The sequence below is a fragment of the Patella vulgata genome, chromosome 1 (genome assembly GCF_932274485.2).
Source record: "Patella vulgata chromosome 1, xgPatVulg1.2, whole genome shotgun sequence".
Taxonomy (NCBI): domain Eukaryota; kingdom Metazoa; phylum Mollusca; class Gastropoda; family Patellidae; genus Patella; species Patella vulgata.
In genome coordinates, this window is record NC_065879.2 from 41,182,504 (window position 1) to 41,326,682 (window position 144,179).

Below are 144,179 nucleotides of genomic sequence, written 5' to 3' on the forward strand. Positions count from 1 at the left end.
CATAAATACAGTGGCCTGTGTAAGCACCGATTCTAGTTCTCCGACGACTGAGAAAGAGAATACAATCAAGCTCTCACCACTTCCAAAGCTGTAGCAGCATGTAACCGTGTCATATCGAGTAAGAGTATGGGCTGACAAGATTCCAATGATAATTGACATGTCAACGGTTGTTTCTTCTTTGATTGGTGATTCCAGTGTCAACGGTTATTTCTTCTTTGATTGGTGATTCCATTGCGACGTGATTCTTGTCAGCTTGTTATGGACAGAGCTCTTGCAAATCGACGCCTGAAACACGCTGATGCATTCGTATGGAAAGTAAAACGATGTCACCACCATGCTATTGTGTGGCGTTCACTGGAAGATCGCAATCCACCGGAACTTGATCCAGAACTGAATTGCAGGTTAAGGAGACTAAATTGAGAACATTACAATCGGTCAAATTGCTCCTGTGGCTCATCAAATGAGGATGCACGAGTGACGCCCCAAATAGTACGCTTGCTTCTAGCTGCACTAGGGGTGGCTTAGAATGTATAGTATTTTGCACCTGTGCTGTCGCAGGTTGCAACCAGACACACAACTAAAGGATTTAACTGAAAATTACCTAGTTTTGTGGGGGTATTTTCGTATTTTGCGGGTAGAATTTGTTTTTATAAATGATCAAAACACAGATTGTGCCCTTTTTTTCAGGGCCGTCCCATGTGGCCCTGGACCCCCTGTTAGGCATGTAGGCCTATGTAGTGTTATCGTATCAATCATATGCTCCTATGCCCATAAATATATAGTTTGGTTCGGTGAAATAATTATTGTCCAAACCGCCGCTATCGAGTAAAAGGGCCATATTGTCTGGCATTTTGCATTTTACTCTCATCTAATCACCCCACAACATAATGGATGATTTCAGTGTATTCCTTGGCCCCAAAAACATAGGCCCTACGGTTAGACACCAAAATTATCACCCTAGACAAAATAGTATGGGGTTTATAGATGATTATTTGAAATGACGGCCGTCTTGGACGCCATCTTGAATTTCTCAAAACGCTCAAGGGTACTAAAATCAATCATAAAAAAATCTGTGTGTACAACTTCCCGGTTCAGCCATAGTTCTGCCGGACTAAGTGTTTTGTGGCGTCGTGATTCGTTGGTATCACTTTTGTATCTAATGATATACGTTTACAAACGAGCCGTTTCCAAGATATGGAGGACAGAAAGTCCAATTGGCGGCCATCTTGGATTTATGCTAATTATGAAAAACGCTACAGGGTTTCAACGGACAATTTTGAGTTGGGAGTCCTTAAGACATCCTTTTACTAGATTCCAGTGAAAGAAATTCTTTTGAAATTTGTTCTCGGTACTTGACAAACAGAAATTATATCTCTCCGTCTATATCTTTACTTGGTGGAACTGGGTTTTGCGTGCCAGTTGATCTAGTAGAACATTTTCCTTGTCAGTCAGCTATAAACGGGCTTGAAAAATCCAAGTTCTTTATAGTCCAGCATCAATTACCCCGAATATTGTTTTTATGTTATTGTATGTGTATATTAGAAAATTATTACTAAGTGAATAATTCAAGTATAATTTATGTTTCATTCTAAATGTTGTTCTCAAGGTGAACTGCATATCGCTATAATGTACATGTATTCAAATGCTGTACATATCCAAATGAATAAACTTCTTTTTACAGATTGAGATCCTGTAAGATTACAAACTTGTTATCACATTTAATCGAATTTTCTCACGGTCTGGTTCAGACTTAAACAGGTCGCAAATAGTCTGGAGACGTCTGTGTCGGTATAATCAAGGAACCGTGCTTTATGCGATTAATCACGTATTAATCACACCTGATCTATCTGATATATTATTGCCCATTGTCATTATAGAATCCGTTTATTCCGACATCACGTTTTGTTTTTCGGGTATTTGAAAATCAGAGACTTCGCATGGTGTTTACGGATTAAAAGATTTATGATAAATTGATTTCCTTAATGATCTACAATTAGATTAAAAGAAAACGGGTATTGCCAAATTTGAGGATTATTTTGCAATATAGATTTAAGAATCTACAGTAAAATAAAAATCTAATCCTTGGGTGGCATCTTTAGAGTTTGAGCACAATAAAAAAAAACACAATACAATTTATATGGAAAGCATACAAATACATTACAAAAAAATAGAAATATGTATATCTTAACGCGACAAAATTATCACGAGAACCAGGCGCCTTTGGTCCTTTGGTCCAGAGGTTATCCTAAATTTCCATATTTCAATCACCACTCCCTGTTAGCTATATGTGGTGATAGGTGTAATGCACGGGACAGGATATGTTTATCTGGCATCACTTCGTGTCTGAGCAATTATCATGGCTAACAAAGCTTTGTTGTATACTTTTACAATGAGCCCAACCATCTAGGCAGCAATACGTCAAGTTTACAAATGGATAATTAAAAGTACAAATTTTAAAAAAGAAAAAATATATACAGCTATATATTTCTATACTTACGTATATTCGTCAAACAATATCGTAGCTTAATAATAATCACACTGTTCATTATACTTGTAAATATATATTACATAGTTTGTGTTTGGTTCTATATCCTCTGAGGGTTGTGATCGCTTTATAACAATATTGATTTAGTTCAATGAAGGTCCCTGCGCTATATCTCCTATATTTACACAGAAAAACATGAAAAAACCCGTCCGAATATCTGGGTACCATGCTTACCTATTGTTTAAAACACAATATCATGACAATTTAATTAAATCTATAATCTAGCCAAAGAATAAAATCACTCGGGTGTTAAAATCACCCATATCTCCAATTACCTTTAGTTTGCACAAATTTACATTATTATATCCTCGGCTGTACAGTTGTCTATAAGCAATGTTCGTTTTATTCTTGAGTCAAATATTTCATTCAAACTGAATAAAAGCACACTTTCTTTTATTTCCATATTGAAATGAAAAAATAAAATTATATTGGTTTGGGTCGTTGTTTTTTTTTACAATGTCAAGCAAAATATTAGACCTGATGTTAGTTTGAACAATGTTCAATGACAGAACAGTATGATGTTCACAAGCCAACTTTCAGTAAAGTATGTTTTTAAGGGTTCTCGCAATGTCCATGTTGAACAAATTCTGTCCAAAATGCGATATTATGTGATTATGAATCTTCCTCAGATTAATTGGCTTCCTTTTCTGAGGTTTGGGGAGTTTTCCCTAATATTTTAGTCAATCATGTGACTAAATCCGGATGATAATTACATTTGATATTTCTTTTAGTGTTTGGAAGAATTGCGCATTAATGAACGACCAATTTACTGAATTTTACAATTTTCTAAATATGATGATTTATAACACAACTATATGCCCAATTACTTAAAATATATTCATGTTTTTATAGAAATAACTTACCTCGATTATTCAAAGTGGAAATTAAACTCTTTCCAGAAATCTTAAAGATGTCGACTTCATGCCCATTTGAACTGTTAATAACTGATTTAAGATTGAATCTTAATCCCTATTACACATAAACATTCTATAAATTCCATGGCTAATATGACTCCCGTAAATTGTAATATTATATAAATATTTACAGACATAATATTATCTTAAAGAATAATATATTATATCTACAAGTGGCGCCATGTTGCACTGTAAAAATAAATGGTGTGTGAAACTAACAGTAAACCTTAAAGATAATTATGGGAGATTCGATAACGAGTTGATAGTTCTCACTATAATAGTTAAAAACTAGATAATGTAAAGGCAATTTGCTGAAAATTTCATTCAAATTGATCCGCTTAGCCTCGATCATCATTACTAAAGTCAGTACGATAAACAGCATAGTCTCGATTATCCATTTAATCCTTAAATCGTGAAGGAAGGTTATGCAGTAAATCGGCTCAAATCCACTAAAGATCGCAGGCTAGCGATGCCATCTAGAGTTGATTATGGTCTAGATAGGTTAATTAATGTCTAATTAATAATTTAGATAACATTTCAGGCCTAAAGAAAGACCTGCAATAGACAGATTTAGCTCTTGCATAATGTATGTTTAATGTTATTGGTTTTTAAATGATTCGATATAGGGCTAATTTTCGTTGTGTTTATTTGACTGGGTACCACATTTATAATAGTATTTAAAAACACGTTTACAAAAATCCTTTCTAGTTCTAGTTCTAGTTCTATTATACTGTCTCTTATAAACTCTTAGGACAGCGATTACTTATTTAGCTTATTGTTGGATATTAGATATTATATATCATGCCGATAACCCACCTGTGCTTTTTGGCTGGTATGATAATATATTCCATAATTTCCGAATTTACGGGATTTGTTTTACCTTTTCCTGTTTGAAGACCCGATTGTCATCTGGCAATCATATAGGTAGATGGTCCCCATAACGAAATGTCTTTTAGCCAAGATAAAGTTGAAGAGGAGTAATAACCCAAAATAAAACGAAACCAAATTTTGGAATAGGTTAGATTATGTTTCGTGGGATAGAGTTATTTATCTGAATTTGTCAACAGTAAATGTTTCACAGTGTAAGGGTGACAGACATATGCATATCCAGATGAAATTGTTTGAAAGCTTTCACGGTATTTGTTTTACAGATTTTACTTTCTATACATGTCGGTATCAAATTAGGAAAGGTGAAAGGTGCAAGTCTGCTAGCATTGTATAAAAACAGTTTACTTCAATTTACATTTTTAGTCCTTCGGATGAGACGAAAACATTGGAATGCACGTAAAAGATCCCTTGGCAGTTGGAATTCGATATAAGAGTAGGCGATAGTTCCGCTGCCCGGACAAAATTTCCCTCATAACCCACTGTATGGCGTATGCCCGTCTTCATAGGAGCAGAACAGTAGGACGTTAAACCCCATTTCATTTCATTTCAATTTACATTTTATCAAACCTTTAACATATAGTCTACAACCACACACATACAGAAACCTTAAAGAATTGTGGATTGCGGCACCATCCACACACCGCCGTAATTTTAGACCTGCATACCTTCTAAGATTGATCCAAGTACGGTTATTAAAGTTTTCCCGGGGCATGCCTTACCCTGTAGCTCCAAGTTTAAAACAACATTAATTGGGATCGCAACACCCTTAACCGACTCTTCCAGATAAAAATCATTAAATTCCATGAATTGTTTAAAAATTTATAAACGCCCTTTTCAAACGTGTTGAATTCCTTGATGAAAAGCTCTAAACTGATTGTCAAAATACCATAACATACAGATTTTAATCTTATATTACAATTAAGGATATTCTTTCACCTTACATATATCTCAATAATACGCTTTCGGTTGTTTTTTCATCAAATAAATTCGCTAATTATTCAAATATACTTACAATAACTATATATAAATGAATTATCCTTCACCATGTAGGTTCCGCAATGAACGTCTTCGAAAATATAATTGGTTTTAATCCTGTCCAGGTCTTTTTAAAGCATAAAGTTTTATTCGACCGGTCATCAATAAATCCGGGTCCTATTTACGTCAGCTAATGACGTATCTTCCATTGAGAGAAATCTGAACATCTAAACAAGGTAATGATGTCTGAATACTGTACTTTACACAAACACGATGTTCGTGTTGACAAGTCTTGTCCATTAATTGATTAATCACCTTGAGCGTGAAAATCAATAATTCCTTTCTCTTGCGACCCTTTGGTCACAGTATTATTTGGGAAGGGTCAAGGGTTCGCAGTCATATTCGTCGGGTCAGTGATCCATACAATCTGGTTAAGAGTTGTACGGGCGTAAAAATCTTCAATGTTTTGTCATTCTTTATAATATAAATCTTATTATCAAACATATACCCGACCATGTGCAATAAGGAACGGCAATGTTACCTTTGTCATTAGAAGATTCCCAGGCCATGTTTCTTATTATGCATATTTAATCAGAAAAAAGTCAACCTTAAGAAACGTCCAGCCCCCGTTATCATACTACTTGATAATAATACTATAGGGATTAATCATTGTTTTCACCTGTATAGACTTATGTGAGTATATAAGTAAAACGATAGGCTAACACAGAGGAAGACATTTACTCAAGTAAGATGTGTAACAAAACAGCTTTATGCGTCTTAGCATTAAGACGTTATCATATTGTAGAATGGGGATCGTAGTAAATTAACAATTTTACTGAATGAATTGAATTTGCTTCAAAGATTCGTTGATAATTCTGGAAACCTGACCAATCCTTCGACCCAGTGTGGCGCCGTCAATTACATGAATCACGTGGATCTAATTTGAAAAAATACCAATGGTCTTCAATAAGTTGTAAATGGCAATCTTTACGATTATCTAAGCCCTGTTGGGTTCGTCTCTTTTGGTACAAGTTACTTAATTAGTACAGTACAGTTAAAACAAGTAACACGAATAAGTATAATAAACATAGTCGAGGGATGGCATTGCGTAATCTAAAATCTCAAAAAACGCTTATACTAATTGTTTTAGGGTCTTCTGATTTTTAGAGCATTAATTTTGAAGATTTCACTTTGCATGTGTAATAGGCAATATCTCAGTGGAAAATCAATGTTGATAGCATTCGATATGACTAGTCAAACAATCTCGGCAATTTGAAACAAATTCCCCACAAATCTGTCTTGTGTAGTGTTTACAGGTGTTTTAGGTACAATAATTCAGCGTAAACTGATACGGGACTCTGAATTTGAATAAGAATCTTCTTTATGGTTAGTCGAATAATGTCAATATAACTACTCGAAGAAGTGATACACGACTCTCAATTTTTGTAAAGTCCCTCCTAATATTACTATTACGCCGACCATTCCAAATATTTAGCAAGAACTGCGGAAATGGTCGTGAAAACTCTCGACAAATAAAATTTCGTTTCTTAAATTATCCCATGTATCTCAAAATCAGATGCATGATTAAACTTATATTTGTTTTAGTGAGTGTGGGTGGACCAAGGACATTTTGACAAAATGTTGCGGGCGGAGGCGATTTATTTTACTTCTCCTACTTCTCCACAACATCCATACTACCAAAAGCTGGTCGACAAGAGCCATTTGCTTTTCTAATTGACAGATTTGTAGTAAATATTTTATTTCTTCGTCTAGTTACTTTTATTTTTGAAGCCTGTGGATAAAAAAGAGCGCTGCAACCTTACTTTGGGTATATTCTTGATGCATTCTTAAAGAAATTAACATATCAAATATGATCACTGTTATTTTTAGAAAGGATAAAGAAATATCAAACTTTTATAAGATCTAATGAGAATATTTCTGTATTTGAGCTTCCTCTTTATTACAAGTTTATCTACCAGGAAATGGACTATTATTATAGGTCGGCATAGATCGTATCATCATTTTGATTTTAATATTTAATAAGTCTTTACTTGATAACCTTGCAATGTAAATATATGTTAGCATGTAATGTCTGTGGGGAATGATGGCAACTTGAGTTTCATACCAGATCATGTCATTTCTGGCATTAACGTCTTCGCTGAGATATTAACGTTTTAAATAGATGGCACGCCAGGACATTTATGTTATATTTCGAAATGTACAGACTGCTGTTTTTGTGTAATTGTGCCACGAAAAATGGGCTGGCTTATACCAAAACGTTATCAAAAGTATTATTACTGTAGCTGTCAGGGCCTAAAATAACGTGTCTTGGAGCACAAACGTGCTTCGAAATGAAAAACCCGTGCTTCGAAAATAAGAAAACCGTGACCCCTAACGAGTGTTTCCTCCGGCCGTGGTCAGTTGCACAGATCTGACCAGCTGGCGCTGGATCGACTGCCTCGGATGTGTCGAGTGAGCGCCAGCCACATCAGGTTACTAGTCATGTTCTTAATAGGCTTGGTATCCAATCCGCTGCGTCCTTGACTGTCACTTCACTTTCACTTTGAAAAAGTTTTCTTTTAACATAATTTTCACGAATTTTCGGTTATCTGCGATTTTAAGTAAGGAAATATGAATGGGAAACCGGGGCTTGACCCACCGCCGCTTAAAGAGCAATGTCGGCAAGTGACATTGGGTTTGTTCCTGAAAAAACCCCCACTGCTCTCCAGGTTTGAGCATGGGTAACGGACCAAAGTGAAAGTGAAGAAGAAAAAGAAGACAAAACCAAGTGCCAGGGACGGGCTCGCTCCTATAGACAATATACAAGAGACTTTAAAAGACAACAATCCGATTTTTTTTTTAATTTTGTACCGTTGTTACTTATATATAATTTGAGTTTTGGTGTTGATGTGATGATAGAATTTGAATTATAATTCAAATATTATCGTAACAAAAGTGGTGCGTTATCTTCTTAGTACTGAGTTTCTATGTGAAAAAAGGTTGCGTAGCATAGAGATGGTGATATGAAATTAATCGAAACAAATGTAAACTTTAAAGGGCTATTGTGATAAAGGATTTATGATAAATAGTTTAATCTTGAGTTATTTTAAATATACTATTCAAAAAAAGTAGGGGATATTTGATTTTTAAGTGTTATTAAAGTCACCTAATGAAACTGACGAAGAAACAAATGACAAAATGAAATGAAGTTCACATTCATCGATTTATTCCAAATGATCGTTAGACTAAGTAAGGCACAGACTGACCATTATAAGGGTAAAATGATAGCCGGGGTCAAACAGCAAAGTTACCACAGCATCACAACCAAGTCAGTAACGGGTAAATCCTCCTCTATTTGCCAAACAAGCATTGATCCGACGTGGTATACTCCTAATGAGACGTCTAAGGTCATTTTGGTCCAGATTGTCCCATTCCTGTTGCAACGCAGCAGCAAGTTCTTGGACATTGGCAGGACTTTGTTGACGTTGACGTAACCTCTGTCCAAGCATGTCCCAGACATGCTCGATGGGGGAGAGGTCGGGACTCAGTGCTGGCCAAGGTAATGTGGTGATGTTCTGTTGTTGGAGGTAACCTGTAACGATCCTGGCCCTGTGACATCTTGCGTTGTCATCCTGGAAGATGAAACGGCGGCCATGACGTCGTGCGAACGGCACAACATGGACTGCCAAGATGTTGTCCCGGTAGTACTGGCCTGTAACACGCCCTGCAACAACATGTAAAGCCGTTCTTCCAGCAACAGTGATGCCTCCCCACACCATAACAGAACCACCCCCAAATCGATCATGTCTGATGACGTTAACGTCTTGGAAGCGCTCGTTTCGACGACGCCACACCCTCCTACGTCTGTCCAAAAAATCAACAGTGAACCTTGACTCATCTGAAAACATCACATTGCTCCAGCGTCGATTATCCCAGTGTTGACGATCCCTACACCAACGACGTCTTGCCTGAATGTGATGATCTCTCAAACAAGGGATCACGCGAGGACGTCGGGCGCGAAGGTGACCCCTATGCAGTCGATTCCGAATCGTCTGGCCACTCACTCTCACACCAGTGTCTGTTTGAAGACGAGCGCTGATCTGATTTGCTGTGATGACACGATTTCTCAAGGCCAAGGTACGGATAAATCGATCCTGGGCTTGAGTTGTCGCCCTTGGTCGACCTGAGCGTGGTCTGTCCTGTACAGATTGTGTATCACGGTATCTGGACCATAGCCTGCTTATGACAGACTGAGAAACATTCATCGTCCGCGCCACAACCGCCTGTGTTGTGCCGATCTGTAGCATGCCAAGGGCACGTAACCTTTCATTTTGGGTAAGCCGACGCATATCAAAATTTGTTTTCTGGTCACTAAAACAATTAAACTGATGTTTCCACCCTGGAATTCAATGCCACAATGACTGTAACATTCAAAGTCAGAGTCGTGCAAATCTTGGGTTGGGCCCCCATGATGATCCCAAGCATCACCTGCATTCCATGCGGTAGCTATTGGTGCGTTTGGGCGTCACATGTAACTGGAAATGTTTCTTCTGTTAGGTTCTATAGTGACTTTTTTCGTAGTCATTTGCATATTTTAGTATTATGCCCCCAAAATCAAATATCCCCTACTTTTTTTGAATAGTATATATTATACAAATCTAATTACATTTATTTTATGATCAGTAGTGGAATACCGCGTTTTATCAGTGAAATAAAAGTGTTATTCCACTGGCTAGCAGTAGTCCATGTTGTTTTTACCTAAAATGATTGTAAAATCATAAAATAAATAGAACATTTGTCGTTTTGTCGTGAATAACATATTTTATTTCATCTCTAAGCAAGAAAACGTTTATATTTTCACTCATGCTACGCATTCGTGAAAATATAAGTTTTCTTGCTTCTCGATGAAATAAAATATGTTATTCACTCTAAAACGACAAATATCCTCTATTTATTGTCTTGGTAAGAGTGATAATCTATTTTGAAGAACGGCTTGTTTTGGTTCGCAGTTAGCAATACTTTAATGAGAAATGGTACCAGTTATTAGTACACACATATACATATATATCCTCGGATATCAAAAGTTCCTTAAAACACACTTATTAATTCGCTGTCGTGAGAGGGCGGGTCATCTTCTCCATTTGCCATAATAAAGTTAACACAGGAGGTCCTGCTGACTGATGTTTGGCGTCATCAGAGAAACATCGGTGAGCTGGAACTCCTGTTTTAACTTTATTGTGTAAACTGAATTCTTTATATTATACAGCACAGTGTTAAGAGGAGTAGAACTCCTGTACTTTTCATTTTTGAGGTGTCACCATATATCAATATACCTATTATAATCACAAAGATAAATGAAATTACAGAATTGGATTCTGTGTCTAAAATCAAATTATCTAGAACAACTATTATTACAGATTTGCACGCGGTTTACATGGTATTGGGGACAGTTATCGAAGACGATTCGGATAAATGAGTCTAATCAGATGAACAGAAAAACAAGTATACGATCGTAATATGGACCAGGAACTGGTCATGTACGTTGGATGAAATTCGAAAATGAAATTCATCGAATCGATGCAGAATTATTATTGTTCAAAGAAGAAGCATGCCACTTTTCATGTCGATCGGCCTTGAATTAGGCCTTTTCAAAGAGCGTCACCCAGAGACAGAGATGAACAACACTGACAAGATGAGTAACGGTTAGCAACCAGTTCATGGTGCAAAACACCTATTGTGAATTCTGAACCATGAGATTTATGTAAACATGCAAATTAATTCAGTGGTATGGATAGAGTGTATGCCGGCAATACAATACACGTCAAGCATAGTTACACACACACACACACACACAAACGTGCTTTCGTGTGAAATAAAATTTTGCCAGGCGTCTACCTTTTCTTCCAATGCCGCAGACCGCCACCCTCTCGACACCCCCCCCCCCCCCGCCGACCACAGACTTGGCTACGCTAATGAATAAATTGTAACTTACGGTTTCTTGAATATGTTATAATTCCCCACTCCCATATTGTTGTATGCCGCAGTATGCCGCAGACCGCCACTCTCTCGACCTTTTCCCCCCACCGAACACAGACTTGGCTACGCTAATGAATAAATTGTAACTTACGGTTTCTTGAATGATATACTCATGTTATAATTCCCCACTCCCATACTGTTGTGAACGTGCTAGAATATACGGTATACAGTAACGCGTACCTTTTCTTGCTATACAGTAAGTGTTTAACCTTAACTTCACTTAGATCAACCGATATTACAACTCAACTGTTAATTCTAATCGTGATAATCGCTTAATCTAGTCAAAGAGAATGAAATTAGACCGCAGCTTGACTTTAAGGTTAATAATACATGTGACGGTACTTGATTAATAATTTATAGAGTATAGTAGAGGAGGGTGTAATCAAAGAGAAATTGTCACTTTGGCGATCGAAAAAAGAGAATGAAATTAGACCGCAACTTGACTTTAAGGTTAATAATACATATGACGGTACTTGATTAATAATTTATAGAGTATAGTAGAGGAGGGTGTAATCAAAGAGAAATTCTCACTTTGGCGATCGAAAAAATTTTTTTTTTCCATTTGACTATTTCGGTCCAGCATGAACAACGTGTAAATGCATTGAGCAAAAGAATCTGTATCTGTTTAAACTAGCGAGAGGGAGATGGGACGGTAAACCGAGGCCCCGGGCACACATTGTCGTGCACGTAAAAGACCCTTTGACAGTTGGAATTCGTAATAAGAGTAGGGCGTAACGCCAGTCAAAATGATCCTCAGCACTGCGTAGGCCCATGTCCTCTCCATTAGTCCATTTGGACAAAAAATTATTGTGGGCCTTATACAATGTATGTAATTCACATTTTGCGTGTAATGCAAGAGCCATAACCCAAGTAGTTGCGGTCTGATGCACACCAAAATCGAACTTATCCAAGATATGTTAACCTTAACATAAACAAGTTGCATCTGAATATTGTGGCCCCTGGAAGGACCACAAACTTCGTACAAACTTCACAATTATGCGTAAAGGGCAGGGGTCATAACCCAAGATGTTGAGCGCCAAAATCGAACCCAAGCAACTAGAAATAAACAAGTATTTTGAGTTTCATCAAAATCGGATAAAATTTGTGACCTCTAGAATGCCCACAAACAAATGTGAACGGGCGTCCGGACGGACGAACATACACGCCGACATACTTCCAAATAAAAATGTGGGTGTATAAAAATCCTCTCAATCGGTAAAGACCGGTGAAAGACAAGCCATCAATAGAAAATGACAACCAATTAGAATATTTTTTTCATAAATTACCTTGAAGATAAATTATGTAAGATTTAGATAAGAGCTGTCCGTTCTTGCTATAATAGCTCAAAAATAGATAATGCAAACATATTGAAAATTTCACTCACATTACTTTTAGTCCGGTGGCTGAAGGGGGGGAATCGCCACCCGAGCTGTGAATTTATGAGACCAAGTTTTTCTAGACCAGTTTTTTGCGTAGATTCCGAATCTTGGTGGTGATCAGGCGTTTGAGGGGGCGTTTTCGAGATATAGGGGGTCAAATGTCTACAATGGGGGGGGGGGCTGATGTCATTATGTTGACGTAATATATTAATAAAACATAAATTTCTAAGACTGCCCATCTATAAATAAGTGTTTAAGATGCTCCTGGACAACTACTTTGATTTGTGGGGAGGTGGGGTGGGGACAGCAGGTATAAGGTGTGTGTGTGGAGGGGGGGGGCATTATGTTGACATAATATATTAATAAAACATAAATTTCTAGGGCTGCCAATTTTTAAATAAGTGTTTATGATGCCCCTGGACAGCTATTTTGATTTGTGGGGAGGTGGGGTGGGGGTAGCAGGTGTGCGTGTATGGATGGGGGAGGGTACATTTGGCGGGAAGTGAGTTCACGTTGATGATTTTCTTAGAGCTTGGTAAAAACATTATTTTTAATTCCACTGCACATCTCTAAATATGTGTATACGATTACCGTTGTATGGGGGAGGGTAAATGTATTTTGGGGGACAGAAACCACTTGGTTCAAAATTGACCTGAAAAGTGTTTTCTCGAGTTTTCGTTCAGTGCCAATATCGTCATTCAAAATATTAAATTATAATGGTACTTTTCGAGAGATCTGGAAATTTACATAAAAAACACATGTTTAGATATTAGTTTAATCTTATAATATGTGCGGGATAGATATCCTCTTGATGGCTGATCAACAGCCTGCGTATATCCTTTGGATATGCTTCAGTTACCCATTCATCTTGTTCCATCATTAATTTTGCGACCTGTCTCCATATTGTTGCAACATAATTATTGCGTTTAATGTGCAGCAAAAGACTACTCGGGCAAGATGGTAATAAAGAAAGAAAGTTTTGTTATTTTTCATCACAATTAAAATTTCTCCAGAAGATCTTTCTTCTAGTGTCATCTACAAACAATTTTTTCTAAACCAGCAATTACATCATCAGAAGCATCATTTGTCTATCCCAGCTCTTTAAAAATTCTTAGAAAGTTAGGATTATCTTGAAAAAGAAAGACAGATAGTCATTACCACTGAAAGCATGTACCGTAGGCCGAGATATTCTCGACACTTTCAATACTAATCTTGTTTGGATCAAAAAATATCAAGATTAGTATTGAAAGTGTCGAGAATATCCTAGAACTGACAACCTACCACAAGGACACCAAAATATCTTACCTACTCCTCTTCGCAATGCAAATTAATGGAGGTGCTGAAACAAATTGTATTTTGCATTCTTGCTCGGGCGAAATAGACATCCCAATCATTCTCTTCGCAAACGATGATCCAAATATACAAATTTTGATCGATAATGAGACGGGCAAAGGTAGAAAATATCGCGAAAGACGACTTACATCACTAGATGACGATAGAAAAAAGATTTTCTGGGTGAAAAAATAACAGACCTTTCTTTATTACCACCTTGCCGTATACGTGGTCTTTTGCTGCATGACTGGAATGAAGATTTACAATGTGAATTGGTTCCTGAAGCATATCCAAAGGATATGCGAGCTGTTGGCCAGCAACCAAGAAAATATTTATCTTGCTCATAGGAACTTTTGATTTTGAATCTTCTGATGAAGACTAATAAGAATAAACTAACAACTAAACATATCTCTGAGTTAATGTGTTTTTGATTTACATTTCCAGATCTCTTGAAAAGTACCATTATAATTTAATATTTTGAACGAAAACGCTATTGAGATACCACTTTAAGCTCAATTATGAACAAAATGAGTTCTGTCCACAAAATACATGTTGCCACCCGCCATCACCCGCATCGCCCCCCCCCCCCCAAGGCGGCCACTCACCCCGGCGTCACCCCCATACAATAGGAATCTTATAAACATATTTAGAGATGTTTCATCAAGCTCTTAGAAAATCTTCATTTAAATCAACGTGAATGCATTTCCTCGCCAATTTTATCCCCACCCCACCCCTCCACACGCACACACCTGCTACCCCCACCCCACCTCCCCATAAATCAAAACAGTTGTCCAGGGGCATCGTAAACACTTATTTTGAATGGGCAGTCCTAGAAATTTATGTTTTGTTAATATATAATGTCAACATAATGACATCACCCCCCCCCCCCCCATTGTAGACATTTGACCCCCTATATCTCGAAAACGCACCCCCAAACGCCTGATCACCAGCCAGATTCGAAATCTACGCAAAAAACTGGTCTAGAAAAACTTGGTCTCATAAATTCACAGCTCGGGTGGCGATTCCCCCCCTTCAGCCACCGGACTATTTATTCTGAGCCAAGTTATCACCGTTTGCAGTTTTGACAACATGTGTGCATTGGTTGTTTATTATCGTAACCACGGTACTGGTATATTCGAGACTTAGCCTCGCTTCTCCATTTCTAAATTAAATCATTAATTCATTTAGTGTTTGTATACACATTTGAACGATTTTTATCGTTAACTGCCTCACTAATTTCACCCGCATCCATAATAGTCTGGGGCTCAATGTGCAGTGGGGGTTGTCAATCAAATGAACACAACTAGTTTCATTAAGTATAACAATCGTTGTTAAACTAAATCGGGGGGATTTCAAGTGTTTTGGTTCTCTTTTTACGGTGCTAAGACCACCTAAAGATAAGTTTTAAATGTTCCTATTAGTAGAACAGGTTTTTTATATTTTAAGCTGACATTTTATTGCTTTAAATCTCCCTAATGCAAAATCGGAAAACTTTACCTTTCGACCTCCGGGCTTACAAAGAACAGAGGTGAATTTAGCAAGTCTATATTTTTATTGAAAAAGGGATTACTTTCGATCATTTTAAGCATGTTTTCATGATACAGGAATGGCTGCGCATTCACTTAGGGAGCAAATGACCCCATTTGACCTTTGACCCCGAATGTCTCGAAAACGCCCCAGCGGCCGGACTGGTTACAACTTGGCATCGTATTCTACGTAAAATTTTACTATATAACGGCTGGTTCTGGTTTTGTGCTCATTTGATGCCCCCACCCCACCCCAACACCCATACCCCCACCCCGAGCCTCTGGTCTGTAAACAAGAAATTATCGTCTGAAAGGATCATACACGCAATGTGCTGTTAAAGGGAGGCAATTCGGAAATAAATTGCGATTCAGATAGTGCCATTATCCAAGAATATGTACCTGTATGCCCCGCATTCTGGGGATAAGTGAAGGGGATGCAATATGACGCCTTGGGTTTCATAGGTTTGGAGTAGTTTTTGCACCCTCTCTAAACAGTCTATGAGTATGAATTGGGGAATGTAAATGAAATTAATATAATATATAGTGATAAACGGTACGTCAACAATTTACAACGGAATGGAGTAATAAATAATGATTACATTTTTTTTTTTACTATGCAATCATACATTTCTATTTCTGGCGATGCACTTAATACAATTTACAAAAATTCGTTAAAATTAATTTTGATTTTTGTTTTTATTAAAATTTCTTCTCGATCCCCCGCAAAATTAAAGGATACAATGTAATGGCCTCTTTTTAACCGAAAATTGACTATGATGGATTGTAACGAATTTATATCATAGTAGGTCTACATCATTTATAATTGGATTTTGGAAGCGAATAATCAGTTTTACTGTCTTTTGGTGCTATCATTGAATGACTTTTAGAAGTAGAGGTATATTAGTAATAATCCAACTTTATAATAAACCAAGCATGTGTCCTATATGAGTTTTGGTCTTAATTTCTTGTTGAATCATATTTTGGTTTTAAGTACCACAACAATCTCGTGACTAACAACATATTACAAATTATTATTTTTTTTTGTCAAAAAACATTTTTTGGTATGAACAAGAATCATTTTATTATAATCAATAGGCAAAATATAATAATTTATGACAAAATAAAAAAAAAAAATATCCCAAAATATATCATCCATTATATTTTTTTATTTTCAGATCAATTAACCGTCGTTTTGTCTTTTCGTTTTATTTTAGACCCAATCGCCAACTAGAACATATAATTTCTCATTAGCCTTGGTTTTATTATAAACCATGGCATTGATCCTTGGGGTGATAAAGTGTTTACGGTTATCTTCTTGGTCCTTTATTGCTACTCTGCAGAAAATTCCGCGAAGATAATATTTGCTCTTCCAGTGCCGCAACATCGGAATGACATGTTGACTTGTAAAGCGAGACTAAAGTTTTTCGGTGAATTATTGAAACCGGAAGCTCGATTCCTTGTTTTCCACTATCCAGACGTATATTGCCATGCCTATAATAGATTGAGACTGGAAAATCTAGGCTATAGTAATGGCGACTAAATGAAAAGATTTTAACACATCGTCTGCTAAAAGAGCAAATTCCTACAAATAACACTAAAACTAGGTATGTACATTTCATCAAAACACCAACCGTATAAAGACAGATAATTAGTTTATCAAATGATATACATGTTTGTTTAGTAAATTATTGGAAAGTAGATCATTAAACACAATCAATGCAAAATCCCACCATTTTTAGCCGTTGAGGCAGGCTAACAATGTGATGTCGTTTGATTATACATAATAATATAGTATATAGCTCGTCATTAGTACCTATACATCTCTGTCAGAAATAAGTGACTGACTTTGTGGATGTAGAAAAATCATCTGCTGCGCTCACATCTCCTGAGGCTGAGCCTTTGAGATAACTGATAAGACATATTTTGTGATACTGACAGATGTCAGAAACTGTATGCTTAAATTCAGAGGGAAATATTTGTAAATTGAATCAGTTTGTTTTGGTCCTACATGTAGGTTTGTAAATTATCTCTACTTGCTTGCTCACTACATGTCTAACACTATATTTACCGGTATTAAAATTCTAATAGATCAAATGATTTTAATGAGTAGAACATGTTAAAGTCTTGATGCCTCTGTAATTGCATTTTCATTAAAATATCATGTTTCTCACAGCTTAATACAAGCTTAATTATGTAGTCAAATTAATTATTTTTAAATAATTAATCTGACTACATAATTAAGCTGTAACATTTAATTAAGAAAACAAAATAAAAATACCAATGCTAGAAACCTCCTTTTTGCCGAAATTTGTTTGCACCAAGACACACTAGTTTAACAACTTTGCAAGCTTTTCACATGAAACCCAAATCTAAGGCCTTTAAAATCCTGGGGTTCTCGGTTTCAAAATCAGTTGCACATGTAAACACTCAACAAGCCAAGTGATGCCACATCTGAACGAAGACCAACGCAACAACGCTATCGGTTGGTTACAAGCAGGTGAATCCCAGACAGATGTAGCCAGGCTGCTGAATGTTTCCCAGAGCACCATTTCTCGCCTTTTGGATAGGTACCAGCAGTGAAATTCAACAAGTGACCGCCAAGGCTCAGGCCAAACAAGAGTGACCCCACCTGCCCTGGATCGTCACATCCGGTTACGTCATTTGCGGAAAGGGTTCAGAACAGCGACTTCTACTGCAGCAGCAATTCCTGGATGGCGTAGGATCTCAGACTAGACAGTCCATAGACACCTACGTGAAACCAGATTACGAACAGTTTGGTTCAGCGATGAGTCACGGTTCATGTTGCAACAAGTCGATGGTAGAGCGAGAGCATACCAACGACGAAATGTTACTGTGCGTCAGGCGCTCAAGAGCGCTCACTCGCAATAAAAAAAAATGACTGATCATATTTGCTATGCCATAATTAGCTGGGATTTCCTACGAATTGCAGTATGTGAAGTCAGCTTAATATTACTGAGACCTGCTTTATACTATATAGTGAACTACTTTTTAATAAGACCAGAGATTATAATAAAAAGTAGAGACCTACGCCCTATGCAAGGTATTATATGTTGGTTTGGTGTAAATTACATTAATTTAGGTTCACATGGTGCTTTAATCTTGCCAATAATTTTAGTAAAATCATTGTAGCACTCTGACCACTCCCCACCCCATCTTCTAACAAACCACTATATACAGTATACACATTGACTAGATTATATAGTATATCATAGTACTAGGCCTTATTATATAATCAGTGCCAAAGGTTAATCAGTAATATCTATTTATATTTCAACATGTAACTATGAGTTAATTACATTGATCAGTGGTTTGTCTTATGTCATATTCAGCTGGTATTACTGTCACATGATTAACCTATTCACTCTCATCATACATACATGCAATATGTGAATGTTGAAGATCATATTATAGGAAATCAGAATATTCTGTTTACAAAATCATCATTTGTGGATAGCTTTACAACTCTGTGTGTGCTTCATGATTATAAGTGTAGTACTAGTCAAGGTTTATTGAAAAGATTACCAGTCTTGTTTTTCTGACAGGTAAGAAAATAAAATATCAAACTTCTCCACATTATCATTGTTATACATGTACATTGCACATAACATCTTACACTGCTATACATAAGAATTTGTGCTTTTGGAGCACTATGTCTTAATGGTGAATGTATGTCTTTGTAACTAGTTACTTTGGAGATGTTTATTATTTATGAGTGTAGTCCTACAGAGAAAGTATGATCAAAAACTGGCTCAACAAGGAATATGCATATCCCATCCTAGTTATAGATATTTCTTTATACTATTGCCCTCCAGTGATCTCAGTATGAATGTTGCTTCGGGTTGTGGTTATTCAAGTTTCAGGCAAATTTATGTATTTTTATGACTTCTTATATCCCAAATTTGGTATGTAAATGTACAATGTATGTTGATTGAGTGATGCTTGTTCAAAGAGAGAGAGAGAGAGAGAAATGGGGTTTAACGTCCACTCGTCACAAACTAGGTCATTTTGGGACTAACATGGTTTTAATTTTTATTACAATAATTCGGTTGCGCGTAGGGGTCTTTAGCAGTGGGAGGACCTAGAGAAAACCCACAAGGTTGGACAGGCGACCCTACTCCTTGTCGCGTACAACCAGGGATTCAAAACCACGCCAGTTGACTCAATGACAGACCTTATGATACAGCTCATACTTGTTCAATTCAAATAGAGATACCTTATTGGTACTGATGAACAAGCTGTATTTCGTTTTGCAGTGTTCGTTCTTCCCACATTGTTGATAAATTGTGATTATGCTGTGGAGATATTTCTTTTTATAAAATTAGCTTAAGTATCTGATAATTTGAGCCTGGCTGTCAGTAGGTTCATGTATGCAGGAGAAAAAAATGCAGTGTTAATAAAATGGATGACAGAATGCAGTTATTTTGATTATTCTGTGGATTATGTGTATGTGATGAGAGAGATTAGTTTACATGACAGCATAACTGATTGTACTTTTAGAGAATTTACAGCAGTTTTGACAAAGTGTTGATTTTCATCAATAGTCATTTATCACCTCAACCCCTTCAATTAACAGACTTGTCTATTTCACTTCTATAGCAGGTGTAGGTGTAATTAATAATATGGTGCTTCTGGTTCTCTCAACATACATGTATTGATTATCTAATTGGAGCTCCAGTTTTATGATTGTAATTAATTACATCTTTCTTCATTGATGATCTATCATTTTCATACTTGTTGTTATCATATTGTGAAACAGGCATGGTACTCGACTAAGCCACAATACTGTATAGCAGTGATTATCTGTTGATGATCAGCTCATATTGGTTATAGGACGAACTTCTAGATATTGCTTGTTAGTTCATTCAAGTAAGCTATTTTTGATCAATAGTTTATACAGAGAGGGTTAATAGGGTCACCAGATTTCAGCAGTTGTACGATTGTTTTTAATAGGCTTGGTGGATGGAGTACTGAAGGGGTGTTCATACTTTTGGCAACCATCAGACACTATTTGCTTGAAAACTGTCGATAAAAAAAAGCTTTAAAAAGTAAGCTTCACTTAGTTATGTTACTTTAAATAGAATTCTATCACAGATTAGATATAGATTGTTTCATGGATTAGATAGGATTCTATCACAAATTAGATAGATTCTTTCACAGATTAGATATGATTCTTGCACAGATGAAGCAAACAAGAATTGTAAGAAGTTTTGGTGATTCATCTGAACCATTGCAAAACTGTCAAAAGATTTCTATGAAGGTGGGATTGGGCAGGGGGAATGGACTAAAGTCTCTCAAAGGGGTTGTTTTAAACATTTAAAGTACTGATATCTCTTTCTGAAAACAGTATTACTTAAGTTAATAACTGCCTGGGTGCTTTCAAAAATCTCTCTGCGCTGGAGCATTGCTTATTTGCTTATTACAAATGTTGTTGTTTGTATTTTTCAGTCTTCCACTAGCCAATGTTTTTGAGTGGTTGTGTTCTTCTACTCAGCTGTATGAACATATTACACGCTGTCACTGCCCAACAGCAGGTGTCACCAAAAATACAGAAATTAAAGCAGTCATGTAAAGACGGGAAAGAATGTCCCCAGGTTTTTGATAAAGACGATTTAAAAAAGCGATTGACTCCTCTCCAATATAGAGTAACACAGGAGAGGGGCACAGAAAGGTTAGTGTATTGTTATATACCAATCTAATTGTCATGTACATACTGTTATTCTGTCGTGATTCTACGTCTGTTGAGACATAAGCATTATATATATATACCTGGATAAGAAGATACATGTATCTACATAATCAAAGCATTCAAAACTTTTGGGGAATTTTCTGTAGGAAGGGTTTTGATTGGTTCATAGATCTAGAGTCGGTCAATCAAATTGCATGCAATTGGGTGAGCCAATTACAGACATGTTTTTACACTGAGATATAAAACGGAACAAAATCTGTGTAAATTTTAATTAGACTGACGAACGTAATGGGCATTGGGTGTCTATGGGAGGGTGATTAAGGCATTTATAGAACCTATGAGATCAGAAGATGTTGTGTCTTAAAAGTTACAATAAACATAATAATTTAGTACACTGCAGAGGGTGGAAAGTGCACCTCTTCACCTCTCTCTCTGGAACTGCCCTTGATGTACAGTAACAACAGGAATCATTTTGGACATGAACCTCAACATAATTCTACGAAAATAGAAAAGTAACAAATATTTATTACATGTAGTTAATTTATATGAACTCTTGTAATGGGATGTGGTATTAGGTGTTCTTAAGAGCAATGGCATATACAAGAAATCGGAAAAGGGTGAGTCAAAAACCCTGCAATTAGTGCAATGTGCACAACATGTTAATCACCCCTTTGAAAAAAGGGGTGAGAACTTCAAAATGTGCTATTCATCCTGAACGTTATTTTATAATATCTATTTCAGTGCCTTCTCTGGAGAATATATAAACAAAAAAGATGAGGGTGTATATAATTGTGTTGTGTGTGGAACTCCACTATTTTCATCAGATACCAAATACAACTCCAAATCAGGTTGGCCGTCCTTTAATGATGTCTTGAGTAAAGAGCAAATAGCCTTAAAAACAGATGTCTCGCATAGTAAGTAAAAGTTTTAATTTTCTGTTGATGTATACTATAATGAAATTTGTAGGAAAACATTTATTTACAAGTCCTTCATTCATGTTAACCCTTAGATACATGTACCAGTCTCAAATATAACAATTGACATCAAATTACCGAAGCTTCTTGTATTTACTTCAGTTTATTTCAGTTTTTAAAGCATATATTGCTTATTTAATAGCTTTCATTAACACTCAAATGTTCAATACCAGGTACGATTTTATTTACTGCTAAACTTTAAATAGCAAGCATTTCAACACTTGATTGACTTTGTATCATATTCCACATGGTCACTGTTTACTATTAGCCATCTATTAGTGATGATAAAAATGCATCAGTAATTGGCTAATTGGTACCTAATGAGTTCACTAAAGTAGAGAGGAAACTACATGTACATGTAGGTGTTCAAAGAAAAGGCGATTATGAGACTTTTAGATTTACCTGTAGGTATTAGTTTGCCGTCTTCATTAGCCCAGTTCGGAGCAGAACAGTATGACGTTAAACGGTTAAACCCCATTTCATTTCATTTGGTTTAAGTTTGAACTGCGATCTTCTTAGAAAAGATACCATAAAGCATTTGTATAACATTGTAAATCTTATTCCCTCATTAAAATTCTAATTTTATCTCCGACAGTGTAATGAACAACTTTGTTGCTTTGTCAATGGGGCTCCGATTTGTTGATATTTGTAGCTAGATTTTGATATTAATCAGGAAGTAATGATCTGTATTGAAAGGAAAGTGAATGTTCCTAGTGAAGAAGTCATTTATATAAAGATATCATAATTATTGTTTTGAAAATGTAAATCTCTTTGATCCAAGTCAAAATTAAGGATTGAATTAGGTTGTTCTGAATACTAGTGTGTTTTGAAATATTCAGTTCAAGTCAGGTTGTTTACTAATTATAGTTCTGTTTCGGGCTTGATCTTTTTTACTTCGAAACATAAAATCAGCTTTATGTCAACATGGGTCTAAAATTTAAATGTAGGCAGAAGCCCAGAAAAACAAATAAACATTTTTTTCTTACCTAACTCAAAGAGGCTTAAAGATACATTATGGGAGATTCAATAACGAGTTGGCTGTTCTCACTATAATAGTTAAAAACTAGATAATGTAAATGCAATTTGCTGAAAATTTCATAAAAATTGATCCACTATGAACTGAGAAGAAAGCGATTGAAATTTCCGCCTAGCCTCGATCATCATTACTAAAGTCAGTAAAATAAACAGCATAGTCTTGATTATCCATTTAATCGTTAAATCGTGAAGGAAATTTATTCAGTAAATCGGCTCATAATCCACTAAAGATCGCAGGCTAGTGATGCCATCGAGAGTTGATTATGGTCTGGATAAGTTAATTAATATCTAATTATTAATTTAGATAACATTTCAGGCCTAAAGAAAGACCTGTAATAGACAGATTTAGCTCTTGCATAATGTATGTTTAATCATTTTAATTTTAAATAGGAAATGATATAGGCAGATCATCAGGCGTATGTCTTCTCTTGTCTAGATGCAAATTTAGGTTCTGATTTGATTTTTTTATTTTCATCAGACATGAAGCGTATAGAAGTTACATGTTCTCAATGTGGAGCTCATCTTGGTCATTTATTTGATGATGGTCCTCAACCTACTGGACAAAGATACTGTATTAATTCAGCTGCTCTTCACTTTCAACCTGAACAAAAATCAAACTCTAATATCAATAAAGAGAACAAATCAGAACTGTAAAACAACTGTTTTTGAACATACAATAAAAGATTAACTGTTGTCATTGTTGTTTGTGTTTGTTAGACCGATATGTATTAATGTTAGGTTTATTTATGATTACAAATGAAAGTAGATTAAATTCTCCGTACCAGCAGGTAGCCACCTCTGTTTATTTCAATTATGTATGTCCAATATTTCATTCAACCAGAAGTTTAGATTTATGCAAATTACTCCCACAAATATCAGGGTTTTTATATTGAAATATAAAAGAGTTAAACTTAGCTGGTATGCTCATGATTGCAAAAATCACTTTTGAGAAAATATTGCTGTAAAAACATAAAACATGTCAAATGAGCTGTGCTTAACCAGACAAGCTTTTACACCCCTAAAGCTTAACCAATCTGTCTACACAGGTTATCTTCCATTGCAACCACAGGGTATGTGTGTCAAGATTGCACTTAGATCCCTTGGAACCACATTTAGTTCCTCACTTAGAAAAACACTATAGTTAGTTCTTGCGGGCAGTGATTATCATTCACAATAAAGAAGAATCTCTCAGAATTGGTCAATTAATCTAAATGCTGAACCCAAGAAATAGCCCATTTGAGTGACAAACCTAGAAAATATCCTTCGCACTTATAAGGCCAGGAAAACTTCTTTTCTTACTTATAAGCCGAAGTTAGTTAACCGTTCTTACTGAAAATCCCAGTAACACAGCTGTTAAGTCATGTAAACACACTTCTGACTGATAAGCTCAGTAAAACACGCCTCTGACTGATAAGCCCAGTAAAACACCCCTCTGACAGATAAGCCTAATAAAACACCTTTCTAACTGGTAAGCCCTGTAAAACACTCTTCTGACTGATAAGCCCAGTGAAACACCCTTCTGATAAACCTAGTAAACACTCTTCTTACTGATAACCCTAGTAAGACACCCACACTTTTGAGTGATAATCACTGTAGTGTAAAACACCCTTCTTATTGAAAAGCCTGTAAACACCCTTCTGAAAGATAAACTATTCTTACTGATAAGGCCAGAAAACATCCTTCTGAACAATAATCAAGTAAAATGCGCTTCTGACAGATAAGCCAGTAAAACAACCATCTGACTGATAAACCCAGTAAAACACCCGCCTGACTTATAAGCCCAGTAAATAGCTTTCTGACTCTAAGCCGAGTAACACACTCTTCTTACTAATAAGCCTAGTAAACACTCTTCTTACTGCGAAGCCCTGTAAGACACACTTCTTACTGATAAGCCCTGTAAGACACACTTTTTTCTGATAAGCCCTGAAAAACAAGATTCCTGTAGTAAAACACCCTTTTTACTGATAAGCCCAGTAAACACCATTCTGACTAATCAACCCTGTCAACACCTTACTGACATATAAGCCCTGTAAACACCATTCTGACTAATCATCCCTGTCAACACCTTTCTGACAGATAAGCCCAGTAAACAATCCTTCTGATGGGTTTACAGTCATAAACCTAGGTAATGGCACTCCCTACTGGTAAATCTAGGACTCGGCCTTTTCACTGATGGACCCTAGTAAACATCTTTCTCACAGATGAATCAAGGAAACACATGCATCAAGGCATCTTAAACATTCATCTTACTGAGCCCAGTTACAAATGAGAGGGATTTTTGCTGATCTAACAGCTTAGTATATTTTACACAATCTGATACAACTTACTAATTTTGTGCATTATTTTTAAGTTTCGTTGTAAAGACAATCTTGGCAGCAAAGAAATGCAGGAAAACCAAACTTTGAAATGAAATTGTTGGCATATAAATATTGGTAATTGGGTATATTTTTTCAGGTATGCAAAGAGTGGAATTAAAGTGTGCAGATTGTGGATCTCATCTAGGACATGTGTTTGATGATGGACCCAAACCAACTGGTATTAGATACTGTGTGAATTCAGCATCATTAGACTTTAAAAAACACACCACAGTATAATTTACTTGGGTATCGCCATCTTTTAAAACTCAAAAATTTTTTGTGGATTACTAATCCATGAAGATTTTGTGTTTTATAGTATTTCACCTTTTTATGATCTGTGGAGATTAGAAATATCATTATTTAATGCATTAATCCTTTAAATACTGTGTACAGTCATTGAACTTTAATAACACTTGTATTATGTTAATTAAAAAATAACCTGTTTAGACCTGTATACATGGATGCTATTAACTATTTAAATTTAAGGGTGCTGACATGTAGTTTTTAGGGTATTTTTTTAAGAGGGACCCACATGTGACATATACCCTAAATTTAAATATATAATAACTTTCAACTTACGAGAATAAACATAATCACAATAGAGTTAATCATAGTCTCCTTTTTCCATCTAAAATTGAATCAAGAGAACCATTTCAACACCCTGAGAACTTAGTTTTGTATTTGTTAAAGCTGCTGATGGCCATTTGCATCTTTCTGATAATAGCTAAATTTCAACTCAAAGTGATTATTTAAAATTTTATTTAGAAAACAAAATATCAATGGTTGATAATCTCCCGGCTTAGATTCAATTGAATGAAAAAGTTTTTACCAGACATTTATAGGTGAGCGCTAGGATGTCTATGTTTAATAGTATATTGTCTACAGCAGATGCTTACTGTTATGACATTTTCACTTCATCATATTCTTTTAAATATTGAACAGAATTGAACCATTTTTGGATTAATTTTCCTTATAGAGATTTAACCTTCACAGCATTATAGTTTGCTGAAGGATTAAAAATCCCTCAAATGATGATAAGAGAATTTAAGTTAATTGCATATCAGATTCTTGTTTATAAATTTGTTAAGAATTGGTTTGTTCTGCATAATATGAGATATTGTTGTAAAGCAAAGCTTCACTGTGACACTAACAATTTATTATATGGAAATTATGTCTCCTTTATTCTTGTTTAATTGCATGTTGACATAAATTTTTACCCCAGAAAATCTTTGATTCGAAAATTTTGTCTGAGAATGGAAAAGGTATTAGTTGTGAAAATTTAGGAAAATGGCAAATTTGTGTGTGTCAGTTTATTGTCTGTGCTTTGTGATCTCATATGATGTGCTGATATCAATTTGTAAATCTCATCTGATGTGCTGATATCAATTTGTAAATTAATCTGATGTGCTGCTATCAATTTGTAAATCTCATCTGATGTGCTGATATCAATTTGTAAATCTTATCTGGTATACTGATATCGATTGGAAATGTCTTTGCCAAATATTGTTTTGTGACAAGGCTCTTTACATTTCTGTGCTGTTGTTTTTTTTTTCGGGATGCCAAAGATAAATGAATGTTAAATGATTGATATCAATTTAAGAGTAGATAAATTTAGTTGAATAATTAATACATTATAACAATTCAAGTTAACGATTTATAAATGAATGGTGCTAATAACTTATCTAGTGATATTTTGTCCTTAGAAACCGGTGTTTTAAATACTTTAATTAGTAAACCAGGCTTGTCTGGGCCAGTCTCCGTAGATGTTATATGTCTTTAATAAGGAGACTGTTCCAGGTTGGCCTGTGTGATCCTGCTGTATAATCAACCAAATAAAACCTATTATTATTTATTAAAGCTCAACTCTACTCAGTAAGGATGTGGAAAAAGACTGGGGCAATGCAAGAGTTATCTCCCATTGCTTATCCAGATGTTCCTAAATTTTTAAAAGTATGTTTTGCACTTTAGTTCCAAAAACAATTTCAGTGTTCTCAGATTTAAAAGGCAGTGTTGCTAGAATGCCTGATACCACTTCTTATTTGAGGAGTTCAAATAGCTAAAATAAATTGGTTATACTTCTGTATATCAGATAAGTTGTATGACTTAAATGGCGACTTGAAGAACGAACGTATGAAGGGTAGAGTTGTCCTTTAATGTCTGCTATTTTTATTAAAATGGTATGATATTGGTAAATTTATGAAATGAATTGTATGGAAAGGTCTTCCCCATAGTATACTTTAATGTAAATACCCTGTAGATAATATGTTGGTTGTTTAGATAGAACGTACATAGTAGAAGAATTTAACAAATGTTGTAGTGTTCAAATATTTCAATTAGTTTAAGTTAAAAGATGTTATAGAATATTAGAATAACTGTAAATATGTAAGTGAAAAGATACCACAATATTCAAATATTACAATTAATATAAATAAGATATATATGCATAGCAGAATTCAGATATGAAAGTTATATGAGACTAAGCCAACATTTAGGGATAACTTGAATCCAAAAATATCATGATGGTAGCAATTGTTTAGTTATTATGACAAATTGCCATGTTATTTCGAAATACTCAAAATATACATGGTAAATATAAATATCTTGTAGTTTACATAGTTTTGAAAATAGTAAAGTAGGTCTAGATGAGAGCTAAATTCCTGGTTTTGATTTGCACATTTTAATTTTTACAAGTCATTAATGGGACAAACGTACAATATCAAGCTTAATACATTTACCTGTTTATTCATATATTTATGTGTGTATTCTAATCTTAAGGTTTAACAGAGGTCAATTTTAAAGATTATTTAATATATAAATTATAATTATTTATTTATAATAACACAAATTAATTGGACTAGAACTTGCAAATAAGTTGAGAGGGACTGGTCCAAATGGTTGAGCAAAGGCTCTGCACTTAATAAAGCATACTCATTACTTTTAAATAATTATTTTGGATTCTTCACATGTGAAAAATGCCTGGCACTTTCCCTTTCATTTTATAGAAATGTCATATCAAATACAATATAGTCAACAATTTATGAATGAAATATTTATGTGTTATTTTAATGAAACTTAATTTATAGAATGTTACATTGAAATAATGCCATAGTATGTTAAAACATTTTCCCTAAATATGTAATTAGGAACAGATTTTGTATATATGTCTTTATTATCTCCATTATTTTAACTAATTTCTCTCAGACATTTTGATAAACTTTATCATTATTTAGATGTTAGGATTGTTTAATATAATCTGTTTACAAGTTTTATTTTCTCTTTATTAAACTATTTGTATATATACATTTATCTATTTCTGTATATTTACTTAGTTTAATATAACTTACATTTTTAATATTACCCTTACACATATCCTAGAGATTTCACCATGACCTTTTTCTTATAAACCTACAGTAATAATTTTAAAATTTCATTGGGTGTTGCATAGGGTAAGACTTAAAATCATATTTATTTTGCATTATCTTATTACTCTTTTTGATCTGAATACTTTTTACATTTGCTATTAAAGCTGTCTAAAAATATACAGCAGCAGCCATGATTGATCATAAATATGACTACTAGAGTTTGATTGCATAAAACCTTCAAATGGAAACAAATTTTTGTGTTGAGTTAGACAAATTGTTTGGTTTAATTTGGGTTTTCTATCATTTGTTTTGTGGATATGTTGATATTTGTTTTGCAAAAGTTATTATAGGGTAATGTAATAAGCTTTAGATCTTTATTATTCACTTTATTTTGACAGCCTGACTACATGTGCATTCACTATTAATACAGCAATGTTTACAGGACTAAAACCATATAAATGAGCCATATATATGGGCACTGCGGTAGTTAGGTATGACTATATATATAGAGGCTTGCTAGAAAGAAGTTTTTGTTTTGTTTTCTATCCTTTTGTGTTTGAAGGTGTTTTATGATTGTTGTCCTCCTTACATATTCATGAACTCCATGGGGATACTCTATTGAATGTTCCGGAATTAAATTGTCTCAATTCCAAAAATAGTGTCAATCGAGTGAAAAGGAGAATTTTGGAGTACAACGCATGTGCCGACTGCATAAAAAATATCTTAACCAATCATGACAGCTGAAACATATTTGTTACTTAAAATACGTCACAATTTCATTTATTCTGTTTTATTTCTCTGTAACTTTAGAATGGCCATGTATATGAAATTGAAAATACATATCAGCCATATTTGGAAACAAATATGGTTAGTACAGTTTGATTATGAAAACCGTTCAGATACATGTAGATGTAAAATCTGGTATTTATTTAGCTAGATTTTATTTTGATTTTCTATATCAGTTGTTATTTTATTATGTTATATTATGGTTGTTTTATTTTGTAGATAAGCTTTGTTTTAGTTGCTGTATAATAGTAGCCTTAATTTATTTCATGATTTTTTGTTGTTAATTTTGTTAAATATAGAAATGTGCATTGTGTGATAAATAAACCATTTATTTCTTTATTAATACAGTGAGGTAGTTTAATGAAATCTAACAAATATATAACTATGTTTAATATGTGTTTTAAAGATTCATAAGATTAACAGAATTTGCATAAAATAAATTAAAGAGGTATTACAACTTTCCTGAATGAATGATTAGTTTCGTATTAAAACACCCCTTTATATTTGCAGATTGATTGAACATACCTCATGTAGATCAGAGCTAATCAAAATTATCTTTTTTATGGAGGTACAAAGATCCTCAAAGTGCCCATTGCTCTTTAGGATTTTGGTTAAGAATATTTATTTCATTTTTACAGATGTTAGTATACTTGAATTGAATTTTATTATATGAAAGCAATAGTATGACATATATTACATTAGTTGTTATTAACCCTTTGACAACCAAGTTCCTGAATGTTCCACTGCCTATTCATTGGTTTCCTGGGGCCAAGACGTCCATGTCTTGACTGAAACAAGTGAAGGTCGTGGATGAAGAACCAACTGCTCATATTATGGACAGTACAATTAATGTTGCTTTTTTGGCATTAACATATGATGTAAATAAGTGAAAGTTGCAAAAGTTTCTCTGGCCCCTGGTATTATGGGCACAACAATGTCACAGGCTTCAAATCTGGGCACAAATATTTAAAGGGTTAAATTTAAACTAACGGGTACATTGTACTTAAATGGGATTATCTGTTAATAATTAGAGAAATACATAGATGGGGTACTGATTGGTTGTAGCTGTTTATCCCAATCGCTTTAAGTTGGAACTTACATGTGCATGCTATTAATTTATTTATACTTACTAACAATGAAATAACTTATATTTATAAAAATTAACATTTGACTATGCATTTGATATAATGTGTGTTGTGTATAGACAGAGGGTGGTCATAAAACTTGTGACATAAAGTTGTTGTTTATTTCATATTTATGAATTCAGAGGGTACTTAAAACAGAATATAAAAAAAATTGATTATTTAGGTAGAAATTGTCAGGGATTAGATATTTGGCTGGTGGTTAAATAAAAAAAAATGCCATATTTTCCTGGAAGTCTGGAAAAATGTCTTTTTATTTCATACATATAATTCATATATCTGGCAGAAGATTTATAAGTCACTACCTTTATCAACCTTGGTTTTACCCCAAGCTGAATATAATCCATGTTGTTGTCATTGTAAATAAGTTAACTTTGGTACAAGAAGCAATGTCCTGGAACATGAAGAAAAGAACCCTTGTACTTATAGACATTTATTCCAAGTTTGTATGTATCCAAAACTTTTTGGCTCAATTTTGTCTATCTTGGCTCTTGGAACTTGACAATTTCTCTTTTGTCAAATTATTGGTTGCATGCTTTTTTTCTCCCTTAATGTATTTAATTTCTATAAATAAGAGGCTTTAATAGAAATGTTAGATTAGAATATCTTGTGATATTGTTATTATTATTATATATTAGAACAGGTATGTTTGTATCACCTTGTATTATATAGTATATTATATTAGAGTGTATTTTGTTTAGATTTTACCACACACCTTGTTCTAGTATGTGCAATAAACTTTTATAAAATTGGCTTTATTTTTTTTGTATTGTTAGCTTGAAACCACCACAAGTCACATGACTGAAGCAATGGTTCAATCTCATTCCCAAATAAAACTTTACCCTTCTTTTATCTCTGGTAAAACTAATTAGCGTGATATCGGTTCCTAAGCTCCTCCCCCAGTGGCTAGTGATCGGCAGGATTTGTTAGAATGAAATGCTGTCGTTTTCTCGACAATAAGGCATCGATTCGTACTTGAGTTACATATTAATCCTCCACATCTTGACATCAAAAGTTCATTCGAAAACAGCCGAATTAATGATTTACCGCCAACTATTTTTAGCGTGAAATTCTTGAAGAAACAGACACAGCTAACCAAAGATTCCTTACCGGTCACCCCACGAATGTAGGGCGAAAGTTTTTTTTTAGTCTTTCTATTCCTTTTGCCGATTCCCCCCTTTTGCATTTCGATAATTGTTGACTCTTTGGTGTAGCATTGAAGAAAAGGGGTTGAAAATACATTTTCTGCCAGGTTTTGATGAATATTCATGATTTTGAGGCGGAAGGATATGGTTGGTTAGGCTGAAATGTAGAGCTGAAAATTGCATGTCTATTAGTCTTTACTTCCAGTTAGTGTATCTCAAGTTTTCCATGGTGAACCTCATATGTGCTTTTGAGCAAAAGGTTGCCACGTGTTGCTTCATCTGTGGTACAAAGTTTTCTACCCAACGAATATTTGGGAAAAAGTTAGAGCCGGTCTTTGAAGTTGGTCTTATCATTGAAGGATTGCAAGTCAGTGGTTTTGTTATTTCCCATAAACAAATGTTGAGTCAAAAATAATCGTACTGGAAAAATGATACAGAAATCCACAATGATTGTTTAGACATGACTGAACCGCTTTAACTATTTTCATCAAATTTGGCGGTGGCTCAGTGTGTAAGACGTTGGCTCGATAACCCGGAGGACCTGTGTTGGATCCCGATTTTGGCCGAGAAAGTTCATTGGGATTTTCAGACGTGCCCCCCCCTCCCCCCTCGTGGTGCAAGGGCCTGGCAAATGAATTGACGTGTAGTCAGATGTTCGGATGGAATGAAAAACTGAGCTGCCGTAGACACACTGGCGTGCATGTAAAAGATCCCTTGGCAGTTGGAATTCGATATAATGCGATATGCCGCTGTCTGGACAAACTTTCCCCTTAGCACACTGTATGGCATATGCACGCCTTTATTAGCCCAGTCGGGACAAAGTAGTAGGACGTTTAACCCCATTTCATTTCATTTCCGTTTGCTTCCGTTTGTTCAAATTTTGCTTCAGACCCCTTTGGACATGAGTATCGTAAACAGACAAGTTTTGACATTTTTTTAACTTGTACAGCTTTAAACATGCATTATGCAAGAGCAAAATCTGCTTATTGCAAGTCTTTCTTTAGGCCTGAAATGTTATCTCAATTATCAATTAGACATTAATTAACTTATCCAGACCATAATAAACTCTCGATGTCAAGGCTAGCCTTCGATGTTGGCTGGATTAGATTCCTATATGCCGCTAACGGCCACTGATAATTAAATCAGAAAAAGTGGATAATCGAGACTATGCTGTTTATATTAATGATTTTAGTAATGATGACCGAGACTATGCAAAAATTTCACCCGCTTCTTTCTCGGCTCACAGTGGATCAATTTGACTGAAATTTTCAGCAAATTACCTTTACACTATCTAGTTTTAAACTATTATAGCGAGAACTGCCATCTCTTTATCTTATCTCCCATAATGTTTCTTTAAGTAATACAGCACAGTTAAAAAGAAGTGTTAGTTTTTGCAGGACCTATATAAATATGTTTCTGTGGCTAAATACATTTTCTTTTTAAAACTAGACACGGGACGTTTAAACTCGTTCGACAACATATTTTATAGTTTGTCTAGAGAAAAAAAAATTGTAGGCACATTTTCGATATTTACATATTTTATTCTTTTTCACTGTAAATGACATGAAATATGGATTGTATAAAAAATATGAGATTTGCACGCCCGCATGCAATAAATATAAGCATACGAGCACACACAGTATACGTGGTTCTGGTTGATAATGAAATATATATTACTTATAATTTACACTATTGTATTCTATATTGCACTTCTTATGAATGTTGACAGTCGCCCTAATAAAAGATAATGTCTCAAATATAAAAAACTTCCTTAAAAATTCTTATTTGTTAGGTAACTGATAAAGTTAATTTTATCCCTTTAAACTTTGGATTTTGCTAAGGTTTTTCTAGAAGGAGCAAAAATTGAAACCCGATGAAAAGACCTCGCCCTGAAGCCGTTGGAGACAAAAATGAATTGATGTGATTTTACTATAAATCGGTGATATTTAAATTAGATTGTATGCTAACTTTGAGACGAATCTGTTCAACCATTGCTGCAATGGCATTTGCCAATGGGTTTGACGAACGCTCAAACGCTGGGGAGTATTTTGAATATGGTATTAATGAAAATTAATTACATTTATTTTCTTGGTGAAAGTGGTAACACCTTTTGAAATTACGGTTGTTTTTTCAATAAAATATTTTATGGATCCAGAATTTTCGTTTGTCTTCAGATGAAATTTTTACAATGTACTTTAACACTTAGCCAATGAAAAGTCAGATTTCTTTTCATATTCAACTACCATAAGGTCCAATTTGGTCGTGGTACAGACGGTCGTTCAAAAGAGAGCGACTGCCCATTCATTATTTATTATGAACTTTTAGAAATATGTAATTTCGTGCAATCGTGTGTTCAATAAGAAAGTAAACTTAAAGGGGAGCTAAATCCGCTCCCATTGGTGAATTTAACATATCAAGCTATTTACATTCAGTTTATACATATACACAAAGTTTGAAACAATAAAACAGTTTGGTCTAAAGTGGCGATTATAATACAGATGATGTAAATGTGATAAACATATAGGTCTTATTCTACATATCCGTTCAGTTTGTCGAAGATTAAGTAAACTCCTTGTTCAAACTTCCCTTTTACCATAAATCTCTCCCATATAATTCCCTCCACGATAAAATGGCATGTGTTTCTGAAAACATATTTATCGCAGTCAGTAATTTAGAAACAAGCCAATAGTGAGGCTGATGTTCCCCGCCGAAATCCCCACATAAATAGATGACACATATTAATTAATTAATTGCACGTTTATCTTTTTCAAAAGTATCGAGCAATCAAACTGGTTATCAACGATACGGTAAGTTTCATCACTCTCTATCAGTTAGAATAAAAGTTATCTTGTCCCAGAGCAACGACTACTGAAAATGCTTAGCTCTGCTTAGCTGTAGCAGGAAATGTTAATCATCGAACTCCGTCAAGACATTCACCCAATGAACATCTACATCTAGTTTAAACATTCTACCCCAATTATGTTCGAATGTCTTGACTAATCAAATTGGTTATCGCTCCTTAGCCTAAGCAGAAAATTCTCATCATCGAACTTAGTGATAGGTAATGAACGAATCTATACTCGGAGTTTCATCGCTCTCTCTCACACAATTAGAACAAACGTTTTCGTGTTCCAAGTCTCAACCACTCAAATTGCTTATATCTGCTTAGCCTTAATGCAAAAGGCGCATGATCTAACTCTGACAAAGCATTCATCTAATAGACACCTACACCAAGTTTGAACATTCATTCTACCTCAATTAGAAATGAAATGAAATGGGGTTTAACGTCCTACTACCTCAATTAGAAGGAGGGTTATTATGTTCCAATGTCTCGACCAATCAGATCGAAGTCTCTACTTTGCCTAAGCAGAAAATGCTCAGCATCGAACTTAAGTTATTGATGTAATGACACTATACACCAATTTTCACCACTATCACTCAATTAGAATCAAAGTTGTCGAGCTCCAAAGACTTGACCAATCAAATTGGTTATCGCTCTGCTTATCCAGAGCCGAAAATGTTCATTATCGAACTTAGTCAAGGTATTGACTATACACCAAACGTCATCACGCTCACGTACTTAGAACTAAAGTTATCGTGCCCCAAAGCATCAACCAATCAAATTGCTTATCTCCGCTTACTGTAAGCAGACTATGCTCATCTTCGAACTCCATCGAAGCATTCACCCAATGAACGCCTGCACCAAGTTTGAACAATTATACCCCAATTAGAAATGAAATAACTGGGCTAATTAAGACGTGCATACGCCATACATTGTGCTATAAGGGAAATTGTACCTGGATATCGGCACCACGGCCTACTCTTGTATCGAATTCCAACTGCCGAGGGATCTTTTACGTGCACGCAAATGTGAACACGGGACCTCGATTGTTCGTTCAATCCGAAAGACTAGACAGCTGTCCTTGTCCGCCCTCCGTCCTGTACCACTGTCAAGGAGAAACCTCAAATAGAAGGAGAGTTAATGTCTTCCAAAATCTCGACCAATATAATTGCTTATCGCTCTACCAACCCTGAGCAGAAAATGTTCATTATCGACCTTAGTCAAGGCAATGATGTAATAAAACTATACACCAAGTTTCACCGCTTTCATTTTTTTAGAACTAAAGTTATCGTGTTCCAAAGCATCAACCAATCAAATTGCTTATCACTGCTTACTCTAAGCAGAAAATGCACATCAAATGCACAACAAATACCTACACCAAGTTTGAACATTCTAGCGCAATTAGAAGGAGAGTTATTGTGTCCCAAAAAGTGTGACGGACAGACAGACAGACGGACAGACCCATTTTAATAGTCCCCTGCTTTCTTCGAAACGGGGGGCACTTAAAGAGTTAAAATTATCAGCAATGTTGACGCCATTGTCTAAAAGTTCAAATAACACAAGTTTTTATGGTGTGAAGAATTGTTTAAACTACCATTTTATAGGTCATTTTCCTCTATCGACATTCTTAAACTGTTGGGCCATTACCCATATATAGATAGACTAGAGAGAGGTGATGCGTTAATCTGAGCCATTCTCATTAACTCTCATTTTTGTATGTAATGTGAATGTTGTCACTCCTTTTTGTGTAGTACATCGTCATTTGACACTGTTTTCCACCATAGTTGTCTAGTACTGAAATATTTTGGAATGGAATATAAATGAACTAAACATTCGCTGAATTTACACCGAGCTTATCCCCCCAAATAGTTAGCAGTGACACATCAACTATTGAAGATGACAAGTGGTATCGCTGCTACTAATATTAACTGTAAACTGTAGGTAATTGTTGTTGAGTCACTAAATGAGTTAACATCCGTTTTTGATTCCGTTACAACCAGAAGTAATTCATCATCTTGATTTGAATCTGCCTCTCTTTGACCCTTCTCCTTAGCAACGAACTGATCAGTTCCGGGTGGCACGCTTTGAATAATGTTGTCTTTTCTATCCGGGCATCCTAACCACCAATTACCAATATTACGAGGGTATCCTTCGTCAACCTGAAACAGAAGGAAAGTTTAAACAAAATTCAATTATTATTAGTACGCATCACTGATTGGACTGGTGAGACAATGCAGCTCAAATGTGATTTTGGCATGATCGTATGCTTGACATTTACCGACACAAGAAACGTAGGCACAGCGGAGGCAAATTAAAAGTCAGTATCTAGAAGAAATATTTTTGGCTGGCTTGTGTGTTCAAAGAAATTCGCCCGGAACTCCATTTCGGAACTAGTATGCGCCAATTCCAAGTAACTTATGTAGCAAAGGAAATAGTTTCGTTATCAGACACCCAGATGACGGAAGCGTTTTGTTTTCAAGGCCACTGTTCAATATAGAGGACTGAAAGATAAAGAGTGGCTATTTCAAAATTCGAGGTTCTGGGAAGTCAAAACGCCACCGCTATTCCACGTTCTCACCAATTATACTTACTTTGAATTTATTATCATGGAATCTGTAATACTGGTTACCACTGAAAAAATACGTTCTTCCATTACGCCATTTAAAAGCTCCATCTATACGATTAGGTAGCCCTCGCCATACTGTTAACGGTTTAGGATAACCAAAATCTACTGCTCTGTCTGTATATCTCCAATACCGATCACCTGAATTAAAAATAAGGCTTTAAAACGCTTGTGTAATTTTGAAAATAAGGGCGGGTGGGGAAATAGGCTACATTTGCCAAATAATAAATAATGACAAAGAATTTATTTTAGGTGTTTAGAACGAAGAGGTAAAATAAGACGGTATACCAAATAAAGACTACTAAGTCTAATACACGTAATTGTAATTGTGCCGAGAAAACCCTTGAAAGATTCCCTAAAACATGCATGTCAAATTAAACTGTTTATTCTTCCCTCTCTTTGTTTCAACATTGTGTTCTGTTGTTCTGTTTTTTTGTCTGAATCACTGAACGTATGCCATTTCTTGGTCAAGAATGGTCTTAACCAACCATTATGATGGTGAACAGACAACTGACAAGGAGTTAGTTAATGGAGATCAGCACACATTTAAAATCAGGACGAAATAACTTTGATCCAATTTCGTTTCATTTTTCTGAAACACACTTTAGGAAATACATTTAAAATCAGGACAAAATATCTTAGCTTCATTATTCTGAAACACACTTTAGGCAAAGCATACTATTCTTCTTACCTTTAAAGAAATAAGTCTTGCCATTTCCGCCCCACACAAAAACAGCATCGACGTCATTAGGTATTCCTCTAAAACCTTCTGATATTAATTTGGCGTAGATAAAGCGGAAATTATGAAATTTATAATAATATTCTCCCTGAAAAAGAAAAGTAATTACATGGAAAATAGAACAAAAAGAAATGGAACGGAGGATAGCGTCTTGTGAAAGCAACAATACCGTTACCGCGAGCTCAAATCTTAAAACGGGTTGTAAGATGTAATATATGCTTGCAATTGAGGTGTTTATCGTTAATTGTTTATCGAGCACGACTCGAAAACAGAAAATAAATTGTCTTCTCCCGATAAAATGTTGACCCTATTTATAGTTACATAGGTAACAAACCTGCCAACATCCAGTGAGATAAAGCAAGTTTGTAGGCGACAGATGAATAAACATACATATCTAACTTGAAAACACCAACAATAATTCCCACATGCACTAGAACTTCCAGACTGGTGATGCCCGAAAATTAGATTAATATCCGTAACCATAGACTCTTATATATAGATACCCCATTGTTGAATCATCCGATTTATTTGGTATTAGTTAAAGGTTAAATTAACATGGAAGAAGGCAAATGCTACATATGTTTCGAATGCTTATTCGTTTCTTATACCCTTAGCTATATTCCTTTTATATACTGAATTTTGGCATTGTGCCTCCCCACCCCGCAATATTCTGGCCTTACGCGAATGCTATATTAATTTCAGCACCAACCTCATCCTCATATTCCGGCCAGACATTGATGAGGACCTAAACTGACCCTAGATGACATACGTTGAAATTTTGAATGGTCCTTAGCTGTGAAGTCATATCGGAGTGGTGACTGTGAAATACATCCACCCCGTAAAAAGATTTTGATAATAGAATCGGCAATATTGAGGAAAGAGGAAATCACAATGACAAGAGTAGAATATGGGCCGTTTGAAATAGGAGTATTCGGCGAATGTCGAAGATTCCCAGGTGTGCCTGTTAACCTTCTGCATGTATCAATAAATGAATATCTGAATCGACCAACTGGCGTACCAAGCTGTATCAAAATTACATCCGTGTAAAAGACATACTAGATTGCTTACCTTAAAGAAATAAGTAAAACCATTATCCCAATGTACAACACCATCAATAGGTCCCTCTACACCTTTCCAATCCCACGATATATCACGTGGGTATCCAAGATCAACTCCATAACCATTTAAACGATAATATTTCTGTCCTATGAATGAATGTTATTAATTATTTGATTACGAATTATAACTCTTAATACTAAAAAAGCTCTTCCACGTTTTGTATTTTGGATTAAACCTTTGATCGAGGCTTATACAAATAGTGGACATATTACATCACAATGAGTATATTTATACAAATAATAAAAAATAGTATCAAAATGAACCCCCAAACGTGTAACATTTCGAAGAGACATTAAGTCCTATTCCACAATTTATTTCATTTATGGACCTGAAGACAGGGATATTTAAGGCCTAAGCAAAAATTGGATGGGCGTCATCTGGTCATTGTTGATAAGTAGAGAATATCTATGTCTTGTATCAACAACATTAATTCATTTTCCGGTATTCACCAAACTTATTATAGTTGTAGTGGTGCATGGGGAACAGTATCCGTATATGCTTATTCCATTTGAAACAGCTAATACTACTTTGACTTTGGAACACCAGTTGCTGGTAAGACCCACGTGCTACATGGTAATGATGTCTCCTTTTCAACAATATTTTATTTCAAATGGAATGAGAACGGATTGGGAACAGGCATAGTCTATATCACCCCTCTCCTCATACAAGGAATATAAAACATATAATAAACATATCTGCTATGTACATATAAAATAATGGGGAAGAAAACATATAAAGTAAATAAGTTATATACACACTATAACAAATGAAAGAAGATGTGCTATTTTGTAACCTGATTTAAAATTGATAAGAAATTAAAATCAAATACTGAAACGTCTAGTGACATCGAAGTATTCATGTACTTGTTTAAAAATGTTATTGGTTGTAGCCTGTTTATCTGTGCCAAATAGGACTGATTTAATTAATTGCTAAGATTTATTGTGTTTTTTCATACATCTGAATACAATGGGAACCAGCGGAGAAAATGTTCAGAATCTTCAAATCGATGCCCACAGCTGCATAATGGATCCTCGGAGATATGTCGTAAAAATTTATGACCGTTTAGGTCGTCACAAGAAAGCAGTAATCTGCTATATCTGGTTCTTTTTATTTGCTTTATAAAAATGAATTTGGAATAGGGATGTCGTTTTGTTTCAATTTTTGTTTTAAGGTAGTAAGAAACGGAGAAGTTCTTATATTCATATCAAGTTTGTTCCATACTTTTGTTGATGAGGGTTCGAAAGAATTGTTGTTCTACATTGGTATTCTGAATGATTTTCATTGTTTCTTAGATGATACGTATTTGGTCGGTATAAAATGATGTCTTTTAGGTATGCGGGTGTCAGATCATTAATAATTTTATAAATAAGTGTCAATTTGTGTCGTTTGCGTCTTTCTTGTAGCCTTATAAATCCGGTTTCGTTGTATAAGAGTTTATGGCGGGTACCTCTTACCCCTTTCTGGCTGCTCTTTAGTGTAAATAGTACTAGATTTTTAAAACACATTGTTGATTCTTACCTTTGAATACATACGTCAAGCCATCGGTTGTTCTAGTAATAGCGTCTATAGTAGGATCATTACATATAGAAGGTACAGTTATAGTTGGTGATCTTGTTGGTTTATATGGTGATGGACTACCTGCAAAATATAACGTTCTTATTTACTTTGAAATTTGTATTTTTGGTATCAGGGCACTGGAATGCTCCACGTTCGAATCACGGCGTTATGGAACAGTTTCCAGTTCATAAATGTAACTCAGTCGTTTGGATGGGACGAGAACAAAATTTCCACTCGTGTACACATTGGCGTGTAGGTAAAAAAAACCCTCGTGACCGTAGAAAATTTACAGTAAGTTAGTCTTAAAATGACCCAAGTTCTTCTAACAGCTAGTTAGAAGAATGTTGCATCGTTTCGTCTTAAAGGTTCTGACGGACAGACGGAAAAACTCATATTAGTAGTTCCCAGCTTTCTCCGGTAGCCGGGTGACAAACAACTATTGGAAATCGTCTTATTTTAACCATTTTGGCAAGTTTTATAATTTTAAATAACGGACACGTCGTATCAGGTAGAATGAATGAGTATGTATATTTGTAATTGGCCATATAGACTATAGCTTTACATACTGAGATGGGATATTCAGATATTCAGCCAAAACATCAACGAAGCGTTGGACCTGCATCATAGGAGCTATAGATGATTTCGTGAGGAAGGCCATTCTGTAAAACTATCTCAATGCATTGACTTGTAATTAGAATAGCCTAAATCTGACTTTTCTGTTAAATGAGTTGGAAAAAGAACATTTACCATATAGTTCTCGTATGGCATTGATATCATCAGACGACAGCTCAATAGACTTCTGGTAACCACGATAGAATGGCGCCATTAGCGCTCTGCTATCGTCTGAATGTGCCAACCCCAATGAATGGCCAAATTCGTGGGCGGCAACTTGAAATAAGTTTACTCCTGAAAGACAAGAAATTTGTAAAGTTTGGATCAATTATTCATTTTATTGAACCAAAAAGTCGGGCACAAACGACCTTCATCAACATTCAAATTCAAAAGAGAAGTAAATGGGTCGTTTAGGGAAAGCCACACAACATCATTCATAAAGGCAATTGGTCCCCGAAAGAGAAACACATCCGGCCTTGTGACACCCGTATAAACCAACTGTAACATTAGACAGATTTGTAGTGATAGCAGACGTATTCTAGCAATAAAAAATTACACGATAACGACCATGGAATTCTGGAAATGCAGACTTCGGGCTAATTAATAAATATCAATAACATAGACCATGAAATTGTATGCACGAGTTAATATTTATTGACATCAGATAATTTTACTGATACCCAGCAGTTATAATGGAATTAAAATTGCTACATGTTCCTTTGTTTACTGCTTATACGAACAAGATCGATTCCATTGACTAAAGGAGCTTTTGACCTTAGTCTTGCGTTCATATCGACAGCATAGATCACAAATTTCGCAGTGGTTTAAAGGGATAATTGTTAATGGATTCTTGGTGTATCTTTAAAATATAACACGCCTAAAGGAACATCTGCGTGGGGGGGGGGGGTGTTTTTATTCTAGATTAAAATGTATCTTACCTTCTGGTGTGTCTACCGTCCATGGCTCCTCCTCGTCAAAATGTGCATCGCCGCCATATTGTGGAAAAAAGGCGTGCGCCAGAGTACGACCTTGACCATCAAAGGGATTACCATCTCCATGAGAGCGACGAACAAATTTGATCTCGAGGTCAACGTCCCCGTCCATACGTTCTTCTTTTATAAATGTTAAGGGTGTAACTTTTGACCAAATCTGAAAATAAAATATAATTCCTTGTAAGGGTGTAACTTTTGACCAAATCTGAAAATAAAATATAATTCCTTGTAAGGCTTAAATTCGCTGTCTAGTGCTTAAATAGCCAAAAATACAAATTACTTCGCCTTTAATTTACTTTATAGATTTATGTCCCCGATTTACCCATGTAAACTACTCGATACTCCAACCACTTAATAAGTAAAACACGGGTTAAAACCTCTTCTGTAATTTTGTGTTTTGTGTAGTACTTTACAACCGATTAAGTAATTTTAATGATCGAAGCCCTTAAGGACAATAGTTATGTTGCGGCAAATGCTTACTTCTAAGGCCCTTTTGACTTCAGTTTCCACACGATTCCTTGGTAAAGCCCCGGGATAAGATTTTGTACGATATGTTAACTCTTTCTTGGCCCATTTACTCCCTGAAAATAATATAGAAAGAAAGACTCAATCGAATTATTCTTACATTTTTACAAATTTCGTTCATTTTCCAGTCATACGGATCCATAGATTTACTTATAATTATCAAAGTTCAAATATAGCCGTTGCTAAAAACAAAGTATCGTGCCGCGATAATATACTATTCAAAAAAAGTAGGGGATATTTGATTTTGGGGGCATAATACTAAAATATGCAAATGACTACGAAAAAAGTCACTATAGAACCTAACAGAAAAAACATTTCCAGTTACATGTGACGCCCAAACGCACCAATAGCTACCGCATGGAATGCAGGTGATGCTTGGGATCATCATGGGGGTCCAACCCAAGATTTGCACGACTCTGACTTTGAATGTTACAGTCATTGTGGCACTGAATTCCAGGGTGGAAACATCAGTTTAATTGTTTTAGTGACCAGAAAACAAATTTTGATATGCGTCGGCTTACCCAAAATGAAAGGTTACGTGCCCTTGGCATGCTACAGATCGGCACAACACAGGCGGTTGTGGCGCGGACGATGAATGTTTCTCAGTCTGTCATAAGCAGGCTATGGTCCAGATACCGTGATACACAATCTGTACAGGACAGACCACGCTCAGGTCGACCAAGGGCGACAACTCAAGCCCAGGATCGATTTATCCGTACCTTGGCCTTGAGAAATCGTGTCATCACAGCAAATCAGATCAGCGCTCGTCTTCAAACAGACACTGGTGTGAGAGTGAGTGGCCAGACGATTCGGAATCGACTGCATAGGGGTCACCTTCGCGCCCGACGTCCTCGCGTGATCCCTTGTTTGAGAGATCATCACATTCAGGCAAGACGTCGTTGGTGTAGGGATCGTCAACACTGGGATAATCGACGCTGGAGCAATGTGATGTTTTCAGATGAGTCAAGGTTCACTGTTGATTTTTTTGACAGACGTAGGAGGGTGTGGCGTCGTCGAAACGAGCGCTTCCAAGACGTTAACGTCATCAGACATGATCGATTTGGGGGTGGTTCTGTTATGGTGTGGGGAGGCATCACTGTTGCTGGAAGAACGGCTTTACATGTTGTTGCAGGGCGTGTTACAGGCCAGTACTACCGGGACAACATCTTGGCAGTCCATGTTGTGCCGTTCGCACGACGTCATGGCCGCCGTTTCATCTTCCAGGATGACAACGTCAACAACGTCCTGCCAATGTCCAAGAACTTGCTGCTGCGTTGCAACAGGAATGGGACAATCTGGACCAAAATGACCTTAGACGTCTCATTAGGAGTATGCCACGTCGGATCAATGCTTGTTTGGCAAACAGAGGAGGATTTACCCGTTACTGACTTGGTTGTGATGCTGTGGTAACTTTGCTGTTTGACCCCGGGTATCATTTTACCCTTATAATGGTCAGTCTGTGCCTTACTTAGTCTAACGATCATTTGGAATAAATCGATGAATGTGAACTTCATTTCATTTTGTCATTTGTTTCTTCGTCAGTTTCATTAGGTGACTTTAATAACACTTAAAAATCAAATATCCCCTACTTTTTTTGAATAGTATAGAAGCACCTTTATCTCTATAACAGATGGACCCTAAATTCTCCACAGAATGTAATAGGACCACGTCAGTGCAAATACCGTTTTATCCAAGTGTATTGTTTTCAAATAAATAAAATAAATCAATTATTTTTCGGTGAAATACGTAAACAGTGTGAATAAGCTATTTTTAATTACATTCGTACTGTTTTTTGGGATATGTTTTTCTTTGTTTATTTCTATCCACAGATTACGCGAGTCGTATACTGCTTTTAAAATTGTCATTGTGTCTTAAATATTGTATATTAGGATCCCATAATTTCACAAGATAACAACATCAATATTGATTGAAATGGACCAATAATAATATTGAATTCTAATTCGTGTTTTTAATTTCGAACATTATGGATAATACTGAGTTAGGAGTTTAGCGCCTTTACGGATAATTATAATACAGTTATTACACGTCGTAAATCTTATAGGTGATTTTATAATATACTCTTCAAAAAAAGTAGGGGATATTCAGAAACAATACAACACTGCGGAAATGCACTGCTAATTTTATTAGAGGTAACCAGTGTATGTTAATAACAGGCCTACACATGAACATAAACAGTTCACAGTTTATCTGACGGTCCCATTTCACTCGCAAAGAGATACACCGTCAAAAGTGAAAATGGACGTTTTTGATTTTTGCTCCACCAATCCTCAGACATTCAGCAATTCGTCGTGGCTTGCTCCTAATCAACCGTCCAATCACGATTTGGGGCAATCTGACCCACTCCTCTTGCAGTGCCACGGCCAATTCTTGCAGTGTTGTCGGTTGACGTTTACGTCGACGAACACATCTCCCGATCAAATTAAACGTAACACACTAAAGCAAAGATATGCTAAACAGTAAATCTTATGCAAGTCGCATGTGCAGCTCAGTTGTTCTGTTGGGGCGATAAGTTCTTCATCTGTGAACATACTCTCAAAGCATGTCAAGTGTCCATGACTATTTATCATATCACAACCTGCATAGGTATTTGCATTTCAATATCCCCTACTGTTTTTGAAGAGTATATATTATGTCGCTGCCCAACCCCGTAAAGTGATCGTACTATTATTATGTTCTATAAAACGCATGGCTCACTTCTATAACTTACATCTATACCAGTCTATCTAAGACAAAACACATCCACTCCAGAGATACTAAATGTAGTAGTTCAACATTTAATCTAATCGTGCTGATTGTCCCCAGTGATTCTAAACAGTAGAAATAAAACCAGACAGGTGACATGTATGGTATGCATGGCAAGGTTCAAGTTCAGTACAATACCATATTAATTATTAATCCAATAACCTGGGGGTTTTTCAAACGCTATATACCGCTGCTGATAATTAATGTCTGTGACAGAATATTTGTACTTCTTTTCGGGAAATTGAGACTCTTATATGTTATGTGTGGTGAATGGACGAGATCATTTTGAACATACTATGAGCAAGTAAATAATAGAACGATTTCAGATTATGATTATCAGCCTCTGCCATCTCACCTACCGTCAAGGCCTCAGACAACCGAGAAACCCAAACCGCTGTAGGTGTGTAACACGGTGAAGATGTAATGTCACTGGTCTCTTCTTTTAAACGGCTAAAACTTAATCAGTTTCGGTGTACATGTATACATTGCTCAGTTAAATCAAGATTTTATGGGGACTTCCAGCCAACACATAGGGCAGTGTCGGTGCCAACTGCAGATTCATGATTAGATGTACGGGTGGTTGGGTATACAACACAGTTTATGGTCGCTAGGCAGACAAAACTAACTCTCCCGTAAGAGACCTGCTATTCCCATGTCGCTGCTTGTAAAAATATATGTGGATCAACAAATGTTGTGAAGGTTAACGGCACATAACGATGGTACCATAGAACCTCGATGAGAAGAATGGTATTTGTTTCGTTGTCTTGTATAAAGCATGTTACCACAGCTGAAGTAGATTAAACAGTGTAGTTTTATATAGAATGTTATCCCGTTATACATCACACTCATATAAACTATACCTACCAATGATGCAATTACATAAACCCCCAAAACAAACGGTTAAATTAGTTCTTAAAGGTACAGCAATACCGGTTTTCACGTAATGATCTAAAATAAAAGAATCAAGTTCGACTCTATCTTGAACAACCTCGTAGTTTCCAGCGAACTTGGTCTAGTTTTGACCATGAACGACAGATTCCGGTCATAAAAGAACTTAACAGAAAAAGAGAAGAATGAAATGAGGTACTTTTCTGCACCATCCGGGCTAATGAAGTCAGACACACGTCATACAGTGAGCTATGACAGCAATTGGATTCCAACTGCCATGGGTACTTTTACGTGTACGCCAATGTGAACACCGGACCTCGGTGTTTAGTCACATCCGAACGACTGGTCGCCGTTTCTTGCCAGGTCTCCATCCTGCAGCCCTGACAAGGTGAAACCACGCTAGAAAATTCCTGTGAACTTTCTCAGCCAACATTTGGATTGAAACGCACCTCCTGATTAGTGAGGCAGCTCCTTAAACACTAAGACGCTGTGACGAGAAGAACATAGAACGCACACGGCGATTAGAACATGTTCAGGAATGTGTTATTATACTGTACTTTTGATTGCTTTAGTATTAGGTAGAAGTTATTTTTAAAAGCACATGAATAAGTAATTGAAATTAAGAAATGTATGAACCAAAATTTTCGAAGACGTATTGGCGAGGTTAAGCTCACCTAACATCGTCAGCACACTCGAAACAAATTGTAATTTTATTGGAATTAAAAACACGTATTGTAAATAAACTTGCTACCACAGCCCTGATTCTACTGCCAAATTTGAATAGTTTTAATGATTTTTCAAGTAGACATGAGAAAATGCCTGAAATTTGCCCCCCCCCCCCCCCACACACACACTTTGAACTCCATAAGCTTATACTATACATGCCAGAGAGTAATTGTGTAAGGATAGAAGGAAGTCAAATATATACTTATAAAATATCATATCATATCCTTTCAAATATTTTATAAATAGATTTAACATTTGATATTTAAATAAAATGGAAGCGAATCTGAATAAGTATACTTAACTTCAGTGTTAAAGTTTATATTCGACTCTGCTTACATATAGGCTAAATGTTTACTGGGTAATGCTATGACTTTTCACCCCATAGAAAAAGTCCCCAAAACGTTGTCTAAAGGTTATTTTAAACCACTAGATGGGGAGAAAAAGGGAATAACGATGTTTTGACATCTTTTTGTTGGTTATGTTGTAGTGTATCCATTAGACATTTATTCATTATTCAATTTTGGTTCCGTCTTCATTAGCCGCCAGTCGGGGCAGAACAGTAGGACGTTAAACCCCATGTCATTTCAATTTTGGTTAATATAACAATTCATGACCTCGAAGTCGAATTAATATATCGCTTGGTTTATACTTAATGTAAGGACATATATGTTATAGATATTATGTGCATATCATCTTACGTATTTAAAGATGTATTTATGGCCAACTTGTGATCCTTAGATTGTATATGTTTATGTAACGTTGACCGTTAGCCAGATTTTGACACTCGCTTATTAAAAGTAGATTTTTAATTATTTAAGTGAGTTATCGACTAAATTGCGGAAATAAGAACCTCCAGATAATAGAGCCATGGTACTTCACCTAGCAATTCCAAAGACATCAGAATTTATTGAAGAATATCTATTATTTGGCCTAGTTCAGCTCTAACTTGTCTCTGAACACAAATTGCCTACTGCCAAATGTGAATAGTTTGAATGATTTTTCAAATAGACATGAGAAGATGCCTGAAATTTGCCCCCCCCCCCCACTTTGTGTCATCACCGAAATAAAAATAGACACACAAATTATCATATTCAACTCAAAATGATGGAAACATGGCATGATGAACTCAAACTATCTTCTCGGCACACTTGCTAATTATCATTCCAAAGTCTTACCCACAAAGAAATTGGCATTCTTTTTTACTTTAATGTTTGCCCACCTAAGATATTTTCGACATGTGTGTCAAATTTGCCCTTTTCATGTATATCACGAAATAAAAGTTGCTTATATGGATTTATCAAAAATGGTATCTAAACAATGTGAAGGTAGCTTGCCTGCTTTAGTCGACTTTATGGCACACGCGGTTGGAAATATTCTTCGGATGTATCAGAAATAAATGAGATTTAAAAAAATATAGTTTTCTGATAGCCTTAGTTGCTCACGCAGATAGATATGTAATGCCCGCTCTAATTCTTGCGATTAGTGATGGCTAGGTAGGCTATGCAGTAAACAAACTGTTTTTATGTAGCTTAAAAGGGAATTGTCGACCTTGAATACTTAGCTATTGATTGCGGAAGTTAATAATAAATACATATATCTCATTTGTCAGTAAATTGGCTTTCAAGATATGATTATCTCTATTATTCAGACGGATGGACTTTGAGCGGAATATATGGAAAACATATAAGTGCAATGTTTTGACGTGCTATTATTGCGACATTGGCAGCTTATTACAATATCCCCATCGGCAATATTACTTAAAAACAAGAAAAGAAGATTAAATAGGAATTATACGAGAGATAAATTTACCTATTGTGGGGTGTTTTCTGGATTCAAATATTTCCCGTCTTCATTAAACCCCATTTCATTTCATTTCAAATGTTGTATATATATCATTATTATTTAGACATTTACAGCAAGCCCATATCCATTAACCTGGGCCATCGGGTAACTTATTTAAAAGTGAATATGACAATACCCGTCATATCTGCGTTAAACACTTATGTGGCCCACTAAGCCGAACGTTTTTGAAAATGCATGCCGTTGCTCGGAGACTAGTTATAAACATTTTTCTATTCTTATATATCAAAAGTCCTATTTGGGTCAAAAGTCATAAAAATTTAATGCAAATTTAATTGCACACATTGTTTGAAACCCGATAAAAGTATAGCAATTAAATAATTCGCTCAGAATAAAGTAATTTGACTCAGTATATTCATTTTCTATTATCTATAGCGCAAACGGTCAGCGCTTTCTCTAAATCTCCCATAATGTCTCTTTAATGCAACCAAGCTATCAGACCATAGACGAACAAATGATGAACATTGCCTTGACTATAGAATAATAATATAGTGTTGTTAATATTGAGTAAACATTCGCTATGGTAAATGTAACTGGTTAGAAGAGGTTGTCAAAATATCAACCACTATTTTATCAGTCTTCTATACACATGGCCGTTGACTCTACACAGATTTCGCAGGTTAACAAAAATAATGAACATGTACCCGTCGCTATACGTGCATTTTACTGGTTAGTAAAAATAATATTTGTTTTTACATGGCAACGTACATTTTTATACATGATATTATATTGTATAAAGAAAACTGTAGATAAAGAAATGGATTTTAAAAGAAAAAATACAGAAAACGAAAAATACCATGTTTCTGTAGAATGCTTTTTAAGATGTAATATTTAATTCATAATGCATAAAATCTATGTATTATATCTTTCCTATCATACAGCCCATGGACTGTTGTATTAAAAACTCTTAAAGCTGAATACAGTTTAGTGGATAAAACTGGTAAATTCGGCGAGGAAGGTCCGTTAAAATCATATCCTAAACAAATGCTTTGCTGAAATATAAATAGACTATATATGACTTTTTATGAGTATTTAGTGACCAGAATTCTCATGGCTAGCTATATTTATTTCTGGATTGATCATGTCTATATCTATAGGTATGGGGAGGCATCTCAAATTAATGTTTGACTTGCGTAAATCCGTTAAGCAATATTAGTCATCTTATTGGTATAGATCAATATTTTTGATTGCTATAAGTCGACTTTAAACATATAAACCCACGTTGGACCAACGTATACTTTATAAAATTTTGTAAATATCCATAACAATGTGAATTTGTTTCACACAATTATTGTTTGTACAGTTTAAAAAGAGGATGCAATGGCCATGACAGGAGATAATGTTTCTTGCGTTTACTTCGAAATGGTCAAGCAAATCTCACTACTCTAATAATGGTAATTTAACTAAAAGTTCATATGTTCAAATCTTTGGCCAAGGGGAAAATATTTCGACAATTTAATGAAAATGATACAAATAATAAAGTGGGAAAGAAACAGAACAAAACTCATAAAAAGAGTGAAGCTAGGTTTCTCACTTAGTAATTACTTGTGACAAAAGTAATTGCTTTAGCTTACTTTCCATTCTCCTACACAGAAAAAGAGCGTATTGCTTGATACAATATCTGATAATTTATCGTCAACAACCCAGTTTAAGAAGAGAAAAAAAAAGGAAAAAAAAAGCATAAACAAAGCGATAAAAAAAATGCTTGGGAAACACATCTACGCCATTTTTGAAGCCCCATCTCCCAGTTGTTTTTGTTTTATGAAAGCTTTCTCTCGTTCCTTTATATAAAAGCTCAATTTAACCCAAATCACAAAGGCGTTTCGTTCTTCGTTTAGTGTTTGTAAATTCACCTATAGTCCGGATCTGGACGCCATGATTCAAGGTGTTAGAGTGTTAGAGTGCAGCATCGGAGATTGGATTTCAAATTTTCCAAGAAAGCCCCCCCCCCCCTCCGCTTTCAGAATACCCAGATTCGTTTGATAAGACAGGACCTAATACAGTATCTTCAGTAACATTGATCGTCCTTACACTATTTGACATCATTTGTACTGCAGATTATCAAAGAAAGGCGAGTCTACCCATATCCACGCTTTAAATATCTAATAGTTGTCATAATTTATCCGTATTAATAAAAATGCAGTCTGTGCATTTTTTTTGTTACTTGCCAACTAAGCAACATGCTGAAACAAATCGGCCTTCTGTTATTTGAGACAAAGCTTTCCTTTGTTTCTGTGGTTGATTTCCGTTTTAATCTCTCAAATTTCAGTAAGTGTGTTAAGATCACGAATTCTGATTGTGTGTTTTTACAACAGTATTAACGGATATTAACATATTGCTTGTTTCAGATAATATATCAAAAACCATTGGTCCCAATTCTACTCATGAACACTATCAAAATTTGAACCACACCTTAAACAGTTGACTATTGAAGCCACCGCCCCAGACACATTTTAATGAATAAAACCGACTAAGTCTTTGTGAAAGTCGCCCAGAAACTTTTATATCAGTACTGTGTATCTATTTAAACATCTGTGATACTTTTTCGGGCAAATACAAATGATCAGTTTCTAAATTCCAAATTATCTGGAAAACAATGCTGACATAATTGTCAAGGCTACAGTGGTGACTGGTAAGGGATATTCGTCATGATCCAAGTCACATCGTAAAAAAAAAATCACGTAACAGGAACTTTCCGATACTGTGATTGGACTATTTCGTCACATGTTGGCATTTGATTTGATACCCGGTGAAGTGGTAAATGCTCCTTTAAAGCGATATAAACAAATACAAAGCTGCGATCAGAGTATTATATATTAACTGGACACAAACGTATATGCATTAGCGAAGCCAAAAACCGAAACCTGACCAAACCATACAGCAGAATTTTCAGATTTCTTGCGCATTTTTTTCCACATAAAAACAAAAACAGATTTTCAACCTGAGATTGATCGTTTAATACGTACCTTGAACTGCGTAACGCTTACGTCTAGCACCATTACCAATACCAACATTGTCAGGAACACCACATCGCCGTAACGTCATCAGCTGTTTAGTATCATTATCTAATACACCTAGAAATATAAGCCAAACATTTGTGTTACAGAGATATCCAAAATATGAATATAAAATACAGCCAATCAAAAACCTAAATTTGTTTCGATACCGTTAACCAAATCGATATTATCTAGGTACCAGCAACAGAGCGATGTCCAAAAGTACTGGTCCACAAGCGCATCTCATCTTGTTGTTATTCACTGGGGGCGACTCTCTTCCATAAAAGGCATAAGACTCCGCCCGCCAGTAAAGTACGAGCGACATGAACCTTGAATGCTAGTTCCTTGGAGAATTGCGCATTTATTGCCGAATTGAGCTTTTTCATTCCAAGATGGTGGTGATGACGTTCTGTCGCACTTATTGTTTGTAAATCCAACATTATGTCATTTTGTTTGGAGGGAATTTTGGGGAGGAGTGTAAAGGAGAGCGGGGGTCGATATGGTTATTAGTTGTAAGAGGTTATACCCACAGTTAATTAGACTACTAAAATGATATGGTGGAAAGTCCAGGGCCCAGGGAATATACAGATCATTTGAATTTGAATTTACATAAACTTAATCTTACAAAAAACATTAAAATATTATGAAACGCCATTCAGCTCCTGGCAAGTTAATTATGACTCTTGACATTATATGCAAGTGTGTGCCATACGTCTACGTCTTTTACACACGTGGCATCGGATAGGTTAGTATTAACAAATGGTGAGATATTGGATATTAATTGTGACCACGGCAATACGTGATGTAGGCTCTATATTAAAGGTACTCCGAGTCAGGTTGTCTATAAATATTTTTAAAATATGTATTTTACCTAATAAACGGCAGTTATTATAATTTAATCGATATGATTGAATTTGATGTCTTGATTTATATAAATTTAAAAACTTAGATCCAGAGGTAGAGCCAGTGTAATATTACTGATTCTGTTTTCAGTAGTCGACAGTTGAAGCCAAAACAGAAACTAAAACTAGTAAACTAATACAACATCAGATGAACCCAATTCAACTCTTGACATAAATGAAAAAGGTTTGGATTCCCTTTAAGGTTTTAGTTCCCGTTATAAAGACCTGTTATTATATTTTGTATATTAGCTATTTTACATTATATGAAAAAGGGTATAAAACCTGAAACGTTATATCATTAAAAATTCTCTACTCTAAACCAAATCTGTTGTGCTGGTGTTGCGCGGGGATTCCTAAATATATTTGGCATAATACTATACGCTTTTATCAAGGTAAGTAATATGTTGATATGATATGTACATGTATATAAAAATATATATATTGACACATGTTTTATTTGTTTTTTTTGAAACCCGATTATCAGGTCAATGGGTTTGACACTTGCCAATTTTGAATCATAAAGTACATATTAAAGGTTTGTAGTATAATGTGGATATTAGCTTGCCTAGATACATGCAATGACACCCTATATTCATATAGATGCATTTTTATTTAGGCACAACAACTGATTGTATATATATATATATATATATATATATATATATATATATATCTTAATAGTCAGCAATATGTACCATGTATTTAAGTACATCAAAGAATATGTAGGGGGAGTGGATGGCTGAATGGTTAGCACGTGCGCGCAGTAGCATGAGGCCTGTCATTGAGTCAACTGGCGTGGTTTCGAATCCCCGGTTGTACGTGACAAGGAGTAGGGTTGCCTGTCCAACCTCGTGGGTTTTCTCCGGGTCCTTCGGTTTCCTCCCACTGCTAAAGACCCCTACGCGCAAGCGAATTATTGAAATAGAATTAAACCATATCTTAGTCCCGAAATGTCTGTGTCGAGTGGACGTTAAGCCCCATCTCTCTCTCTCTCTCTCTCTCTCTCTCTCTCTCTCTCTCTCCTCCTCCTCCTCTCTCATATATATAAGATGGCACTGTGAAATGAACAGTAACAAATGTAATCTTTCAATGGCCATAACGTAAATTAGTATTGATCTATCTGAATATTTGTTCAACCAGAATGACTTTATATTAAAATTACATGTCACTGTCTATGGCCTTCGTTATCCCGGATGGTGAAGAAAAGTAGAACGTTAAACACCATTTAAATTCATTTCTGTGTATGGCCTCTCTTAGCCCTCTATTTATTATACTTTTCTGGTCTGATATAGGATTGAACGGTTTTGAGTATATCCAAACAGCAAAATGACTACAATTGGCAGTGGCCACTAAGACTGAATAACCCCGACGGACTGTTCACCTCTTCACCATGCAGTTCATCGGGGTTTCCCGACGTGCTTTCTCCCTGTCAGTGGTGCAGGACGGAGTCGTTCGGATGGGACGAAAAACCGAGGTCTCGTGTATACATTGGCGTGCACGTAAAAGATTCCTTGACAGTCGGAATTCGATATAAGAGTAAGTCATAGTGCCGCTGCCCGGGCAAAATTTCCCTCATTGTACACGGTATGGCGTATGCCCATCTCCATTAGCCCAGTCGGAGTTAAACCCCATTTAATTTAATGTCATTTCTTTCACATGCTAGAGCTTACACACTTTCTATTCATACGCCAAATACGGGTTCATCTATTATACATCTATTGAATTTAACAAATTAGACTTCTATTTACAGCCATATCAGTCATCTACGCCATTTATAGTAGCAGGACTGGACTACGTTTCCAAATGTTGAGAACATGTCTGCTTATCTTGACATATTCGATAGAAACTTCATTAAGGGAAAATTCGTGACGTTCTACGCTTTGTTAATTATAACACGTGTATTGAGTTCCGTGTTAGTCAAATTAAACTTTTGAGTATAATAGTCTGGATGTCGAGTCAGTATGGATGATCAGTTACACCATGAAATAAATAATTCATTTGATGATCATGGTTTTAATCAATGGTCCACCTCAGCACATACTCTCTACATAATGTTATCACCAACTTCACGTGGCATCGTTTTATAGTAAACCAATAATATACATGTCATTTGTGTTAGCAAAATGAAATCCTTGTACACCCTGCCCCGTTCACGACACTCGCGACATTTAATTAAAGGTTCGTTTTCACAATGTACTCTTTACATCTACGCCATCACCTACTCTACTAGGTATAGTATAATACTCCAATAAATAAATATGTGCTAAAGAAAATCCTTGCATATACTGCATCGTTCACGACAATCGCTCCATTTGAATTAAAATCAGATTGCAATCTCATTTGGTTAAATTTTGTTCTAACTTTTACAATACATTATTATATCAGACAATCGTATTCCCATACAACCCGTTAACCAATCCGAATGCTTCACATATATACGTTTTCTCATAATTCACCACAATGTGCAGTCCCGTAGACCAATACAAACAATGTGATTTGAGAGAGAATAAAACCTTAGTATACGAATGGTAAACCGAGCAGAAAAACTCATTATAAAACTAGAGCTGAAAAAAGGAGAAAAAATCAATTAAGGAAGTAAAAAACAACATAGGAGACGGGGTTAATAAGTCTCAGACGATATTGTGTCAGATATCAACTGCAATCCTTTCTTTATCGAATCTTAATATTTTTTCCAAAGATATAAAACTCCATAATATAGGGGTATATTGGGACTTTGGCCACTGAGGACGACATACTTTACATTATATTCTGCTGCGTAAATAACATAAATGAGCGCTCACCACTTTTTCAAGTGTTTAAGTATTTAATTAAATATGGCATATAACGTGAATAGAGTTTATTTTCAAGTCAGGTAATCGTAATTATCGTAAATACGACATGATTCCTACGCAACAGAACAAGAAGATTGATAATAATCTGATCATAGCGTGATCAGAAGCTGCCCATCCAAGCACTCGTTCTTAATATACATGTACAACTGGACAGTGGCTCACATGTTTGTGATCTTGACGTCTGGCACACAGTCCACGTCATTATGGTTGTTAATGGGCATAAAACTGCTCATCAAAACATCCAAATGGCCCATTGTCTCGCAAACACCATCTCCCGCCGGTGACTTTAAGCGGAAGTGAGTTCCATAAAAGTTATTTGACGTCTTGTTATGTAGTCAAGACATCGATAAAATAGTCCCCGATAGCCATACTAATTATCGATCGATACTTCGATACGGTACCATAAAATTAAAACCCAGACAAAAATTAGTAATAGGTGAAATTTTTAAGAGTTTTAAATAAAATAACCGCTCGCACACTTTTTGACATTCAGATGTCTTGGTATTTTCCCTTAAATAATTGTTTGTGTGTCTAGCAAGGAACAGAGATCCAACGTTTTACATGTACTGACTTCCACATAAAGAACTCTTTGCAGTTGCAATTCGAAATAAGATTAGGCCGTAGCGCCTCTGTCCTGTCACAAATAGCACACTGCGTGGCGTATGTCCGCCTTCGTTGTCCCGGTTGGTGCAGAACAGAAGGACGTTAAACCTCATTTCATTTCTATTCAATACTTTCAATTCTGTGCTTTAATTTAATTTAAAAGTTTCTAGTCTTATAAAGCACATGTCGGTTTTATACGCCCAATGAAACAAGGAATCTGGTTTGTAGAAATGTATAAATATCTGACAGAAGGGAAAGGCTCGCTGCTGTTGATAGTGATAACATATTTACTATAAATTACTATCATATCTGTAGATAATTACCTATAGATTATATACACGTGTTACTTATATATTACTTACTATATAATAAACATATAAATTACCATACTTATATTTAAAGTGTTAAAACACATAGTTAAAACTTATTATATAGATACTATATTACAATAACCTGTGATGTTCAAAAGCAAATGACTAATTTTCGTAGCTACCTTTTGATTACAATGATTTTTAAAGGCTTATTAACGGGAAATCAGAGAGAATTGTTATGTACAAGATCAGGCCAAATTTTGGATGTAATTATTAGTGGATATATCTCATAACTTCCCATTTACAGGAATGTGAGAGTGACACATTAGAGTTTCACACGACGATGGTATGATTACTAGATCAACAATATAACTAAAACATTGTGTTGATGTTGGAGCCCTAGAAACTCGTTTAGTTTCAAACACGGGTAAACAATGACGAACGAAGATAATATTTTGGGGGCATTCTGCATGGTTAACACATAAATAGATCTATAAATACAATTTCTATCACACACATAATCGACATTTTTGATTTCCAATCGATCAAGTATCACAATTTTGTCATCATTAATTCAGTAAATAATAATAATTGTTGTCTCTAAATAGATTATTCCACCCACGCAATTACCAGCTGCATGTTGTTATTTTGACAACTTTCACAGAATGTATTTCAATAATTGATCGGTTGTAACATTGGTGGAGACATTAAAGAACTATTATGTTTTACGTGCGTGTATTTTTTCATTTATTCAAAATAAGGGTGTTAGCTGGATTCATTTATAAAATTGCGTGTTTTCATATGTGTAGCAATACAGAAGTATTTGTAAAGCACTGCGAGCAGGTTACTGAAAAGTGGTATCGGTATTCTAGAAGCAGTAAGCATATCCTGTATAGGACAAGATATCCACAGCCAACAAAAACAAATAAAGTCATAAAAAATGCATACAATCTGATATTCAAAATTTTGGAAAGTGTTTTAGACACAGCTTTATTGCGTTTATACCGTTTGTATTACGTGTAGGTATAGGGAATCAAAAAATATCAACACAGGTCGATCAAGTAAAAACAAACTGATAAAAAATTATATAATATACGTGTTATCCTCACAGTTTCGTGTGTTGACAACGTATTTAGCCGATAAAGCGAGATTTACTGGGTTATGACAATTACACGACCTGGACTAAGATAAGTAACCCGCGCCCCCTTTCCGCTTCCGTACAACATGGGTTGAATGAATTGTTTCGTCGAGTAGCTTAAACCGGTCATTAGCACTTAATGAGTATTTTGAAAGTCTAGCCCAATTAAGTATATTTATCCGCAATACAGCGGGAGAAAAGTGTTGTATATAGAGTGTCCCCTTACCTCGAAAATCTTTAATAGAGATATTGTTGGCATGTCATGTACATTTAGTGTTCGCTACCATGTACCGGCGGCGGCTAAGTTTGTAAGACGCTGGTTCACTAACGAGAAGGTACGGGGTCGATCCCGGTGTTGACCGAGAAATAACCCCGTGGTTTTCCAGTGTGGTTTTTCCTTGTCAGTGGTGCACAATGGAGGGCCTGGTAAGGACAGCGTTAAGTGGTACGGATGGGACGGAATACCCAGAGCCCGTGTACTCGTGGGTATGCACGTAAAAGAACCCTCAGCTCTTAAAATTCGAAATAAAAGTGGGCCGTAGCGCCGCTGTCAGGGCAACATTTACCCCATAGCACACGTCAGGCTCGTATACATCAGCCCAGTCAGTGCAGAAAAGTAGGACGTTAAACCCCACTTCATTTCGTTTCATTTCGTGTTATCGCAGTTTAGAGGTTCCCAGGGAAAAACTCATTTTTACCCTATAATTTTTTTGTTTGTTTTTTTTGTTTTTTGTTTGTTTGAAGAGACCTCTGAAGCAATAATCTGAGGTGTTGTGGCCCAGTTGTAAAGCGCTGGTTCGCTAACCTGGAGGTCCCTGGTACGATCCCGGTGTTGGTCGAGAAAGTCCCCGACTTAGTTGGCCTGGGTGTAGTTGAAAAGTACGACGCTAATTTCAAGATTAAATTGACTATAAAACAATATTCAGATACTAAGTATATGGTATCATATTTGTTGTCAAAGTTCTTAACAGACTCTATCAACGGGCGGAAGTTACAACTTCGCTTGTCAATAAAAATGTCTGACCGCAAAACATTAAATATAAGTAGGTAATTGGGACAAGGATATAGATAAAATCAGTACTCATAGTTAAGCTGAAATATGCACAGTAAGCTATTTTATATAAACACTATTTTACTTCAAACAGCAAATAAACTACCGCTTGTTGGTCATGTTTACTACAGGTGGGCCGTTTAAAGGAATAATCTCAGAGACCAATTTGATTAAAATACCAGATCTATATTTCGTTTCGTTTTTTTTATACTTTCGATGGCCTAGACTACATGAAGATCTGAAAAGTTGTACTGGTAGGTCGTGTCAAGGGTCGTACGATCGGCTTTTGACCCTATGACGTCAGACATTGATTAATCAATCAGCGTTGACGTTTCTAGTTCCGTGCATGACACGCCAAGAAATCGCCGTAACAGATCGTTTCATTGGCTTATCCCTCACTTCAGCCAAAACGCGGGTTATATAACAACTCTTCCAGATCCTAGTGTAGTAAAGACAAGTAAACGAAATTTTAAACTATAAAGAACGAAACGAAATAGGATCTGTGTTTTAATCAGATTGATATTACACTTTCATCTGCACAGATCAGCCTTAAACCGCAGTAGTAATAGTAATTCATTAATGTTGTTTATATTTACAGTAGAGTAAATCGTTAAGTAGTTGGTTTTAAATGACCTTGCACATTGACAATAGTTGTTTTAGTCAATTACAATGACTGTATTCCGTCTGTATATCCATCTTTTAAAACCCTCTAGTTTCTAACGATAATTTTGTTTAGTTAAAGATACATTATGGAAGATTAGATAAAGAGCTGGCAGTTATCACTATAATGGTTAAAAACTACTTAATGAAAAGAGAATATGCTGAAAATTTCAATCAAATTGCTCCACTCTCAACCGAGGTATTGGCCATTGAATTTTATATTTTATACCTAGCCTCGATCATCATTACTAAAGTCGGTACGATAAAAAACATAGTCTTGTTTATCTATATTGTTGGATTTAATCATCAATGGGCGTTGAGCAGCAGATCGAATTCAAATCCAATGAAAATCCGACACATAAGATTGCATCGGGAGTTGATCAAGGTCTTTTCATGTTAATAAATTATAATTATTAGTTTATTTAATATTTCAGGCCTAAAGAAAGACCTGAAATAGGCAGATTTAGCTCTTGAATAATGTATGTTTAATTGTGAACTCCAGTTACGCACACCCAGTCTATTTTACATGTTCCTAATGCCAAATGAACATTTATTATTTGGGTTTGCTATAATATTTGAAGAATTTCATATTCTGAAACCACATACATTTATTTTCTCCTTTTTTGAGGGGGCGGGGCATATACATAAAAAATCATATTTCCATTACTATTGTGACTGAAATGAGTAGCCAAATATCGAAAGGTTATCAAAGTTGGCAATGTCGCTTTAAAGTCGCTGCTCCACGATTTAATTTTTTTAATAGATCTGGATATTTTTGTACTCAAAATTAAAATTTTATAATTGAAGATTGATAAATCAAAGGGAGTAATTTGAACAAAGTGGGAGAAAGGTTACTAGATTACCAAAAAAGCGAGGACTGTTCAATATTGATAACTTCTCTTGTTTACGACCTGGTATGTTCATTCGAAATTGAATGTTATTGACGATACGTAAAGTAGTCTTTCGGATGGGACCAAAAGCCGAGGACCCCTGTACACATTGGCGTGCACGTAAAAGATCCCATGACAGTTGGAATTCGATATAAGAGTAGGCGCAGTAGCAAATATTCCATCAAAGCACACTGTATGGCGTATGCCCGTCTTCATTAGACCAGTCGGAGCAGATCAGATAGGACGTTAAACATTATTTCATTTTCGATACGTAAAGTTTCAATCTTGGTGTATTTAAACCTATTTTGTGTAGATATTCAAGTACCTTTAAATAGTGTAAGGTGTATGACATTATAGATGGATATACCACATACTAGACTTTGGCTAGAAGCCGACATATTTTTACTATACGTGAGTTACACTATGGTGTATTACAAGAAGTATTTGTTTATCGAGTAATATTTACATCATGTAAGCAGGTGTCTTAAATTATATGCGGTACTATTAAAACGATATTGGCTTATGAATTATTATTTCAGGAATAACATGTATATAATAATTCAATAAAGGGTGCACCTCATGATATTCAAAACTTGTTCTTAATTTAACATGTTACGATCAAACTCATCGGGACAAAAAATGTAGTAAACAAACTGCCAAATATCAAAACACAGAATTAAAGAATATATATTACACGTTTACTATTTAATTGAGAATTGACCTGCGTGTGTGGCAAAGACTGATTCAATGTACACTTCTGTACAGCAATTTTTTGATTCATTTCTGTGTAATGTGCAAAACGAAGGGTGTGTTAGGGAGAGGTATCCATTCTGGTTAAAACCTACAATTTTAATGTATAGCAAGATGTGATTATATTTCAAGTTGCCTTGTTGGCCCTCGTAAAACTCTTATACAGTTACCACGATGTTTCAAATGGGGCTTTTTTCAAGCCAGCAGTCTGAGCATAAAAGGATAACAGCTGACTGTTAGTTCGTCCAGATTTTGAGATTTTGGGTGTTAAATCAAATTTGAATACATAATAATGTAAATAAGGATACGAAAAGTTCATTTCCTTTTCACATTTCTGTGTGAAATATCAAGAAAAATGTTACGCCGTAGGATGCTTACGATAAAATGAGGTCATGATACACGAATCCGCTAACATTGTGCCGAAACCAGGTCAAGATACAGGAATCTGCGAACAAAATTGCACCTTATATTAGTGCGATTATCGATAGGAGTTAACCCAGTGACACATTATACAATATTCTAATAATCATAAATCTCATACGTCTCTCTTCATAATCATGTAACTCGACATGATTGCCGAAGTATAAAAATATATTTAGATATAAAGCTGAAATGAAATGGAGTTTAACGTCTTACTTTTTTCTGCCGCAACTTTGCGAATTCAGTATGCTATGCGTTTGCGCGTAATGTTCGAATTCCTTTTGTCAGAGGTTAGTTTAGGTACAGGTTAATTATGTGTACACAGGACCGGGATTTTTCGTTATGCTAGTTTCCCACTGTCGTGCGATACGTTACTATAGGAATGTCCCTAATAGAGACTTTTGGCAATCGGAATTTTTCCCATCCGTACCACGTGTCCGTATCGTATACGTGATACGTTGCGTCAATGTAGTTTTTTAGTTTTGGCAGATTTTCGCGTCGCGTACGTATGCGTCGCTGAGCTGAGCTTAGTTCTATTACAGCAGGATGACAGAGTGTCTAGCTTACAATTTCCAATTTCAGAAAGTTTATACCCCTTTATCATAGAATAAAATCATTTACAGATTTGCAAGGTCCCCCCCCCCCCTAAATATAGCACGTAGATCAAACAGCATGCAGACAGACAGGAAAAGTATAAAAATTCCGAGCCCCCCCCCCTCAAAATTAATGATTAAATTCCAGTCTTTATCGCGGTTAAAATCACATCAAATATACACCTTCATGTTCTAGGATACACACAGATTCATAAAAACGCTATGATATAACATTCCAGTGTCTAAAAGTAGCGAAATAGACGGTAAATCGACGACAATGTTATACGGAACTTTACCGTATGAAAGCTGTTCGATACGTGCTGCCGTATCCGTGTGCCGTATCACGTATGAGAAATACACACACATTGATGACGTCACATGCACACACCATACGGATACGCGATAAGGACCAGGAATTTACACTTGCCAAAAGTCTCTACTGAGTCCACGATCAGGTACGTGCAGATACGTTTGCATACGACCAACACGGTTGCTACGACTGACCACAATATGTGATAAGACCTGATAGGATCACCACGATTACTCCACGATTTAAACCACGATTTCATTGTTAGCGCGAATCGTGATAGTGGGAACCTAGCATTACACCCAAATGACTATAATGCTAGGTTCCAACTATCACGATTTGGGCTACGATTGAAATCGTGGTTTTAATTGCGGAGTAATTCTATTAGATCTTAGCATATATTGAAGCCAGTCGTAGCAATCGTGATGATCGTATCGAAACGTATCCGAACGTATCTGCACTTACCAGATCGTGGACTCAATAGCGACAATGATATCGTAACGCATAGCACGACATTGAGAACCTAGCATAAACGCTGCTCATTGCCTCACTCCTCCATCAGGTAAATAGAGAATCTCCTACTAGTCTTCTACTGAACCTGATTACATTACGGCGTAGTGATGCATCATTTTTTGACAGCAATTCAACCATTTCAAAGTCCTTTATATTGATCCAGTGTTTCCATCAAAGTCAATTAAATAAAAATAGTCCCTTTTTAATAAAAAAGAAGTTACTATTAATAAAAAATGAACTGTTCTTTGAAAATAAAAAAAGTAGTTCCTTTTTGATTGACCAATCAAATTAATGTAAAGCGATATCTCCTAAGGAGATATTGCAGTAGATTATGAAATTTATCACACAAGCGATATCTACTGTAGAATTAAATGTATTATTGGGTGATAAATGAACTTTGGTGGTGTGTGTGTTGGTTGGACTGTTATCATAGCATTCGAGGTTGAATGCGGTATTAATTTATAGGCCTAAACGGGTCGCACATTTTACATATTTCTTGAACAGCAACGTAATTAAGGGTATAGTGTATGAATCGTGTAATGATAAATCTCTCTAACCTGTTTCCTTGACCCCGCCCATTCTCTGTAGTCGTTTTAAAGCTATCGATACAGATTCTTCGGAACGTAAAGCACCAGTTTTAGGATTCTGTGGTGCTAAGTAACCAAACTCCATTAGATATACCTGAAAATACAGAATTTGAATAACAATATAATATTCCTGGAAGTGCCAAAAAATCACCAACTTTCGTTGTATTGGCAAACATTACTAATTATCTTCTATTTTCAACCAAATCGTCAGTGCAGTAGCCAGAGGGGTAGTTCGCGTATCGAGCAGCCCCGCATTCATCTCTTCCTTTAGACCACAGAAAGGGAGTATCACCCCAAGTGGGCTAAATGTTGAATTGAGAGATGTCAAACTCGTGGATTAAGACCACTTCTTAGCAACAGTTTTGCTATACTACTGTTATCGTTATGCCGCCTTTAAAATATAAAGCAAGCATTACACAGTTGTTTATTAGTTTGTTTTGTCATGCGTTACTCTAAATAGAATTGTAATAGTTTTACTATCAAACAAAAATGGGCTTTTATTTATCATGCAGCATGGCATGTGACTCTTAACATCCTCCTTATATGACTTGTTGAAATGTTATATATACATAACTTTGTCACAACGGTATTGCTCTTTCCTTCCGTGCTTTCTTTTGAAATAAACGGAAATAAAAATGATTGAAAAAGTGCAAAAACCACATGGCCAGTATATAACAATTTTAGTTCATTCAAGTTTCCTTTCCAAATGAAAATAAAAGATCCATTCATGAAAGCGTGTTGTCTCACAGGCTACAGTTTATTTTAAGAAATAAAAAAATGAAAGATAAGTTATGTAAGCAAATAGTATAATTAACACACAACTTAACGTCAAATAAATGTCAGGATGAAGAAAGGTTACACCGTAGTACATTCACAAGAGCCTATATTATCGTGGTGGGTTTCACAAAATTAAAAGCGTATTATATGCGGGCTATAAAATGTGGGTTAATGTGATGGCAAACACTGCCTCTTTATCATTTACGGTTGTTACTGTCTTGACAGTGCTACTAGTCATTTGGGCTTAACATCTTCTTCTATTAGTGTTTAACGTCCGCTTCCACAGAGTGTGATGTCGCAGACAAGTTTTCTTATTTTCATTATTTTAGCACACGCAGGGGTCTTTCTTAAAGGCTCAATACCACTCTTGTTGTAACTGAATAATATGTCCCAATCTTTATTCTGGTCAACAAATTGCACTATTTTACAATATTCCAATTAATTGATGAAACAAATTTCATCTTAACACACCTAATTTAAAAAATTGGAAAAATTCAACTAAATGATTTGAAAAGCCTGACGTAAAGCTTTTCAAATGTGACTTGGATTTAAAAATATTTTTTTGAACCCTCTGGACAAGTAAAATAGGATTTAATGGATAATTTACACAACAGGTAGGACACTAACACATCTAGTACTTAGAATAAGGCTATTTTTTATTTTCTCGAGCTGTCAAGCCAGCAAGAGTGTTATTGTCCCTTTCAGTAAGAGAAAACCGGAGTACCCGGAGTAAAACCAAGAGATTGAGAAGGCATCCCTATCACCAAGCCACATACGTTCACACCTGGGATCGAAACCACAACCGCAAGCTAGAGGTCACCGACCAGCTAGAGCTCAAAACGATATCTCCCCCCCCCCGGTTTAAGACATATGTTCATCTCTTAAATAGAATTAGGATCCACACCTCACCTTATCCAGATCACATTGAGGCTAACAATTGTTTGTCTAGTTCTATTATGAATGATGTAGGCAGAATCTTTGCGCGCAATGTACGGCGTCTGCGACTAGCTATTGTTCTTCAAGTTCATAGTATGGTGTGTGCTTAAACTTGTTTTCGTAACATCCGGTTACACCAGAAGGAGAATTAAATAATGCCAAAAGGTCTAATCTGACGTTCAGACCAATGGCCTGGCCAAATCTTTACCCCAGCTTCTGACTTCTCCTAAAGACTGTTAATCACCCTTTCTTATTATATTTCAGAATAAGCTGTTTTATAACACCGTTTAAGTGCACTCACAAAAGTTTCTAGCGAGAAAAATAATAAACATTGGCATGAATTCATATCTTATATAAACTTTTAACATAATATGTTAAAAGTTTATATAAGATATGAATTCATGATATCCATGATGTACAGTACAAGAAAGTAAAACTAAGTTTTGGCACGCCAAGAGCCCGTGTATTATATATGAAAATTAATCTGCAATAGAATGATTATTGATAAACGCTTGATAGATGGCATGAACACACTACATTTTCATAAGTAAAATGATTATTAGAAGTAATTAAAGTCAGTTTATTCCATTCGGCAAACATGAATATAAATTTGATTAATAGATTGAAAGGAAATGAGTTTTTAAAGATAAACATTAAAATATAAGTACTGGACTAAATCCTCATTATGTGTAACGTTAATATCGTACTAGTGTCGATCAAGTAGAAACTGTCTTACAAGGAAATCATAATATAGCTGGATGAATCAAAATATATGCGCACATTAAAATGTTATATCATGATAGATGATGCATCATTATTAACTAACTCGGGGAATATTAGTATCAAGTATACTTATATATAGCTTGCAAACATGTTGGTGACAGTGTTGATCCTTGGTGACAGCCTATGTTTACAATCTAACACATCACGAGAAAACATTCAATTAAAATGCCAATTTTACTACGTGTTCATGTATTGTTACCCAAATGTGTCATCTTGGAGAGAGAGAGAGAGAGAGAGGGAGGAGAAATGGGGTTTAACGTCTACTCGATACAAACTAGGTCACTTCGGGACCAACACATGGTTCAATTTTATTTCAATAATTCGCTTGCGCGTATGGGTCTTTAACAGTGGGAAGAAACCGTAGGTTCCGGAGAAAACCCACGAGGTTGGACAGGCGACTCTACTCCTTGTCACGTACAACTGGGGAATCGAAACCACGCCAGTTGACTCAATAACAGAATAACAGACCTTATGATACAGCGCGCACGTGCTAACCATTCGGTCATCCACCACCACCCTACCCCCCCCCCCCCTCCGGTGTCATCTTGGACCAATACATTTTATAAATATAACTTTAATGAAAGAAGAATTTTAATCATCTTCTATGACATTTGTATTAAGTAAAATAGGTCGCGCTACGATTGCAATTGTGGTTTTTTATGGTGGAGTAATCGTGGTGATCCTATCAGGTCTTAACATATATCGATGTCAGTCATAGCAATCGTGTTGACCATATCGAAACGTATCCGAACGTATCGAAAATTAGCAGATCGTGTGGACTCAAGAGGAACAATCCTGTCGTAACGCATCGCATGCCAGTGGGAACCTAGCATTAGTATTAACCATTCTTCCTTTTCAAAACGGTCGAAGACCAGCTACAATATTACCAGAACAAACAAATAATCTATAATGGCGATTCTGTTTAATGTTGAAACTGATTTCAACTGAGTTCCTTACAAGAAATCTTAACATGTAGTCATGCATTTACTGCAACATATTTCTGTTTGAATCGTGATACTGAAATAACCCGAATTATCCACTGTTGATGAAAATCAAAGCTTTCTTGGAAACATCAAATATGTAATGGTTTCGGGGAAACAGTTGTTGATGAGCGTTTAACTGATGAAAGAACGGTGTGATCTAGTGCGTCTTGTGTAAGTTAACCCGTCTAATCGCTAACGAGCATCAGTGGTGTTCTCTAGATCAGAGAATTGACTTACTGACCGAATAATTCCCCTTTAATGACAACGCTGGCAGGAGTTTGGTACCAAAAACCGCACAATCTGTGCAATGCCTTTTTGAGGAGAAGTGGCCGCTCAAATATAGCCTGGTTTCACAACTACAGGAACTGAAATAATATACTTATCAATTTAAAAAGTATTCACTCTGACGTTTATAGAAAACATAAGAGATGTATATGTATAACTGTCGACAATCGATTGAAAGTTGAAGAATCGCATTAATTGACGCAGGTGTATTCGAGGTAAACGTTCCCATTACAAGAAATCATCAAAGGTATACGTATGTGTTATTTCAAGTGCTCTCAATGAGTAGACTATACTATACGATAATTCTGTAAATATTCATGTTTGCAATTGGAATAATTGCATAAAACCAAACAAAACTGCGTAATTTTGGAAATTGAAAAACAGTCAGCATTCCTGGAATTATTTTCTCACGTAGGTCGATTGTTTTTTTTTATAAAAAAATCTCCCAGGCAGGATTGAGTTTATTTTGAAACCACTTGGGTACAATGCTTAGAATATACATAACATATTGTTCATGTGTGACGTGCGTCCTAGGATTACATCAGCAACATTTATAGCCAATTCATTTTATGCATTTATGTATACAGAACAGGTCTAAAATACCACTGAATAAAATCCCGAAACCTGGTAGCTCTGTGTGCTATATTATGGGAAATATCTCAATTCATACTGCCAATATGTACACGAGGCCTCATTTATTCGTCCAATCCGAACGACTAGACGCCCGTCCTTTTCAAAGGGGATTGTCTAGTACCATTGCAACGATAATACACGAAGTCTCTATTTTCAAATTAACGTTTCACGAAGATATGGCGGATATTGTCTAACCCACTTAATATCTTACCCATCCAATGATCTAGAGCGTTGATTACAGGCTAGTCATGTGAATAAATTTCTAAATAATAATTTATATAACATTTGAGGTCAAAATAAAGACCTGCAATAGGCAGATTCAGCTCTTACATAATGCATCTTTAAGTTCAGGCATTGTATGAATACATTGCATAATTTAACCGACAAAGCAGAACATTGACATAAAAAAATATCCGATAAAAACATATTGACAACATTTTATAACAGCCTTGAGTTAAATTGTGCTGTTCAATGGTTCTTCGATTAGTTTTTTTTATTTAGATGATGACCTTTAGAACAATAATAATAAATTGGAGTGATGTCGTTAGCCTGGTTCCAATTTATTTAACACAGTAAGGTAAGATAATAGTAATTTCATAATTTTATACAGGAGGGGATGATTTTGCCTGGGCAATGGCGGCTTGTCTATCTCCTTAAGAATCTTTTACGTGCACTGTCAAATTTTGAACTTTGCGTCTTATCTACCCCATTTTGCTTAGACAACGGCGTGTCTACGTATCTTCAAATTTAAACTGGAAAGGATCTTTTAAGTGCACTCAATCATTGGAAAATATGCGTCTTGATCATAATTTTCTATTCGATCAACTGGCGTTAAATTTAGCTTAATTATAAACATTTCCACAAAAAACGTCTTTCAACGTTACTATAACAGACAGAATTCCTGTCATCTGTCATATTTCAAACACGTAGTAAATAATCAATAATACTGATATCAAACAGATGCTCCTAAGTGTATATTATCTTTATTATAGTAAAACACTAGGTTTCGTACTTATTGTACTTGATATTAATACAGATATGTTAGGCCTATCTGATTGAATTTATTTAAAAAATATATACTTAAATGGAAATACCTCTGTACAATTACATTTTTTTGGTACAAATGCTGTGATAATAATACAGAAGTACAACAAACTTTGTTAGCTATGTAATTGAATTGTTGATGCTGAACAATAATTGGGGTTCAACGCATGGCGCTTTAATTTTGAGCGAAAGTAAAATCGTGTTTGGAATGCTTTATATTACGTTTAAAAGCTTATAGACGTTAAAGACGCATAACGTTGTCTGGTTCGATCGCAACTTGGGGTCCCAGTAGCTATTGATTGGTCGCCCTATTGGAGGAAGAGTTCTACGGTTGTAACGGACGAGGGAAGTGAGACAGAGTATGCTTACTCTTTCTAGAACAACTGGGGTATTGATTAATTTCATATATTATGTGTTTAAAAATGGGTTCCCACGTACAAACTGGGTGATTTAATGGTATATATGGACTAAAAACATATTCAAACTAATTAATTTGTCATAACTTTGCTTCAAATCCTTCTCAAACATTGTAATTGCGTAGGAATGTCCTGCTATAAAAATTCGATCAAACCAGGTCATGTTCACGTCACGTGACTTACCTCTCTTGGAAGTCAGAGGAGAATTCATTGCATACAAAAGACGACGTTGTCTTTAATCCCTTACTATTTATTACAAATATCGAATCCTAATTAAATTCTCGGATCATCCACTACCCGCGTCTTTTTCCGTCATTTTTTCTCAGAAAGTGCTGTACGTCTAACTCTTCATAAAGTTTATCAACTTGTACATCAAGCGCTCAATCGTCTGGCTGTTGATTAGGGGAACCCTTACATGTTTGTCCTGTATACGCTCCATGAGTGTTTTTCGGGGAATCCAGTATTTTTCTAGTAAGATTGCATATCTCTACTTTCCATATATACCAAAATTACCTTATTTTTATTGGAAATAACCACCCGATAAATATTTTTCTGGGAACCCATCTTTAAATTACCGATGTCATTAATATCAGCTGTGCTTCTGCTAAGTGGGAACTGTTTATTTACTGTGACGTTACTTCCGACGTATCCATTCAGGGCAGTGCGATTTGATAGCGAAACAAATTACACTTCGGTTTGTTGATCGTCTTCTTTAATCCACCAAAATTTTTTTCAAATATATAAGACAAAGTAAATAAAATGACATCGACTTAACGTCCTACTTTTCTGCACCAATTGGGCGAATGAAAAGGGGCATACGCCTTGCAATCTGTTTTGAGGGAAATTGTACTAGAACAGTGGCGCTACGGTCTACTCTTATTTCGAATTATAATGGCCAAGGGTTCGTTTACGTACATAAGACCTCGATTTTTCGTCCCACCCAAATGTCTATATTTTGTACCTTGCCAGCCCCCCCCCCCCCCGCCAAGAAAAAACGGTTCGACCATATTTGAAAGAAATCTTTAAGTCACTATCATAAGTAATAATATATACTCTTCAAAAAAAGTAGGGGATATTGACATGCAAATACCTATGTGGGTTGTGATGTGATAAATAGTCATGGACACTTGACATGCTTTGAGAGTATGTTCACAGACGAAGAACTTATCACCCCAACTGAACCACTGAGCTGCATGTGCGACACGCAATAGCGCCATACACGTGGGGAGGGGTTCATTGTCAAATTTGACACTTCAAGGAAGGGTTGATGAAAACTGCCGCTTGCTGGTTTATCCTACCCATGTTTGGTTTCCTATCGGTTCGTGCATAAGATTTACTGTTTAGCTTATCTTTGCTTTAGTGTGTTACTTTTAATTTGATCTGATCTGGAGACGTGTTCGTCGACGTCAACGTCAACCGACAACACTGCAAGAATTGGCTGTGGCACTGCAAGAGGAGTGGGTCAGATTGCCCCAAGTTGTGATTGGACGGTTGATTAGGAGCATGCCTCGACGAATTGCTGAATGTCTGAGGATTGGTGGAGCAATTACTCATTATTAAGACAAAAATCAAAAACGTCCATTTTCACTTTTCACATTGTATTTCTTTGCGAGTGAAATGGGTCGTCAAATAAGCCGCCCATATGGACTGTTTATGTTCATGTGTAGGCAATTGGCCTGTTATTAACATACAGGGTGACACAAAAAAAACGTTCATCAATAAAAATCTCCAAAGTTTCAAGTCTGTACCACAAAAACTCTTTGTTTAACTGGCGCTCAAAAAATGTGCTCTAAATGAGCTCCCCGGTGCTGCAAGCACATTTGGATCCGGCGGGCAAAGTTCTCGATGACCCTCCCACATTCTTCCCTTGGGATCGCTTTTATTGCTGCTGTGATTGCTGCCTTCAGATCAGGGATAGTCTGGGGGTTGTTGCCATACACCCTGTCCTTAAGGTATCCCCACAGATAAAAATCTGGGGCGTTCAAGTCCGGTGAATGCGGCGACCACTCCGGGTCACACCTGCGGCTGATCAGTCGGTCAGGGAAACGCTGCTGTAGCCATGCCAATGATTCGTTTGAGGTGTGGGGGCGGCACCGTCCTGCTGGAACCACTGGAGGTCCCTGACGACCCCTCTTCGTCGACCAAGTTTAGGTGATAAACGCTTTTTTTGTGTCACCCGGTACACTGGTTACCTCTAATAAAAACAGCAGTGCATTTCCGCAGTTTTGTATTGTTTCTGAATATCCCCTAATTTTTGGAAGAGTATATGAAGATAAACTCTTAATGATGGATGTCTATATTGCAAATGAAATGAAATAAAATGGGGTTTAACGTCCTACTATTCTGCTCCGACTAGATTGATGAAGACAGGCATACGGCACACAGTGTACTATGCGGGCAATTTCGCCCGGGCAGCGGCACTATGGCCTACTATTATATCGAATTCCAACTGACCAGGGATATTTAACGTGCACGCCAATGTATACACGGGACTTTGGTTTTTCGTCCCACCCCAGCGACTAGACAGCTGTCTTTGTCAGGTCCTCCGTCCTGAACCAATGACAAGGGGAAACCACGTCGGAAAATCCCGATGAACTTTCTCGGTCAATGCAGGGATCGAACACTCGACCTCCAAGCTAGCGAGCCAATATTTTACCCACTTAGCCACCGTGGCACCTGTCTATATATCAGAACAAGACGCGTATCAACAGAGAGAAACAAATGGGATTTAACGTCCACTCGACACAAACTAGGTCATGTCGGAACTAATATATGGTTCACTTTTATTTCAATAATTCGCTTGCGCGTAGGAGTATTTAACAGTGGGGTTAAACCGGAGGATCAGGAGAAAGCCCACGAGGTTGGACAGGCGACCCTACTCCTTGTCACGTACATCCGAAGACTCGAAACCACGCCAGCTGACTCAATCACAGACCTTATGATTCAACGCGCACGCGCTAACCATTCGGCCATCCAACCCCACGCGTGTCAACAACATAGATTATTAACTACATATAGATTATTGTTTTATAGACAACTGGATCGATTGCTGTCACTGACTAATATGATGGCATTCTAAGTGTTGTTTCTCGCAAGCCTTATTTTAAATAAATACATTTTTAGTCTTGATTTCCAGGAATATACAGAGACAAACCGGTGTGGAATGGCGGGTTCGAATCTTGCAATGAAATAGGATTTCATACACCACGGGACAAGTTCTGGAATATTACCGAATCGTTCTTCGGAACTAAGAAGGTGTTGCTAGGCCATATATCAGATATAATAAATTAATAGATACACAACATTATAGTTATTTATTGGTGTTTTGGGATCCATTAACGGGTTGGAGCCATAAGGTGAGCTAGGCTCATTGCGGGTTACAAACGCATATCTAGCTCAAATACCCCGATCAAAGCATTCATTATACTTATAGATATACAGTATATTATTATCTATAGGTATTTAGGGATCCGTTAACGGGCTGAAGTCATACGATGAGCTCAACTGTAACACTATCAGTTTAAAAGGCAACTTAATAGTGTGATGCACTAGTATAGTATTATATACTATTACTGAATGCATCTCATTCGATACTAAACGCATCTCATTTGATATTAAATGCCAATCTCCCAAACAGAGTTGTCTTCCCTTGCAGTCCACACTAATGCTGGATAGCGAGACTTGTGTGGAGAATGATTAAATGCATCACATTTGATACTAATGCATCACATCTGATACTAAATACATCACATTTGATATCCAATCCATCACATTTGATGCTCATTGTATCCCATTCTAAACTTATTGCCTCACAATTTATACCCAATGCATCACATTCTCTATTCAATACATCAAATTTTATAATCACTCGTTGCATCACATTTCATACGAAAGTCAAATGAAGCAATGATTACGTAATATCGGTTATCGCATTATATTTTGGCTTTTTACATTCTGAAATCAAAACAGTAAATATCTGGAAATCATAAAACATAATGGCTTAACAATTATTCTTTATAAAAACTTTTTTTTTTCATTGATAAAAATACAAAAAACCTATAGTTGTAAATTCCTGTAAAAAGAATTCTTTTGAAATATTATATGATTGTAGTATGGATAAGGTGTTGTAGTTAAAGTAAAATAGCATTTATCTTGGCTTGTAAGAAATACAAGGATCCATTTACCTTAGTTAGCGAGCTAGCGCTACACCCACTGAGCCATCGTTGCCTCTTGCAAGCAATTGGGAAAGATTTATAAGAGTCTTTCAAATAAAATAAATCAGTCGAATGGACTTAGCTATGTATCTGGAATATACCCCCATATATAGAGTAAACAACTTGTCTCTAAAATCACCTAACAACTATATCAGTCCCAACCTGAACCATTCATACTTTACTAGTTAACACTCTCGACATCTGAATTTCCCAGAAATCAATTGTGTCAATTACTTATACGTCTGCTTTCTAATATAAAAATTACCATATTGGGTTGCACAATTGAAGGGATAGAGTGTGAAGATGACCTAATGACCTCTATTACCGATTGAATGATGTTCATCATGAAATCATTCGGTTAGCACTAATGTTGATATAAGAGAAACCGCCATGAAAGGAATCAATATGGAGTCCATTTACTTAAATTTGAGCTTTTCAATGAATTGGACAGATAAAAACATAGAAAAAGCTAACATTGTTGAAATAAAGTCTATTTTCTTGTAGATTTATGTCACATGCTCACTACAGAATTAAAAGGGTCACAGGAGTAACACATAAAATATGATATTCTAATTGATAATTGTGACCAGTAATTGTTAATGGACCACATCAGAACCAATTTCCTTAATATATTAGTTCGATATTTTAATTCCGATTATAGAGGAATATCTACAAATGACACTTGCATTAAATCTTTTTTTGATATCTGATGTTAAAAGAAAAACAGACCAGCATGGGTTCATTTTTATAATTGGATGTTATAATTGAATCTTATAACTAGATTACTGCATGGACAGTCCAATCTGGCCATTGCTTGTTTACTTCACAATTCCCGAACTTATAGCTATGTTATCTACAGACGTGTGAGCAGTAGAGTCCAATCAGAGGTTGTGACATCGCGACCTCCACGGAAACCTTGACATTGAATGAACCTTGAACTTTGCAACTCGATTATCACAGGTAGACATTTTAGCTTGAAAGCGCGAGACTTGGTATTCGCGACAATCGAGGAATCTGATAGGCTCACAAGTTGGGCTTGTACCCAATCGAATTTAGTGCCGCAATATGCAAGGTATTACGTGAAGGCCTTAGAACTAGTTAAAGCGAGATCAAGCCTTCTATTGAAGATGAGTCCAATATTAAAACAAGACTATACTTTCGTGCTGTTTAAAACACATTTTGGTATGTTAGGCTACTTATATTTACACTACTGCAAGCTCTAACAACATCTTTAAAGTGTATGTATTTAATTGACCTAACATGGCCTTTCATCCAGTTTATGAGCGGGCGCTTATCTTGGACCAGAATGATTTAAACCAAGCACAGTGCATGCTGTTAGACTTCAAAGTACATGGAGAATTTATAAGGAAGTAGTCAGATCTCTATTTGGCCAAACGAATTAAAAATCAGATTTCAAGGAGGGTTTTGAATTGTATAGCTAGACGTGATGATCAAGAGAGATAATGATTAGTCAACTGTATGCGAGAAGCGACTGTGATAACTGTGATAACCGTATCCGAGACGTGACTGTGATAACTGTGGTAAATATATCTAAGAAGTGACTTTGATATCTGTCATAACTGTATTTGAGGAGTGACTGTGATAACTGTGATAACCGTACCTGAGAAGTGTCTGTGATAATCCAAACTTTCAAAGTGCATGACAAATCCCTTCAGAACGACTCCCCCCCCCCCCAAAAAAAAAAAACCAAAAAAAAACCCCAACAACAAAAAAAAACAAAACAAAACAAAAAAAAAACAAAAAACAAAACAAAACAAAACATAATTCAAAATAAAAAGAATATAAAACAGGTAGTTAGGTCTGGCACATTACATGTCTACCACACATAAGCCAATTTCCAAGTAGTGTCAGTTGTGCCTGAAAGAGTATACATATGCAGCCTCGTGTCCCACACCAGTTTACTGATATTGTGAGGTTAAAAAAAGAAAAAAAAATCCCTGCGTTTGTGCAGTCAATAAGATTTTTAAAAGCTGTTGATGAATTAATATCTCATAACAGCTGCATTACCTAATTTACAAAAAACCCAAACATTTATTTAGATGGAGCATATTCGCTTTAAGAATCCATTATGTCGATTAATGACTAGTTGATTACACCTGGTTACACTTCATCGTCTGTTGGAGTGAACTATTTTACCACCTGTCATCTTAATTATTTTTCAACCTTGACCCGTGACCTTATGTCTGACATACTTCATCATTGTCAATCAATGATTATTCTATTTCCACGGCTTCTTTAAGAAATATATCAATTATCTTAAATTAGAACTCCATAGAGACGATAGCATATAGATTTGCTTCTGTTATTGCCCTTTGTCGTATTCCATCACTTCCATTCCATAACAAATAATGTATAACTCAGGTTTCACCAAATCGGATGTAAGGCTTACCTGCGTACTTGGAAAAGCCAAGATCACCTCACCACTTTTCGTTGTAACTATCAACCCAACAGTGTCATGTTATGTACGAGTTAGTGTATGCCTAGTTTTTCTGATATCACTACTTATTTGGGATTTTCACGTCTTTACCTTTTTGTGCCGTAAATATTCCGTGTAATTAGCTTGAACTGTATTCTTAATATATTATGACAATACGGATACGTGATACGGATAGGAAAAATGCAAATTGCTAAAAGTCTCTATTAGCTTCACCCTAACGTGTCTATACAACATTACCCAAATGTACATGGTGGGTGGGGGTAGATGACCGAATGGTTAGCGCGCGTCCGTTGTATTATAAGGTCTGTCATTGAGTGATTTCGATTCCCCGGTTGTACGTGACAAGGAGTAGGGTCGCCTGTCCAACCTCGTGGGCTTTCTCCAGGTCCTCCGGTTACCCGAAATGACCTAGAATTTGCGTCTCTCTCTCTCTCTCTCTCTCTCTCTCAATCTCTCCCACCCCTTTTCTCTCACTTCGAGCTATAATAGTATGAAAATAATAGATAATGAGAAATGAATATATTGAAACTTTCATTCAAATTCTAAGCAAAGTTATGAGTGTTTGGAGATTTGACAAGATGTAGACTAGATTGTTCATTATGGTGACAACGGTACTTGACAATCGACACTCGATTATCCATTCTATCGTTAAATTTGCATCTTTAAATGAGATGACGTGCATTCATGAATAAACCTCATTATACATGTACGTATATAAGTCATTATATGGATTGTACTTAAAGGTGCTAAATCGCTAATATTTGGGACCTAGAAATTGACACAAATGGGTCGCAACGCATATAACAATGTAATATGAATTTATATAAACTGATTTACACTCAATCTTTTCTGTTTTTACTATAATTTCTAATCAGTTATGTTCAGTTAATACGTCAGAAGTCTCAATCGAATGACAATCTCTTGCGTCTGGTTATTCCAGACTACATTGATATTATCAATTGCGCATGCTTAATAGAGTCCCTTGTTACAAATGGCGCTAATTGCATTATGGTAAAATGTGTTTTTTTTTGTCTTGAATATTGGATATCAGAAGTCCAGCTTTTTCCGATAAGATCACAACATCAATGATGATTTAAATTGACAAATAATTCGTGTTTTCAATGTTGAAGACTTTGGATGATATTGAGTTAGAGGCTTAGCTACTTTAAATGTGGTTGTCGAATCAAGTCAGTTCAACTACTTGGGTATAGGTATTCACGTAAGTGTATAATAAAATGATAAGTATGATGACATAATGCCCCAAAGGTTAATATTAGGTTAATGAACTTGGTAATCGGGTATCTTTAGATCTAAAATATAGTTTCCCGCATGGAACTAAATTGAGAGAGGTTATTCCCTTACATCATTCAAATTCACTCTTTGATGCTTCAAATTTCAGTAGAATTATTTAATCGCTCTACATTTCTGTTACTACATAATTAAGGATTAATTTCCTATTATTAGAGGGTAATGGTGTGAATATTCCAGCTCAACGGAACTTTATATATATATAGTCAGAGTTTCATCTTAATCGTATGTCTGATATTTAGTCTTAACTCACACATACGTTCTAAACATTCACCCAACAAGAGGAACAGCTGGTCGAAATTAGTGTTTTTATTCTATTGAAGTATATAATAAAGTCTGGTTTGATAGTATTGTATGAATATTTAAGTTCATACACTTATCCATATTATATCAAATTTGGAATGCTCGGGTTTTCGTTTCGATTTTTGTAGTTCAGAATTTCGTTTTACTTGTCTTCACAACACTAGGATCTGGAAGAGTTGTTATATAACAAACGTTCTAGTTGATGTGAGGAATTAGCCAATGAAACGGTCTCTTACAGTGAGTTCTTGGCGTGCTCTGCACGGAATTGTGGGTAAACCCCTAGAAACGTCAACGCTGATTGATTAATCAATGTCTGACGTCATAGGTCAAAAGCCGCTCGTATGACTCCTGACGCGACCTCCCAGTACAACTGGTCATATCTTCATGTAGTGTAGGCCATCGAAAGTATAAAAAAAACGAAACGAAATATAGATCTGTAATTTAATCAGATTGCTCCGTTCTGTAACATTGTTCGTATAGGAAGATAAACTTATTCACTGTCAGTCAGTCATTAGCGAATAAAGCAGTTATCCGTCAACATCATTCATTACAATCTTACAACCCCCTTAAAAGGTCAGTAATATTTGGACGAAATCGGCATTTCTGAAAAAAAAACCCACCTTACCTTTATTGGAATACCCTTGTCTCGGGTTTTTAGTGTTTTTGATATTGTGTATGTTTATAGTGGTCCCAAGTCTCGTACTATGGTGCACATTGTCAGATAATGTCAGCAATAAATATATAAGAAATTGCGTCTGGATGAAATAATGCCATTAAATTGCAGTTGAATTTCGCTTAATATAAAACATCATCTTTAAAGTGTTTGTTTTACTCACAGTAATGACAAATTGATTGGTTAGCATAGCAAATAAAATGAAGTCAAATTTAGATCCATGCTTCTTGTGGCTATTTAATAAAAGATCGATACACTCGTTTTCTTACTTACTAGAAACGGGCCATTCTTAATTTCTTTTCTTCTAGGAAATGGTGCGTGATGTTTTTATATTCGAGTAAAGTTTTACTGTTTTTATTTCAATCATAATCAATAAAACCTGTCCCGTGGTGATTATAGTCTAAATCTGGTTTTTGTAAAGCGTTTGTAGAATATTATAATGTAAGGAAGTAAGAGAGATTATCAAGTCTGGAGTATTTCTTGGTCTATTTCATCAAGCGAAGTCTATTTTTACCTAATTCCTTTTAATACAACCGATTACTTTTAAATTGTATGGAATTCACAAATAATTGAAGAGTGATATCAGATGTTCTAGAATGGTCAATGAAATGGGGTTTAACGTCCCACTGGGCCAGTGGAGACTGGCATACGCCATACAGTGTGTTATGAGGGACATTTTGCTCGGACAGTGGCGCTATGATCTACACTTATTTCGAATTCAAACTATCAACTGTTCTTTTACGTTCACACCAATGTGTACATAGGACCTTGGGTTTTCTGTCCCACATGAACGATCAGACACTTTCCTTGTACATGAAATGTACATGTTTGACTTTGTAAAGCTATACCATTCATGCAAGTCACCGTGGAGTTTCAGAAGTACAAGCTAAGTCTTAGGTGGTGTAGGAATGGGTCTCCATAGAGTTTTATTAGTATCCCATTTGCCCAGTCTTAATCCCCATTTAAGAATTGTCCATGTTGGCTAAATTAACCACATGAAGGTGAATGAAGTTGACACGAATTGAAGCAAAGCTCCGGGCTTTTTATCACCAAATACACATCTATAATATCACGGAAAGTCGACAGTTTCCATTATGTTAGCACAGAAGACAATCATATCGACATCTTTACATAGTAAGTGTAGTATCATATTCACATAAGAAAGACTAATGTTCCTAAAAGTCCACGAGGTTAGTCGCCCATCTGACCCAACCTATGGTGAAGTCTCACGAGGACAATCTTGAATAAGCTACGTACGGTATCCCCATGATATTATTGTTTATTTAGTACTGGGTTCGAAATAATTTACTATGAACACCACCAGGTTAGTAAAGTTCAACTATATACCATTTAATAGTTTTATGTAGAACTAATTACATGTATAGAACTATTGATTAGAAATGGGAATAGGCTTACTATGAGGTACACCTGCTGGGACCTATGTATTTACTTTTGGAAGTAAGTTACAAATCTAATTCTTAGCTGAAATAGTTTTATAAAGCGGTCGTTGCAATTAATTACCTAATTAGAAAAAAAATGAATCTAAATTTGGTTATTGACAAGAAATAGACTTGGGTGTATGTTTGGACCACTGTCTCCTATCTGGAAAAAGTTAGTAATCCCAGGGCCACATTAAGACTGGGGGTGAGGGGATGGGGGTGGGCGGGGGGCTGGACAACAGCTAGTGACCCCAATATTAAACGGGCCCCAAACATAAGTTTCAACAACACTGCTGTACCGTATATGTTTCTGCCAAATTTACAGGACTGACAGATAAAGGTCACAATATGCCGCCTATTCACTGTTGATACAAGGGTTTCAGTAACATTTCAACCTGGCAAAAAGCTTAATCTTTACCTGATTATCTAGTTGTAGTTGTTAAATGATCAAACGGTTTTCAAAATGTTTCCATGTTTTTTAAAGCTAGAAAACAGTGGTCCTAAGACTGAATCTAAATAACTTAATAATAAGAGAACTTAATGCTATTGAGCAACCCCCAAAAGATCAACCGATCAATAACGACGTATCAAATCACAATTATGATGTTTATTTAAGGACTAACAAAGCAAGCGAGGTGTCCATTGGGAAAAGTAAGCATGAGCTCAGTGATAACCAGTTCCACAATTCATGCATGATTCATTAGATAGAAGAAATTAGAGTAATTAACCCATCTAATAAAATCCATGTAGGTCAATAATCTAATAAATAGATTGGGGTTAATAAATTAATAAAATATTAACACCAAGAGAATCAAGTTTCCCTACTGATATCAAAGAGTTCTCAATTGGTAAGTCTCATAATGATCTACTTTCCTATATTTTAGTTCAAGTCTAACTGGACGTTTCCGATTATTTGGAGTAAATATTGATTTTTAATTTTTTATATGATCTATTGGTTTACATATAATTTTAGGTATTGAGCTAAATCATGTAATTCAATTTTCATGTTATATATATTAGTTAAGTATTAAGTTATATAATTCAACTTTATATATGTAATTTATGTATTAAGTTCTATATGCAATTCAACTTTTGAGTTATATATGTAATTTTTAAATATCTATTTATCTATACAATTCAACTTTAAAGTTATGTAATTTAACTACTTATTGGTCTATAGAGTTTTACTTTTAGGTTATTTATATAATGTATGCTTTATACATCAGCTGTCACAGGGCACTCTTACCAAATTGCATTCGGGATGGCTAGAATCTCTATCCTGTTTTATGTAATAAAACCATGCACCATTTAGAAATGTTTGTTTTTAGGCGATTTTTATAGTCTATTAGACCCACACACAAACCAGTCAAATAAAATAAACCGAAGAATATATGTGTTTTCATAACATTGACGGCATTTACCAAATATAATCATCATCCCTGATTATACTCAAGAAAAATATAGCGAAGACACAGAAAAAAACCCCACTGTGAATGGTTACATAATCGATTGTGGTTAACAGGGAATATCGGGTAGCTTGGCCAAAGTTTCCGTCAAAGTTAATTTCAGAAATAACATTGAACAAAATAACATAAAATCAGATTAGTCTACGTTTAATGTTTCACCAATTCATGTATAAATAAACCCCGTTATGGTCCATTATATATTTCATTTCTCGGATTCTATTTCATTTCTACAAAATACCCACTCCCTTTGTCAAAAAGTTACCCTTTTTTTTACTAACATTGCATGTTTCTCGTAGAATTGAATTTAAGTCTCTCTTGCTAATGTATAATCCGTTTGAACGAGTTAATATCTTGATCAAACGAGATAATTAGTGCCAAACAAAAAAAATATTAATCCGTTTGAACGAGTTAATATCTTGATCAAACGAGATAAATAATTCGTTCAAACGAGATACCAATCCGTTCAAACGAGACACTAACTTGATCAAACGGGACAATCAATTCGTTCAAACGGGATAATCAATTCGTTCAAACGAGTTAATTAATTCGTTCAAACGGGATACGAACTCGTTCAAACGAGATATTACCTGTTGAAACAAGATAATTAATTCGTTCAAAAGAGATAATTAATTCGTTCAAATGAGATACTAATCCGTTCAAACTATATACTCGTTCAAACGTTCAAATAAGATACTAATCCGTTCAAACTATATACTCGTTCAAACGAGATACCAACTCGTTCAAACGAGATACCAATTCGTTCAAACGAGATACCAACTCGTTCAAACGAGATACCAATTCGTTCAAACGACATACCAACTCGTTCAAACGAAACACTAACTCGTTCAAACGAGACACTAACTCGTTCAAACGGATTAATATTTTTTTTTGTTTAGCACTAATTGGCCTTCGTAAATGTATAATCGTTTACAAATGAAACAATGTTACTTTAATAATCAATAAAATTAGAGTCTAACCCGCTTTTCCTTCAAGGTTACAGAAGAATCTGTTTACAAATGAAACAATGTTACTTTAATAATCAATAAAATTAGAGACTAACCCGCTTTTCCTTCAAGTTTACAAAAGAATCTGTAAACTCACAATATTGCACCAGTTAAGCTCGTACATACCAATGATAAATTTCTAGCCAAAGCTATTCCCTCGGCATATAAAGAAACAACCCTAGCCAGAAGAAGCAGAACAAGAAAGAACAAAGCCAATTCACAACCGAATAGCAAAATCAAAAGTCACAAAACGGATTATGGTAAAACCACATTGTTATTCAACGTCTTTATTCATATTATTTCAAAAGATAATAAACACAAATTCAGCCTTTGAATATTTTTTCCGGAAAATAATAAAAACAAGTCAAAGTCATTGGGATATCAACAATGCATAGCATATTCGTATACGTATAAGAGAATTTCATTTGTTTGCTTTCAAATCCCAGTTCATGTAAACAAATCGATGTAATTATCTTAGTGCTACTTTAATAGTCAAAAACCAAATAACCAATTAACCATGTAGTTTGAAATACTTATTTTCTAAACTTATTACAAGTTAAACGTATATTTGATATATGAAAGAAGCTGGTACCCCTGTTTCTGCATTCTAACACTAACAAAAAATAGACAAATAGATAAAGACACCAGCGAAACATTGTAGATGTCCCCCAATTGAATAAATGTTTTGATATTACCATATTGTTCAATATGCCGCCCCAAAAACTAAAATTGAAATGTTTAAATTATCTATTCGTAGAACAAATAGGTGGACCATCTCCTTTAATGAAATGTTGTGGTATGTAAAATATTACACTGTCTCTATATGAAATGAAATTAAACTGAAACACAGCATCAGGTCGTACAGTACATTTAAGACCGTTTGCTTTAAACATCTTAAAATGTGTGTTTTTTTAACAGAACATCCAATGTCAATTTAAACCGAAAAAAATATCATCATGTGAGAAAGATAAGCCGCTTTAATTTCTTATATTATGCCTTAACAAAAGAAATCATAATCGTGGACCAGAGTTGAAACAAAACTCACAAATAGTTTTTAAGGTCAATTTAAGACGGAAGTATTTTGCGATTTATATAAAGACATATGGGACGTAGATCTTAAATTGGTTTTTTAAAAAAGTGTTTAGCTTTCTTCACATTTTACCAATAATATTAAAACCTTATGTGTTATCAATGCACAATAAATATACTGCTGTCGATCTGATTCAAACAATTGATTTGACTACTGTAGCGCCATACTGTAGCGCAACAGGTTCGTTTATTTAAAGGTATGGTCTATTGGTTATCATCGTAGCATTAATATACGATTTACCCGATCAGCTAGTACTTGTTGATTTGTATGATAACTCGAACACCCGGCCTCCAGACTAGAGAGCCAGCGTCTCACCCACTTACCCACCGTGACCCCGATATTAAATGCAAAAGTACACATAACAAAAACGTCTAAGCTATGCGAACTCCTTAAACGAGAAATTTCATCTCATTGATAAAATAACATTGCCTCTTCATGTAGAATATTTATATTGATCCCTTTGAACTTATACACCACAGAAAACAGACAACATGTTGTTATATCGACCACATTATAAATCAAACATGGAATATATTCTATACATTCAAATAATGAAGTCACGATCTGTTTTAATATTATAAATAATAGCTTTTATTTTATAACTAATATTAGTGACGAGCTGTGCGAATAATATAAGTACAATGCCTTTAGATATTATTCTACAGATACAGATTAATTACAGATATGTCCAGATTTACGTCAATACAGTTGATTAAGAAACCACAAAAATCGAAGAATAGTGAGTTAATCTAATAATTAATTATTAACAGATATTAAACGAGATTTCGTTACAAATGTAAAAGTAATCAACGGAAAGTCAACCATTTGATTAGGCTTTGGAAAGTATGGTGCCAATGCAGTGGAGGTCATCTGAACTTTGAATAGGGATAAATGTAAGTGGATTCCTTCTTTGTGGTGTCATTGAGAATACCAAAACAGTAAACACACACGTGCAATAGTTAAAATTTGTAATAATAAAAACGACACAGTGCTGAATACGCAGTCAATGGCTAGTTTTCTGTTGGTGGTCTGCTGGTGGCCTTTCATTTATGAATCCGGGAGAAAACTAACTTTTAATGAGTTCTAACTTAGGATTTTGCATTTTTTGTACTTTTGTATTTAAACCACACCGACTGTTGCGAGGTGCCATGTACAAGGCATGATGTATTCACACCTTATACCACCTTTGATTTGATTTTGAGGATTAAGTTTCTGTATTATAATATTTTGATTATATTGCAATGTCTACTACTTTTATATCTAAAACAGCGTGACTGTTTCGGTTGTGCACAAGCTGTTTAAAATTAAATTACTCATAACACAGACTCGTAAAAACTGTTAGAATAATATATTTAATAAACTGTTTCACAAAACTGTGCTTAATTTATTGATTTGACTATATTGCAGATATGTTAAAGTGACACATGTTCTATATTTGCTGAAACACTGTAAAACAACAAAAGTGAAAATATATATTGAACGCATGGACTATGTCTAATATTTTGCGACAGTCCAAGCATCCAAATCCAATATTTGACCATCGATGTTCTGTATACACACGCAATCTAAACAATATGCAAATAAATTTACAACCTTTTGATATAGTCTAGAGATTTGAAATGAAACAATTAACCACGGTTAGTTTGCCACGGTCTATTCATTGCACGTTCAGATAATGTTCGATATTTTGCGATTTAAAATCAAATGTTATTTGTACCATTTGAAACACTGTATGTGCTTTTAGCAACCCAAAGTTTCTAAAACCAACGTTTTTTTTTTATAAAACTATTCCTGTGTGCTGGCGTAAAGAAAGACCCAATGACCGTAAAATATGACCCAATAACCGTCTAAGTTTCATTTTAACATTGGTATTTTCGCAGTGTATGTAATTCTATCTTATATCAAACTATTCGATGCTCTCAATAGACGACTCGTATTACAAATCAAACCGCAATTTGATATGCAAGCGTTGTTACTTGTAGCCAATATTAATCCGTAGGTAATTGTGGAATTACATAATTTGGAATAATTTGAAATGAATATCAAGCAGAATTCATCAGACGATTTCGGTAGAGTCAAATAATATCAAGTAACAATATACGAAAATATTTTTATAAATCATCTCATGTTAAAGAGAAGTGACATCAAGGGGTGTTCTGCAGAACCTACTTTAGAAGAGTGACTTGTTTATAAGCAGAAATGGGAATACCATTTTCAGTTTACGTACTTTATAAAATGTGTATGATTCAGCCACAATGACACAATGATTAGACACTTTTAACATCGGAAATCTTTATTTAATTAGCTCGACATAATTATTCATAAACAGTCTCTTAATTCATGTGGTGGTGCACTGCACTCGCTGTTAATTGACGATTGCAAACGGTTATTGATCCTACCAAATAACACAAAAACATAACATCTTGTCATGTTTATCAACATGTCATGACCCATTGACCTTAAGTGATGAGAGTACATAATATCTGTCAACAAATAAAAGTGTTGTCGTAAATATGTAGACAAACAAGATACAATTTTCCAAATTATAGGTGTTCTTACTTATAAACTAAAAAATAGTTTTTTCATAAAATGTAAAAGAATTCAATTGAAACTGTTTAAAAAAACGACTGATACCTCAGTAACGAAACTTAAATTATAAAACGCAAACACGCATGTCTAGTTCATCTTTGACAAAATTATAGGAAGTGTTCTGGGCAGAGTAAGAATATCAAATACTCTGTTTCATGGACTATACGTGTCACTACCTATTGCCAAACAAACTGCAATTAATTCCACTTCTGAAAACTACGTTCATACAATCGGCCAATTTTCTGCAAGTGATAGGTTCTTCACCCACTCTCCACAGAACATCTATACCACTCCTCGGTAAGTTCTTATAGCTGACCGTTTTGTACGTATATTTGTAAATACATTGCGGTTGTTTCAACAGCACAAGACCTACAGACATGGTTGTTTTAGTCACATGTATTGTTTGCTTATAATACATCGGGCAGAAATTAAACTCTTAGCTGGTGTGATATCCATTTCCTAACTTATAACTTTTAAAAGATCAACATTTCGTCTTGTTTTCATTCATTCATACAGACCTTTTTCATGCGAAACCAGTTAGAGTAGGTTTAGTCTGTGACCGAATACGACCCGAGTTAACGGACTCCACATTTCGTCTAGCATTTTCATTACTTACTATTTAGACTATTATTTTATGCGAGACTGCGACTGTTTGGGCGGTGGCAATTTAAAATAAATTGAGTAAATGCTATGATAAAAAAAAATCCGCCGTTATGCATCTCCATTCAATAAGTTCAGAGTTCTGTTTCGATAAATAGCCTAAGTCTGCATGTGAAATTCAAAATATTGACAACTTTTATTACTTGGCTGTGTTTTATATGCCAATAAAAATATTGATATTACTAAACAATAGGTTGTCTTGTGCAATTTGTTGGGAATATCTAACTTTAGTTCGATCGATAAGAATATATCGCTATCATAGTGAAAGATTTTATCTTAGCCGTGCGAAAATATTGTGCTTGTTTCCAAGTTATATGCCAGCCTACCTTATCCGTCCCATGTGAATAAATATCCCAAGTGGATCAGGAATTTTAGAAAGATAGCATGCCCTGTCTAATACACCAGACATATTCTTACTGTATCATAGAGTAGCAAAGACAAGTTTAAAGAGTGCTTAAAATACTCAAGATTCTTATCATGTCTTGAATGAACCAGAACAGTTAACGAATGATTTATATCGTAAATTGTACGTAATAAGTTGACTCTTTGTTCCCACGTGAAAATAAAGGTCCTTTTTGTCAAAAATATAAAACAACCCCACAAACACTTGCCATCATTATGTATAAAGAAGTAAGTAATCGTTTCATTGGTGCATTTATCTGTTTTCAATTGTTTTTGTACTGACTGGCGCTAAGTTTGGCAGTGATCAATTACATTAATAACCTATTAGGATAAAATCTACAAATTCTTTCCACATTACTATAAATAACATGGTGTTAGATTTGACCCCTGGATTACTCCCAGTGCGTTCTTTTTATAGAAACTGATCCAGTTGTGATTATTAGAGTTACACACAAATCAATCACTAAGGTACTTTCGACATTTAAAGATTGACTTATAGTTACTCGCAGAGACTAAGGTCATTAAATTGGTTTTCTGCCAGCTTAAAAGAATCGACATTTTGTCATCAAGATAGGTCTGTCTGACGACCAGTATAGACCTGTTTATTGTTTTACCACTTGCGTGTACGGTGACTGGCATTAACACCTGCATGCAGATCTAAATAAAAGAAAATATGCAAAACTGTGACATTACGGAAGTGGAGGTTAATATTAAATCGTCTATTTTCTAAATTAAATTGCAATATATTTTGTTAATGTGTCATGGAGAATATGTCACCACTTATAAAACTATTGTAATAACGTATTTGCTAACAGGCCGATTTTAAGCAACCGGCATTGTATTTTTGTTTGTTTTTTGTGCATTAAAGTTACCAAGATAAGTATTAAATATGAAACTGCCAGCTTGCAAAAGTATATACTACAAACCAGATCATAAAACTTTTTTTTCTTTTCTTTGATTTCCGCATATTTATAAAACATTTTAATCCAAATCAAATAATATTGACATTTAAGATTTTGACTTTCTGAATCACGACATAATCTAAAGATGAATTGCATTATAATTGCCCACCGACTTATATAAATTTATAAAATCATTAACACATTTGTGCCTATTGATCAAACAGTAGATATTAAACATAGAACCAAATAATCAAAGGAACCAGCAAGATGAAACGTCTTTGAAAGACTTAATAGCCCTCTAGTGAGTCAATCGTCTATAAGGACCGCATTTTGCTAAATATAGCAGCAATCATGATGTGATCAGAATAATCCACTTATATAACCTGGTTTATAAAATTCTGTGTATTGAGTCAAGATATATTAAAGTTTCTTGAATCGGTTTCATTTATAAAGAAGCTAAAATTTTGAAATATTAACCCACGGGACACTAAAATTCTAAAACACTATAGATACCACTAATTATTACTTGTTTATATTTAAATATCTGTCAGCTATTTCTTGTGTTTAAAGCAGCATTATGGACGATTAGATAAAGCCTTGTCAGTTTTCGCTGTAATAGTTAACAAATAGATAATATGCTAAACATTTTAGTCAAATTACTTCCCTCTGAGTCGAAAAAACCGAATTTCGAAAACAGTGGAACTTCGATTGTCATTGTTACTGTTGTTACGATAATAAACCAAATCTGGATTATTCATTTTATATGGTTAATCATGAACAGCCGTTGAATCACAGATCGGATTCAAATCTGTTTAAAACCATACCCTTCATATGGCATCGAGAGTTGATAGTGGTCCTGTCGCAAGCCAATGATTGAAATAAAATTGAACCATGTGTTAGTCCCGAAATGACCTAGTTTGTGTCGAGTGGACGTTAAACCCAATTTCTCTCTCTATATATATATATAACAGTTAAGGCCTAAAGAAAGGCCTTCAATAGACAGATTTAGCTCTTGCATAATGTGTGTTTAAAGAAACCACCCATAATATATTTGAAAGGAAATGAAATAGGGTTTAACGTCCTATTATTCTGCACCAACCGTGCTAATGAAGATAGGAATATGGCATGACTTGTCGAATATGTCTAGCCTCGTTCTTCGAGTTCCTTGTTACAAATGGCACTGAAAAGCATTATGATACACGATTCGTGTACCAATGGCAAAATTTTTATTTCATCTTAAATATGGGATATCAGAAGCCCATTTTTCCCAGTAAGATCATAACGTCAGTGTTGATTTAAAATGACAAATAATTCGTGGTTTCAATGTCGAAGACTTTGGATGATATTAAGTTAGAGATTTAACTACTTTAAATCCATAAACAGGTGATTATTGCCTATGACCTATGAAAACAAGTTTAAACCTTTGCTACATTTAACTTTAATTGGTGATTGATCTTTTTAAAGTAGCTAAGTCTCTAACTAAATATGATCCAAAGTCTTCCACATCGAAAACACGAATTATTTGTCAATTTAAATCAACATTGATGTGATCTTACCGGGAAAAGATGAGCTTCTGATATCCAATATTCAAGACAAAATAAACGTTTTAAAATTGGTACACGAATCGTATTCGTTCGTGTACCATAATGCGTTTCAGCGCCATTTGTAACAAAGGACTCGAAGAACGAGACTAGACATATTCCACAAGTCATGTCAAACGGTGACCTCGTATTCTTATTTGGAGAGCATGCGCAATAAATACTATCGGTGTCCAGACTCGAATAACCAGACGCTAGAGATTTCCATTCGATTGAGACTTCTGGCGTATTTCGCCGAACATAAATGTTTTGAAATTGGAGTAAAAACGGAAACGACTGAATGTAAATCAGTTTATATACATTCATGTTACATTATTATATGCGTTGCTACCCATTTGTGGCAGTTTCTAGGGGGTGCCCGTTTCTAGGTCCCTTACAATTCTCATATTGTACGTTTGTTTTAATTAGTATGCACCAGTTAGATGCCAACTCACGGATTAAAAAGGAAATAGTCTTCTTGCTATCTAAAGACATGCTAAATTCCTCATCTACTTAACAAAGTGCAAAACGCTTCATCATAAAAGGAAATTATAACCTGAATGTCGCACATTTAAAGTTAACCTCGCATTGCACTTATACAGCTTCACAAATATAACCAGAACCCACAATACTAGAACAATGTTAATGAACAGACAGCAACAAAGCTAATGGGAAATTAATGAATACCAGCCATTTTATTCCAGAACACGTTCGTCTTGGAACTGTATTTGTAATAAATATAACGTCATGCTCATTATGTAACAAGTGCACGAATGAGAACATTATTATGTTTAGTATTGTAGCGATCTTGTGACAATGATTCGTTGCTGATAATTGGTGATAGTTCTCGGTAAGGACCCTTAAAAATACAGTTTGATTAAAGTTCGGGACTTGGAGATGTATCTCGGTCTCCGCCCAAAAGATAGACCATTACTACATGTACACAATTAGTGACAACTAGAAACCCTAGGCTAAGATGAACCCAAAAGATCAGGTTCAGTCACAATAAGAAACATTACAGCCAAATCTTGATGAGTGAATGTTTGGTCGAGCATCTAAAGGCAAGACGGAAACTAGAGCAAAACACTGAACAGACCGCAAATCAGTTTTTGAGAAGAATCACAGAACAATATTCCCTTAGTAGGTTTCTAACGTTCTTAAAGATGCATTATGTAGAGAGAGAGAGAGAGAGAGAGAGAGAGAGAGAGAGAGAAATGGGGTTTAACGTCCACTCGAGACAAACTAGGTCATTTCGGGACTAACATACGGTATATTTTTTTTATTTCGATAATTCGCTTGTGCGTAGTGGTCTTTAGTAGTGGGAGGAAACCGGAGGACCCGGAGAAAAACCACGAGGTTGGACAGGCGACCCTACTCCTTGTCACGTACAACCGGGGATTCGAAACCACGCCAGTTGACTCAATGACAGGCTTTATGATACAGCACGCACGTGCTAACCATTCGACCCCCCCCCCTCCTATGCATTATGTAAGATTTAGATAAAGAGCTGAACGTTCTTGCTATAATAGTTCAAGAATAGGTAATGAAATAAAAAATATTGAAAATTTCATTTAAAGTTCTTTATTCTGTGCGAAATTATCAGTGTTAGCGTAGATTGTTTATAATCGTTACAACGGTAGTTGACAATCGAGTCTAAGTATAGATTATCCATTTTTAAATTAAATTATTAAATTTTTCAGTCTATTTAAATCTAGTCCATCCGATGGTCTAGATAATTGATTATTGGCTTGCCATAAATGTCTAAATAATAGTTGAAGCTAAAATAAAGACCTGCAATAGGTATATTGAGCTCTTACATAATACATCCTTAAAGAAACCAAATAGTAGGTGAATAAATATAACCTTTTTTAACCACGCAAAATCTAGGACAACCATTAATGTATATATAGCCACTAGTTCATCTCCACCAAACGAAGTTGAACGTAAATCATGATTGATGTTTGCGTCCACGTGTAGTAATGGAAATCAAACGTTAAATAGTTAAAGATGTTTATGTCAGTAATAATTCATATAAATATTCATTAATTATAGTATGATTTATATCACAGCCATTGCACGCTTATTTACAGCAACAATTCTCCTTAATATGAATTAACGTTTTGGCAAGTTTTGTTAAGGGTGGGTGTTAGCATACTGCCAAATGAAAACCAAAACACCGTCTGTCTCTGTTACGAACTAATACTGTGCCATATATTTTTACATCAACAGTTTTTATATTGTCAGTTTGAATTAGTATTTAGCAAGATAATCTGCAAATAAATATAGGAACCACGGATAGTATCGTGTATATCGTCCCGGAATGCAGAACTGGTAAACGGTAAACGGTTGTCAAAGACAGGATGTTACTTAATTCAGAGCTTTAATCCCTTTCAAATAGTTTCATGACAGAAGCGGAGAAAAATCATTAAGCCATATTGTAAAGCAAGAAGAGAATTTCATCATGGCAGTGGTAATCTGCTTATGACTAATTTCAAATTAAAAAGTTTGCTGCACATAGGAACTGTAGTATTAAAAAGGAGTGAGGGGTAAATTTTAGCTTCCACTACCAAATGGCCGATCATCATAGAGGCTTAAAACTACAGAAGCCATGAAGATATGTATGTAGCAATATAAAATATAAGCCTTGATAAGTATTGAGATATAAGATTTCTTCTCACAACCGACTGTCCATACTGGTGCTGGCGATGCTTTCATGTGTCTAACCCTACTTTGTTACACGGTATACAATGATCTATGTTACAATAAGGGATAAACCAGGGTTTTAACGTTTAATACCATATCAATCCCTTAATGCGGAAACTTCCTCATTGGTCAGCTATAGCTGTCAGATATCCTTAATCATCATGTTACCATATCTGCGCATATCCGAAATAAACACCACAAATACTAAAACTAATTTAAAAAATCTCTAACAATATAAAGAAGACAGCGTAGAATGTTAAATTTTAAAAATGATTTCCTAATTTTTGAAAATAAAAATTCATAAGGAAGTTAGTTTTTTTTAGAATAAGAAAGTTAAGCTTAAATATATAACCAAATCTTAATATCAACTTCCTTTCACATTTAAACAAGAGGTATTTCAAGATCTTTATACATGTTCGTTTTGAAATAAAAGATATTGTTGATAGGTCCGTTGTATTATGCACCTAGGTTTAATCCATTCCTCAAGGAGTCATGCGCGGGGGAGGCATGCTTACAAGTTTTAGAACATTTCCGATTTATTATTACTCTTATTTCGAATTCAAACTACCAAGTGTTCTTTTACATGCACGTGGGGCCCTGGGTTTTCGTACCATCCGAATGACCAGGCACTGTCCTTGAAAGACCCACCGTCTTTTATCACTGACAAGGGGGAAGCACGCTGGAAAATCCCAAGGAACTTTCTCGGCCGACACAGCGGCCCTCCCGATGCAATTACAGTTTACGAGTGATTCATGTATTAGGTGGGGTGAAATGGTGGACATGTAGGTGAAGAAAATCCTAAAGAATTTCTAAGCTCTTTCCTACTTGGAAGGTAGGGGTTATCCGGATGGCTTAAAAGCCAATGTCGGAGTAGAACAGTAGTACGTATTAAAGATAAACAGATAGACAGAAACCCCGAAGTTTGGACAAAATCTTCAACGTGTACAGTACACGTAACTCCAATAAATACAAATAACCGTGTGTTAATGTCAAATAATTCATTACATTCTATTAAGCGAATGCTCATTCTTCAGAGACGTGAATAAACTGTACACTTTTCAAAATGCAATGGCTCAGTATAAGGAGGAGTTTATACATACAAATTTATACGGGAAAATGTCAGTTCTAAATATGTAGCAATGCAATGAATTTAATGTGGACTAGATGCTAACTATTTATTTTAAATGTCATCATATAAATCTATATAGTATGTAAAGGTTATGTAATATTAAACATGGCTCTGGATATTTTTTTTTTTTCTGTTAAGATTTTACAATCAGGAATTGGTACTGTAGAGATCTTAAAAGAGATATGGAATCACGCAGCACATCCAGCGAATACCACAGCATAAATGCATTTATCTTCGTTATCAGTGATCATTTGGCACAATGCTTTAATGACGGTGATAATTAACTAATTGTGTAAGTAACTTACCAGACTATCTGAATTGGTTACTGTTGATGGTGTAGTCGAGGTGGCAGCTACTTTCCATAGGAATATAAACAATAACAGTCTTAAATATAAGACCATCTTTATCGTAGTACTGAGTCCCATACACATCATCATCTATATAGTTTATATATGTATATACGTGCGCTACTATAATAAAAATCACTCGGACTGATATATAAATAATACTACAGCGCATTCACACAAACGATCGGGCAGCAAGGCCAGTGTCTCTTGAGGACGCAACCTCGACCGTTCACCAATGCTTACAAAGATGTCGGTTTAAAGGAACTCAGAATAATAACTGACATAATTCCCCTAACCATACACACACTCGGAGAAATTCCAATAATTACTAAGTTTCGCCAAAGTCAGTTCCATGCCACTGTATACATAACGTTCAATTATCGCAATACAGTTCCGTTAGCAGACGACGCACCTATTGTTTGTTTTTGAGGTTTAATCCACGCTTTCCGTTTTCGTATCGCTCTCGTTAAAATGTAATTGCCTATATGTATCTTAGTAAGTAAAGTATATATAGTGAATATCTAACAACTATAATTCACAGTGAAATACGTGTCTACCCTTTTACTCCGCGGCTTGTACTGTTAAGTCGATCTAGAGACCAATAGCCGTCTAATCCGCGTACTTATGTCGTTGACTGTTGAATGGCCGTAACACGAATAGTTGTATGTATTCTTAAGTTAATTATAAAGCTTTATAAATCATGTTTCATAGTGAAATTGATTTTAAAACTGCGGGTCGTTGTGTAATTGTGGGAAAATACCATCCATATAAGGAGTGACTATTTTAAAAGGGAAATCCCCTAGAAAATAGGTCACGCGTGCCCGTGATGTCATCCACTTGACAACAATAAAAGTTATTCGAAGATCCACACTACATAAATAACCATGCGTGCGTTATATTCAAGGATGGTATGATTGAGATATAGGCTTAACTACGATGTAAAAACTATCCTCACTGACACATAATAATGACTCGGGGAGGAGACGTGTGTAAAATAAAAAATATTTAGATGCTGACAACATTCGAACTCCGGAAATGTACATACTATCTGATACGAGTGATTCTGAATTCAATTATTCTGATTTTAAATTTCGTAGGCAGAAAGTATCCTAATATAGAAATAATTATATACAACTCATTCCATGATTCGTCATTTCCTTGATGATTGAGTGAAAGATGAATAATAATTTTTTCAGTCATTGTGAAACTGGGAAGTCGTTTCTAATATCCGAAAATTTAAAGAACATGGCATTTTAAAACTGTCAAAATCATTGTAGTAAATCATGCGTTCGTCTAAGATTAAAGATGCGTTCGCGCTTTGGAGAACTTCTCAGTTAAAATTAGATTGTATTTAAAATTTGAGACATATCCATGGTTGATACAGACGTTTTAGATTCCATTTTAATGTTTGTACGTTTTTCAGTTTGACAATGTTTTCTTTCATAAAAATTCTTTAAAATAAAGACCTTTTTATTACCCCGACTTTTACTATTTGCGACAGGTTAATATCTAAATTTTAATCTCTTTCACACTCTTCTTAAAGTTGAGCCCCTTAAAGAAATATCAGTCCAGAAATAAACAGAATATGGCCAAAACAAATCAGCCCCACCATACATGTATAATCTTGTTAAAATCTTTTAATGAGCCCCTTTTTATTTGATTGTATTCAAGCCGTTGACATTTTGATTTATTGATTAAATGTTAAATAATCAATTTAAGTACATGAACGGCTAATTCCGGTCATGAATGGTTGAATCAGGTGATGAACGTTATGTTCATAAAAAGAGAATAAGAGAAGAGCAGAAGAGAAGAAGAAGAAGAAGAAGAGGACGCGAACGGTGATTAGACCTGTATGGTGCTAGCACACGAGCTAGAAATGCAAATTTATGACGATCACCGACCATAAAGGAAATTAGCAGATGCGACATCTTATTTATCCACGCTTCGCATTCTGGAGAGAAAAATCCGTACAGGCATAACATTTGTATAATTTTCTTTCTTTCTGTACGATGACCATTCGTTTATCAGCGATGGTAATGCATGTCCCCAGCGTCTTGATAAACGATACAAATTTAACAACTCTATAAACAATCGTCGTCTATTCCAAATAGGGGTTTGGGGTGGCCGAATACTTAGCGCGTGCGCGCTGCAGCATAAGGTTTTTCTTTGAGTCAGCTGGCGTGGTTTCGTTTCCCCGGTTGTACGTGACAAGGCGTGGGGTCGCCTGTCCAACCTCGTGTGTTTTCTCCAGTCCTTCGGTTTCCTCCCACTGCTAAAGACTCCTACGCGCAAGCGAATTATTGAAATAAAACTGAACCACATGTAAGTCCCGAAATGACCTAGTTTGTGTCGAGTGGACGTTAAACCCCATTCCCCCACTCTCTCTCTCTCTCTCTCTCTCTCTCTCTCTCTATTACAAATACGTAAAGGGGTACTCTACACATTGTTGATGATAGTTTAATCTATCTCTAGAAATCAACAAGAAAAGAAAATAAGACAATATCGTTTGATGGCACAATAAGCTACATTTCTCAGTTTCAATTTTTAATGCAACATTTTAGAATGCCAGTGTGCTTTAAATCATAATATCCTAAACGTGTAAACAGTTTAATACAAAACACGTTCGTCTGAGAACACAAATCAAACGCCATAACGTTCTTTCGGAAAACCAGCGCATCGCAGAAATCGCCTTGAGCCTATTGCATGACTAACGCGACTATTCCTTATTGTTTGTAAACATTACCAAAATACTTATTACTCTCAGGAAAATACACATGACAGCCCCATCCCCACCCGAAACTGAAAATATAGTGGGAAACAATCACTGCGTACACGTCTAAGTTATAGTCAAGTTTATTTGAAATAATCTAGGATTTTTTATTTAAGTATATTTATCAAAAACAGACCAACCAGCATAATAACAGTAACGCTTCTTTTGTTATTGTATATTAATATATTATATCTGACAACTTGTCAGCATTGTTATTGTATATTAATATATTATATCTGACCATATGTCAGCTTTGTTATTGAATGTCGTAGCATGGACGTATATACACTGATTAATTAACTTATAATCTTCTTAACTTATTATTATCAGTACGGCATATCGTGGGTTTAATCTTCTCTCAAAGTAACGTGTAATTAGAAGACAAAAGCCAATATTGAGCCGACGTCTTCGCCATCTTCTACTGAACTGCTAATAGAAATAACGACATAACGTATTTATTTATTAGAACTTGGAGCTAAAAATATGTCGTTAATGCGATTCTATCTATTCACGTCAAATTATTTATAACCACTATCTCCTTATGTGGAATCAAATAGACACGTGACTGGAGATAAAAGGGGGGACAAGGAGGATGAATATGTCACTTAGACGTATATGGAGAGACTGATGAAGATATTGCGACATGTAATACATTGATTTCTCTATCAGTTCAAATTTTTCCCTCCATCTAGCCCTAAATCGTATAGATGTTTTTAATCTCCATTTATTTTTGTAATTTCTGTTTCGGGAGATCTCATCGCCCGCATCCGCATTAATACCTGACGATCTGGGATTTCCGGGGTACGTTGTTATAGTTCGTATCTATCTTTGTTCATTTTTATAGCGAAAGTAGCCGTAAATTAAATTTGTTAATCAATGGCGGTTGTTAGAGGTTTATATCCATTTCAAAATATACTCTTTTGGGCTGTTACGGACAGCCAGGAAACAGGAGATATTTCCGAAGCTAAAATCTAAATGAAAGGGAACCCTTGAGTGTTTCGAGTCATTCAGGATACCAGAGAAATTATATGTAGTTATTAAAATGGATATTGTAGTCTGGTGACGTACTATTAGTATTTATTTGAAAAATGAAACCGAAGATCTGATTGATTTTGCATATAAATAAGCGTTTGTTAATTTAACAGCTATTAAAAATGACAGGTTTATGTTCTTTTCGGTTTGATATTCAACTAACGGAATAAAGGATTTGATAATAAAGGATACAGTTTATCGCCTCAGCTGCCATTATGATTTTCGTTTGGACCACACTATACAAAGACTACACCTGCTCACGATATGCGAATAAATCATATAAAATTAACGCATATGCTACCTGTATAGTAATTATAGATGCAGATTATGTGCATATTTCATTGTGCATTTACTAGTTGCAAGATGTGTCGATCACAAACAATTACAAAGGAAACTCCAATTTCCAATTTTTTTGGATACGGTATATAGAAAACTGAACTATAAATGGTTAAAGGAGGCATGTCACCAAATCAATATCACCAAAAGTCTTCGACATTGCAAACAACACTGATGTTTTTATTTTACCATGAAAGAATGGGCTTCTGATCCAGTATGTAAGACAAAATGTTAAAACATTTTTAAATTGACACTCGAATCGCATCCCAGAATGCGTTCGAGCGCCATTTGTGATGAAGCGAATCGATGAACAGGGCTAAGCATATCCCACAGGAAAATACAACCGATGTAGACTGGAATAGCTAGAAACATAAGACTGTCAATTTACATAGAAAAATGTATCGGCACAGCGAGGTCTGGGTTACCCGGTGTAGGAGGGGGGGGGGTGTTCTGAAATTGGGAACACGGTTGAGTAAATCCATATTAACATTAGGCCGAGCGTGCAGGGACAAAATAGACGTAATATGTGCTTTATTCTGAACATATCATTGTAGCCAAACGCTCTTGTCACCACTGTCTTATTAGTTTACGGTTGTACGTGACAAGGAGTAGGGTTGCCTGTCCAACCTCGTGGGTTTTCTCCGGGTCCTCTGGTTTCCACTCACTGCTAAAGACCCCTACGCGCAAGCGAATTATTGAAATAAAATTAAAACCATACATTAGTCCCGAAATGACCTAGTCTGTGTCGAGTGGACGTTAAACCCCATTTCTCTTATTAGTTATTTTTGCACATCTAAACGGAACACATTTGCAGGCTTCCCAGCCTACGCTCAAGAAATAAAATTTAAATGACATTAGGTATATTAAGTACAGGACTAGGACACTATACCTGGTGCCAGACAACCAGTATATATACTTGCTTTATGAAAATAATGGTACCGTATATTAAGATTTTAAGACAAAATGGTGGGTTAATCGGTGCTAATGAACATACTCGGATTCTCCCAGTAAATTAAATTATATACTGGAACAAGTAGCTATCATGGTGAACTTAATAATATATTTAAAGCTACCTCATAAGAGATATACTTTACATAAGGTTACATAAAGTTCACACACGTTGTAGTAACACAAGTGTTTGAACCCTTGATGACTCCCTGATGAGTAAAAACGTGTCATTTGTTAAGCTTAGTCAGTCAACGCACATAAAAATAAGTGCAAATATATGATACCATTTCTTCAGCTCTTAAGTTAACTTGTAAACAATAATACATTAAAATGTCCGGAATTTCAATAATATATCGAATTTACTATTGACTCCAAAATAACGCCTGACAATGATATAATTTCTTTAACATTTTTGACTTAAAATGACAAAAAAATTTAATCTTAACACAATTACTATCGGACACATAATGACTCCGAACAATGATTCATTTTTGTCCGTTTTAATTTAAAATCAAAATAATAATTCACAGAAATGGCGGGAATTTAAAAATATTACTATCGAATCCATAATAACGCGCAACAATAATGTCATTTTAAACAACAACTTACTGCAATGTCAATCATTCATCGGAGATTTAAAGGGGCTAAATCGCTAATATTTGGGACCTAGAAATTGACACAAATGGGTCGCAACGCATATAATAATGTAATATGAATGTATATAAACTGATTTACATTCAATCTTTTCTGTTTTCACTGTAATTTCTAATCATTTATGTTCGGCGAAATACGCCAGACGTCTCAATTGAATGGCAATCTCTAGCCCCTTGGTATTCCTTGCACACCGATAGTATTTATTGCACATGCTCTCCAGATAAGAATATGACGTCACCGTTTGACTTGACTTGTGGAATATGCCTAGCCTTGTTTTTCAAGTCCCATGACGCTGAAACGCATTATGGTACACGATTCGTGTACCAATGGTAAACTGTTTATTTTGTCTTAAATATTGGATATCAGAATCCCACATCACAACATCAATGTTGATTTAAATTGATAAATAATTTGTGTTTTCAATGGTGGAGATTTTGGATAATATTGAGTTAGAGACTTAGCTACTTTAAACATTAATATTACTATAAAAATTAATTGTCGAAACATAAACTACTAAACGATATCATTTGTCGCACTATTAACATGAAATACTAATCATTGTTTCCTGAGAATTTAAACAATATTACTATCGAATCTGTGAATACGATATCGAATATATATATCATCTATAGAAGACTATATCAGTGTCAAAATACACCTTCTCTGTTTCACCTATGTTGAAACAAGATTTAATTGCATAATGACTAAGCGGCAAAGGTTTGTCAAAATCAACATGCGTATACAAGGAAATGGATGGATCATCAAGGATTTGTATGCAAAGTTTATAATCTTTTGCGGTTTGGGGGATAGTACATATATCTTCGTCATTCATATTCGAGTGTAACAGGTTCCATATCCAATAAATTTTTGTCGTTCGCATCACTCATGGAATGTCTTTGCGGTCCCGACATGGTACATAGTATACCAATAGATATTTTAGATATTTTTTCGAGTCAGTTCCTAATGTTAATGTGTCGTATTTCACGTGAGTCAACCCCAAGAACAAAACTAGAATTGATATCAGTGTTAGCCAAGATAGGTTGAAACACTGACAGAATTTCAGTATCAGGAATAATATCTCTTCTATGAAATAAGACTTTTCTAGTATCCACCTATTCAACAAAGCGTATTCGTTTTGCTTTCTGCTGTCCGTCTGTTAGTTTTCTGGCAATTTCTAAAAATGTAGATGTTGGGAATTGTTTGACTGGTCACACATATGAACTAAACCAAAAGGAACTCTGAAACAAATATAAATCTGCCGGTTAGAGCTGTTTTCAAACTCTGTCGGGATTGCTCATCAAGTTTTGAACAAGAACCCCGTCGATTTTGGATTCATTTACACAATCAACTTCCCATTACAGGAGCGTATAACATTTCTCGCATCACGTTGATAACTAAAGAAAAGGGCATTAAATTAATAACATTTTTGGCCATTGATGTTCGAGTTTTGTGAATTGCTCGTAGGTTTGTTGTAAAGGCAGAACTAATCAATTTGTCGTCTTCCACATGTTCTTCATATATTTATAGATTAAAGATTACATTATTACATTATCAGACTAATATACGTTTTTTTCTTTGGTTACTGGGAGACGTTTGTTCGGATCGAGGCTTGTTAAGGGACTGTCATTTGCACCGTGGTTAGTATTTTCGATGGTTATGTATTTAGAATCGTGTCTGTAACATAGTAATAACTAAAATAACTAAAATATTTATGAATTGGTCCCTTATATAACATTTCTCAAAGCGGCCAATTCATGGCCAGCTTTGTTGTAATCTGCATTCAAAAGGTTAATTTAGAGATAATCTGCCAATCATTGACGTCATCTGAAGAAATCAGTATAATCTTTGTCCAGTAATTGAAATATATGATTATTATCAACAATCGTTTGTCTATTTCTGTCTGACATATATAACAGTCGTCTAAATAATTATAACAATAACATTGATTTTGTGTTTATTTCGCTGTCAGGCCAAAACTGGAGTTTCAGAGTAACAGGTATATCAGTTCATTAACTGGTGCTTATGATTCCTTTATGTTATAAGAGACAATGGGCCGGGTTCAGAAAACAAACTCTCTATAAAGAAGTGCTCGACAGCTATATTCATGGGGAATGGGGATACAGAGAGGACAACCAGTTTAGGCCAAGTTTCGATATTCCGCGAAAAACGACAACAAACCCAACACAGATTCTACACCTTTCTCTGATAAAAAATAGACATTAAGAGCTATTTACGACATTACAGGGACATATTACTCTAGATGTTATATTGTAATGACTCACTTATTGTTCTATATTTCAGTTACGTACACATATTCTACACATTTCTCTTATAAGCAGTAGACATTACACAACTATAGGGACACATCACTATAGTTGTTGATATATATTGTAATGTCTCACTTATTGTTCTATATTTCAGTTACTTACGGAAAGTTAAAAGATAGCCATAGATATCAGTTTTTCTGAACGGAAAACTTGGATGTTGAACATGTTTTATTAGAACCTCTATCGTGTTCACGAGTTGTTTTGAACACATACTATATCTTTGGAACATTGTCAAAATACTGAACATCAACAGGTGTCCTCATCCTCAATCCTAATGCTTCACACCAATTTTAAAAATCCACAGGTTTCATCCTCTAACAATCCTAATGCTTCATAACAAATTTGAAGAAAAAAAATACCCAGAAGCTACCATGTAAACAATGTTTCTGGAAAAGGGGCCAGAGCTGGGTGGGGGGGGGGGGATATGGAACGCTCGCTGAATATCCAATAAGTCACACCAAAATTTAAAATAAAATCTGTAAAAAAACTGTAGCGTCTATTGCTTTAACAAGGTTTTCCAAAACGGTGGCGTGCGGTGACCTCGAAACGGAAGATCGCGGAACGCTAAATATCGATAGGGCACGTTCTTTAGGAAAAGAGGGGTTAATTACGGAACATGTGGTCGCGACAACGTAAGTTTTCCAAATCGGAAGATCGCTGATCGCTAAATATCGATGGGTTTCGTTCTTTAAGGAAAGAGGAGTTAAGTACGGAACATGTGGTCACGAGAACGTAATACGCCCTCAATCAAATGCGGTCATATTAAAAGAAAGCCAAACCTTGCCTCAATTTTATTCAAAGAGGTGTGTGTGTGTATGTGGGTGGGTGTGTGTGTGGGTGTGTGTGGAGGGGAGTGGCGGTACAAATAGCTGGGAATATATTTGTGGATACAGTTATCGTCAGTACGATTTCAATATCAGAACAGAACAGTTCTCCATTGTCGGTGTCGCCAGTTCTGGTGTTGTTGGGCAAACTGTAGACGTTCACGTTGATGGCGAGGGGTGAGGATCGGTCCACGGTAATGTCTACGGCAACGGATGTTCTCTCTGATGAGACGTCGGCGCACTGTATCGGTACAGATGGGTCTTCCGTGTGTTACCTGTGTCTGACGTGCTGTCTCAAATGCCTGTGTGAAGGGATTCTGCACGTGCTGTTGCACAACATGGCGGTCTTGTCGCCTTGTGGTAACCCTTAGTCTACCAGTTCGGGGGTGATCATCCGTGGTGTTGGTGGCCCGAAAGCGTTGCTAAAGCCTGTAGATGACCCGAACATTGTCCTGGAAGTGATTGGCAACGGCTTGGGCAGTGTGGCCAGCGTCAACTCTTCCAAGCGCCTGGTTCCTCTGAGCTGTCGTGAGTCGTGGCATACTGCTGACGTTGTCGTGTGAATGATTCAACCAGGTATAGGGGTGCATTTTATAGGGCTGGCCCCGGTGAACAGCACGTGCAGCATGAGTTACATGAAAATCATGGAGAGCATATTACCATCTCAGAAGTCAGGTTGCGTTTTTGAGAACATTTTCTGGGTTCAATTCTGTGTTTGGGAAGGAGCCTTGTAGCTCAGGTAAAGTTGGAGATGTGGTCACAAATATACAATAAAACATTTGGCAAGTTTTATGCAGTGCGTCTATTCAGAGTAACATACCAACCTGACGTTTCTTTTGCTGCTTAGTATATAATCAGCTGACACAAATGGGGAAGGTGTTAATCATCAAAGGAGTCTATAGACTGAAAAGTCATTTTCGTAGGTCATGAACGAATTATTAAATAAATGATGTCACATGAGGGTATATTAAATGGAGTTGCCCATCGTGAATTTTGTTATACACTAGACCAAAGGAATCTAGGTGATGACATCATTTTGGTAGGTGATAGAAGAATATTTGAATAAATATTTGTAACAATGTTGCTTTGTCCATCCTTGGTGTATATAAACCAGATACAACTGTGTGGCTATAGTCATTGTGCATATTACAGAAATATGAAATGTCAAAAATGTGTCTGTTTCTGGTAGTAAATAATCCACTGAACTTAGTTTAAATCTTGGATTCTTCTTATAGCAACCATTTTAATGTTGGATATCCACCAATCATGGCTAAGTAGCGTACTTTTTAATACTACAAAATACAGATTGAAACATTTCTTTCGAATAAAAAAAACGATCAATTGGTTGGGATGGAGTGTGCTTGATTTTTGCTAAGTATCATATTATTAAATCCTAAAAATATAGATTTAAAAATATCTTCCGCATAGAAAATGATCATTTAGTTTGGATCGAGTGTGTTTGATTTGTTTTTATTATCCAAGACGATGACTATTTTCCACAAGTTCACTCGAGTTATTTCCCTTCCTCTGTCGCGTTATCCACAATTCGTGTTTAAACAACTTGCCATTTCAACCCTTGTATTAATTCAGGACTTTTATCATGTTTATAGACTGCCTATACTTTGGATCTTTTTCCCCTACTACCCGTGCCATAAACAATGATTTTTTGAAAGGCTGATTGCGAAAATGCTTCCAATTTCTTAAAATCGAGGGTAGCAAGCAGTGTTCGCAAAATTGTTTTTGGGGGTTAACTAAGCACACGTTTAATTGTAATCAGAAATCTTGGAGTCCTTAAATAGAATCTTATTATATTTTCGATATTGATTGGAATATCAACTTTATCTCTAATAAAGACAAAACAAATTTAAAATATGGAACCATATTTAATCCACCCGAGAAGTATTGTGTTAAGTTTCAAATTTCCTAGACGTTTATATTGATTGTAAAATCATTTCGAAACGATTTATTACATTAGATATCAACAAGCTGTTTAAAGGGAAGTGCTACCTTTTTGAAACAATATTTTTTTTTTGCGTAATTTCTAATGGATTTTAGAAATTAAATGAATGTGTAAGAGGAGTTTTGAAAAAAGGATGTGACGACATCCACCACGTCTTTAAGTATACGGGGCATTAGCCCCTAACATGAATAGCGAGGGTGTTATGAGCAGCTATATAAAGTGGTGCCCCCCTCCCTCCCAGTTTTCTTTATACTTCCAGGGTCGAATTCAAGGGACATATAAATGCACAAATAACTTCCTAGACTGGTAGATCAAAAAGAAGGAGTTGCTCTAAAGTAGTAGTAGTAGCTGGGGGTTAACGTCTGCTTCCAGAGTAGTGATATCGCAGAATTAATACATTGCTCATTAAAGTAGACGAAATGTCTGTATAAAATTGTTAAAATGGCAACTTCAGGTGGTTTTAAACAAAAACGAGCTGAGAAGAGTAAGACAATGGAATAACTCGATTGAACTTGTCGAATGACGACGATGATAAAAAAATTAAGCACACTCGATACCAACAAAATAATCATTTTCTATACGGAAGAAATGTTACAATGTATATTCTTTTAGTAATCTGTTACTTAGCAACGGTTGGTGGATATTAAATATCCAAATGTTTGCTATAAGAAGAATCCAAGATTTAAACTAAGATCAGTTAAATCTCTATTGCCAGGTGCAACATGTTGTTTATACGTTGTTAATCTGTTGATGTTTATTATCCTACTGAACATAATTGGGTAATATATTCACTATATATCGGCTTTGAACGCCTATGGCATAGCTGTATGGTTGAATGAACATTTCAGTCCAAACAGTGGCGTGCAGAGAGGATGGCAGAGGAGGCGACTTTGATTACAGGTGCAATAATTCAATAATCAATTTACAAGCAAAGCTGAATTTGGAATTTGGAGAGGATTTATCATCCATATAATTAATCAAACAATTCAACTCGTCCAGAAAGCGAAAACACGGATTTGATGTCTAGGACAAGAACTCAGTAACTTATTGATGGCCTATATGAATTTCGACTCTAATTTTGAATACGCCGTTCAAATTCGAAAAACAATGACCTGTAGAATGATTACCAGAAGTTTGAAGGTCCGACAGACGCGGAAGACGACAATATCACTATTTACCACTCACAAACTATTGTGAGAAATCCAAAATTGAGCTATAAAAAGGTTTTATATCACAGAGTAATAAACAGGATACATATATCTGGTGGATTGTATGTTTACAGAAGCAAGATTATAATAAGCATTGTGGTATATACACACTATACTATGGCGGTATATCAGATTCAAAATTCGAACGTGTATAATGTATAATCAAAATTTGGCTTAACTGTAAAAAAAAAAAAATAAAAAAATACAAAAATAAAATTCTTCAAATCCTTCACTTGTCTTAAAAAAATGAACAAATGTTATTTAGTTTATATTTGAAATAGTTTTTGCAAACTATATCACGTTCGATATTGTTTTCAATTTTAGCACTCCGATCAACCATAAAACCAGACGAAAAGCGAGTCGCTTATATCAACATATGGTCCCGACCAGGTACTCAATCACCAAATCAGCACGAAGTGGCGACACCAAACGACTTCATAACGATGGTCGCTAGGCAGAACTGTAAAAATTCTAAATTTGTTCGATATTCATTCTAAACGTGTAAAGCGTTAATGAAATGTATCGTCTTAATGATAGAAGACGAAATAGATTTAAAATTGAGTCGAACAAATAAAAAAATTAGATTATACATTGTCTTAATTTAGAAATTACATGAATAGAAATTTGAAATCAGACGATAGCACGTTAAAAATTTTGAATCTAATATACCGTCATACTATACAAATATAGCCTACCTAAAATATAGATGATATACAATAACAAATACGACTATACACAGCCGTGTGGTTAAATATACACAAGGACTATACACAACCAAAAGAACTTTATATTTCAAAAGATTATTAAACAATCGATCTATTTTTACTTCACTTACAACCGTTTAAAGTTTACATTCACTGATATGATTTCACGCCGACATTTTAGACAAATAAAGTAATAATATTTCTTCTATCATATTCGTACAAGCAAGCATATTAATTAACTACATAAAATCGCTTTCTCTGACGTCGAGAACAAATAATATATTTTAAAAATTAGATTTATAAAAGCTGTAAATAAACAGATATTTTGGTCACACTTCTGCTGACAATTCGATGCCGAGACTAGTGAGTTCAAATGAGATATTATAAAACGTAATAAATTGGGGTGTTGGTCAGGTTGTTCTTGTTATTTTAATGAAAGCTGATAACATATGATACCACCAGTACTAACATTAAACTGGACTCCACTGAAAAAGAAAAAGAAAAGCAGTTTTGAAACACCAAACACCAATTTAAAAAAGTACACAACGCTATAATACGATTTTTACGCCCAGTTGCATTCTACCATACTGGAATCAAGCAAAATTAACAAAAATTCTTTGGAATTCGACAGACTTAATATGCTTACAAAGTTAAAGAGTGCATATTAATTTTTTTAAAAAGTCACCAAAAAATCAGTTTTGATAAACCCCTTATTTTGTATGGATATTGTCAGTTGAATTCCACCAATCGCAGCCGACCGTGTACTTAAATTAACAAACAAAACCATCTCTATGCCAATAAAATATCTGTTTTAAACGGGAAGTTAATTACCTGAAATGGCCGTATTGTTTCCTTCAGTGATAACAACCGTTGTTGTTTCTTCAAAACCACCTTCATCTACAAAATAAAAAAATTAAGCACACTCGATACCAACAAAATAATCATTTTCTATACGGAAGAAATGTTACAATGTATATTCTTTTAGTAATCTGTTACTTAGCAACGGTTGGTGGATATTAAATATCCAAATGGTTGCTATAAGAAGAATCCAAGATTTAAACTAAGATCAGTTAAATTTGTGTTTTTTAAGTATAAACAAAACAAAATTATAAACTAAAATGTGCCTGTTTATTCCTTACTTTCTCATTTGAAATAAAAAAAACCCTCTTAACTGGGATAATTTCACATGATATAATATTTGAGAAAACAATATACAATTATTGAATTAAAATGAGGTAGACTTAAATGTTTCCTATAAATCAATATCCAAATTATATGCCAATAAAATATCTGTTTAAATGGGGAGTATACCAGAAACGGCTGTATTGTTTCCTCCAGGGGTAACAACCGTTGTCGTTTCTTCAAAGCCACCCGCATCTATAAAATAACAAGATTTGTATTTTTAAATATAAACATAACGAAACAATAAGATAAAATGTGCCTGTTTATTCCTTACTTTCTCATTTGCAACCAAAAAACCCCTCTTAACTGGGATAATTTCACATGATATAATATTTGAAAACAATACAATTATTGAATTAAAATGAGGTAGGTTTAAATGTTTGCTGTAAATCAATATTCATATTATAAAAATGTATTACCTGGACAGTGAACTTTAACCTGGTTGAGCAAATTGGTTAGAGTTTGGGTCACAGTAGCTGTTTGGTTACAGGTTTGACTATATCCTGTCATACACTTCAGTATTGATTTAAGTGAGCTGTAATGATAGTCAATAATCTGTCATGTATAATATCTTTAAAGTATAAATCTTTTTTATATCAAGCGATGAAAAGTCGGATAACTACACATTTGCATAGTTTGTGATTCACATGAACAATTCTAACCGTGGGTAGGGCGGTTAACGGGTTCGGTAGACAATGAATACAATGAATTTCTATTATTTTCGGTCCCTGACACGATCTTTAAGGGATTTTGTAAAAAAAAACCAAAAAAACAAAACAAACCATAACTTAATCCATTTCTATATCACTAATAATAAACTACATACTTGCACCAGAATATTTGGTCGGAGACTTTGTCCGTGACCTCGGCAAGACCCAAGGGTAGGTCAATCGGCAGACAGATTGGTGTTTGCTGGCAGCTTGCAAAATTTGGAAACACTACATATAAATTATAATAAAAAATGTTGTCATGAATAAAGATTTATGTTTAATCAAGTAAATAATAATAATATGATAGAAAAACAATAATTCACAAAATTTATACAAACAAACGTGAGAATGAAGTCTCTTCGCTCAAAGTTGTTGGAGTTCAAGAAAACGTATTTTAATATTATAGTGCTCTATCACCTTATTCAGCTGGGTTTACTTTTTTAAATATTATTTTTGATACATTAAGTTCTGAACAATACCCAAAAGAAACTGAACGCAAGCTGAAGCTAAATGTAAATCATAATAACATACCTGTACAAGACTGTGTAACCAATTTTTGAATATCAACTAAACTATAACTGGCCTTCACTTTACTTGATTCACCACAAGTGTCTAAAGCTGTAGTAACACATGTTACAAAGGCCGGAATATTACTTAAAAAATTAATGAAAATCAGCTATATACCTCCCTATACATGGAGGGAGTAAAAGTCGTAATTGAAGCTCTATGTAACAAAGCACGGAATTTATTTTACTGCCAAAAATGAGAAGAAAAAATTTAAAGCCATAGATATACGTGATGCAAAGTCGTAATTATTTTGTAACATCCAATTTTCACATTGACACAACGACACATATTGTAATTTAAAATCTTAATGAACAAATTCCAAATCATTGAAACATCTTTTATAGGTTTGACGAAGGAACAGTCATAAATTAATATGTGTTTACTCACGAACATGATTGCAACAGGGATTGACCGCTTCCCAACGTGGCAAAACATCCTGCTACTCCTGGACAAGGATCTCTAACTGAATAATATAATACCCAAATACATTGATAATATTGTATATATATTTTTTTTTTTTAAAAAATGAACAACCCATAAATTTATTCGGAAACTGAAACAACTAAACGATGGATCTACAGATGCTGTTATGACACAATGTTTAGGGCTAGATCACACAAAATTACTTTGACGGGTGAATTCGAAAATGAACACAAAAGAATAACAAAAATTTGTTAGCTATAATAATGGAGTTATTCTAAAATAATTTCAAGCCCAGTTTAAGTCTCCAGTCATAAAAGCCAGTTTCCTGGAAACAGTGTTAATATTGACTATAATTACACCGACCTTTTATTCCGTTTTATTTTTCGGTTAATTTACTCCACTATATCGCGGCTTAAAGACATCTCGATATCGGGCTCGTTTCCGCTTTTATCGAATGACAATTTAGGCACCACTTTCCTTGCCAGCCACGCGATAAAATCCCAAGGTTCTTCACTATAAAGGGATGGGAGATCGGCGAAAAGGCAAAATGACTATGCCAGACCCCTATCCATTTAAAACTGTGAATGATTGGACGAATTCTATTACTTTTTACATATAACGCTTACCGCCATTACATATTGTATCAGTCGATGTCTTTATAGCAGCTGCATCAGCAACGCTATTTCCTCCTAGATTACAAGGTGTAGTTGCAGCTGATACACACGTAGCTATACCATTAGCCATTCTAGTAAAACACAATGTACACATTTAGACATACCTCTAGCTATTCAAGTAAACACAATATACACATTCGAATATACCATTAGCCGTTCTAGTAAATAGGACCGAAACTGCCTGACAAAATGGCCGCTCCTTGTACGCAAATAGTCTAAAAGTATGTAATACTAAGATTGTGGACCTTCTAGAGGCCACAATCTTTATCTGATTTTGATGAAATTTAAAATATATGTTTATAACATAACATAACCTAACATCCAAATTTATATAGCGCAATGAATACTCGTATTAGGAGTTTGAAATGCGCTTGCAAAGTTATACATTTTGGTTCCATTTCATCCCACAGTGTTGTATGAACAGGTGAGTTTTCAGTTTTGTTTTGAAAATGCAGACGGACTTTGATTCTTTTATATGAAAGGGTGGTGAACGTTTGGTCATTTCTAAGCTCGTGGATGGTACATTAATAGATGTTTTTAAGAAGATCGTAGACATTTTCCTGGAAAATAGGTGAAGATGAGATTTTTGATGTAGGATGGAGCAAAGATCTTGGTTCCTTTCGATATTCGTGCATGCTTGATTATGCTTGATTATCGCCCCTGATTGCATGAAAAATCTATCCGATTTTAAAAATGTTTAAATATATCATCATTACACCCTAATTACGGTTGAGTTCGAATTTCGTAATAATCGGTAGGAAACTGCCCTACAAAATGCCCGCTCCTTCTACGCAAATAGTGTAAAAGTATGTAACACAAAGGTTGTGGACCCTCTAGGGGTCACAGTTTTTACCCGATTTTGATGAAACTTAAAATATATGTTTATATCCGGACAATCTCGGTTCCGGATGATATTCACGCATATCGGACAGTAACATCCTGGATTATGGCCCCTGATTGTAAGAAACATCTGTTCTTTTTTGAGCTTGTTCTCTGTCCATCTCTTGCAAAACGTAAGCGTTTGAAGCAAGGCAAAGCCAATCCTGACTCCCAATGATCTACACTGTCTTGTAGAAATCGTGTCCTATACTGGACATCAAGGGACTGGGCTTAAATGATTTTCAATAGATTGATATTTAATAAATCAGACACTATTATAAACTATAACACATACTTATGGAAGAACAATTGGACTTTTCAATAGATTGATATTTAATAAATCAGACACTATTATAAACTATAACACATACTTATGGAAGAACAATTGGACTTTTCAATAGATTGATATTTAATAAATAAGAAACTATTATAAACTATAACACATACTTATGGAAGAACAATTGCTGATTTATTTAGGCGACGTTTCGAAGAGTATTCTCTCAATGTTTTCAAGCAAGTACAGTAACAAATGTGTAGGGCAATTATATACTAAACATAAAAAAACGTCAGTACGATTTCAAAATCAGAGAGGCACTTTAATCAAATCATTCTAGAAAACGACTTACTAAACGGATCAAATAAAATAAAACCAAGTACGAACAATCCAAAGTATAAAAAACGTTATAGGCAAAATAGTGTATTCAAGCAAAATAGTGTAATCAGCAAATGGCCTGCTCCTCGTGTACAAAATACACGACAAACAGTGGTAACAGGTGTCCGGAAGAGTAAGCTTACCCTGCCTGGCGCCACACCCGCCATAGCTGCAACCAAACTATTAGGCGAAATGTCAGTAAAAAAGCGTGATTGGCCAATGAACTATCGGTATGCAAAATGCACGCGATGAACTGTGTTAACGATGTAGTAGACATTATCAGGGAGATAGTATACGTGTGAATTAAATATATCTAGAATAATAGCCGAGAGAGAAACGTTATATTTATCAATCAAATCAATATGACGGCCATAAAACTTTTTAAAGGTTTTAATAAGTTTAGTGCCCAAGTATCCTTGTAGTTGAAGCTTAGATGACAAATGCCTCGATCTACGTAAAAAATCAGAATAAAAGGAACAAGCTCTCGCGTAACGATTTAGCTGAGACACAAACACTCCATAAGCTGGTGATATTGGAATGTTACTACTAATAAATGGAAATATCGTACAATTTAACACTCAGTTTATGGCAATTGTCAAAATCGAGACGCAGATCCAAGTAGGAAGCGTAATTGTCACTGTCAGTGGTGTTTTTAATTTCGAGCTCATCAGGATATATGAATTCTACATAATCACTAAATTTAGGATTATTAAGGGATAAAACGTCATCGATATATCGATAAGTGAAATTAAAATGTCTGACTGATCGTTTATTAGTTTTTACGAGCGTCTGTATGTAATCGGCTTCGTAGGAATAGAGAAACAGATCAGCAAGCAAAGGTGCACAGTTGGTGCCCATGGGGATGCCAACCACTTGCTGATATATTTCCCCTCCAAATTCAAACAAAGATGTTATCAATTAAAAAATCCAACATCTGAATTATCTTGATGGCCGTGAATTTGTTTTTGGAATCACTGTGATTCTTAACGAAATATGTGGAATTGTAATTTACAACTAAATATTGATATCTAGCTGTACCTGATTTAGACGAAAAGACACTGTGAATAATGTCTTTCAACCGGGCTTTTAATTTACTGTGGGGAATTTTAGTGTACAGAGTTGAAATGTCAAACGTTTGAATAGATGAGACTGAAGCAAGGGATCTAGATTGCAAACCATCAAGTAATTCTTTGGAATTTTTCAATATCCACATTTGATTTATACCACTACGAGAGTATATTTTGTCACAGTATTTTTGAATACCCTCTTTAACAGCCGTTAGTATAGATGTCAATTTTTTGTGAACAGTGTGTTGACACATTAGTGATTAATTCATCTCAATTCCAAGACATTACGAGAATGTTTAGAGAATGTACACAGTCTATACATCAGTATCTGGTGTGTCCACCGCGAGTGTCAAAAACAGCAGCGCAGCATCTGTACTTGGAGTGAACCAGATGATTGATGAACGCCATTGGCACCTGGAACCACACTCTCAGAAAAGCCTGGCGCAATCCATCGGCCGTGTTTGGTCTCGGTACGACGTTATTAAGTCTCCTCTGATGTTCATCCCAAAGATGTTCATTCGGGTTTAAGTCCGGACTAAGGGTTGGCCAGTGCATAACGTTGACATCGTTCTGCTGTAGAAAGTCCCGAGTAACTCTGGCGGTGTGGGCACGGGCGTTGTCATGCTGGAAAAATGTTGTTTCGATGACGTGCGAAATGTGGTATGACGTGGGGTCTGAGAGCTTGATTGATGTAGCGCACTGATGTGATGCCGCCTTCCCTCTCTGGACCAAGATTTTGGAACACCACATGACCCACTCTCTGGTTCAGGCGGATTCCACCCCAAACCATTATTCTTGGACCGCCCCATCAGTCTCGTTCCATGACACATTGGTCAGAATAACGCTGGCCACGTCGACGCCATATTCTTGTCCTGCCATCTGCAGTTGATACGCAATACCGACTCTCATCTGTGAACAGAAACGTTCTCCATTGCCTGGGTCGCCAGCTCTGGTGTTGTTGGGCAAACTGTAGACGTTCGCGTCGATGGCGAGGGGTGAGGATCGGTCCACGGTAAGGTCTACGGCAATGGATGTTCTCTCTGGCGAGACGTCGGCGCACTGTATCGGTACTGATGGGCCTTCCGTGTGTTCCCACTGTTTGATGTGCTGTCTCAGATGCCTGTGTGAAGGGATTCTGCACGTGCTGTCGCACAACATGGCGGTCTTGTCGCCTTGTGGTAACCCTTGGTCTACCACTTCGGGGCGATTATCCGTGGTGTTGGTGGCCCGAAAGCGTCGCTCAAGCCTGTAGATGGTCCGAACATTAACCTGGAATTGATTGGCAAAGGCTTGGGCAGTGTGGCCAGCGTCGAGTTTTCCAAGCACCTGGTTCCTCTGAGCCATCGTGAGTCGTTACATTCTGCTGACGTTGTAGTGTGAATGATTTAACCAGGTATAGGGGTGCATTTTATAGGGCTGGTCCCGGTGAACAGTGGGTGCAGCATGTGTTACATGAAAATCATGGAGTACACATTACCATCTCAGAAGTCAGGTTGCGTTTTTTAGAACATTCCCTGGGTTCAATTTTGTGTTTGGGAAGGAGCCTTATCGCTCAGGTAAAGTTGGAGATGTGGTCACAAATATACAATAAAAACATTTGGTAGGTTTTATGCAATACGTCTATTCAGAGTAACATACCAACCTGACGTTTCTTTTTCTGCAATGGCAACAAATCAGAAACCATGCATGGCAACAACAAGATCAAAGGCATGAAAACAACATAGTTTATTGCTCTATTCAGTTAATAAATGCCTCTAAATGATCAAGAAACTATTTTCTATCCTACTTGCTCCAGTGTTCGGGATTGCCAACAGCAGAGATTGACTTGAGTGTTATTGGTTCGGGTATTAAAGCAAAGACGCCTTTCTGTGTACACGTACCAAATGTCTGACAGGTACCTATGGCTGGGTAGGCACTCAAACCTGTGAAAATTAATTAGTAACTATAAAGTAGAGTTCTAAATATATCAGGAATAAATATCGTTTTATAGTTTTTAAATCCTGCTTTTTCTCTGTTTTTCTTTTTCTAAAAACCCCCCACAATTTACAAAACTACGAATCATGACTGTGCAATGAATGATGCTTGTTTTCACGGAGCCACATTCTCGAAGCTTAAAAGTTGCAGCAAAAATATTACTTAGTGACGCTGAGCATCCACAACAGTAGAGTATCAACTGCCTATAGTCTGGTCGTGCATGGATCAAGGAATGAAATGAAATGAAATGGGGTTTAACGTCCTGCTGTTCTGCTCCGAACTACGCTAATGAAGACGGGCACACGCCATACAGTGTGCTATGAGTGAAATTTTGCCCTGACAGCGGCACTACGGCCTACTCTTATATCGAATTCCAACTGTCAAGGGATCTTTTATGTGCACGTCAATGTGTACACGGGACTTCGATTTTTAGTCCCACCCGAACGACTAGACAGCTGTCCTTGTCAGGCCCTCCGTCCTGCATCACTGACTAGGGGGAATCACGCCGGAAAATCTGGATGAACTTGCTCGGCCAATGCAGGGATCGAACGCCCGACCTCCAGGCTAGCGAGCCAGCGTCTTACCCACTTAGCCGTATACGAGAATCAACAGCCTTATTAAGTTCTTACCGGTGCATATTTGTTGATATAGAGGCATAATTTTCATAATTGTCAGATCTCCTACTTTTGGTTTATCTTTACACGCTGTATTCACACACGTCATAAAACTGTTCATTTGTCTGTTGGAATAAAGAACAGTATTATCGCTCACATTGTTGTGCCAATAAAATAAAATACATGTATGAAAATTACTTATAACAAGAATAAGCGACAGGAATTTGTGACTATTGGGGGCGAGGGTAGGAGAGTTTACCTGTACTGTAAAACTACAAATCAGACGATCTTCTTTTTGCTATCGAAAAATACATTGTTTCCCCAAATCTTATATCCACACTACAGTTATCAACCAGGTCAATTTTGACCCATGCTTCCCAGAGCTAAACTTTTATATAAGTATATATTTGGAGTTATATATGTATATGGGAAGTATGGCGTTTAGTTTCCTATTATTATATACATTTATATCCTACAGATTACATTAGTACACAATTAACCAGTTAAACATAATAAAATGATTACAAACTTGATGGATGGGTGGAATTATTTAATCGAAACTATAAAAAAATAAACATACGGGCAAACTGTGTATAAATCCAGGTTTGTACCGAAAGAGCTTAAACAAGCATTGAGACCAGGGCAATACTCTGAAATTAGAAATGAGTTGTAAAAAGCTCTAAAACTATAAAACAGAAAGGATACATTTGTAATCATACCAGATGCATGATTTTCAGATTCTACATAGACAGCAATAATGTAATGTGTACTTACAACATGTATGGAAGTAAAACTTTAACAGTATTGCTGTAAATATGAAAATCCACTCTATATTTTTTTTTAAAAATTTTACTGAAGACTCTATAGAGATATTTGATATGCATTATCGATATGGATTAAAGTTCATTTTGTAAAACATTGGCCTTGTAAAACAATTAAACATATTTTTGTAAAATAGTTAAACTGTTAGCAACGTATATTAATATTATTTTTTTACCTTGGTATCCAGAACACTGCCTCTCTAAAGCAAATTGAAAGAGCTGGGTATCCCCGAACATTGGCATCTGTGTGCATTGATTTCTTTTAAAACAATTAAACATCTCATAGGAAACACTGGAATAAAATAAAATGAAATGAAATGAAATCGGGGTTTAACGTACTGTTAATGAAGACTGGGTTAATGAAGACGGGCATACGCCATGCAGTGTGCTATGTGGGAAATTGTCCGGACATCGGCGTTACGGCCTACTCTTATATCGAATTCCATCTGCCAATGGATGTGTACACGGTCTTTCTTCCATCTGAACGACTAGACAACTGTCCTTGTCAGACCCTCTGTTATGCACACCACTGATAAGTAGCACCACGCCGGAGAATCCCGATAAACTTTCTCGGCCAACACCGGGAGCAAACCCCCAACTTCCAGGTTAGCCACCGTGGCTCTCACACTTGAAAGAAAGAAAGCAATTATTATAAGTCCAGATAAACTTGAAAGAACAATTGACAGATACAATGAAGAAATAAGAATTTGATATGTGCGTGTAAATTGAAAAAAAAAACATGAATGTCTACACAGTTAACACTCTTTTCAGTATCTTATTCAGATCGCGGAATAGATATATAAGAATGTGTTTACATAACTGTAAATGGTGTACATGTCAATTACCATGATGTTAATTTACATAATTTGTACAATGACATTTAAAACAAAAACATATTGTGTATTTTGACAGTTTATGTAATAATACCTCATAACTATTGTAGAATTACATATGTAATTTGTCATGGTAACATTACCAGCAGAAATGTGGTTGTCCCCTCTTAGCTAGGCTCGATCCTGGCGAACACAGAAAGTTTTGCGGACCTTTCAGCCGAGCATGTAAAACAATATTCGATAATGTTAAGAAATTGTTGTTGTTAGTTAGTTGTATTTTACGTCCGTATTTTACGGGGTTTAATGTCCTACTGTTCTACTCCCTACAATGGAAAGAATAGGTGGCATGACACCGTCAAAGCAAAATGTTCCACACAACCCAATGTATGACATATGCCTGTCTTTATTAGCCAGTTCGGTGCATTCAGATTTTGAATAACCTATTTTTCTAAAATGCACTAAACTGACTGACAGAACAGTAAATATTTTGCACAAAATTAGATATATGTGGCCAAAGGGGGGAATAACCGATGTGATCACTATTTGACAGCAAATTTACAATTTTCTGTAAAAAATAATATTTCAAACGACATTTCTGTTAATATACAGCTCACATAATGTAAACTGACATGTTGTATTTCTACATTACGTTTGATGTAATCTTACATAAGCCTTGTATTCATATGCATGTACATCGGCACTGTATGTTTTACTATAGGCCTACTGATAACTGTAAATATACATAAAATTTTAACAGTGTACAGGTTTTTCGTTAGCCCTTTAACACCACCAAAAGTAAGAACGTTGAAAACTGAGACAATTTTGTGCACCCTAGGGTATTTGATTTCATCACATTAGCGATCTATGCTAATCTATGCTTGACAATAATAGGGGAAAAGTAAGATGACAATCTGAGTTGGTTAGCGATAACCTGACAGTGTATGTTCATGTTGTCTGGTGTAATAATACGCCATTTCTTGCCAAAGACATTTTGTGACCAACCAATCATTACCAATACCCTTTTGGTTCCTAGGACCGGCACGCACTATGTTGGGCCCTGGATCAAGTTATTTATTATCAAAAAAAAACAACAAAACAATAAATGACGCCATAAAAAATGTAATATTCCAGAACGGAAGGGACCAATTTTATACATATTTGGAGTATGTAGGCACATCGCAGATTGCGCAAACAAAATACACGCCAGTCACGGGAACCATAACCCATGCTCAAACAACGTCACTCGGCCCTACCCAACCCTACACACAAGCCAGCACATGATCTAGCTTTAACGGTTAATCAAGAGAAATGTACCCATCCCCATCAGACACACCTGGGCTCAACCGAGGTTATTACTTAAAATATGAGAAAGTAGTCAGATTATAAACATTACTGTATATCCCATAACACAGCCAGTTTTATATTATATATTAACAAAATAATATGTCATGAATAAGACTTACCCGCAACATCTATATGTACCCTCATAATCGTCCTGAGAGGTATTTTGACAGCCAGAAGCCATAAACGGTGTGACACACCCCAGACAATATCCTCCTAAATAGAAAAGGAAATACAATTAATTAAAGGAAATACGTGCCAGAGTAAAAGTCAGTCAATGTAAGTGCAGGGGGGGGGGGGGGGCGCACTACATGCAAAACAAAACCGACAAGACTAACTTACTGGTAAGACAAACTATAGACATTGCAAGAAATAAACAACAAATATCAAATCAAGTGAATGGATCCGAGGGTCAGCCGTATAAATTAAGAGCAATAATGTATCAAAAAATACTTGATAGACTTTGTATAAAAATTTTAAATTAATGAGCATATATTGATATGTAACTTACTGTGAATGTAAACATTGAAATGATGAATTGGACTTTGTACTATGAGTTTTTTTCTTTTGCAATATAACCTCCTCCCCTCCCCCAGAAATAATATCATACCTGCTCCACACATTTGGTCAAACATTGGTCTCAGAGAATCTATGGGTGATGTAGCGTTCGCGGGCATTAAGTTTGGGCATTCTTGTTGTAACTGATTATGACATGTAGTCAAGTTAGTCATTGTACTGAAAATATTAGTAATACTTTATGTTTGAAAGTCGCGATAAATGAACATATTGGATAACTTTTTAACTGTCATCAAATTTTAATGGAGATGGCGGTATGTATCACACTTGTAAGGCGTATGAGTGATGCTTGTGCTAATCAAGATACATTATGGGAGCTTAGATAAAGAGCTGGCAGTTCTCATTTTAATAGTTAAAAACTAGATAATGTAAAGGAAATTAAAACTTTCAGTCAAATTAATCCACTCTGAACCGAGATTTTAGCGATTGAATTTTGGGTCTAGCCTCGATCATCATTACTTATGCCTGTACGATAAAAAAAAAAACATAGTCTCGATTATCCAGTTTTTAATTGAATTATCAATGAGCGTTAAGCAGCCGATAGGGTTCTAATACAGAAAATATCGCAGGCTAGCAATGACATCGATTATGGTCTGGATCAGTTAATTCATGTCTAATTAATAATTTAGATAACATTTAAGGCCTAAAGAAAGACGTGCAATTGGCAGATTTAGCTCTTGCATAATGTATGTTTGACCAATCTTTATTCGGACAAAAATTAGTTTAGATCTCGAAAAGACGGCCAAATTATGCTACATGGAACGTATCCTTAACAAAGGATAGATGTTTCTCTAAAATACTATCTAATTACCACTTATCACATCTGTCAGCTCCCCGGGTCTCCCAAACAAAAACACAAAAATAAACTTACGAGCAAACCACGGGCGTCAAGTTTTGTATAGCTGACGTATCAGAAAAATTGATGGATAATATCTTCTGTGAAATGCTACTACATTCAAAAGATTTCTGCAGACAACCACCTTGCATGCCTGAAACATTTAAATATCAGTAAAGTTTAAACTATGTGCTTTATAACACCACACGGTCCAGGCTTCTGAAACAGGTGTTTAATAAAGCATCATAATGTTTTCGAATTGACCGCAACATTCTTTTTGATTGCTGCACTAACACATGCTACCTGAGGTCTACCCGCATATCATCCTGAGAACTTTCATATCTGATTATTAATTACTCTGCCGCTTAGGTTATATCACTAACTTTATTTAGTTAAACTTAAAACCTAGATTCTGTCCAAACAAATTAAAACAATGTTTTGCTCAAACTTTATTGACATTATTTACAGCAAAGGTAAGTTGTAGTCATCGGTAGGGAAGTTTAGACCAAATACTCAACCGATGTAACTTGAGCTATACATTTCAAAGTAGTGCCTATTACAAAAACTACACACTCAGGTCTTTCCTTTATCCGACTTTAATCTTACCTTAATGAAATGGGATTAACGTCCTAATGTTCTGCATCTACTGGGCTAATAAAGAAGGAGATTGTGCCCGGTAAGTGGCAATGCGGCTTACTCTTATTTCGAATTCAAACTGCCAAGATTTCTATTACGTGCACGCCAATGTGTACACGATAACTCGTTTGGTCATCCCATCCCAACAACTATACGCTGTCCCTTTGTCAGGCCGCCTCCCTGCACCACAGTTTAATCTTACTACTGTGTATTTGCCATAAAAATCCCATGAGTTCATACCTGTATCGGTTCCACAAATTTGTGCAATCAATGGTTCAACAGTATCTAAGACAGATGTGACATTCGCAAAATCCTGGTTGGGACACATAATTGTCAGTTCACTGTAACACCTTGTGATCTTACTAAATGTACTGAAAGACATAATATAGTAATCATTGATATTCCAACTTGATTATCTCCGTTTTATTTAAACTGTCGCTGAACTCTATAATATATGGAACTATTGCTATTCATATATTGGTCTCGATGAGTTCGAAACAAGAGAGAGAGAAATGGGGTTTAACGTCCACTCGACACAAACTAGGTCATTTCGGGACTAACATATGGTTTAATTTTATTTCAATAATTCGCTTGCGCGTAGGGGTCTTTAGCAGTGGGAGGAAACCGGAGGACCCGGAGAAAACCCACGAGGTTGGACAGGCGACCCTACTCCTTGTCACGTACAACCGGGGATTCGAAACCACGCCAGTCGACTCAATGACAGACTTTATGATACAGGGCGCGCACGTTAACCATTCAGCCATCCAACACCCCCCCCCCCCCCTGAGCTCGAAACAAACATGCAGAAAATCATACATTTGTATGACAATTATTCTGAAAATTTTATTTGTTAGCCAAATAAGGTCTGTCTGTTTCAAAGATAATCAGGATGATATTATTCCTGTGTTGATAAACTTCAAACTGTTAACATATTACATTTAAGATTAATGGTGAAGTTTGTATTAGGTGTCTTTATTGCAATCTGTTCACATGACCATCTGTTCTATGTCTACTTTTTTTGTTTTGAACTCAGTTTTCATTTTAGTATTAAGCGGTCTTGAAACAAATCATACACCATTACAATTTTGAAAGAAGGAATATGATACTCATTCATATTCTAATTCCCTGTTGATATGCTGATATTATGTCGAACAAATAGAAACTTACGGACACATCGTTGAGGATACACTTTGTAGAGCTGTTGGATCTGTAAAATCTATGGAAATTACAATATCTGCAATCTCGATTGAATAATTTTCACACTCGAAAACTTTCTGAAAACAGCTATTTGCTGCAAGTCAAAAGAAAAATAAAGGATCCATAATAAACTTATTTTCAATTAAACAGATAGAAAGATTTATATCGTCAAAGCGCATAATATAATCCAACACGTAAGCCTGTTCCCCAACCCCATTTAGATATCCAGAATCAAATTATTGTTTAAACAAAAATATCGAAAAAGCGACAGGAGACAGGTTCACCAGGCGCGGATTTAGGTTCACACACTTAATAACAAAATCAGTAACAATCATAATATTACATGAACTTGAATAAAACTGCTTTCCAGTGAGGTAAAGATCGGCGAACAACTATATAATATAGGCAATACGATCTATGTTCTAGTTTTATAGCCAGTATTTTGTTGACACTCATTGTTGAGTGGGATTGTGGATGGCGCCCTAGATTTTGTTCAATATATATATATAGAATAAGTATTACAATAAAAGATTGTTTTAATAATTTGTTCATACGAAGACACTCGTATTGTAATATATACGACCGGCTTGCACTTTTAATTTTAGAGTAGATTGATTTTACATCTCGTGAAAGCTCGTTCAATCACACCCCAGCTCCCACAACCATGTCTTATGTACGATATGTAATAAATAACTGATAATTATAAAGCATTTACATAATAATGCATATGCAATGAAATAATAGTAACGAAGTTGCAGTAATTTGACGTCATTTCCATCTTTTTTTAATGACATCAAACTTTCTACTTACAATTTCCACCTCCGCCACCACCGCATGTTTGAACCACTAGCGAAGAATACGTTTCAATGGTACTGTTCATGTCAATAACTGAACATTCCATCTGAACCTTTCTGTAACAATCTACTGCAATCGGCATTTCACTGAAACCGATTCATTTTGTGAGTTACAGGGAATGTACGTGTAATATATAAATTGACTTCCTGTTAATCTGTCCAAACAATTCTTTGGGTCACCGTAATCGCCATGAATATTTCGAACAGTATTCGTGATAGACGCCATGATACGCTTAAAAGTAAACATCCTAACTATTGGTAATATTTTGAAGCTCTGGCTGGGAAATATTTTTGAAATCTAATTTAACAAAATAAAATTGAGGGAGTTTATCTGTTTAAAACATATGGTCACCAATACAAATAAACTTCTTTTGATGACATTTATTTGGAAATGTTTCACCCGATGCGTTTCACCCGATTAAAAGAAGTCTGAAATCATGAAATGTATTTTAGTTATATTATTTTTTTGATCAAATATTGTATTATACACACCTTGATTACTGAAACTAAACTACGAAACTTACGCGCAAAATGCTGCAATAGACGCAGCGCCAGGGCTTCCTTGGTTTGGTGTTTGTAACTTGGTGTAAGCTTCAAGAGTCTGGTTGTCGCAAACCTGCTGTTTAAGTGCACAGGCAACTGGAACGATATCACAATAAAACATTTCCAAAAAGCAGTCTAGATACATACATCATATTCCATCGGCAAGTTCCACAGCCGCCAAAAATGATTTTATTCAATCAATTAAAGGTTGGGAAGACTAGTAATACTACTTATGAGTCGTATGTTGCCAATATGAAAACAATTACTTACACATTTCACAACTAATTACTGTGTTGCTTATTGTCGTTTTAATCTGGGTAAATCCTGGGGGTTCAACACTTCCTGCAGGACAGTTAGCTGCGTCATTATCTAAACAGGTCATGACCGTTGTCGCTGATCTGTAAAAATATTTAATATGTGACCATTACGTCATCGGATATAACACTGCAAAACAAATTACTAATGCCTTTCCCGAAACGTCGGATAATGGATAGTAAAGAATGCATTAAAGCCTTTTTAGGTCTAAAGCAGAAAGCATGAATGAAATGTGCTTAAACGTCCATCTATTCTGTACCGAACTGGCTAATGAAGAGGACATCAGCCATGAATGGAATGAAATGGAGTTTAACGTCCTACTGTTCTGCGCCGAACTGGGCTAACGAAGACGGACATACACCATACAGTATGCTATCAGGGAAATTTTGCCCGGACGGCGGCATACGCCATACAGTGTGCTATGAGGGAAATTTTGCCCGGACAGCCGCACTACGGCCTACTCTTATATCGAATTCCAACTATCAAGGGATCTTTTACGTGCACGCCAATGTGTACACGGGACCTCTTTTTTGTCCCATCCGAACGACTAGAGAGCTGTCCTTGTCAGGCCCTCCGTCCTGCATCACTGACAGGGGGGGGGGGGGCGGGGGCATGCCGGGATCGACATCAGCCATACATTGTTGTATGAAGGAACAATTCATATGAACCAGAGTGGCGGTCGTTTCTAGCAGGGTGACAAAATCACAGTTAAACAGGATGGAATCTATTGCAGAGTGAAACAGTAAAATAGAAGAGAATGTAAACAGCAAATATTAAATGTGTATGTTTGAGAACAAATGCAAGCTTTCATCCAGTATAAAAAGCATGAATAAGAACTGAACTGAATCGCCACACTGATTAAAAACGCACCCACAGAGCTGCTGTTGCGCCAATGATGGATCACTGCTAATTGCTGCGCCAGCATCAGTAAAATATCGTTGTTGGCAATTGTTGTAATTAGTATAACATCCATCACATGACAAAACCAGTAGTATCACTGAAATAAACGTACATCTTATAATTAATAGCAAAATCTTGTTGACACTTAAACCTCGTAAACTTAAAAAAAAATATACCTAATTATATTAATAATCATTTCATTTAGAACCCTGCTCCCATGTTCAAATGCACAAAGGGGTACATGTATATATATTTTTTTTGGGAGGGGGGGGGGATCGGAAGTAAAGTAATAAATAAAACACCAAATTTGGAATCTACACGCTAATTTTCGTCAATCCTTGAGTTTGAGGAAATTTTGTTTTTTAGTAAACAGATATGTACACTTTGGCGTAATACATACCTCGATTAGAATCTTCGGGGAAAACAACAGCATAATAATAATAACGTGCTTTGGTGCCTGGCTTGGACCAAGGACACCGATTGTTATTTTCCACCTTCGTTAGTGTAAAGGCCCGGTCCCACTGCACTTACGGATGCAAAGAGGATGTAAAACTGGAAAAAAAACGTGCCCTCGGTTTGAAAATGCTATGCATCCGTTGTGTACTCATTGCATACGTGTTTCATACGCTCTATCCATCGAGCATCCGTTCACTTTGATTTCATCCGCGCAAAAAATTTTGAGCTGCACAAAACTTTTATAACGGATGAACTATCTTCCGTGTACGATGTAAATGCGCGACATAAACGAGCACCAAACGTTCCATATCCGTTATCATCCGTTAAACGTCCACTGTATCCTCTCTGAATCTTCTGGGCATCCTCGCAACTCACATCCGCTCCAGTTGAAAACGGACAGAGCGAGGAAAGATAAGGTACATCGTAGCACGGAAATAGAAAGGATGTAAGCGTATGCATCTCGTATATAAAGTTTTCAAAACGGACAAAGCGTTTGTATCTGGGTTGTATCTGGTATATTGAAGGATGTCTGGAGTTTGCCTAACCCCTTCGGAGTTGTCACCCACTTCCATCCGCTTTCATCCGCTAGGCTTCCGATGAACATCCATTTAACATCCCCGCTACATACTTCCCACGTTCGTTCTTTTCCGTTCTGTTTTCGCAAATTTTCGTCAATTTTGTCCATTTCTGGAGCGGATGAAAACGGATGGCGCCATCCCCGAAAGTTTGCTCGTCCGCTGTGTCCTTTTTGCATACGTTTTGTGTCCATCGGTCACTGGGACTGGGCCTTTTAAGTAACAGTGCACATACTTTGTAAACTCACTTTATAGTGGATTTCGCGATACGTGTAAATGTTGTGACATCAAACGTCGATATTGATCAATGACGGTAAATATACCATACATACTCAAATGTACAAGTTACAAATCCACGAATAATATTTAATAAAATGAAATGTCAGAGAAATACAACCAAATAACAAACGGGCTACTTAATACCATTTGCAGATAATTGGAGGTTTCCGAGAAACAACCTAAAATAAATTTGAAGGGCAATATTATCATCAATGTCATCAAGACGCTTCGTCTACTGGATTCGTAATATAATATGTTCAGTATTACGTAGATTGACCATTGTGTCATAGGGTAAACCCGGAGCATTGGTTTTTAAAGGGTCAATCTCAATTATATTTGGGATAATAAAACTGTTTAATCTTGTGTGTTAAAAGCCATTAGAATCCTCTACATTAGCACGTTAGCACGTGCACGCTGTATCATAAGGTCTGTCATTGAGTCAACTGGCGTGGTTTTGATTCCGATTCCCCTGTTGTACGTGACAAGGAGTATGGTAGTCTGTCCGGTTTCCTCCCATTGCTAAAGAACCCTACGCGCAAGCGAATTATTGAATAAAATTGTGTTAGTCCCGAAATGACCTAGTGTGTGTCGAGTGAACGTTAAACCCCATTTATTTCTCCCTGTCCCTTTAAATTGTGTAGTTGTACCCCGTGTTACACTTTTTGGACAAATATTACAGCTGTGTATCAGAGTGCATTTCACCATGGCGTTTAAACGAGATAGGATTTGACGTCCCGTTGTTCTGCACCAAACGGGCTATTAGCAACAGGAATACGTCATGCAGTGTGCCAATAGAGGCGTTGTCGTTTACTCCCAGCGAAGCTCCTGCTATCAATGGTAATTTTACGTGCACACTAACATTTTTACAGCCCTGGGTTTACTCTCATCCGAACGATTAGATGGTATTCCTTGTTATGCTCCCTATACCAATGACAAGGTTATATCCCACTATAAGAATCTCGAGGAACCCTCTTTCCAATGCCGGGATCTCATAATGAGCCGACGCCTTACTTACTGAGCTACCGTGTTGTTAGCAGTCAAATGCCCCAGAATACAGCACAAGGAAACACGGTAGGGTAGGGTGTGCGTGTGTGTGTGCGTGTGTGTGTGTACTTTTAAAGATACATTATCTAAGATTTACATAAAGAGCTAGCCATTTTTGCTATAATAGTTCGAAGATAGATAATGTAAAATGAATAATTTGAAAATTTCATTCAAATTACTCTATTGCGAGCATTTTAAGGTTTGACAAGACGTGTGCAATAATTTCAATCACCGTACTGGTTGTTCGAAGCTAAGTATCGCTCCTCCATTTTTAACTTAAATCAAAATATGGCTGAACTGTTCTAATCTATTTAATATCTGAGAAACCCTATGCCATTAATATTTAATAGGGGTGCATATAATTGTTTGTGGATTGTCTAAAGGGAATAGAGGTCACCGAGGTAGCATGGACTCCATCTCCTTGTCACCTTGTTATATCAATCATAAAGACATAAATAATACGACGACAATAATTTATAAAAATAAACAAGAAAATGTAAGAGAATGTATATCCCAAATCCTTAAAGATAAACACTTAGGCTATATTTTCGAACAGTGTCTAAAATAACCTGTGATTAGGTTTAATCAGTAACTAGCTAGTTAGAGATTAGTGGTTGACTAAGTTTGGTATTCTCAAAAGTTAGATTAGCTAATCGTTGACTATAATTTTTTGTAATCAACGATTAAAATTCGTGTTTAAACTTTGATTATAATTAAACATTTAATCGATGATTATATATAATCAGTGATTAAAAAGGCTTTTGTCATTGATAAAGGAGTCCAATTAAAGGAAGTAGATTAGAAAAGTACACGTTTTAGAACAGTTTTCCCATTCTAGGCCTGTGAAAGTATTTTTAGGGTCCGCAAAGTCAAAGGGGTTCAGATGGGTGGACAGGAAAGAAATAAAATGTGTGAAAAAAAGGCAATTAAAATGGAGTTCGGATATGTTTAGTATTCGAAATGAAATGAAATGGGGGTTACTGTTCAGCTCCAAATGGGTTAAGGGAGACAGCGGCACTACGGCTTACAGTTATACCAAATTCTAACTGCCAAGGGTTATTGTACGTGCACCCCAATGTGTACACGGTACTTAGGTTTATTATCCAATCCAAACGACTCAACCTTGTCCCATCCATCCTACATCACCGTGGCTCCCTTTTAGTAATCGAAATATGAATTTCTGTTGCTAATATCAAAGTCCCATTTATTCTCCTGATGCAATTAAATTTATGCCACCTCTTTTCTATTAAAATCCAAAATTATCACTAATTGTCTATTGTGCATACACTTGCTATATCTGTATTCTTAATTTATTTATCCGCTTTTAATACCACACTTTCCCAAATTGTAGTGGGATTTAATTTGGTTTTCTTCTTATATGGGCGATTTTATGAATTATTATTTACTAGCAGGATACCCGGCTTCGCTCGGGGGTCATAACTCCGAAACCGGAAGTGGTAGGTTAACGCCACCTGGCCTATGTTACTCCCCGGTCCGAGCTACCCATATACCCCAAATTTCAGACTCGGGGCAGACCTAGTGTAGCCGCTAACCCCGAACAGACCGGCTTCGCTCGGGGGTCATAACTCCGAAACCCGAAGTGGTAGACTAACGCACCTGGCCTATGTTATTCCAAGGTCCGAGCTACCCCTATACCCCAAATTTCAGACTCTGAACAGACCTAGTGTAGCCGCCAACCCCGAACAGACAGACTTCGCTCGGGGGTCATAACTCCGAAACCGGAAGTGGTAGACAAACGCCACCTGGCCTATGTTACTCCCCGGTCCGAGCTACCCCTATACCCCAAATTTCAGACTCGGGGCAGACCTAGTGTAGCCGCCAACCCCGAACAGACCGGCTTCGCTCGGGGGTCATAACTCCGAAACCGGAAGTGGTAGACTAACGCCACCTGGCCTATGTTACTCCCCGGTCCGAGCTACCCCTATACCCCAAATTTCAGACTCGGGGCAGACCTAGTGTAGCCGCCAACCCCGAACAGACAGACAGACAGACAGACAAACGACAGTCACAAATATATATATAGATAACAAAGTTTTACGAGTTGCTTGACCTATTGAGACACAAGAAGTATGCATTTTGTTTTATATACAACTGTTGAACTGAGTGCGAAACATATAAAATGTCATTTAGCAACATTAATTATTGTATAAAAATGTGAAACATTGATTTACATTTATCAAGTTTCAAAGGACTCGACTGTCTTTCGTTTCTTAAATCTCTTACATCGGAAAAATTGCTTGAACAGCTAAAACTAAGAATGTAACAAATTCTTTTTTATTGACAAAAAGAAAGCCATAAAGATTATGTTAAATCAAAAGAAACGTTTGACTTTTCTACTTGTATACTATTACTATGCTTCAATATTTCTATTGGTTCTTTCATGTATTCAGTACAAGGCTTGAAATTTATACACAGTGTTTAAGGTCATGAGACACAAAAGCCTATTGATTTTCAACAATTTCCGATAATTACCTCCAGAGTTATGGCCCTTGATTACTTTGAAAAATCTTATGGACGCTCCATAGGCTAAAGGTTATATCCGATTGATTTTAAATTTATACACAGTATTTAAGGACACGAAACGGAGGATCCTATTGATTTCTGATCTTTACTACTAGAGTTATTGCCCTTGATCACTTTGAAAGCTAAAGTTAATATCCGATTGATTATAGATTTATACACAGTGTTTAGGGTCATGAGATGAGGAATCCTATTGATTTTCAACGATTTCCGATAATTGCTGCCAGAATTATGGCCCTTGATCACTTTGAAAAATATTCTGGACGCTCTAGAGGCTAAAGTTGGTATCCGATTGACTTTAGATTTATACACAATGTTTAAGGTCAAGAGATGAGGAAGCCTTTTGATTTCCAACGATTTACGATAATGACTGTTCGAGTTATGGTCCTTGATCACTTTTAAAAATCTTGTGGACGCCCTAGAGACTAAAGTTAATATCTGATTGACTTTAATTTTATACACAGTGTGTAAGGTTATTGATTTCCAGCGATATCACATACTTACTGCCAGTGTTATTGCCCTTGTGGACGCTCTAGAGACTAAAGTTGGTATCCGATTGACTTTAGATTTATATACAGTGTTTAGGGTCATGAGATGGGGAAGCCTATTGATTTCCAACGATTTCCGATAATTACTGCCAGAGGTATATGGCCCTTGATAACTTTGAAAAATCTTGTGGATGCTCTAAAGTTAATGTTCCATTGACTTGAAATTTATACATAGTGTTTAACTTCATGAGAGGAGGGGGCTTATTGATTGTCAATGCTTTCCGATAATTACTTCCAGAATTATGGCCCTTGATACTAAATGTTTTGTATAGTAAACGTTCGTAGAAGGCAGAACTAGAAACCAAACAAATTCTACTGATTTCTGATAATTACTTAAAGATACATTATGGGAGATTTTTATAGAGAGTTGGCCATTCTTGCTATAACAGTTCAAAAGTCGATGATGAAAGAAGAATATATTGAAAATTTCAGTCAAATTACTTTATTCTGAACATAGTTATCATCGTTGTAATATTTGACTAGAAATGGTAGTGAAATGTGCCTTAACCTTGGCCGATCGTTTGATTGACAGGCGTTAACTCCACCTTCATATCTCGGTTATCAAGTAAAGTTTTCAATGGCATGCGGAAACTTAGCTTATAAAAACTTATAAAAATCTTAGCTTAAAATTTAATCAGCTTTTCAGAATACGGCTGGTCAGAAAATCAGAGATTAAATCTATGATTAGCACTAATCCACTTTCGAAAATACGGGCCCAACAAGAGAATAAGAGTACAAATCTTACCTGAGGAGGCATAATACGCCGCTGATTTGGTTATATACATCATGTTGCATAATTTGTAGTTAACCTGTCGATAAATATTCCTTAATGGTATTAATGGATTTAAATTCCGCTTAGAGATTTTGATGTGATCACGGCGTGATCAATATAGTCACTGTTTAGACTTGCAACTTGAAATGATTTAGTGATACGTCATTATCACACGTCGCTTAAATACATATACTGTACAACTGGGTGTGGCTTTCATAGGAAATGAAATGAAATGAAATGTTGTTTAATGGCACGTCAGCTCCAACCGGGCTATATTGCGCCAAACATATGGTGAATCTAACGAGACAAATTAAAACAATATCACATAATTGAATTTATATATGTAAATAAAAACAAATATCACAGAAAATATATAATTAAAAATAAATATAACAAATCTTTTACATATATAAATATTTAAAACAATATACATGATTTAATATATACAATTAAAATTGAGAATAAAGGTTTGTCTCTTTTAAAAATGTTAGCACTTTATCATATAGCTCCGGTTGAGCAAATAGCTGACGTAATGACTGGCAACGGTAGTATTTAGATCTAATATACTTGAGATGTTTGCACTCAATCAAGATGTGACTCACTGTCAAAGGAACATGACAGTGAACACATTCCGGTTGAGGCTCTCGCTTCAAAATGAAAATATGAGTTAAAAAAGTATGACCAATTCGAGAGCGACACAAAATAACTTCATCTCTCCTGTTAGACCTGTAGGAGCTTGGCCATTCTCCAAGGAGAGGCTTTATGTGATGAAGTTTGTTTGTGCCTGCAAGATCCCAAGACCGTTGCCAGCGGTCATAAATAAAATTATTTATACAGGATTTAAAATCCGTGTATGGCGTTAAAAATTCGGATAAGGGAAGATCTAAGGCAGACTTGGCAGCCAAATCTGCTTGATCATTCCCTTTTATATCCATGTGACTGGGGAGCCAGCAAAGGACAATGTCCTTGCTGATGAACTCGTTTGATAGTAATAGACCATAAATGTCTGCTACTAATGGGTGTTCAAGCCGTTTATTATTTATTGCTTGCAGTGAGGACAAAGAATCAGTAAAAATTATATATTTTAAATCAGATGTTGATTGAATGAACTCCAAAGCCTGAAGAATGGCCTGGAGTTCAGCTGTAAAGATGGAAGCAGCAGGTGGAAGGCGGACAGAAATGGTCTCAGATGGTGTCACGGTAGCTGAAGCTACCCGATCACCATCTTTCGAACCATCTGTATAAATTGGAGCATAATCACCATATTTAGACCTCAGCTCTCGAAAGAGAGACTGAAACACCGTAGAGCTAGTATCTCTCTTTTTATGTTGTGTAAGATGGAAATCAATCTTTGGGGGAGATATAGCCCACGGTGGAGTCCTAAAGAAAGGGGTATTCGCAATACTGTCCAGGCTGATACCAGCCTCAGACAAAAGGGGTTGTATGCGAATACCGAAAGGTGGAATAACTTTAGTCTTAAGCAGATATAGATGCTCATGATATGGTCTAAATATGGTGTTAAATGAAATATGATTTGTTAAAGATGCTATTTTCGTAGCATACTGCAGGGCCAGTTTATCACGTCTGTTGTGCAGTGAGGGCTCATGCGCCTCGACGTATAAACTTTCCACTGGAGATGTACGAAATGCTCCTAAACTGATTCTAAGTCCTTGGTTGTGTATGGTGTCGAGCTCTTTGAGATAAGACTCGCGGGCAGACCCATACACAATACACCCATAATCGAGTTTTGATCTTATTAAAGCTCGATATAATCGGAGCAAGACCTTACGGTCTGCTCCCCAGTCAGTATTTGATAAGACTCTCAATATGTTGAGGGCTTTCAGACATTTCTTTTTTAGGCTTTTAATGTGGGGGATAAATGATAATTTCTTATCAAATATCAGCCCCAGAAATTTGGTTTCATCCACAACTGGAAGGCGGTTGCCATCCAAATAAAGTTCTGGATCTGGATGCAAACCTCGTTTCTGACAGAAATGCATGCAGACAGTCTTGGATTTCGAAAAACGAAATCCATTTTCGGTTGCCCATTGTTGAAGTGAATTCAAACAAAGCTGCAACTTACGTTCGATTATCCGCATGTCTGTAGAACCATAGCACATCTGAAAGTCATCAACATAAAGAGCGCCGTTTGTACCTGGTTTAAGGCACGCTGGGATTGTATTAATTTTTATTGCAAAGAGTGTTGGAGACAATATGCTTCCCTGAGGAACTCCCATTTCCTGAGGAAATGGGTCAGAGAATATTGATCCCAGGCGTACCTTAAATGACCTATCTTCCAGGAAATTTTTAATGAAGACAGGTAAGCGACCTCGTAGGCCGAGGTTATGGAGGTCGCGCATGATACCATGTTTCCACGTGGTATCATATGCTTTCTCCAGATCGAAAAATATTGCAACTAAATGTTGCTTCTGGATGAAAGCGTCCCTGACGAACGTTTCAAATCGAATGAGATGATCAAGAGTGCTCCTTTGGGACCGAAATCCACATTGGAGGTCTGTAATGAGGTTGTTGGACTCAAGGTACCAAACAAGCCTTCGATTGATCAATCTCTCCATGGTTTTGCAAATACAGCTAGTTAAAGCGATCGGACGATAGTTGTTAGGATTCGTATGATCTTTACCCGGTTTAGGGATGGGAATTATTGTGGCTTCATGCCACGAAGGAGGGAAATTGCCATCAACCCAAATCCGGTTAAAAAGATCTAATAAAATTAGGAGAGTTGGAAAAGGTAAATGTTTAAGAATTTGGTAATGAATTTCATCTGGACCAGTTGCAGTGTCACGAGCTCGTTTTAATGAATCCCGGAGCTCAGTAACAGAGAAATTGCCATTGTAGCATTCATCATTGCGGGACTTGAAATTAAGTCGCCTTTTCTCCTGTTGTGCTTTAATGCCCCGAAAGGCATCAGAGGAGAAATTGGATGATGAATTGAATGAGAAACTACTGGCCAGAGAATTAGCAATATCAGGAAGTGTTGTTAAGGTGGTATTATCAACATTTAGATGGTTAACTGATAATGCACTACTTTTACCTTTAATCCTACGAATCCTATCCCATACCGATTTGGATGTTGTACGGGAATTGATCCTAGAGACGTAACCTTGCCATGAAGACTTCTTTGCTTGACGTATGGTTCTACGGGTCTTAGCCCGGACCATCTGGTATGCCGCAATATTCTCCATGGAAGGATGGTTCTTTAATTGTCTCAGGATACGATCACGCTCTTTTAGAGCGGATTTGCAATCGTCATTATACCATGGTTTATTGAAACGTTTTGGTTTAGTCGTGGTTTGTGGAATCGCCTGCTCAGCTACATCTTGAAGAATTGAAGTGAATAAGGCCATGGGCTCATCTGCATCTTCTAACTCCTTTGCATCAAAAGAGAAGAGACACAGAGATTCAAATAGAGCCCAGTCAGCCTTATGCAACTTCCACCTCTGAGGTCTTTCGACCGGAGAGGGACCATTGTTTTCAATTACAATAGGAAAATGGTCACTACCACACAGATCTTCATTTACCCTCCATGTAAAATCCTGAAACAGGACCGGAGAGCAAATGGTGAGATCTTTAGGAAGAAAAAGAAGCTGTGGCAGGATGTAGATAAGTAGGCGAGTCATCATTTAATAAACACAAATTATTAAGGTTAATGAAGTCCGCTATTTGTTTACCTCTGTTGTTATCATCTGGACTACCCCAGAGCGAATGGTGACCATTGAAATCTCCCGTAATAATAAACGGGAGAGGAAGTTGTGCAACAAGGTCATCAAGATCTCTGGGATTAAGATGTAAACTTGGTGGAAGATAAATAGAACAGAGTGTAATAGGAATATGCAGAGTCACCCTTACTGCAACTACCTGTAAGGGCGAGTTAAGTGTGACTTGACCCTGAGGAATGTCTCCATTAAGAATAATAGAAACACCCCCTTGAGCTCTACCATCACCAACTGAGTGATGATGGTAACCAACAAAATGTCTAAAAGACAAAGTGTTAGAATTCCTCAAAAATGTTTCCTGTAAACAAATAGCTAAAGGATTGTACTTTTGAATTAGAAGTTGAACTTCATTAAAATTTGGTTTTAAACCACGACAATTCCATTGAATAATGGAATTTACCATTGTCAGGGAAATTTAATTCTTGGCGGCTTACTGAGTGGGTCCACATGGACATCCACTACAGTAATGCCGTCCATCAGATCATCCCCATATTTATTGAAGAGAGTGATAGGGTTGTTTGCACCCTTTTTATCCTTCTCTCGAAATTTTCCTAAATTTTGATGTTTCTTGGAATGGACTGTTTTATCCTTTGCAGATGGAGTACTCTTAAACTGTACCACTGACCCAGTTGAACTGGGATCAGCAGTGTCAGCTTTATAGGAGCGCATAGGAGGAGCCCCCTTGCCATTTGGAATGGGAGTATTGGGAATAATCCCAATAACTCCAGATGGAGGCAAAGGAGATGTACCCTCATCAGGAATGGTAGCAGTGCTTTGAGTCGAGCACTCCCGCGATTGGGAAGAGCTCGAGACCCCTTTATTATGATCTGATGTAATATTTTTAGGCTTTTTAACTTGATTAGGCCAGGTTATGTCTGTCTGAACTGATACGGAGTTTGTAGAGGCTTTAACTACACCCGCAAAAGATTTCCCTTGTGGTGTAACGGGAAAGAGTGTAGTAAGCTCGACTTGCTTCCTAGCATCAAAGTATGATATTTTTCGTTCAGACATAATCTGTTGAATTCGCTTCTCTTTCTGCCAAATGGGACATTCGCGAGAATAAGCAAAGTGCTTACCCTTGCAATTGACACAACAAAATTCCGCCTGACAGGTAGTGCTCTCGTGGCCATCATGACCACATCGAGCGCAGGTGTCTTTACCTCTGCAGACGGTTTTGCTGTGACCAAACCTTTGGCATTTGTAGCAGCGAAGAGGATTTGAAATATACGATTCAACAGGTATGTTTAAATAACCTGCCTTGAGAGTCTTTGGAATGTCGGGACGATTGAAAGTAAGGATATAGGTGCTTGTTGGAATCACCTTATCTCCTCGGCGTACACTAATTCTTTTAACATGTGACACGCCTTGAGATGAAAGGTATTCTACCATTTCATCCTCACTGCTGCCTTCAAGATCTCGACATCTAATTACACCTCTACTTGAATTAAGTGACCTATGTGGTGACACTTTGATAGCAATGTCTGCCAAGGACGTTGACTGGAGTAGCATGGTAGCATGCTGCTCCTTGGCACATTCTATCAAAAGTGTTCCATTTTTTAGTTTTTTGATAGTTTTGGGTTCACCGGCTAAGCCGGCAATACCTTTAGCTATCAAAAATGGTGAAACTTTAGATAGGTCGGTAGAGGGACTCTCCATCAAGAGAAACCTCGGCCAAGCCTTTAGAACTTTTTTATTTGTATTAAATAAGTTTGAAACGTCCTCTGAATTAGGACGTTTCTGTTTATTGATTGGGGTGGGTGGGACTGGGGAATCCATGGAATTATTTTTTTAAATTTCACCCCCCGTTGTCCCCCAGGTTACTGCCCTGCCTACCAGGGGGAGGTCTAGCACGGATAACCAGCGCATGGCCTCAGGGCTCAACGAGGGGTATACTCAAGCCAGAAAGTAAAAATACTACTCCAACCTGATTGACCCAAGCCGCCGTTCTGTAGAATGCACTAAGGACACAAAGGTAGGCAATTGCTGAGTGAATAAACAACAGAGCATTGAATTGGAAAAGGGTACATTCTACAGAGCTAAAAACGACCACAGCCGATTGATCAGAGTGGGCCACTCTGACCCCCCGTCTAGGTGAACCATGGGCCAAAGTAATGTGTTGCAGAGAAAGGGCTCGCAAGCCAAGTCCCCACTCAATTACCAGGATTCCACTCTCCACCGACACGGATTGCAACGCACGGCAAACACGTTGCCCTTTTACAGGGATCCTTTTAGTCGCCTTTTACGACACGCAGGACATACGAAGGGTATATTCTTATCACCCCCTACACCCCAGGGGGGGGCTTTCATAGGAAAGAAGGGCTCGCAATAGAAAGCAATATTATAGTATTTATCGTTGACCTTTGGTATTTTTTTTAATTTTTGAATTCCATTCAAATTGAAAAATATAATAAACTGAATGAATAACGTCAAAACATTTTTGAACGCCGTTTAGTTTGAACGCCGTTTAGTTTGAACCACCTTAAAATTAACTGTTTAGTATTCGGTCATTCGAACTACATTACAACTCGGGTAAAGCAAACAGAAAGTGCAACAGTTGCATGGTCCCTGGTTTTATGTTGTTTCTGTCGGTTGTACAATCACCGACAAGAAACTTATCTATCACCGACAAGTTAAAATCACATACAAAGACTTTGTTTATCACACGTATCTGTGGCTTAATTATAAACAGTTTACCCAGCATATGCTACAGTTCTTCCTCTGAATTCTCAGAGAGGGTAGACATCACCTTGATTCTTCAGATGAGAGAAAGATGTTAAATTTTAAGTATGCTAATGCGTGTAATCTATGGAACTCGGAGCCTAATATAGAACTGTAATCAAGAAACTTTTGTATGTATTGTTCCTGTAAATCATATTAATTAAGATACAGTATATTCAATCACAATGTGAAGCTGTCATTAATGTGAAATGTCAGAATGACATTGAAAGATACGTCCTAACCAGTTAAAGAATTACAAATACAATCAGAGACAATACCAGACGATCAAGGGCAGTTCCAAGATGTGTAGTAAGAAAAAGAGATTTGGTTAGTATCTATATATTTGATTTGGTGGTGTAACTCAGTTTCGACCTTTAGGGTAAGCAGCAACTTTGGAAAAAGAAAACCCACACAAACCAGCAACTGGAAAAATTCTGGTGGAAAAACTTTTGGGGAAAAGAATTCTGGTGAAAGAATTTTTTTTCCTGGTGGAAATATTCGCTAAAATGGGTAAATACATTTTTTCTGAAAAATTAGACATGTAAAGTTGTTTAACAGATCAAATAATAATAATGTTAGATGAAAATCAGATTAAAAATTAAATAAGAAATGTGCTTAAAATGTAACTGTATAGAGAATAAAATATTAAAATATAGTCATTAATAAGTTTTGATGGACAGGTTTAACACACTTTTACTGTCAAATCAATCTATAATAATTGAATGTTTATGAAAGAGTGCTTTATTTCTTTATATCTGTAACATGTATATAAAAAGTAGGTGATGAATTTATTAGAAATAGGCCAATTCAAAACACGAAAGAAAGTATTAACATGAAACACGTGGTTATTCAAAGACTCTACCAAACGATAAAACATAGTTGCACTAACGGTTCTTTATCATCGTTTCCCCGTAAAGGTAATTTATTGTTGTTTTAAAAAAAAAAAAAAAAATATTATGCTATATAATTTTATTTCAAAATGACCTACACAAAAAAACAAAAGTAAATATTTACTCGACATGCACTGTTTTTACAAGCCCCTAGAATTTTTTAACGATAATCCGTAAGCTACTGGGGGGTTGAATGGCCGAATGGTTAGCACGTGCGTGCTGTGTCATAAGGCCTGTCATTGAGTCAAATGGCGTGGTTTCGAATCCCCGGTTGTACGTGACAAGGAGTAGGATCGCCTGTCCAACCTCGTGGGGTTTCTCCGGGTTCTCCGGTTTCCTCCCACTGCTAAAGACCCCTACGCGCTAACGAATTATTGAAATAAAATTAAACCATATGTTAGTCCCGAAATGACCCTAGTTTGTGTCGAGTGGACGTTAAACCCCATTTCTCTCTCTCTCTCCGTAAGCTACACGTTAACATGCATTCCTCAATAAGCTTGCCATAGATATAATAGCAGTAACCAATAATCCCTATGATAATGTAGTATGCGCAAAGAAACCTTACAGTTCTTTAGTGGACGAGAGAAAAACGTGAGTTGTCAATCAGCGATAATGTCGGCCATGTGTTGATTCGATTATTCCGACTCACGTACAAGACATTTAGGCTTTCACAATTATAAAAACATTAGCTGTATTACTAAATATACACAAATTTTCAACAATATTTTATTGTCAACTTCAATACCTACAAAATAGAACAAGCAGTGTAAAATCGGTGTTATCGCCGGTCAATTAAATAAAACAAAACAACTATCGGACTCACACAAAACGAAAAAAAAACCAGCCGTTACAAATATATCACAAAAATTTTCAACAGTTTTTTAATTATTCATCCGAGTCCGAAACGTCGCCAGACCGGGTCCGAAAAGTTGTCAAGTAAGCCCGAACTGTCGTCAAACTGAGTCCGAAATGGCGTCTGTGTTGAGTCCGAAATAACGCGGGACCGAAATGACGTGCTAACGTATTATCAGGTTAACATGATATATAGTATGTATTGTTAAATTAATTTAAAGTGGGTACAGGGGTGTAGGTTAAAAAAATATTTTTACTATAACTAAGGAATAACAATAAGGAAACGGAATAGGGAATAAAATAAGGAATAAATATCTCAGGGTTCAGTAGAATGGCATAGACCAAAATAGAAGTATGCGTGGTTAACTCATAATCTGTTTGGCTGGCTTTTTCTACTGAATTTGTTAATGTATAAATATATACGTGTTTAGCTAAGTAGAGGTAATATAATTTTGAGTCCCCTAGTCCAAGTTTCAGAGTTATGATATTAGTCAAGCTGGTATTTATGTGGTGTTTTGTGTTGTCAATTCTGTGTTAGCTAAGTAGAGCTAAGATTTCGAGCCTTTGAGTATAAGTCTAATTTTTAAGTCCAAGTCCAACATTATAATGTCAGATAAGTAAGGCTAATATAGCTTTGACGCTCTTGTCCAAGCCCAAAGTAATTTAAATTTTGAATATAACGTTAGGTCAAGTAAAAAATTGCTGGTTTAAGAACAATAAGAACAAGAGAGGCTTATAAATCGCGAGTAGCGTCTATAGGGTTGTAGGTGTTGTTTTCCTAGAAACTAAAGCTAACGACTATGTGAGGTTATCACAAAATCATTGAATACGACGTCCCCTGAGAGGTAAAAGGTCGCAAGTGACAAAACAGGCAAATTTGATATTTTTGCACCAAAACTTTATAAATTGACCCCTCCAGGTTATAACAAACAATGGTGACAATTGCAATGATACAAACTACAATATGGGTAATTAATATTAGGTAGTAAGTGGAAAACTTTACCAAGATGTCACCGGAGAAAGGTAGTAAGTACACTGATGGCAGTGTAAGAAGGTCGTAAGTGACATTTAAATATGTGCAGTAGCAACTTCTTTCTGGCTTTCCCACAAAAGCCTGTGTACATTTCATTTTGCGATAGTAGTTTTTAAAATTGATCAACCCGCAGTAGACTTTAATCCTTGAGTGACATTTAGGGATTGGGCACATTAAAAAACACAATACAATTTATATGGAAAAAATAATCACTGGTCTGTACACACATAGCACGACGTTTCGACAAGTATCCTCTTATCGTTGTCGTTTTGTGCTTGATAGCAATACGGGGATACTTGTCGAAACGTCGTGCTATATGTGTACAAAACAGTGATTGTTTTTTCGATATAAATTGTGTTGTGTTTTTTTTTCACAGTAGACTACACAAAGAACGGGGCTGTAGGGGGGCCTTTTTGCGATACTGCATGTAAGAGACGCTTTTAATACCCCACGTTCGCCGTTTCAATGGACTGTAGTACGGTATGCGTACACACTAGAGCGAATGGGAACTAGAGAGGGATAGAGAGAGGGTTGTGATGCAATGAGACGCCCCTTGAGAGAGAGAGAGAGAGAGAGAGAGAGAGAGAGAGAGAAGGAGCGATGGGTGGGGGGGGGGTCTGAGAGCGAGAAAGAGAGTAAGAGAGATCCACATTGTAACTTAAAGATAGGGCTATAGAGAGCTAGAGAGGGGGGGGGGGTAGTTAAAGAGGTGGGCTAGGGACAGAGAACTAGCGGGAGTGAGGGCTAGAGAGAGCGAACTAGAGAGGACGAGGGCTAGATAGAGAGAGGACAAGAGCTAGAGAGCGAGCTTAAGAGTGGAGTAGAGAGAGAGAGAGGGGTGGGGGCTGAGAGCGAGAAAGAGAGATCCACATTGTAACTTAGAGAGACAGGGCTATAGAGAGAGAGATAGGGGGGTAGCTAGAGAGGCGGGCTAGGGACAGAGAGCTAGCGGGAGCGAAGGCTAGAGAGAGCGAACTAGAGAGGACGAGGGCTATAGTGAGAGGACAAGAGCAAGAGAGCGAGCTTAAGAGTAGAGAGAGAGAGAGATGGGGATTAACGTCCACTTGGTTCAATTTTACTTCAATAATTCGCTTGCGTGTAGGGGTCTTTTATCAGTGGGGAAACCGGAGGACCCGGGGAAAACCCACGAGGTTGGACAGGCAATCATACTCCTTGTCACGTACAACCGGGGAATCGAAATTACGCCAGTTGTTTCAGTGACAGACCTTATGATACAGCGCGCACATGCTAACCGTTCGGCCATCCACCCCCCCCCCCCCACACACACACACACACACCCTGAGAAAGATAAGAAACAAGATGGAAAGAGCTAGAGAAAGAGAGAGATGGTGAGAGCTAGAGAGCGTAAGGTAGAGAGAGACCTAGAGAGATAGCGTCACGGAAAGTGAGAGCTACAGAATGGGCTAGTGAGGGAGGGACTTAAGAGAGTTATCGGTAAGGGGGGGAGGGAGCTAGAGGGAGAGAGATAGCTAGAGGGCGAGTGGGGAGGTCAAAAAGCGCTAGAGAGTTGGCTGCCAAGGGATGAGACTTGTCCCTCGAGAAGAGAGAGAGAGAAGGGCGGGGGTGGGGCTACAGAGAACAAGCTAAGGGGGGGGGGGGGTAGGGAGTTAGCTCGCAAAAGAAAGATGTGAGGGAGAGCTTGACCTCGAGGGAGAACAAACTAGAGAGAAGGGCGAGAGCTAGAGAGTAAGCTTAGACTATTAGAGAGAGATAGAAAGAGAGAGAATCCACAAGATAAAGAACTAGAGAAAGAGCAAGAAAGATCGGGAGAGAGGGCGTGAGCTAGAGAGAAAGCTAGAGCGCGTGAGATAGAGACCTAGGAAGATAGCGAGATAGAAGGCGAGAGCTAGAGATGGAGAGATGGGGCGGGGTCTAAAGAGAACTATCAATATGAGGAGAGCAATCTAGTGGGTGAGGGGTGGAGGGGGTGGGGGGTTAGAGAGAGATAGTGATAAGCCTGCGATGTGATGATACTATCAATCTACTGTGAGAAGGATAGAAGAGATCGAGAGAGAGAATGAGCTAAAGGCTGAGGGTGGTAGGGAGGGAGCTAGCAAGGGTAGGGAGTAGCGATAGAGAAGGGAGAGCAGGGGGGGGGCACAGCAAGAGAGAGTGGGGACTAGAGCGAGATAACAAGTGGGCGAGATAGAGAGGTGAAGAGAGTGAGATAGAGAGAAGGTTGTACGATACCGTGAGGCTTGACAGGGAGGGTGCGCGCGAGAGCCAGAGAAAGGTATCAAGATAGCGTGAGGGATAGAGGGAAGAGGGGCCTGGGGTTAGAGAGGGGTATAACATCCACTGAACACAAACTAGGCCATAATTTTACTTCAATAATTTGCTTGCGCGTAGGGGTCTGTATCAATGATAGAAAGTCGGAGAAAACTCAACGAGGTTGAGCAGGCTACCATACTGTTAACCATGCCACTTAACTCAATTACAGACCTTAAGATCCAAAGCGTACCCGTAAGACCAATATAACTTCCACCCCATGGCAAAATCACATAAGGTCGTAAACAGCAATAAGTATGTATCTTTGGTTATTGGTAGAGAGTAGAAAAAGGTCGTAAGTGACTTTTCCGAGTTACCACACCTGATAACTGAAAACTTTATATTGTATTTCTAGCTATTCCCAATCATAACATACTGTACAAAATATTAGAAAAAACAATAAATAAACAATTTTACAGGACCATTTTCAAACCTTTAAACTCGATTTTCTCGAAAAGTGAAAAATGTCACTTACGACCTTTTCCCTCTCAAGGGACGACGAGTTTAATTAGAAGTTAAAGCGAGAAATCAGGCACATTAGCGAGAAAGTAAAGAGGGTGCCTTAAAACAGTTTTACGGTACCGTAAATAATTTTTGTGTTATTTGCCGTTATTAAATTGTTGCTTTAAAATGTATAATCCTATATAACTGCACGCGTTATGTCTCTTATTTTGTGTCTTGATGATGGGTTAGTTGTATTTTACGTCCGCTTCCACCGAGGTGACATCGCAGACAATTTTGTGTCATTAAATTTTGCTTTATATTGTTCACGCGGGGTAATTAACAATGTGTAATTGTAGATGATGTCACACTCTACTATTTAGTCTGGTTATTAAAAACAATAGGTTTTCACACTGTGGGAAATTTGACGTGTACGAGTCACGTGCTGCATTAATATATTGGATATAGTTATTAATATGTGTAATTAAAAGTTAGATGTGTTATTATTTATAAAATATAGACTGTGTTTCCGAGTGAATGCCCTCGACATAAATCTATGTAATAATGTAATGTAGCACTGATGTTGGAATAGGTTTCGTATTTGGTCTTGTTTTGACATTTAGTGGTGTACGATAACAGTATATTTTTGTTTTTGTTGACATGTAAAATAATAGAATTTAAAATTGTAAATGATTAGGTTAAAAGGTCACATTACTGAAGGGGAAATATAAAATAATAATGTAATTTTTTTTGCGGAATTTTAAAACGAAAATGCAACTATAAAATTGTAGATTACTGAGTTACGGTCAAGAGGTCAAAGTTAGTTTGTAGATTTATAATTAAAGAGACGCATCAAAGTTTATTTCATAATTAAAAGAAGTTTAATTTTAATTAAAAGTAGGAGTTAATAATAAGATTTAGGAATAATAATGTTAGATTGGTATTAAAATAAAGTTTTAAATTAGGAATAGTTAGTTCTTGGTTTGATGACAATGACATGTTTGATTGGCGGATAGAAGAAAAAGAAAGTTTTCAATTTAGACTATGGTAGCTAAAACAGACCAATAGAAATCAAGAAGAAGAGATGGTTTACCAATTTACCAATTGAGATTTCCTGATACAGAAGTTAAAGTCAAACTGAACATCAAAAATATTAAGTGTAGTGTTTTGAAATTAGATGGTTTAAACGATATTTTTATTCAAGTACATAAAGAATATTTACAACACTCTTGTAATGAATTAGAAAACAAGCCGAAGCTTATATAAATTCCTCTCCATGTAAATTATACATTTCAATACAATTACTAAAATGTACATAATGTATAAGTATATATTACATATTTACATACACAAATAAATAAATAAATAAATAAATAAATAAATAAGTTATCATTATCATCATCATCATCATCATCATCATCATCACCGTCATTTATCATTAATCACCATCGCCTGCTAATTCTTATTTATTCAAAGAGTTTAGTTAGTTTAAAATACTTGTGAACTTGACTAAAAATGACTTCGTTGTACGAGATACTTTCGTTGGGATCCCCATAAAGAAAAGCTTTTGATTGTTTGGATTTAAGTGGTAGGGTATTTAATGTTGTG

The 144,179-nt window shown here is 36.1% G+C and overlaps 4 protein-coding genes and 1 long non-coding RNA gene across 11 annotated transcripts in view; 1 reads left to right on the plus strand and 4 right to left on the minus strand.

The window, feature by feature from the left end:
* LOC126821582 (uncharacterized) overlaps nt 1–3,531 on the minus strand; it is a 9,807-nt gene extending 6,276 nt beyond the window's left edge. The window contains exon 1 of the mRNA XM_050550039.2: nt 3,409–3,531. The gene's annotated coding sequence lies outside the window, so the exon portion shown is untranslated. The remainder of the gene's footprint in view (nt 1–3,408) is intronic.
* A 13,561-nt stretch (nt 3,532–17,092) lies between these two features.
* Nucleotides 17,093–31,711, plus strand: LOC126821669 (methionine-R-sulfoxide reductase B3, mitochondrial). 5 transcript variants are annotated; one of them, XM_050550150.2, is made up of 5 exons: nt 17,105–17,199; nt 20,567–20,661; nt 21,062–21,284; nt 22,044–22,216; nt 23,790–24,004. In XM_050550150.2, the coding sequence occupies exons 3-5, from the start codon at nt 21,076–21,078 to the stop codon at nt 23,963–23,965; spliced, it is 558 nt and encodes a 185-aa protein (XP_050406107.1). In that variant the 5' UTR covers nt 17,105–17,199; nt 20,567–20,661; nt 21,062–21,075; the 3' UTR covers nt 23,966–24,004. The 5 variants fall into 5 exon arrangements, with proteins under 5 accessions (XP_050406102.1, XP_050406107.1, XP_050406122.1 ...); XM_056102428.1 differs by lacking the exons at nt 17,105–17,199; nt 23,790–24,004 and adding exons at nt 19,049–19,158; nt 25,766–31,711; XM_050550159.1 differs by lacking the exon at nt 17,105–17,199 and adding an exon at nt 19,060–19,158.
* Nucleotides 31,712–33,623: 1,912 nt separating this feature from the next.
* LOC126821564 (matrix metalloproteinase-16) lies at nt 33,624–94,684 on the minus strand. Of its 2 annotated transcripts, none has more exons than XM_050550029.2 (11): nt 94,002–94,684; nt 63,893–64,016; nt 52,316–52,423; nt 43,068–43,168; nt 42,534–42,744; nt 41,731–41,889; nt 40,945–41,064; nt 39,376–39,512; nt 38,260–38,395; nt 37,537–37,709; nt 33,624–37,104 (listed from the first exon to the last, which is right to left on the minus strand). In XM_050550029.2, the coding sequence occupies exons 1-11, from the start codon at nt 94,131–94,133 to the stop codon at nt 36,829–36,831; spliced, it is 1,677 nt and encodes a 558-aa protein (XP_050405986.1). In that variant the 5' UTR covers nt 94,134–94,684; the 3' UTR covers nt 33,624–36,828. The 2 variants fall into 2 exon arrangements, with proteins under 2 accessions (XP_050405986.1, XP_050405979.1); XM_050550022.2 differs by having other exon boundaries at nt 42,534–42,792.
* A 12,456-nt stretch (nt 94,685–107,140) lies between these two features.
* On the minus strand, nt 107,141–108,857 carry LOC130012857 (uncharacterized). The gene is made up of 4 exons (XR_008788113.1): nt 108,815–108,857; nt 108,408–108,523; nt 107,638–107,703; nt 107,141–107,291 (listed from the first exon to the last, which is right to left on the minus strand). It is a non-coding gene; the product is annotated as an uncharacterized LOC130012857 (long non-coding RNA).
* A 5,804-nt stretch (nt 108,858–114,661) lies between these two features.
* Nucleotides 114,662–121,858, minus strand: LOC130010350 (uncharacterized). Of its 2 annotated transcripts, XM_050549962.2 has the most exons (9): nt 121,758–121,839; nt 120,831–120,961; nt 119,991–120,108; nt 119,154–119,278; nt 118,666–118,759; nt 116,546–116,661; nt 116,129–116,198; nt 115,564–115,673; nt 114,662–114,882 (listed from the first exon to the last, which is right to left on the minus strand). In XM_050549962.2, the coding sequence occupies exons 1-9, from the start codon at nt 121,763–121,765 to the stop codon at nt 114,743–114,745; spliced, it is 912 nt and encodes a 303-aa protein (XP_050405919.1). In that variant the 5' UTR covers nt 121,766–121,839; the 3' UTR covers nt 114,662–114,742. The 2 variants fall into 2 exon arrangements, 1 of the variants encoding a protein (XP_050405919.1); XR_007680425.2 differs by lacking the exon at nt 120,831–120,961 and having other exon boundaries at nt 121,758–121,858.
* Between the last annotated feature and the right edge of the window lie 22,321 nt (nt 121,859–144,179).

Excerpts from the sequence above, each read along its gene's own strand:
- LOC126821669 (XM_050550145.2), top strand. The coding sequence starts at position 21,076 with ATGTTTTTGAGTGGTTGTGTTCTTCTACTCAGCTGTATGAACATATTA. Across the intron at positions 21,285-22,043 it reads CAGGAGAGGGGCACAGAAAG|TGCCTTCTCTGGAGAATATA; the intron begins GTTAGTGTATTG and ends TATCTATTTCAG. Across the intron at positions 22,217-23,789 it reads AAAAACAGATGTCTCGCATA|ACATGAAGCGTATAGAAGTT; the intron begins GTAAGTAAAAGT and ends TATTTTCATCAG.
- LOC126821564 (XM_050550022.2), bottom strand. The coding sequence starts at position 94,133 with ATGATGATGTGTATGGGACTCAGTACTACGATAAAGATGGTCTTATAT. Across the intron at positions 64,017-94,001 it reads TAACCAATTCAGATAGTCTG|GTATATCTAATGGAGTTTGG; the intron begins GTAAGTTACTTA and ends CTGTATTTTCAG. Across the intron at positions 41,065-41,730 it reads TGCCATACGAGAACTATATG|GTAGTCCATCACCATATAAA; the intron begins GTAAATGTTCTT and ends TATATTTTGCAG.
- LOC130010350 (XM_050549962.2), bottom strand. Across the intron at positions 118,760-119,153 it reads TGACCAAATGTGTGGAGCAG|GAGGATATTGTCTGGGGTGT; the intron begins GTATGATATTAT and ends TTTTCTATTTAG. Across the intron at positions 116,662-118,665 it reads GGTACATATAGATGTTGCGG|TGTTTCCTATGAGATGTTTA; the intron begins GTAAGTCTTATT and ends ATTTTATTCCAG.